The 144,179-nt window shown below is 41.8% G+C and overlaps 1 protein-coding gene and 1 long non-coding RNA gene across 4 annotated transcripts; both read right to left on the bottom strand.

The window, feature by feature from the left end:
- Nucleotides 1-34,771: 34,771 nt before the first annotated feature.
- Nucleotides 34,772-129,599, bottom strand: gfra1a (gdnf family receptor alpha 1a). 3 transcript variants are annotated; one of them, XM_053875195.1, is made up of 11 exons: nt 129,095-129,599; nt 128,628-128,924; nt 124,717-124,797; nt 111,675-111,827; nt 73,594-73,772; nt 69,854-70,026; nt 64,538-64,647; nt 62,152-62,286; nt 57,526-57,707; nt 54,671-54,718; nt 34,772-40,775 (listed from the first exon to the last, which is right to left on the bottom strand). In XM_053875195.1, the coding sequence occupies exons 1-11, from the start codon at nt 129,132-129,134 to the stop codon at nt 40,632-40,634; spliced, it is 1,542 nt and encodes a 513-aa protein (XP_053731170.1). In that variant the 5' UTR covers nt 129,135-129,599; the 3' UTR covers nt 34,772-40,631. The 3 variants fall into 3 exon arrangements, with proteins under 3 accessions (XP_053731170.1, XP_053731172.1, XP_053731171.1); XM_053875197.1 differs by lacking the exon at nt 111,675-111,827; XM_053875196.1 differs by lacking the exon at nt 124,717-124,797.
- On the bottom strand, nt 95,919-97,998 carry LOC128764921 (uncharacterized). Its single transcript, XR_008415807.1, has 4 exons — nt 97,938-97,998; nt 97,444-97,581; nt 96,352-96,433; nt 95,919-96,243 (listed from the first exon to the last, which is right to left on the bottom strand). It is a non-coding gene; the product is annotated as an uncharacterized LOC128764921 (long non-coding RNA).
- Nucleotides 129,600-144,179: the final 14,580 nt, after the last annotated feature.

The raw sequence follows: 144,179 nt of genomic DNA, 5'->3' as shown, positions 1-144,179 counted from the left end.
CTCTCTCAAAGTGCTCTCTCAGAATGACCTTTTATTGCAGCCACTCTAACTAGGAACTAGGAAGGCATTGTGTTGAGGTGAATATAACTCAAGTAAACATAAGTAAATAAAGGTCTCAACCCACCAGGGACTCCACCGTTCTGGCGAACTTCCCCTACAGACAAGATTCTTCCCATTTATGTTCCGGTAGAATAAAAAAAAAATGCACAATTTGTGTCACTTGCGACAGGAAGGCGGAGCATCTGCATGTGAACAACTGAAGAGATTAGCTTCTCCTTCTCAACTTACAGCGACTGTCCGGAGGCAGAAAAAAATGAACTATTGCAACTGTCGTGGTTGCTCAGTTGTGTAGACTTGAGTAGCCGGAATTTCCGCATGACGCTCAAATAGTGTCACCCACCCCAATCGAGAGACGAGTCATTTTGTCTGTGCCAGCACTTGTACTTTTCACTGGTTGACTGCATCCATGATGCTTTAATTCTACATCCAAATATGATCATTACAATGTGGATAAGGTACAATGCAATGACGTTCCAACAGTCCAAAATCTTGTTTCAGTGAAACAAGTTTGTACACCACAGTGCTGTCGTATGCAAGTCTCAGTTCTTTGTCCATTGGCAACACTTCCAGACAAACCCAGGATGTGCACGTAAGAGACACATGAACACTGAAGAACATGAGCCACACGTTTGTTTACCACATCCAGATGGCTCCGCAGAATGAATCAAAATGATGCAACACACAGTGCTTATGCATATGAGCTGCGACTGCACAGTGACACATTCCAAACATCAGTCATCAACATCAAACATCCAAAGATCAGCGTAATGGACGCACATGTCCACTACTAACATCACAATTATAATTTTGATCATTTTCAATTATCTATGTGCTGATTAAATGTAATGCACAATTATTCAACATTGTGAGGTGCTTCAACACAAAATCTAAACATTCTACCGCGGTTGGAAGTGACTACAGTGGCAAGATGGACATTTGACGTAAATAAAATAGAATATAACAATGCAATGTTTATGACTGTTGGCTGTATCCAGGCAATCGTGCCATGGTTGTATCCTCACTGGGATTATCACAACATTAGGCTTTGGTCGTGTTACTGTTGTAACAGTTTTGAAAAGGTGGGATGTATAGCAGAACAGCATTTTCTGAAAGTCCAATAAGAGCATCCATTTTATCACCTCTCCATCTCACCACTCCTCTAAATGGGCTCTGACATCAGTGGGAGGCCAACACCATTGCCTGCCACCTCACCTCCCCCATATAAGGGCCAGCTAACAAGAGGAGGCAATACATTCTCTAAATCAGTGTTGTTGTGCTACCACTGATCGCTTGCAGGCATGTTGTCTACAGGTGAAGACTCACCGCTCCCCCAGAGAGCATTATGGCAGCAGCCAACAGCTGGAAGACACGCATTAGTGACGGTACTGTGAACAAGTGAGGACAGAAGGTATTCAGGTCACAACATTGGCGGGACGCTTCCGGCCTGTCACGCTCTGACCTTCTCTTGCGTTGTTAGTTGGATACATTTCTCTCACAGTGGTTTCTCCTTTTGGAAAATCAGGTCTCAGGTCTTGTTCCTGCGCTGCATCAACCATTACTGAGTGATTTTGCAGCATTTGTGTTCTGCATTTTATTGTGGTTTTATTTTAGTACTATCGCTCTCATCTCTTGTTTTTGCAAGCTTTACATATGGCACACACTTGGAACTAATCTCAAATCACCTGCTGGAGGCGCCAGCCTTTATATTCCATCCAGTTCCAGTCTCGTGTGCCAGATCGTCAAGTTTCTAGACTGGTAAAGAACATATTTGTACTCAGTAGCAGTTTCGGATTCTTGGGACTTTTTGCATTTGTATTTTTGCCTTGGTACCTGAGCCTTTTAAGTTGGATTTTTTTGGCTCACCTTGTGTCGTTCTGACATCCAGGTGTGACTTTGATTTCTTCTCCCTTGGTTGCCTGTTTTCTCCCCATTGTGGTTGGATGTTTTGGATTTTGGACCATAGAGACAATTTGAACTCATGTTCATCAGTGACTCTGTTTTTGGACAATTGTTTGACTGAACTCTCCTGCTGCCTCGTTGTTGCCCCTTCAACATTTTGCACTTGGGTCCCACCCTGCTGAGAAACCTTCAAAAGTTGGCTCCTTCCTTCCTGAAATTGCAGGTCTATTGTCCACTATTTTCCATATGACTTAGTCCTCAAACATGACTGTCCTGTTTTTTTTACCTAGCTCATCCACTTTGCATAGTTCTTTTTTTTTTTTCTCTTTTTTTAATGAAAAGAAAAAAGTACAGGTGGCACAGATGGAATTGCTTCGCAGGTAACTGCTTATATTTACTTGGCCCATTAAACTAAACACTCAACAAAGGACAACTGCTGAATCAGCAGCAGTCAACAAAACTGTAGTAAATGTTGGTCCATTCTCAGCACAATGCATCACATCAAAGACAAAATTCCTCCGGGTCCAATATACATATTAACCTCTCTGAGAACCGCACAAGGTTGTGCCGTTGCATGGATTAGAAGAAATATATGACCAATTGTAAAATAAATAATTACATTTAAAAAATTCGACGAAAGATCTTTAACAAAATCATCGTCCACAACCAAGGTTTCTGTCTGCAAGTGTGCACATTTGCGCTGTGAACTACTTTGCTAACAGTTATGCACAGCCAAATTAAGTGAACAGAAATTGTTAGGTACTTCAAGTAAACATGATCACTGTTTTCATGTAATGATCGTTGTTTGTTGCTTTGGTCACGTGACTGGTGCTGATAGCACTTGATTTTTATGTATGTCAATACCATGCTATGTAAATGGATGGACCCTGTATCCATAGCCATGCACTTGACTTCCTGGTTGCTACAAGTAAAAATATACTTGACCAAAACAAACTCCCATACACATACTGTACTACGATGCATGAAAATGAGAAGGCACAGCACACGTAAACAGGGTAGTTAGAAAACACTGCACACTTTCGAAAGACACCACACTTTTCAAACCAACTGACACCGTTGGATGGTGAATAGTCATAACTTCACAAGGTGTACAGATACAAACATTTTCAGGGAAAGAACACTCCCAACTCTGTTGACATGAACATTGCTTCCAATGATCATGGTGCAGAAAGAAAGGTGAAGTGGTCTGATCAGAGATCGGAGTTCACCGGGCAGCACACTGTGTTGGATTTTGGTGTGTGGTTCAGTGTCTTGAGGTTAATCTTGAGTGTGGTTAAAAATGCAGAGAATTGTTGAAACCTCTGGTCTTTATTATTGCTATTTAAAATTCATCTGATTATTATATTGTTTGTTGTTGTATTATTTTATTTTCCACAGAGCATTTGTGAAACATTGAAGAGCAACAAAAGTCAAGCTCTTCCCTGCTTGTTGAAATGGTCACCGCACAAGAAACAGCCGCTCACATGACCATCTGTAATAAAAATTGGACTGCTGCAGTTGCTATATCAGATGGAGATACACGTTTGTATGTGTGTACCTGATGCATTATTCTGTGGTTCTTATTTTATCTTCATGCACCAGGGCATCACGCTGGGAGAGGCCTCGTTCCTGTTCCTTTGTTCATCTGATATTTTCTCATTAAAACAGTTTTCCCTCCCCACAATCCCAGCCTCCCAACTTCCCCCTTCTTCAATCCCCTCACTTACCTTGCTTCTCATTGTCAATCAGCCATCAACTTTGATCTTGGCCCCTATCCCCCCCCCCACATCTTTCATCTCATCCATATGTGCGTTTCACTAACCCACTTCCTGTTAGTCGACCCTGTTTCCTTCATTAAAGAGCCGTTGCCCAATTAATTCCTCATGTCCTCTGGAGGTACACACTCCCTACCAGGGTTTCTAGGAAGCATTCAGGCTACATCCACATAAAGATGCACATTTCCTATCCAATCTTTTCTCCCTGTAGGTTTTAAAAAACACTGTTAAAACAGAGCTGCTTCAGGTGTCCACAGAAATCCACTGAAACATGTGCCAGGCCTTTAGTGGTTGCTGTAATGCGCTGAAATATCTAATGACAAACTATTCCTTAAAGAAAACCAATGATTTGAGTGCCTTTTAAAATGATATCAGAACTTTATGGAACCAAATATTTACATCCAGAAATAGGCAAAAGTCCCACCCATGGGGCAGTGCTCCGTTTAGAGCACAGCTCTCAAACTGATCCGCAAAAGGGCCACAGTGGGTGCAGGTCTTAGAAGACTGTAATTAGTTGATGGTCGACACCTGACTGGTCAAACTGCATATTCTTGTTTGGTTGGAACAAAAACCCGGACCCACTGTGGCCCTTTGAGGACCAGTTTGAGACCACTGGTTTAGAGGGAAATGAAATCTCATTTTAGCCAAGTACTGCTTGAATGGTCTGGAGGTAACCCTCAGCCCACCTCAACCATCATCATCTGATGCACTTTCAATCATGTTATTCTCTGAGCTTGGTGTGAAGTTTCCACTCACAAGGCTTCTGGCTTGGAGGACAAGCTTATTAAGGCAGAATCATTACGTGTACAGCGATGGGACTGTCGGTGCACACCACATACTTCAATGTATGATCAATGTCAAACCTTTTATTTTCATTTGTCTCTGACAGACTGCTTAAAATTTCGAAAATCCTTACATGTGTTTCGTAGATTTCAGATGGGGGAGATATCTAGAGAGATAGATAAATTACATCAAAAATGAGCATCATCATAATGACAGACTTGCTGCATCATGGAGAGGAGAGCAACATTTGAAACATATGCATGAGTCAGGAAAGTTGGATAGGCCTCTTTAAGCGTTAACTAACCCCATCCATATAAGGATGTTTTACATCAAGAGTGGAACGATTCCAATCCGATCCGATATTAGGCTTCGATGCCAATGTTCTTCACCAATTGGAAATTGCTGAGTCAAACAGCTCAGATCCACGAGCCTAGTCTGACCCTAGTTTTGTCAGCTGCTCTGCTAGTTCACTGCAAACTGTGACATGAATGTCCTGACCATTGTTGCATCTCAATGAGACTCGCCTCCCTCTATTGAATTGATTCCACAGTTTGCAGCCATTCAACATGCAAGTATTAAACATCACTGCTAAAGCTTTCTAATTGTAGTCATTTTACTTAGTGTGCAGCAAATGCATTTTTGCACAACTTTGAAGCAGTATAAACTGGTGTGTTTCAAACTTGCAATTGCGCTCGTCTAAACAAAAGCGCATTTCACCTATCCTTGAGAGAAGGAATGAGTGTATGTACAAAAAAAACGGTGAACAACTGCGTCAATTATGAGGCCTGAGACCAAGAGGTGGACGATGAGCAGGAAGAAATGCAGATGCAGGACGTCATGGACTCACAATGTTCTCATTCCTGTTAACTAGCCACACTGTCAATACAAAGTGTCTTGTATATTTATTGACAGAATACCACGCCTTTGAGACACATAGCTGGTGGAAACTGATGTGCAGATGAGGTATCATGAAACAATATTGCTGGGTTATTGAAACGGCAATCTAATTTTCAGAGGTCAGGACATGCCGTTCTTGATTTAGAAAGGATGTGAGGTTTCACTGAATTAGTTGAAGTCCAAGCATTTTACAGCAGACAGTGCCTCTGGAAATCAGGACACTGTTTCATGAAACTTCATCAACCCTTCGGTACACTGTCACGAAACCCCATTAATCCATCACTATTTCTTAGTATGAATGAATTAATGAATGGATGAACATATACAGCACATACAACAAATCTTTCATCTCAAATTTGGAACAGATCTTATAATTTCTGCCCCTTTTAAGTGCATTTTATTTTCCCAGACAGGTTTTGATGTTTATTAATGATGTCCATTTTCATTTATTGAGTTCCATAAGTAATAAAGGAATATCACAAATGCTAATCACATTACAAAACTGTATAAATCAATTTTTGGTCATGTTCTTGTCCATTATTTGAAGACTTCAGAAGGTTTCTGAAGGTGTAACTCAGTCAATACTCATCTCTTGCACAATATTTGCATCCTATGGGGATTGGTAGATTTTCTCTGTACCACCTTGAAACTGAACTTCCAGCTGTACAGGGAAGACAATGCGTGCGTCTGCCTTAATTTCCAGGAACTTCTCATTGCCACTTGAATACATTCCGTATTGTGTTGTCCCTTTGCAGATCTTTTTCCAATGTCTTTCAGCGATGTCATCTCCTTTATGAGAATTTTCTCCCTTTAATTAGGATATTTAAATCAGATAAATTGAAGACTTGAAACAAAGGGAGTAAGAAATACATTATTTTCATATTGTAGCGGGTGCTTGGGGGTGTGGTCTCTCACCCAGTGGGTTGATGGGTAGGGACACACAGGTGTTACAAAGGTAATGGAGACTGTATGGGACGTACGGTTGCTTTTTGGTTGGTGAATAAAACACACGCAGACCTGACCTGTGCCTCCTACTCCTTTGTCCTACCACATTGGTGACCCCGATATGGACATGCATGAGGTGGAAGAGGACGTTTCCTCATCGGCGGCCGATGGACGTGTTCCCCCTTCGGCCGCAGTGCTCCAGCACGCACAGCCGGTCAATGTTGACGGATCGGTGAAACTGCCTGAGTTTTGGCAGAGCAATCCTGCTCCTTGGTTCGAGCACATCGAAGCGCTTTTCCACCTACGAGGAGTCATCTCAGATGAGTCGAGGTATTATTTGGTGGTCGCGGCTTTGGACCGGCAGTCCACACGCCGGGTGATGCAGCTCCTGCGGGATCCACCACCTCATGGAAAGTACGCCGCGCTGAAGCAGCTCCTCCTCCGGCGTTACAGCTTGTCAGCAGCGGAGAGAGCGGATAGGCTCCTGTCGTTTCCAGGCTTGGGCGATGGTACCGCTGTGGACCGGATGGATGAGATGCTGTCGTTACTCGGGTCCGAAGACGGTGGTTTCCTGTTCCCACATCTCTTCATGCGCCAACTGCCACTGGCTGCCCGCTCAGCTCTGGCGAACTCGCCGTGTCTTGCCGCTGGTGATTTCCGTGGTTTGGCTGAGGAGGCGGACCGGATCCTGCTAACTTCCAGGCGCATGGCTGTCCAGAGTGTGACGACGGACACCCAACAGATGACTTCACAGCCGGCAGAGTTGGCGATGGCGGTCGGTGTCTCTGATCGACGACGGCGTGGAGACCTTTGTTTCTTCCATCGGCGTTTCGGCAACAAGGCTCGCCGGTGCGTCCCACCTTGTGCGTTCGAGTCGCCGGGAAACGCCGGAGCCGGCGCTCAGTAGCAGCTGTGGGCGCTGGCGATCGAGAGGAGCTGCTCTTCGTGAAAGACTCACGGTCAGAGAGACGGTTCTTGGTGGACTCTGGGTCTCAGAAAAGCCTCATTCCCCCAACGGACTTGGACTTGTCGGCGCGGGGATGCGGTCCGTCGTTGAGCGCTGCTAATGGATCCTCCATAGAAACTTTTGCCACCAGGTCGGTTACTGTTTGTTTTAATGGGCGCAGTTTTAATTTTGACTTTGTGGTAGCTTCCATCACTGTTCCCATTATCGGTGCAGATTTTCTCTGTGCCAATAGTTTACTGGTGGATGTGGCTAATCGCCGTTTGATTGACGCGTTGTCCTTCTCCACTTTGCCGTGTCAGACTGGGGGACCCGGGTCATTGACTCACGCTAGCTGTTCAGCGTCGACTGACATTTTTCAGAGTTTATTAGCAGATTTTCCATCCCTGACAACGCCAGCATTTTCAACCGCTGTTACCAAGCACGGTGTGGAGCACTTTATTCCCACAGTAGGACCGCCAGTTTTTGCGCGTGCACGGCGCCTTGACGTAGCGAAATTAGCTACAGCTAAGCAGGAGTTTGCTGCTATGGAGCGTTTGGGTATTGTGAGGCGTTCAAACAGCCCCTGGGCTTCACCGCTCCATATGGTGCCAAAGGCAGATGGGTCTTGCCGTCCCTGTGGGGATTTTCGCCGCCTAAATAACGTAACTGCATATGACCGTTACCCCATCCCGCACATTCAAGATTTCTCAGTTCGTTTGGCAGGCATGACAGTGTTCTCGAAAGTGGATCTGGTGCGTGGCTATCATCAAGTTCCGGTGCGTTCCGAGGACATTCCGAAAACTGCAGTGATTACGCCTTTCGGGTTGTTTGAATTTTTGCGGATGCCTTTCGGCCTGAAGGGGGCGGCACAAACCTTTCAGAGATTAATGGACTCTGTACTACGTGAACTGACATTTGTGTTCGTCTACCTAGATGACATTTTGGTGGCCAGTCCATCAGTAAAGGAACACTTGTTGCACCTTAGGCAGGTCTTCCAGCGCCTCCAGGAGCATGGCTTGATCGTTAACACCGCAAAGTGTCAGTTTGGTCTGCCAGTGATCGATTTCCTGGGGCATCGTATTTCGTCGCTAGGTGCGGTTCCGTTGCCTTCTAAGGTACAAGCCGTGACTGATTTTCCTCGGCCAGTCTCAGTTAAGTCTCTGCAGGAGTTTCTGGGCATGGTGAATTTTTACAATCGGTTTCTGCCCCAAGCTGCTCACCTTTTGCAGCCATTATATGAGGCCCTGAGGCTGAAAAGAGCCAATGATGAAATTGACTGGACACCGGAAAGGCAACAGGCGTTTGACGGCGCTAAGGCTGCCCTGGCCAACGCAGCGCTTTTAGCACACCCTGTGTCTCACGTGCCCATAGCCCTCACAACTGACGCGTCAGACATAGCCGTGGGTGCCGTTGTCGAGCAGCGGGTGGCAGGTGTGTGGCAGCCGCTGGCATTTTTTAGTCGAAAACTGAGGGACAGTGAGCGCAAATACAGTGTATTTGATAGGGAATTGCTGGCACTTTATCTGGCGTCACGTCATTTCCGTTTTTTGCTGGAGGGCCGTGCGTTCATGGCATATGTGGACCACAAACCATTGACGTTTGCAATGGCCAAGGTGACTGAGCCCTGGTCCGCTCGCCAGCAGCGCCATCTTGCCGCTATTTCTGAGTTTACCACAGACATTCAGCATGTGGCGGGTAAGGCAAACCCTGTGGCAGATTGCCTATCTCGGGTGTTGGTGTGTCCGGTGTTCCTCGGCATTGATTTTTGTCAAATGGCTGCTGATCAGATCGGGGATCTGGCTATTGTTGCACTTAGGTCAAGTGATACCAGTCTCAAGCTAGAGGAGGCAGTAGTGCAAAAGGGAGGTCCCACCCTGCTGTGTGACGTATCCACAGGCCGCCCCCGCCCCGTGGTTCCGATAGTTTGGCGGCGTCGGGTTTTTGAATTGGTGCATTCACTCTCTCACCCAGGTGTCCGGGCTTCGGTTAAGTTGGTGGGGGCCAAGTTTGTTTGGCCTGGCCTCCGTAAAGATGTGAAGAGTTGGGCGGCTGCGTGTGTGGCGTGTCAATGAGGTAAAGTACACCAACACACAAAGGCCCCCCTTGAACCGTTTTTGGTCCCAGCCAAGCGTTTTGACCACGTACATGTTGATTTGGTAGGACCACTACCTCCTTCGCAAGGTTTTACGCACTTACTCACAATGGTAGATCGTACTACCAGGTGGCCGGAGGCAGTTCCTCTTTCCTCCACGGCATCTGCTGATGTAGCGCGTGCATTTCTCTCCACCTGGGTTGCCCGTTTTGGTTCCCCATCGGACATCACCTCAGATAGAGGTTCTCAGTTTATTTCAGAGCTTTGGTCAGCACTGGCTAGGTCCCTGGGTACTGAGGTCCATCGCACTACTGCGTATCATCCACAAGCTAACGGCATGTGCGAGCGGTTTCACAGATCGCTCAAGGCGTCACTGCGTGCAGCACTTTCAGATGCTAACTGGGTGGATCGCTTGCCTTGGGTGATGTTGGGGTTGCGCTCAGCCCCTAAGGAAGATCTCGATGCCTCTCCGGCGGAGTTGGTGTTCGGCCAACCACTCCGCCTGCCAGGGGAGTTTTTGCCGGAAAGCCCAGTGGCCCAGTTTTCGAGTGAGTCTCCAGTGGCTCCAGTGCCAGTGCACCATTTTTTCCCGCGTTCGTTCGTGCCTGCGGAGCTGGCCACAGCTCGCTTTGTTTTCATGCGTCATGATGCGCATCGGTCGCCCCTTCAACCTCCCTACGATGGCCCATTTAGGGTGCTGGAGACGGGTGCAAAGACTTTTGTATTAGATGTGGGTGGACGCAGAGAACGCGTGTCGGTGGACAGACTCAAGCCAGCTCATTTTGTGACAGGTGAAGAAGTCATGCCAGCCCAGGTTCCACGGCGAGGGCGCCCCCCCACCAAAACCACGTTGGTGCCATCTTCTAGTGGGAAGCCGGCGGCAGTTCCTTCTACGAGTCACTCTCCCGCGGGTTCAAATGTGGGAAAACGTAGTAGGTTTGGGAGATTGATTAAAGCTTGTACTAGGTTCACTGAATGTTAAGGGGGTTGAGTGTTGTGTTTAAAAAAAAAAAAAAAAAAAAAAAAAAAAAGTAATTCATGTTAAGAGTCCTGGGGCCCTCAGGTTTCCCTCTGGGTGTTCGGGGGGGAGCTGTGTAGCGGGTGCTTGGGGGTGTGGTCTCTCACCCAGTGGGTTGATGGGTAGGGACACACAGGTGTTACAAAGGTAATGGAGACTGTATGGGACGTACGGTTGCTTTTTGGTTGGTGAATAAAACACACGCAGACCTGACCTGTGCCTCCTACTCCTTTGTCCTACCACAATATACAATAAACAAAAATCAAACACAAACAATAATCGAGGAAACAAGGTCATCGCCACCAAAACCTGGAGCAAGGAGATAAACACCCAGAGTTGGGGGAAAAAGAATGTAAGTGAATTAAAGTCAAGCCTAAAGAACAGGGAAAACAAATAAGGCACTTGGTACACACACAACAAGGAAAATGAGAGAGAAAGCAAAATGTCAGTAAATGAACACTCACCCGAGGAACACTGCTAAACAGTGGAGGAAAAACTCAAAATGAAGAATAAACTAAGAAGGTGGCAGAAAACTAACAATCACACATGATCCAAATACAATCAATAAACATGGGAACAATAACACAAGAGGGAGAACTTTACCAAAAGAAGAGAAGCAACCATCAGCACAGCAGACTAGAAGCAGTATAAGAAGGGAAGGTTGACTCGGGGAATTGGTCCCAGCTGTGTGCCTGACACACAGGAAGGGGTGACAAACACAAGACAGGAAACAGGAAAACAACAACTGGGGAACAACAAAATAAAAGCACCGACAAGGAGCCTGACAGAATGTTACAATTTCTGCCATTACCTTTGGTTTGGACTTGTTTCCATGTCTGTGTAAGATACTTGTCCAAGAAAGGCTGTTTTTTTCTTTTTAATAAGCTTTTTCAGCATCATTATGATGACTCAGATTCTCTGGTCAGCCGTTTCAATTCCTCAGTGTTTCAGACAGACTATCCTACTTCAGTTCTTGAAAATGGTAGTGTCAGACCATGGTTTTAGGCAATGCACCCTGTTATATTACATGGAGCACCTTGAATGATTGACTGGAAAAGGTCCACTTGGCAACCAGGAATACATGATGCTTTAGGGGTGATAATGGCAATCATATCGGTGACATTTAATCACAAAGCCTGTCAGGATGAACAAATATATTACATTTCAAATCATGAAAGGCAAGCATTTTCATATGGAGCTCCTTGTTATTTGCCATCATGCCATAATCGTGCGGTTAATAAGAAGAAGCCACCATCCAATCCATGTGCTTGCTGCCAAACACATGAAATCATGGCCGGCATCTTATTTCACGCCACGTTTGGATAGTGATAAGGTGTTGTTTCATTCAGAAGGCGCGTCTGGTGTCAAGTTGAACATTGTATTATTTTATATTACGTTACATTACAGGTCAGAGGTGGCGCGCATCTGCCAAATGTGTCTGGATTTTGTCTCATGAACTGATGCTCATGGCCTCATCTGCACTCGCACAAAAATGTTAAATGAAAAAGAAAAAAAAAAGGTCATATTAATCCTTTTAAATTTGTAGTCCATATACTGAGGGTGTTATGAGTGTTATGATCCACTTGTGAGCCATCGCAATGAGAATCTGCTTACTAATGTGGTGAGGAACCATACAAGCCAGCAAAGGCTTACTGAGAGGTTTTTCACACAGCCAATGCCCTGCTTTGGTTCCTGAACATAATTTTGAACTGTTCCAAAAATTATTTGGAACATAAAAAGTTGGTTCTTGGCTGCAACCCACAACAGTTGGAACCATGACATCATTGCTGAGTGTGTCATACTCTGTAGGGGAGTTGTGAAAATCAAATTATTTGTAACTGGACATGCTTGTTCCTTCTGACGTAAGCAAACTAGATTTGCTGACCTCGAAGCACACATACACACATGCACAGGTTTTCTCTATCCTCTCACCATAAAACTTAACCATCTGAAACAAACAAAACAAAGCAACAGATTCAGGCTATCGTTGCAATGGATTCTTTTGCTGGTGTGTTTATGTGTTGTTTACTTCATTAAGCTTACCTGAATAATACATGACAGTGCCCTCCCACTTTAGTTTTGTTTAAATTTGTTTGAACGCAAGGTAGTTCGACAGAAAGCACCAAGGAAAATGACTAATTGTCAAACTGATGCAAAATAAACAATATTTTGTTGTTTAAATGTATGTATGGGTCCGTCATTAGTTTACTCATGCTGGTGCTGGAGCACCATTAGGGGTCTATCTGTATGTGTCCCTTTGTGTCAGGCTTTTTTTTTCATGGTAAAAAAATTGACCATACCCCCTGAATTTTGCTCGACAACTTTTTTGACGCTCACAACACATTCATAGATTGCGTGGCCACAGCATGAAGCTGATATTTCATGCTTCTTTTGTGTGTGTGCGTCAGAGGAAAACGGTTAGGACCATTGTATTCATGAATGTGTTCATTGATACAAAAATGCAGTGTGGTGTCGGGTGCACAATCACAGAACTGTTTCAGACAAATGCAAACTATAAAAACCCTCTTAAAGAGATTGCGCCTATTTAATTTCATGAAATTGTCACTGTTTGTGTCCTGAATGTTGCTGGTTCAAGGGAAAGCAAGTCTGTGAATGAAGAAGTATTTTGGCCAAATAATTGACAGATGTGGCTGAAATGTTGTTACAGAAGTCTTAGAAGCACATCAAATTGCAACAAGGAAAAATGGTGTTGACTTGATAGGCTCGAAATAATACATTAAAGATATGAGGTTGAGATCAGGTTAGATCTGCAGTTGCAAACTGTGGAATCCAGCAAAGTCATCTTGACAATGTGTTTTTGGCAAAGCCATTTCCAGTGCTACCTTATATCATGCTCGCAACTGCTGCAAGAATCTCATCTTGCTACAATGATTACTGATTGATCTCTGTGACAAGGTGAGAGTGCGAGTAATAAGTGGAGAAAAAATCTCCTTGATAAGGTTGTCGATTGAAAGGAATCAAAACTGACCTGTTGCTGAGACAAGAGTATGCCCCGTCACTCGTGGCATATTTTCAGAGTCAGAGTCAAGTCACTTTGCCGTTACTGCTCTCCAAGCTATCAGGACATCGACATAAATCCACACTTCCACTATAAAGTGGATCGTAAAAGCCAATGATCTGGCAGACGAGAGCCTCCCCACTCCTCTACAAACAGACCTCCCTTCATCAGTGATTAACGACTGCCGTGCGCTCACAACACTGCCCTGAAGTACAGAAAGAACGAATTTCACATGCACAGTTTTAATGCGCTAAATTTATTACCCAACAGCAGAGAGGTGGTGGTTGAGGTGCAGAGGTAGATTAGGAATATTTCTGACACCTGGAGTAAGCTGTGTTTGCCCAGAGCGCTGATTTCACAGAAGCACACACACTTCTCTGCAGACACGAACACGGCCTTTGATACACTCTCATGAAGACACAGACACACTTAGAGGCATTTGCTCACATGAAAATACAAGCATACAGTTTGAGCTACTCACTTGAAGCAAGCATATTTAATCTGACACAATTGAAACTTCTTAGAAACTTTCTCTGGGGTGATGGAAGTCTCACGCAGCTCTTGGTTAGGTTTCGGTGATGATGACTGTCGAATAAACGCACTATCTCTCATCTGCAGCCACTCTCATGCGGCCTGTCCCTTCAAGTGTTTGGGTTTCAAATGTGAGACGAGCTCAATATTAATTTAATTAAGCCAACATGCAAATATTGTAACGATTTGACACGGGTGACCCACATGCAGCAGGGAGGAGACAGAGACCGAAGGTCGAGTCTAACAATTTAATAAACCCAATATCACTCAACTTCTGCACTGGTTGGAGACTGGAAAAACAAAGAACAAATAATGCTATACACGAACTGAATTACACTGTACTTATACACTCGAAGGCGGCAGGAAAAATAAGATGGTACAAAATCTTAACACAAGAGGAAGACAGAGTCCTGAAATTAAAATCAAACAGTTCAGAAACCAAAACGAGCGTCCATGAGCGCAAAACAACGGAGGAGAACAGCAGTCCAAGACACAGAGTAAATCCACAGGATTGGGGGGAGAAGAACCGCGGAGAACGGGCACAGACACACTGGAAAACAAACGAGATGGATCAAGAAAAAAGTCACGAACTCAAAGCACATGGCAAAAATGTCCACTGTCAGGAGAGAAAACATCCACAACATGAATTGGGATCAGGTGTGTGTGTCTGTGACACCTCGTATTGTGGGAAGAAGACCGATACACTGTAGTCTGCCCTTGGCCCTGGAGGTGGCGCTGCTGTACCACAAGGTGATAGAGAAGACGAGGATCGACTCGATGATAGCTGTGTAGAACTCCCCCAGTATATATGTTGGTAGCTGTAGTTTTCGCAGCTGCCACAAGAACGTTCTTTGCTGGGCCTTCTTGATGAGGGACCTGAGGGATGGTCGGCTCCCATTTGAGGTCCTTAGTGATGGTGGTTCCTAGGAAGCAGAAGGAGTTCACAATGGAAATGGGCATCTCAGCCATCATGAGGGGGGATGGAGATTCTCCTGAAGTTCACGATCATCTCCACTGTCTTCTGGGCATTCAACTCCAGGTTGTTGCAGCTGCACCAGAACACCAGCCGGTGCACCTCGTTCTATCTCCACTCAAAATGAGACACCCATCTAATATATTTTGCAAGAGACCAACTCAGAGGTACACACCAGCTCACAGACAGCGACACACACAGAGACATTCATGAAGCGATCAGAATGACATACGAAAAAGAAAACGCAGACACAGGTTTTGTAAACCTACTTGCCTATAACACTATGACAACAGGAACATTATTTACTTCTATTTATGTCCATGACAGATTTTCCTGTTTCTAAAGCTTCAATACAAAGTGGTTGTTTCTGAGATGAGCTGAACTCCGGATGGGCAATTAACTGCCGCCTTATTTTTCTCATTATATTGCTTCCTCCTCTGTGTCTGCTCTTCTCCAAGTGATGAGTGTGTTCTCCTCCTCATCGATCCAGCATCTTCCACGGCTCCAAATCAATACTAGATTTGGATTAAAAAAAGGGTTTTCAGAAACCATGATGATGTGTAGTGAGCGACTTTGTTTATACGTGTGTGTGTGTGGAGGTGTGTGTGTGTCTAATCAGGTGTATATTTGCTTTTAAGGATGTGTGTTTTTCCCTTGTGGATGCAACTTTGCTTCCTCTGCAAACAATAAACACATCAATCTTTCTGTAATTCTTGATGTGTGTGCATGTACAGTAAGTGTAAGTAAGTGTAAGAAAATAAATCAATAAATGTATATAAATTGTAATGTTTTAGTATTATGTTTTGTTTGTCAGGCCATCATTCTTGCTCATAAAATGTTGAGAAGCACTGGTTTAGGGGACAGCAAGGTCACCACTTGTCACCAGAAAGCGAAGTTAGAAGGACACATTTGAAAACTTGTTTGCGAGGAAGTGGAGTAAGTTATAAATTAAATTATTAACAAGAGGCGGTGATGTTACAGGGAAGAACAGAGAAATGGGATCGCAAAGGGAAAGGGAAAGTAGTAGCCTTGATACATATATACATATATCTTCAATTAACTCCTTCTTAGTCCTGTACAGGATGTGGGGAGTACTGAAGCTTGTCCCAGTGGTCATTGGGTGAGAGGCAAGAATACACCTTTGACAGATCGGCAGTCAATTGCAGGGCACACATACACACCACACCCAGTGACCGTGACTTTGGGCTGTGTGAGGAAACCGGAGAACCTGGAGAAAAGTCATGTGTACCCGGGGAGATATTTTAGGATACTTTCTTACAAGTATTCCAGTTTTTTTTTTTTTTTTTGTTTCGTTTTGTTTTGTTTTTTAGCATGCTGCTACCTCCCTGATAATGTTCAGATCATAATTAAACAAAGTGACTAATTCATGATGTGGGATTTTGGACGGTCTGAATCATCATTGCGCTTGAGACTTGGATCTCTTTTCAAAATGATCAATTCTCTGTATCTCAGCTTCAATCTTTCCTCAGTAGTGTAGTGTCAGAGAGTCGAACACAGGAGGCAGGACTGGAGGGGAGCAGCCATGTTTCTCTGCAAAGCGCTTTGTCATTTGATAGTTTTGTGTTTCTGACAAAACCACAATGTCCCAGGTTAGTTCAGAGAAGCGAGTACCAGTGCATTTAGATGTTAATGTACAGGACAAAAACAACCACTGGACAAGGTACATGGTGGAAAAGAGATGGATGAAGAGAATGTGATGATGCTATTTGATTTGAACTATTCTTGCATCTATTTGCTCATTTCTCATCCTTGGTCCAGTTTTACCTCCTTGTCCTCCTCTTTCATTTCTCCCTCTGCTTATCTTATCTAAAGCTCTTTAAATCAGCATCACATGTTAGATCTGCGTGCAGATAAAAGTCGACTTCTCTCCTGTTGTATGTAACAATAAAAGCACTTTCATCAGGTCTGAAGAGCTCTGTAGAGATAATCAATCCCCTCCATCTTAAGCCTTAAAAAGATTTATTCAATTTCAATTGTTCGATATTATTAATGCAAAAAAAAAGACTCAATGTTTCCATATCAAGTACGAGTACAACAATGCGCATCACCCAAAGAAAACCTTTGTAGTATTAGTGTAGTAGTATCTATTTATTTTTATTGTCCAACCCAGAATAGCAGCCGCTGAACCAAATATTAATCCTATAAAGTTGCTCACTCTATGTCTTGTTTTATGAAGTACTCGCCAGAAACGGACTGAGACAAGGTACTCAAGGTCACTTTTGTTTGTCATTTATTTATTTGTTTTGTTTTGTTTGTTTGCTTGTTAGAGCACAGACAGAGGAAGGCATCAATAGTACACCCGCAGTCTGTACGAGTGACTGGGTGTGTTGTGTCTTGCTGCACTAAAATTGTTGCATCCATTCATCTCACTGTCTTAAACCCAGTTCTCCATTTGTCTGTCTCCTCGCACCACATCTCCCTCACTGCTCCCCCATGGAGTGCTCTGAATGGAAACGGTTTTGATCTCAAAGCAGATAAAATCTTTGTCCGTTTGACATGCTGTTTCCTCTGATGGATCAGTCACTGCTCAATTGAATTTTTAAGCTCTATGTCTGTGAACGTGAGCAGTGCCCTTCTGGAGGCACTGAGGACAAATTATTTATTATATCATTATATTATTTGCTTGCTAAAAATCCCACCATCCAAGCATCTGCTCAAGTTTCTATTTATACAACTGGTTTGTGAGATCTTGTGTAAACTTTTTTTTTCAATGCTCTGTGCAAATTGAGCAGTGACTCATCACGGTGAGGGGTATGAAGTCACTATCAAGTCACTCTTGACAGGCGCAATTAGTCGCATTAGCAGCATTAGTTGCATTAGTAGCATTAGTAGCGTAGCATCCACAATATCCATCAATATGTTGTAAATAAATAGATACAACAATATATAAATGTTGTCATAAGCCACTTTTGCACTGTGGGAACAATTTTTGTTCAAGAAACAATTTCAGTTCCTGAATGCATTCACACAGCAGGAACCAACTCCTGCTCCTAATATACTGACGGGAAGTTGACTTATGCATACTATACTGACAAAAAAGATGTTGAAATGAAATGTTACACATAGGTATATCAATGTACTGAAAGAACATTACAGGCAGATTAGTGTGGATCATGCGCTGCACATAATGCGCAGGGAGAGAGAGAGAAAAAAAGTTTTGCTTCCATATAGCTCCAGGCCCAGGTGTGGATTGCTTATCGCAAACCACAAGGAGATTGACACACTGGTGTGTGGGAATCGGGAGACAAGTTGCACAGGCAGAGGTGCGGTAACGCGCAAGACAAGCAGCACACACGGGAGTGCGGGACTGCATGAGATGAGCAGCACACGCCAAGATACAAGAATCTGCAGGTGCAGGGAGATGGGGAGGCAAAGTCACAAAATCACTGACTAAAACACACAGCCATTTGATGGCCTTGAAATAGCAATCTGGCATGCATGAAACCAACACCAGTTCATTCTAGACAGCCATGTCAGCAGACATCAAAGGCCGGCCAGCAAGAGACACAAAACATTATTGATTTTGGATACCTATTCCATTAATGCAGAGAACATCAGCACTGTTTGTCTCTTTGCTTGCTATTATTAGTCTGTTGAGTATGTCTTGGGAATGTGGAGGTGAGGTCACCATTCCCCTTCATGTGACTCTGTGAATGTGTAAGCTGAGGGGACATAGTTCTTGGACCAAATTGTTCCTGAGAAAATGTCTAAAACCTGAAAAGGTTCCTGCACTGGAAAGCTGCAAATGTGTACTAGGACTCAGGACAAAATGTCACAGCAGTCACAAAGCTAATACATTCCGGCCCGGTAGATGGGTGTGTCTGACTTGAAACAATTTTTTTATACTGACTCTTGTTGGCCAACCAATTCCATCCCTTGAAGCAATGAACAGAATCTTTGAATGGTTTTTATTGGGGATCTTGGCATTGTGCTCGTAATGCTCAGGATCTCGGATGCAGATGCCCAGGGAACATTTTCTCCTACGTCTGTATGCGACACATTTCCACTCTTGAGGAGCTGCTGTTTAAACCTTCCCTGATGTACAAGTAAAAATTGAAATTTTTCATGGGATCTTCACTAATAGACTTACAGTAAATTGAGACAATCCAAGGGCCTGGGTTTAACAATTTATTTAAGGAGACTCAGATTTTACTTTCCAAGACATTGACAGATTGTAGAATGCCAGATGTTCCAGAATTGGAGGAAATCTAACGCTGAATACTGAGTACTTAGTGCTTTATCTTGTCACTTCAGCGTTGTAGACAGCATCTGCAGGTGGAACACAAGGATCGACATGATACCAAGAAGCGGAAACAGAAGATATTAGAAACTTATTAAATAGTTAACTCATTTCAAAGAAGGTATGAACAATGGATCTGGGTGTTCACTTTGGTAGCTTAAAGCACAGAGGATGGCAATAAGTTCAAATTTGAAGTTCTTACTTTACCAATTATATACGTATTAGTCATGGGGACAAACTTTGTTTTTCATTCTATTATCACTTTAGGAAATCTTGATCCGATACATCTGGGCTACAGAGTCAGATTTGTTCTTTGCTACACAAAAAAGATTTCAGATAAAATGGTGTAACGGTGTGTCAGTAGCGATGCCGGAAGCTTCTTGCGATGCGAACCGAGATATGACTAAGCCCCACATCTTTACAGCTTCTTCTTTAATAAGAGGCATTTGTCTGGAAAACAGTCTCCTGTTTGATACAAAATGAAAACAATTGTTCATCGTACAAATATTGTTTGCTGCACTGGTATGTGCTAAAGCCACCTGAGCCACAGAGTCATCATCCATTTACTTTCATTTCCCTCCTCACCTGTCCACGCCAGAACCACGACACAGATGATGATGGACTTTGTCTTCCAGTGAGTACATTCACACCAATTGCCTTGCTGAGTGTGGATTGGGTCACATTTCTTGCCGGAGTGCATATTTTCCCCCTTCAGTGTTTGATGCAGCAACTGTTACCTGGAACATGTTGCTTGAAACATGCTTACACTGTGACCATGAGCCCCGCTTATGTCGCCCTGCTCATGTGGCGTGATCGCACCATGAGTGAGTACTTTCAAAGGACAGCAAGTTGGTTGGTGCTTCTGTGCACTCATTCATTTTCAAAAACATTAAAGAACACCATAAAAAGTTTCTTTAGTTGTTCCCTGCTTCATGATTGATTAAACAACAGCAGACAAATGACCTGACTATTTACACTGCGTTCCAAATTATTATGCAAATGATGTTTTTGTTTGATTTTCCAAAATACTTGATGCAAATAATGAACATAATTTTCAAGTCATTAGCTGTCGAAATGTATTTCAAATGTTATTGAACAGAACTCCTGATGAAAACAGTATTTAAAAAATAAATAAAAAACTTAAAACGCACTGTTCCAAATTATTATGCACAACATAGTTTCAAGACATTTTCTAGTTTGTAAAGAACTGAAAAAGTAATTTGTTGAATTTACAGCAATATAAGTCATGTCATGTCATGTTTACTAAAACAAAAAGCTATTACAATCCAAATCATCTTAACAGGTCAAGTTACATGTTAACATAGGACCCCTTGTTTGATAGCAGCTTCACAATTCTTGCATCCATCGAACTTGTGAGTTTATGGACGGTTTCTGCTTGAATGTCTTTGCAGGATGTCAGAACAGCCTCCCAGAGTTGCTGTTTGGATGTGAATGGCATCCCCCCCTCATAAATCTTTTGCTTGAGGATGCTCCAGAGATTCTCAATAGGATTGAGATCAGAGGAGGATGGGGGCCACACCATGAGGTTCTCCCCTTTTATGCCCATAGCAGCCAATGAAGCAGAGGTATTCCTTGCAGCATGAGATGGTGCATTGTCGTGCATGAAGATGATTTTGTTTCGGAAAGCAAGATTTTTCCTTTTGTACCATGGAAGAAAGTGGTCAGTCAGAAACTCAAGATACTTTGCAGAAGTCATTTTCACACCATCAGGGACCCTAAAGGGCCCGACCAGATCTTTCCTTGGGATTCCAGCCCAAAACATGACTCCGCCACCTCCTTGCTGACGTTGCAGCCTTGTTGGGACATGGTGGCCATGCACCAACCATCCACTACTCCATCCATCTGGACCATCCAGGGTTGCACGGCACTCATCAGTGAACAAGACTGTTTGAAAATTGGTCTTCATGTATCTCTGGGCCCACTGCAGCCGTTTCTGCTTGTGAGCGTTGTTTAGGGGTGGTCGAATAGAAGGTTTATGCATAACTGCAACCCTCTGGAGGATCCTCAAGAAAAAGATCTACGAGGGTGGGAGGCAGTTCTGACATCCTGCAAAGACATTCAAGCAGAAACTGTCCATAAACTCACAAGTTCTATGGATGCAAGAATTGTGAAGCTGCTGTCAAACAAGGGGTCTTATGTAAACATGTAACTTGACCTGTTAAGATGTTTTGGATTGTAATAGCTTTTTATTTGAGTAAACATTACCTTATATTGCTGTAAATTCAACAAATTACTTTTTCAGTTCTTTACAAACTAGAAAATGTCTTGAAACTATGTAGTGCATAATAATTTTGAACACTGCGTTTTAAGTTTTTTATTTATTTTTTAAATACTGTTTTCATCAGGAGTTTTGTTCAATAACATTTGAAATAAATTTCGACAGCTAATGACTTGAAAATTATGTTGATGGTTATTTGCATCAAGTATTTTGGAAAATCAAACAAAAACATCATTTGCATAATAATTTGGAACGCAGTGTATTACTGTCCCAGCAGAAAAATATGGATCATGATTGATGACGATTATTATATGATTGGATAATAGGTAAATGCTTTAAGGAGAACAGGTATGTCTAATCAGGAGCAGCCTGCTATGCCACCATTGAAAGCTTCCAGTCCTTCCAGTCATAATTTTGGATCAAATAAAAATCAACATGAACAGTGAAGTGGTTTGGATTGGTTCCAATAATCACTGCTCATCTACAGCGGCAAGACATTTTCTGATTCACACACTCAGCTGAAGTGACTTCCTGGACTTAAGTGGCACTTGCTATTTGGAGAATGAATGATCCTTGAGACTCAGGTCAAAGCACATTAGCTGAGACAGCTTTCATGTCGTCAATGACTCAGCAGGTTTCTGTGACTAAGACGCCTATCTACCTGTTTTTAGTGACCCCGCCCTTCCCACAATCACAATAATTAGTTTTGTGGACAGGCCAAAAAAAAAAACTCTACTGCAGTAATATCCTGCTTTATGAAACATTTGAGAAGTCACAGTTCAGGCCAACGACATATTGATAAATGTCATTGACTGAAATATTATGGACCACAATCAGAATCAGAGTTATTTCTATGATCAGCGAGGATCTAGCGAGGAACTAGAGCTTTGGTACATCGCGCAATAACAAATGAATCATAAACACAACAATAGTAATAATACAAAAATAAAAGAAAACAATTATGGATAAAAATAATTAATAATAATAACAGAAGTAACTAATAAATACATAAACCACAAACAACAAAGGCTGTTCACCAATCGATCAGGCTGACGGGAAAAAGATGTTCCTGTGATGGGAGGTTCTGGTCTGGATTGACCGTAGCCTCTTGCCAGAGAAGAGGGTGTGACCAGGGTGACAAGGGTCGGCTCTGATCTGACCAGCACATCTCTGGGAATCATACAAGTCATGAGGAGGTGGCAGTCTGCAACCGATCACCTTCTTAGCAGAATGCACAATGTGCTGGAGTCTGCCTTTGTCCCTGGAGGTGGCGCTGCTGTACCACACGATCATAAAGACGGTGAGGATGGATTGGATGATGGCTGTGTAAAACTCCACTAGCATCTTAGTCGGCAGTTGGAGTTTACATTTTCTGCTGGACGTTCTTGATGACGGAACTGATGATTCCCAAGATTCGGCTTCCTGAACTGCTTCAGGATGTCAAGAGAAGGAGCGGGGGAGGGATGGCGTAGCTCGTCAGTGACTTCACCTTTGTTTGTCTTTGTTGTGTCACTGAGAGACACCAAAGTCCATTGCTGTAAAGTGGAAAGGGGGCAGGAGAGTCCTCAGAGGTCACCTTCACCTTCTTCTGCCGCTAATCCGGGGTCAGGTCGCGGAGGCAGCATTCGGAGCAAGGAAGCCCAAACTTCCCGATCCGCACTAACCTGTACCAGCTCTCCCCGGGGGATCCCGAGGAGTTCCCAGGCCAGACCGGAGACATAAACTCTCCAGCGAGTCCTGGGTCTTCCCTGGGGTCTCCTCCCGGTAGGACATGCCCGGAACACCTCCCCATGGAGTCGTCCAGGGGGCATCTGGATCAGATGCCCAAGCCCCCTCAGCTGGTTCCTCTTGATCTCGAGCTCCTCCCGGATGAACGAATCTCACCCTCCCCCTGAGGGTGCGCCCAGCCACCCTGTGGAAGAAACTCATCTCAGCCGCTTGTATCCGCGATCTCATCCTTTCGGTCATTACCCAAAGTTCGTGACCATAGGTGAGGGTGGGAACGTAGATCGATCGGTAAATCGAGAGCTTCGTCTTGTGACTCAGCTCCCTCTTCACCACGACGGTCCGATACGGTGACTGCATCACTGCTAATGCTGCACCGACCCGTCCATCATGCTCCCCTTTTCCCTCACTTACGAACAAGACTCCGAGATACTTAAACTCCACCACATGGGGCAAGAACCCTCCACCGACCCGGAAAGAGCAAACCACCTTGTTCCGGTCGAGAAGCCTCTGACTTGGAGGTATTGATCCTCATCCTGACCGCTTCACACTCGGCGGCCAACCGCCCAAGTGCATGCTGAAGGTCCCGGGCCAATGAGGCCAGGAGAACAACATCGTCCGCAAATAGCAGAGATGAAATTCTGTGGTTCCCGAACCGGATTCCCCCTGGCTGCGCCTAGAAATTCTGTCCAGAAAAGTAATGAACAGAACCGGTGACAAAGGGCAGCCCTTGCGGAGACGAACATGCACTGGGAACAAGTCTGATTTACTGTCCACAGAACGAGGTTGTTCAGAGTCGGGGGTGAACATGGCCTGTAGTTTGTGACTACCTAGAGGCCTCTCCACACTGCAGCCGCATCATGGCCTGAGAACTGTTGCCTAAGTTTATCCGAGTATATGGCCTCAGCTTTCTTCAGCTCCCTCTGAAACCGATACTTCAGCTCTTTTTCTATTTTCTCTATTTGTGTTTTTGTGCACTGGTAGACAGTCATGGTGGAAGGGTTGAGGAAGGGCCCACCAAGGATGGGCGCATAAAATTGTCCAAAATGTTTTGGGATCCAGAAGCATTCAAAGTTCCTTTATCTGGAACTAAGCAACCTCCAAACCCCGACTCATAATCAGATTGCCAGTGTGATTCATCACTCCAGAGAACGTGTCTATTGTCCAGTTGTGGCGTGCTTTACACCAGGGGTTCTAATTCTTTTTGATCTTGGGGCCCATATACTGGATATTCAGTCCTATTCAGGATTGCAGGGAGCCTACACCATGTATACTGTATAGCAATACCATGAGTTTGTGTCTAAATGAGGGAGGAAATGATTCTTCATGAAATGTTGATGTTGAAATGATTTAATTTCTGAGTCTTGTAGATTTATTTATTAACAAGTAATTTAAGTCATTGTCAAGATTTATGGACACAGTCCGTCAAGCACATGGGAGTTTTTTTTGGAAGAATAGCATATTCCAGAGGCCGATGTCTTTCCTGTAAGCCGCTTGTGACTGTAATTGATCAACTGCAAATCAAAATATTGAATTTTTATATCCTGTTTATTTCTTTTTTGTTAATTCTGAACTAATAGGATGAGGAAAAAGACTTGGGGAGCTTTATGTAATCCTTGATCACAAATCTCAAATCCTCCGACACTTATTTACATCTTCTCAACATGCCGCCATACTAGTAATTTCCTCTGGGGTGGTTGGGTGGAGGTAAAGCTTTTATAAGATCAATGTGGTTTCTACTTGTTAGCAGATCACAGAGATCGACCACTGAAGAGGATTCCGGAGTCAGACCCTGCTGACCAACGTTGTCTCTGGGGAAACCTGGCATTGAACAGAACTCTTCTCAGTCCATGGATGTGTAATGGTATGATATGACACATCCATTGAAACACCCCTCCACCGACCCCTCACTCGGGAATCACATCAAACAGAATCATAGATGAGGAGTTCTATCTTGACTTCTCATTGTTTACTTTTAGCAACACGTCTGACTGCACCATCAACTGACCCAGGATATTGCACAACACGTGCCTTGTTTGTCTTGTCTCTCAGGCACTAATATTCAAATCTTATTACAAGGAAGCTCAATGTTCAGGCTTGTTTGTTATCTTTTGTCTGTTTTTCAGATCAAATAATAATTTTGCAGGTATCCACAATCAATCTATTGGTGGCAGTGACTGATAATTACTACTTTGCCTCTGAATTCCATCATGACAGGTTTGGGATACGATGATGGAAGAAGTTTCTGAAAACGGGCAACAAGACTAAAAACTAAATCTACAAGCAGGTTGTACACGGTCTGCTATTGTCACAGGATTGTCCATCTAATTTGATGGTTTCTCTTGATAGTTTATTTCTTCACATTAGCTCCAGCAGGACCACCTGACATCTTTCACAAATGGTGTCAGTGTCAGCATAGGACAGAAAAGTCCACTTTGAGACGTCTAAATGTCGTTCCATGGAAGGGAAGGTGGGTTGGGAAAAGCAGGCCGTCGCAGACGTGGTCTGGGTCCACTTGAAGATATTGCATATAGTCGGGGTAAGTTATCCTTGCGTGATTGATTGCATCGGAAAACAACTGCTCCAGTTTTGGTGGTGATTGGAGACTGGACATTTTGTTTATTGTTTGTATTGTTTGTTGGATTATGGTCGACATAGTCTCTTAAAACAAGAGCTTTAAAAAAAAATTTGGATGTCAAGATGTTTTTTGTTTTCTTTCTTCATAAGTGGAGAATTGAGAAGACATTTCTAGAGACAAAAGCCTTTTTTGTATTCATTTTTTTGCACTGGACTCCCTTTTCCAGAACATGAAGTCCTAAAAAGGCACAGGCAGGTTCTCTGGTCATCTCTGCCATGGTTTGCCAAATTCTGCTTTTGTTTCTTCTCAAAATCTGAACCACAATCAAACCACTGGTGGCCATGTGATCAACCATGAGACAGGACATGAACTGCTTCCAGATTATTTGATCCTCCACCATCCAAGTCATCCAGAGAGGATGATCTCATATACTATACTTGCCAAAATTCTTGTCATCAGTGGTGATCACAACTAAACTAAACTAAACTAAACTAAACTAAAGTCTCTTGGTGTAACGTGTGACCAAGACACACATCACATTGAAGAGCAATTAGCAGGTCTTTTATGGAAATTAGTGTAACAATTGTTATGTTCCATGTTTTTCTTGTTCTGTCGTGTTATTTCCTGTCTTTGTTTTCCTTTCCTTTGTTCCCCCCAGCTTAACGGCAGCGCAGCTCATACGATCATCAAGCTGCACTGATTTCTGCACCTTAGTTCCAGTCTGCGCTGCTAGATGGTTGTTCCACATCCTCTGGTAAAGTCCTCCTCCAATTCTGTTGTGCACTCTGCAAGAGTTTTTCTTACTCGTGTCTTATTTTCTATTGTTGGCTTTTTCTTCCTTACGTGCGTGTTTGAGTTTTCCACCTGCGAGCATTTTTGTTGTTTGGGCCTCATGTGTGTATTAGTGCGGTCTTGGTTGTCCATGCTAGTTGGCTTGATATTAATTCGCCTATCTCTGCCTCTCTTCTGTTTTCTGTTTTTTCCCCTTCCTTGAGTGTTTCCCTCGCTCTGCGTTTTGGATAGCGACGTCTTTCTTCGTTTACTGTCTGTGTCCTTATTTTGTTAATTGTATGTTAAAGCTTGTTAAAATTGTTAAGATCGTCTGTGTTGAGTCTTCTGTGTGCCAGCTACAATCTAGCTCTTGGGTCTGTTTATCTGAGTCAACCATGACAATTTCTGTCAGCATACAGGGATTCATCTCTAGTCTCATTTGTATTGAAAGTCTGTGTAGGCAGAGTGAATTTTTACAAACACTGTTGAGTTTTAGTGCCCTCCAGTCTGTCCCCGTCTGTAAACAGAATTCCAGGTTACCCATGACTCACTTTTGGCTAATAATTAACAATGCAGAATGTGCCACGTTGGGGCCAACATGCTCTGGTTGGGACTTGAATGATCACCTGCCTGCCAGAAATGGCATCATTCCAAATATTGTCTGCTTTAGCAGCAGGGTTGAAGAGGGAAGACAAAAATGTCATGTTGTGTATAGAAATTGTGTAAAGTGTCCTCCTCACATTTAATGTGCAAACTGCTGACTCAAAGACAAGTAGGGATTGGTATTCTCTATTTTTTTGTTACATGAAAGTGGTTTTGTAACAATTGATGCCATTTGCATTATATGGATTCAACAGCCTAAACTGGAATAGGCTATTATGGGACGGAATGTCGCAATGTAGAAATGGAGCAGCTTTGAGCTCTCAGGGAGGGGGGTGTTTTTCTGAGTGAGATCAGAACTGTGCCAAAGTGGAGGAGAGAGAGATTGTGTAAGTAAGCGACCTCATACATCTCGGCAGCTTGTAATCTCATTAGAAAGCGCAACTCAAAGGAAACCATTGACTTGCTCTTTCCTAAAGTTGTCCAAGAGAGAAGAGACCTCCATTCCAAGCTACTTATTGTCAGCTTATGCTATCATGAGAGGAAAAACAAGGGGGAGACCGGTTGTTTTTCCCACAGTGGACCATAATTCTACAGCCCAAGTTGAAATGTATGAATTAGTGATGACTGTGCTTCCATTTTCCTTCAACAGCCTCAACACATTGTGTGTTTGCGTGTGTCTGTCAGTCTGTTGTCTGGCTTTGACTGTCCTTTTGTCATCTTGCGTTTAAGATGATTTTACACTCACTTTTGAATGGTTTCTGTCTTTGCTTGAGAGTATTTTTTTCACCTTGAGTTATCCTTTTTGTTTGTTGTAATGCTTTTTCTGGCCAGAAAACACGATCTGTGACCATTAAGACTTGCACTCTGCTGATCTGTGTCAATGAATTACCTACATGTTGCCATGGCAACAAGTCCCTGGATTCATGGGTTCTGCCTCTGAGATGAAGATTCCCTTTGTCTGTTGCTAATGAGTCCATTAGTCTATCGGGGTTTGATTGGGGGTTTAATGGTGCTTCAGCCCACCTGACAAAACAATCAGATTTATGCGACCCAGTCCTCAAGGCGGAAAATGAGCTCTCACACTCACCTGTGGAGTAATTCAATTACTTTTGAGCAATTTAATTTTGCAAATGGAGAATCAACACAGTTATGGAGGTAATTTGTCACACACTGACATGGCATTAGAATGTTGACAAACTGAAGAACCACTTTGGCTGCCACAAGCATGTGCATAATAATAACCATAATAACAATATAATAATTATAATAATGCAGTTCTCATTGTAACTCTTCATGTCAGACTGTAAAAATCTCACCCACTGATCCCATCTGGAAATGTCACAGGGTCATGTCGAACTGTGTTTAAAAATAAAAGCAATAATAATAATAATAATGACTAAAATCTCGACAAATGCTTGCAATTGCAGATCAGAAACAGCAGAGCAATTATTTTCAGATGTTTGGAGGTTGTTGAAATGTTTTCTTGTTTGATTACTGACCTGTTGGAACTGTTAACCATGTGGCAACAGACTTTTAATGCCTGTTTCTTGGCAGCCACATCAAGTGCTTAGATTTGTGGCAGTTCTTCCCACCACACGCCCGCTCTTGTGAGGAGCAGCAGCCAAATTGCATGAGCGTTGGCCAGGATCGGGAGCCCAGCTCTTGAGAGGGTTCTGGATGCAGAACATTTCACACGCAGATGATTCCTGAGTGGGCGTAAAGCCGATTAGAATGTGTGTCTACCTGAGCGTGACCCACAGGTCCAAACATTCAGACACACAAACACAGCAGCACTGTCACTGCAGATGCTTCAGAACTCTTAACCCACGCACTGAAACATTTGGATTCGGAGCAGAACCACTGTTAGGAATTCTGATCAGTGAGATTTTGTTTGGTATAAAATATGTTGGTGCCCTGAACATGGTCGAGTAGTGGCTCATCATGCTTTTCCATTAAAAGTTCTGATGCCACTTGGTTTGACTCGGCTTGGTTCTGTGCTTGGCATTTTCTGGTCACTTGAATTTACATCTAAACCGGTGGGGGACATCAGCAGTGATGTCACTGAATGCAGAAAACCCAGATAAGCAAAGAATGGAGGTCGTTGAGGTAATATGTTACAGGTCTGTCAAGGTACAGGAGTCTGGAACACCACACAACAGATATTCAGATAATTAAGTGACATCAATAGAATGTATTCTCCACCAGGTTGCAGTGCCACTCTATGTTCAGAGTGAACTCTTCCTGTGATTCCTCTTGGCTCTCAGAAGCGTCCACTGCTTGTCTTGGATTATACCATACACAACTATACCACACGCTCTGCGTAGAGTCAAGATCTCTACAGACGGCTCCTTGAAAACGAGCGGTACAGACTTAATTGCAAATTTGTCTGAAATGACATGAAACGACAGACACATACAGCACTGAACCGCACTTCAACGACGGAGTAGCATTCTTATTCAGTATTCCCTTGACAAATCAGGCTCTTTGTCTAAAGAGGATAATGGCCAGGGCAACAACATATTGTGCATGCAACACGTGGTGATGTACACATATATATATATACATATATATATAGGCTATACGACTACTATACCAGGTGCTATACAATGAGAGCATACAAAATACATTCTAAAATACATTCTTTGATAGCTCTGTGTATTTTTGTCAATGCCCAAAAACGTAATAGATCCATGAATAAATTAATATTGATTTGTAGACAGGTTTTCCAGCTTAAATTAATCATTTGATGACTTTAATTTTGAAAACCCTCCAGCTGACCCATTTGCTGAGTGTTCTGTGGACGTCTAGAGTCCTCATGATGTCAATTAATGAGGTCATGTAACCAGAAGTGCTGATTTTCTGCTTTACTGGACTCCTCGTCCCGTTAAGTGGGTTTTTGGCAGCAGAACGTGGAAGCGCAACCCACCCTAGCCCTGCTGCTTCTTTTGATTCACAACCTTTTCTTGGACAATGAAGACTTTGGATCACTGGCCAGTCAACATGACAGAGCCAGAACAAGAAGAGAGAGCCTTTCTGCAATTGATCAATTAGTTTTCGTTTTAGATTAATTAGGATTCTGTAGAAATCGTCCGTTTATAGTGAAGCTGGCCTGGTGCAGCCGGTACATGATGAACAAAACAAAAATCTTCAGAGACAGATGTGATTTCCTTTTTTTGTGTCACTAATAGTACTTGGGGAACTACTCATAAAACGCAGCCAGACGGCATCACACTTAATCGTAGACTGGGGATACACCTATGTTACCTATTTCTACAACATGTGTTCTAAACCTCCTGCAGTGCTTTGTGTTAACCAAAAGGCAAAGGCCAGGTTTCACACATCTCAATGCATGTGTTGCAGCATTTTTTGCGCAAAACAGTGTGACACCACACTAAATCCTGACTGAGATGCTGATCTTTGGAACGGCCACGCCACTGCTGAAATTTTCTCTCCCTCCTTCAGTTGATTTGTTCGACTGCATTCAGATAAACACTTGTGACGGTGAAGCTGAGTCACACTGTACTTTATGGGCAGCAAGCGCAAACCCAAGCAGCTGACGGCATGCTGCGCACACACATACCCATACACACGTCATCTATCTCTCAAGCCTTCGCTGCAACCCCGCATCAAACCTCGCAAATACAACCATCACACTCCAGCAATAGCGTCATCAAGGGCGCACACGTGTTGACACAGGGAGCATACATCCCAAGGCGCCATTTGGTCACTAACTCATCCGTGATGTCTGACCACGTCATTAATGTTGGAAAGAGAGAAGAGAAAGAGGGCAATGAGTTCTGTGAGACTGTTTTTTTCCCAGGTATTGGGTCCAGACCAGAATATTTCATTTTTCTTGAACTGATTTATGTATTGTGACGATTCATTGTTTGTTTATATTTTTGTATCATTATTTCTTTGCATTATTCATGTACATGTATATACAGTAGGAGCAATTGCTTCCCTCCATGCACAGTTCTACACATTGCTTTACTGTGTTGCTGAAAAGAGCCTCATCCTGCAAATATGTACGGCTGTAAGGCTCACCTGAACAGTTGGTCACGTGACTTAGCGGCATTATAGCGGCCAAAGCACATCCCTGTGTGTCACAAGGTTGCTGGATCGTATCCGGGGTTTGTCTCTTGTGTATGTATTTGTAAAATTCATACATTTTACAATGATCATCCTCGAAATATCAAGCGGTGTGGATATAAATGTGAGCCCTAGTTATTTTACTTGTAATTTTTTCTTTGCGTGGCTCATGCCATCAACAACATGTCTCTGAGCGACGCTGCATACTGGAGTGTCTCATCTTCACTCCACTGACTTAAAGGGACTTCACAACGATCAACAATGAATAATAGGTGAAACACATGCCAAAGTGACAAAACGTGGAACTAAGTCATGTCAATTGTGTTGATTGTGGGTCTGATGACGGTCCAAGCCACTCCAGCTTGTAGCATGTGCAGTGAGGTTTATTATTTATGTTTCAATGTTAAACACAAGTCAAAGTCTTTGAACAATATTTTGACGTTTTGTCAGAATAGCTCTTACTTTTTTCATTTTGATGTTTACAGGCAACATGGATATTGTGATGCTGTAAAAACATATGAATAAGTGGATTAGTCACAAGGATGTCAGAGAAAAAGTGCAGATGCAACACACTGCTCCAATTCCATTTCTGCACCATCAGTTTTGAACTCATAAAAAAAGCATTTGTAATCGTAAAAAAAAGTTTCAAATATTATTAATTAAAATCAAATTAATTAATTAATTTTTCATGCTGCATTGAAAAGTCTTTAAAATACTATGTAAGTCTTTTTTGTATTCAAACCTTAATACCGGAATAACTTTTTTTAAATTTGAATTTTTTTTGTTTCCAAATCCAATTTGTTTTTTGTATTAAAATCTCGATGGCACGTATATTGTCATGGCTGTCTGAGGATGGACCCAGGTGCAAATGACTGCAGGATTACAGAAGGCATGGAGACGAGATTAATTTAAACAATTTAATAAAAATGACGTGTATACACACAGACGAACAATAAGGGAGAACGGAAGGCGCCGGAACCAGAACACGAACTGGGTACTATACATGGGGACGAAGAATCTGAAACAAAGGAGAGGTCAAGGTCCAATAAACGAAAAGCTCTCTGCGGTGGAGAACTCACACTTCAATCAGTAAATGAAAAGTGAGACTACTAAAACGCTCGCACGGGCAGAATTTCTGAATCAGATGAGGAAAACATAAGCAGAACGAGGAAGAACGATGAACGAAGGAAGCGACTGAAAAGGAACAGGAATTTAGAATATTCAAAGGTTCATCGAGAGATATAAGTCTAGGGAGAGTTACCAGGAAAACACAATGTGACCATCTGGCCCCGCAAGCTGGAACCCGGCGTAGAAATCAGTCGAAGGTTGATGATCCGATGAGTTCCAACTGCGCGGCCATTAAGCTGTTGGGAGAGCAGGAAACAGAAACGACAGACAGTAACAAAATAAAAACACGAGAGAAGACCTGAACATACAACAGAGAAACAATAACACAGAGTGTTACATGACAGAACTTGACAGATATCCCTCCATACTCTGGCTGCTTAGGGGGTTCCCTGGTGACAACGTCATTGCAGGGGATTAAATTACCAATGCGGAGCAGCAACAGTCCATGAAAGGAGAATTATGAAGCAGTCATGAACCTTTCACGGATCTATCACAGAGCCACCATGGTAAGCCGGGAACTTTTGAACCGCTTCATCTGTATGTACAGCTCTGGAAAAAAATGAAGAAACCACTGCAAAATTGTCAGCATGTCTGATTTTACTATTTTATAGATACGTAAAATGAACATTTTTGTTTCATCATTTTATTATCTACTGACAACAAAAATATTGTCATTTAGAGTATTAATTTGCAGAAAATGGCAAATGGTCAAAATAACAAAAAAGATGCAATGAACAAAAAACAAGACAAAAAATAAATAAAACAAAATCACATTTTCACCATACAAACTTTAAAACATTATAATACACATCTTTTAACTTCAGGAATCAATATTTGGTGGAATAAACTTGATTTTTAAGCTTTCATGCCTCTTGGCATGCGCTCCACCAGTCTTTTATATTACTTTACCAGTCCCAGTTCAATGGTAATAGCTCAGCTTTGTTTGATGGCTTGCAACCATCCATCTTTCTCTTCATTGCATGCCAGTGGTTTTCCGTGGGGTTCAGGGACAGAGATTGGACTGGCCATGACAGGGTCTTGATCTGGTGGTCCTTCATCCACCCCAGAAATACTGACCATTTTGCAGGTGGTCTCTAAACCAACCCCTCTAAGCACATCTTCACACATAGGAAGAAAATGGGACGAGCGAGGTTTCTTGGCAAATAAACCAGCCAGCCAGACATCACAGTGGAACAGCTACACAAATGCTGCCTAATTCAGTCCAATTTACGGTGAAACAATCATGCATTTCCTTCTGACATGCATTGTAGGCCAACCATGGTGAGTTTGGATGCTGACATCACAACATTTTTGTTTTTCTTGTCAGATATTAGAGTGAAAACACGGAAGTTTGACTTGCAATTGTACATAAATGTCATCAGCACTTAAGTCCGCTGGGCCCTCGTAGCAGGATCTTCAGGGATATATATTCGCTTGTCCCTGTCACTCAGTCAAAGCACTTTGTCATCTTTCAGGAACGTGTACTGGTAGCACAAGTCCCTCAGTGAAGTCCGTCAATGCAATGTATCATCAATCCCATGATCCTTTGCAGGAGGGTTGTGCCAAAAAATCGATTCACATAAGAACCACAATTCTTATTTGCAATGATTAAGAATTGATTAAAAATGTCCCAAAATACATTTTAAAATAAAATTTAATTAGGTTTCTGTCCGCCATTTTGTAACCTGCAACATCCTGATGTTTCTGTGCAGCCCATTATGGACACATGCACAGAAAATGCCAAATCAAATATGGCGGGGGGAGAGATCCATTCTCGCTTTGTCTAGACAAGAGTTTGCAGTCATTTCAGGTTTTTCTGAATGTTTGGAAACACATGCACACAGTGTGCAAGACTGCAACTTCCCCCAAGTGAAGGAATGTGGACGATAAGGAACCCATGAATTCTGCAGCCGGGCAGAGAGAGGACTAGCCAGTCAACAAGCAGAATAAGCCAATCAGGAGGAGTGGACTGGATTATCTGCACACAGCTTCCCTCCAAAAAAAGGGGCAACAATGAGAGGATTCATCAACGTCGCTCCAAACCAAGGGGAGTCGACACAAGATCTGGAATCATGTCAAATCTTGGCATCAAGGCAACCTTGACCTCAAGAGACCAGGACCAATCAGTGGAGACTACACCCCAAGATGAACTGAAATGTGTATTAAAAGGGTCAGGGCCAGAGATAGTCTTTGTCACTCCACACCACTGGAGCTAAGGCTAAGTAAGGTGTAGTTGTGGAAACAGAGCTCCGTTAGGGAATAAATTAGACTCCTCTCTCAGGGAATAAATTCTTTTTCATTTTTTTTCTTGATAGTCATTCTCACGAGTAAAATATTAAGTGTAAAAATGTGCTGAGATCATGAAAATAATGAAAAACTCTGTCTCAACTTTCCTGTGATTCAGCAAAGAAATGAAACACGACCCCGAAATTTCGGTGAATTACCAGTTTAATTAGAACATTTGTACAATAGATTTTACATTTTCACAAGCTGAGGTCGCTCAACAGCAGTGCCCAGTGAACAATCCCTCTGGTGCCACCACAAATGAATCATCACATGTGGAAAAAATATACAAAAACAATTGTTCCCTTTTTACAACTGAGACATTTGTCCTTCCCAAAGGTGTAAATAAAATCTCATGAACGATGTAATTTGGTGGAAAGACAGTGAGTGCGTTCAGGCACAGCCAGGCGAATGCAGAATTGGCAAGGGTTTGGGAGACCAAGTGGCGGCTGCGCAGGTACTGAGATGATGAGGAAGTGGGCAGATAGTCTGAATAAATCTCGGTTTGTTGTAGTCGGATTGTAGTTTGTCCGAAGAACGCGATGGAGAAAATCGCGTCTGCGGATTTATTGGCTGTGGAATTGGAGGTGGAGGAACTCTTCTTTATTGGACTGCGCTCGCGGAGAAGGTAAGTAGTTTTATCAAATCTAGCAAAGGCAAGATATGAAACATTTAAAGCGCCGAAATTGCCTGCAACAAGTCTACCCGAAAATGTTGAAATTCACAACAAATATAGGAGTGTATATACGATATTTCATCAAATTCATTTCCTTGATTCTAAAGATAACACTGTTTATATATATTCATTGACATGAAACAATCCATAGGTTGTAACTGAGTCTCCATAATTTCCCCAGGTTAGTTGCAAAAGTAATAAGTAAGTAAGACTTTGTCTCCTTATACCGTCAGACTTCAAGAGCCATTTCAGACCAACAAGTGTGGAGGTTGGTGACAGAAGTTTTCTGTAGAACTTTAGTGCCTGTCATTTCCTCTTTCGTATCTCGTTTGGACCTGTCCTTTGCCCGTGTGTGGGTGATCATCAGGTTTCCTAGCTTTTTTGGATTTTTTCATTTCTGGTGGTGTAGCCTTCTGTTGCTAGACCTTCCATTTCTTTATAGAAAGCCACCCTGCTTTTGTGGTAGAGACTAAGGGGGCTACGTGTGAGGTCCAGCAGCAGAAGGGTGGCTTCATGTGTGGACTCTGTAACATTAATATTCTTTAGAATTACAGTGTGTCATCCCCTATAATTCTGATTCAAACAGTAACTCTACCTTTCTGTTGCTCCAACTCCAGCTTCATTGCGGAATTCGGCTTTGATGAGTTGGAAGTGGAGGGGGCCTGAGTGAGGTCAGGAGGACCTTCATGAGCTGAGGTCTCTTCAGGTGACTGTGAAGTCAGCTCCATGCCACTGGGACCTGGGAGCGGCACTATGGAGAATGTGTGATCCAAAGCACACGATACACTGATATTGTCCACAATTTAGGGTACTTTACCCAAACGGTGACAATGGTGGCAATTATCTTTAATGCATATCGACTATTTTATTACCAAACATGATTCACAACATGTTGTACATGTCTGGCATTATCTGTTGCACATTTCTAAACATTGTGCACTTCTACATAGTAAATGATCAACATCCTATTCCATATTAAGCTTCCATGTCTTACGCTCCCATCTTCATTCTTTCAGCAGTCTCCCTGCTGACCTGCATCTGGACCCTCAGCACCCTCAGAATCACTTAAGAAAATTGTGACCTTCTCCATCACCTCCACTCAAAATAACCCAGGTTTGGTCAGTTCCTTACATAGCAGGTCAATAGAATGCTTGCACACCTGCCTGGTGTAAAACTAATGTGCTATGGAAAAACTCAAGCAAATGAAGTTCATTATAGTAGTTATTTTTCTAACCAATGGCTCTCATTGCTGATTAATACTATGCAGCAGCTTCAGGCAGCAGCTCAACTTGAAATATCACACCTCCTTTATGTGTGTCTAAGCAAATGGTTGTGGTCAAAGTAATTGTCCAAATGTTGCATGCTTCTCCTTGGCCTAGGCTGTAACCATGAATTATCTTTTGTAATCATAATATTAATAATACATTGTAATATAAAGACAGTGGATGGTATTGTGTGATGTTTTTGTCTATATGCGGAAGTGCTCGAGTGTGATTTCGCATTTTGTGTCTGCATGTATGTACATTTGTGGATGTAGAACGAGTAACTGAGGCTGTTCACATGTCTTCCTTATCGATGATCTTCTTACTGCACTAGGCTCATTCTCAGCAGGCCTGGAAACTGCACTAGGTATGCATATGTTTTTAAACTCATGGATCAATCATTGTGAATGTCAAGCCATAGGAGGGGTTCTGGAATTGGTCACTCATTTGACATGGTTTGATACTTTACCAAATCTGCCTCTTGATTTAAATACCATAGCCCTTATCCATCATTTTCAACAGACTTCCAGATCACTGTTGAATGTTTTGTGGTACCTACAAACCTCCAAAGATTGTCACATACAATAGGAAAAAAGGGAACAAAACAGACCTCAGAGTACAATTACAATTTGCGGGCTTACAAACAACTGTCTTTCAATATTGTGTGATAGCATTTGTTTACATGATATAAAAAGTAGTGTTCACAACTTCAAATTATCATTTTATTATTATCATCTACAAATAACTATGCGACTGAAGAACCTAAAACATCCGATTGTTGTCGAACTCTAGAGCCAATCAGGTGGCACTCCACTCCATCCCAGCATGCCCTGGAAGCTAGGCGGAAGTCAGGTTGGCGCAGTGGTTCAGAAGCAACTGTGGGGCACCTGGCTCCCGCCCCCTGTTCTTGGAGCTCTCTCGATATTTGGTGGTGATGACATCGGAGCCGAACAGCGCGATTCTGGACACCCAACTCTCCACAATGCCTTGCACACGGAGCAGCTCACGGCCCACGACAGGCTTGAATCAAATACGCCTTTAAAATCCTCCAAAGTACTACTGGTGGGTGAAACGCATCATCCTTGCATATATAGAAGTGGAAAACAATCTCCATGTTGGTGAGTCACGGAGTAAATACGGTGACGTCACAAATTACCCGACCCAAGGGGAGGGTAGGTGATCGAGACAGTGACTCGCCTGGCTCTTCACTTTCTCGAGATTTAGATGGCAGCATCCATGATGATGTCAGAGCGAACTGCGCAACCCTGACTTTCCACAATGCATAGCGCACCGATCGGGGCTGATCGGTGCTGCGTCCACCTGGCTGTGCCCGAACGCACCCACTGTCAGCATCTTGAATCTTTGAATTGTCTTGCAATATGATGTTGTTGTGAGATATCAGTTGGTAGTTTTGATACTGATGACCTCTTTTTGTTTGTTCTTCTTTGCACTTCAGTGTTTTTTGAGTTCAATGTAAAATAATTTCATTTACAGCTTCATTAACCAAATTAATGTGCCGCTATCACAGCAGAAAAATGTATTTATTTACTTATAATTTTGTTTTTGAGCAATCCAATAACAAAACCAACTGACATCTCATACGAGATGTCATAAAGCATTTGTCCCCGTTCACACATTCATCATGTCCTCATCTTCTCATTCCAATGAGCACCAGAAAACTTTTTTTTCTGGAAATTCTTCAATTAATTTTACCCCCCAACCATTTAGCTCAACTACTGCCAGAAAAAAATTAATAAATAAATAAAGTTGATGAACAAACAAAAAGAAGCCATGTCAAAAGTGGGGCAATTATAAAAATAACATGGGTTTATGTTACAATGTCCAACATAACATGTACAGGTAAGGAAGAATTTCATCTTCAACATGTAATAAAAATAAAAATAAAAATAAAAATAAAAATAAAAATAAAAATACTTACACTGGTTCATCTTCATCAAAGAAAGTGCTCTGTAAATTACCAAAAATGTTGGCTGATATAGTACCAGTAAGATTAGGATACCAAAATAAAATGCCCAAATAGTTTTTTTTTTGTTTGTTTGTTTTCTTCCTATCAACTATTTATTGAAATTAGTTTGAACTCATTCATCAGTTTAGAAAACTAATGAGACCCACAATATTATTATATTATTGTCAATTGTTTATTACTTGTCTAAATGTCTTTTTTTATATATATTTATGACACTTCTGCCCACTCTGAATTTTTGGTGAAAAAAAAAAAAAAAAAAAAATCACAGCCGTTCTTTGTTGCATGAAGGTGAACACTTGACAGTGTGGACTGTAACAGTGTGGAAAGTGCTTAAGGGGCCGTAGAACTGAGGTACAAGTAACAGTATATAAGGTTGTACAATGATGGTATGTAATAGTGCATATACCATGTAAATTGTATTTTTTTTTATTTAATTTAATTTTTATTTATATATTTTTTGCCAACTTTTTTGGGATATATGTATCCGTGCAAGCGGGTACGTGTCTGTGTGTGGGATTAAAGTCCACTCATTTCATCAACTGTATTGAAACACGTTTCAACCAATAATCTGAGCAAGTCCTCAACTTGATCACAGATGCAGTGACCTGGAAGGTGTGCACATACATTTTAAGTGAATGAAAATCATGAAACAAAAAAAAAAAGTACTGTACTGAGTACTTATCTGAACAGCAGATAAAAAAAAAAAAGAAAAGAAAAGAAAATGTATTGTGTTCTTCCAACTTTCCAGTGATTCTCAATTTGCATGGACTCATCATACCGTTATGTGAACCCGGATCTCTCAAAAGTGAAGCAAGGAAAGGGATTTCTGCATCACAAGTGTGCCTTAGGTAAATAGTCAAAATTAATTTGTGTCGGGAAGGCATCATGTGGCTCTGTTGTGTAAAATTGCACATTATCCAATTGCAAATTCAGAGTCACTTTCAACCAAAGCTAAAACTGAGTCACCCATTTTGGTCACCCACACTGTTACACAAGTAGTCCGTTTTTTTACACATGCAGTGCATGGTCAGAGTCATTGCGTTTGTATGTAACTATGCCTAGTTTCAATTTGTGTTTAGTACAAGCCTCTCTCATGGGACTTTACTCAAGTTTGACTCCAGTAGTAGAAATCAAACGTTGCCACAACTCAGTTCGACTGAATGAAGAGGGATGGTGTGGTCGCTGTTGAGTCATCATCTTGAGACCACAATGGGCATTTGAATGGAATAATTAAGAAGATTATTCCATCAATCCGACCTGCGTCTGCTGTATTCTCTCACTTACTAGAGCATCTTGTTGTTTTGCTCAATAACCGTGGTCACGGATGTTAGGTGTTCTCATTATTGTGTATTGTTTGTTTCTATTCTTGCTATTTTGATTTACTATTTGGTGTTTAAATTGCAATAAAACAGTATTTTCATTGAAGTCGTCCACTGATTGTTCAGAGTAAAATCTTCAGTCTGTAAATTGTGATTTGATTGGGAAACCAACCAGATCCACTGTGCTTTTCATTGACTGCCTTCCTGGTTGGATCCACTCTATCCCAGTGGTGGCAGTGGACAATGAAAATGCTGCGCATTTTAGAACCGGCACAGCCACATTCCGCTTCTGTTCTGCATCAGCACAGCGGGCAGTCTTTGAGTGAAACCATTCTCATTGACTTGTATTGAAAGTAATTATATTCAGGGAAACCACAGGGTGATGGATTGTTCACTAACACTCATCCCTTATTTCCACCATGTAGACGAGAATCACATAAAAACAGCCACAATTGTGGAAACTGCTGAATTTTACATAGAGGATGCCAAAGTTAACCTTAACACGGAATACAACAAAATACTAGTTGCTAAGTACATTGTTCGAGGAAAAAAAAAATAAAAACACAGGCTACAGTTTGTTAGTATGTTTTCCGTAGTTATGTTTACTTTTGTTTTGTCACACTAACATGAACATACAGCCACAACACTTAGAGGTCATATGTCATTACAGCTGCATTGCAGAATCAAGGTTTAGAAAAAAAAAAAAAAAAAAAAAAAAACGAAGAAAAAAAAACAGAAAACAAACCATATATATGTATATCCAGACGACAAGCTACAACCATCTCGTTGTCAGGGTGCAGTAGCACAGAGTCACCAGCAGTGGCAGCAACAAACCCAGTGCAGTGGTATGATAATTGGACATGCAGGAGTTACCCAGGATTGCGTTGGATGTACTGGGACTGTCAATCAGGGGATCCTGGCAGAGATGAGAGACATCAATGAAAGATTGGAACTATTTTTCGGATGCAGTCTAAACACATTTTTTAATGAAATCCATAATCGATGACAGATGACATGAGTTCCACGGCAGAATCGGCTGTTATGTGAAGCAAACATAACTAACTATAACTCAATGGTTGAAACAGTGATGGATCCTCAGGTTTGGAGCAGTCAAGCCTCTACTGACAGCTGCAAGGCATGTTTGCCACAGATATGGTGAGGAAAGAGGAAAATGTTGAGTAAAACATATTCACAATTATGATGAGTTACCATTGCTAAAAGGGTTGCATCCTAATGGCTAGGATGGAGGGACATGTTGGGGTCAATCCTCAGCCTCCCTTAAATGTCAGAGCTGCCTCATATATTGTACAACGACATTTACAGTGAACTTTAAAAGCCACTTGATAAGCAGAGATTCCAATTTAGCCTCAAAGAAAACTGCGGCAGTCACTGTGGCAAGTGCCGCTGGCGGGAGGTCAGCTGATTTGAGACAAGTCAATGACTGGGACACGTGTGATCTTCATCACATTTTCTTCGAAGACCATCTCACATTTACACGAATGACGGCGACTTTCATCTGAATGTTGAAATGAAATGTTAAAATTCACCTCTTGTGGGAAACCTAAAATATACTCACAGTTGAGGTAAATGTTTGAGAAATCTGGCTTTAAGTAACTTATAAGAAAGAAGTATCGGGTACTTTGTCTATGTGAAGCCACAGAAGGTGTGCTGTGCAGCTCAATTGGAGGCAGAGCATGTGGTTTGCTCATCCCAGCTCTGGCTTTCTATAAGAACATGTTTTAATGAATGGATCTGAAACTTGTGCCTCCTGCATGGTAAATGTACTGATAGACGGCTGTGCTGGCCTGAATCAGTGCATCTCTGGTAGGTGGTAGTAGTAGTCGCAGGTGTTTCAAGAATGATGTCCATGCGTTCATCCATATGCCCTTCACAAAACCACCCAGGAAAGGATCTGATTTAACTAATAACCAACCTTCACTCACTCTCGTGGTAGATGGTGTGTGGCATCTATACATTGTGAAGTGGGAACAAGGTCAAGGAGTTGGCAGTTCGTTCATTATTGAGTTAGTCTGTTATTTTGTTTCAAGTCTTTTGTTTATTCATCGTTGCTGTGACCTGGTCTGCTACTTACACTCTGGTGGAGAGACTAAATTTGTGTGCTTCTTGTAGCTGCTGGTGCCCAGTGGTTTAGGTAACCTGGTGGTGGGGTCCTTTCGTCGTGTGCTGTGCTTTTGGGGACACTTTCACATGTTTATGCAGCTCAGCTGTGCTTGTTAATTTTCATTGGTTTGTTGTGTGGTTGGACCCATTGGCTTAGAGGGTGTACCCCATCCCGGTAAGCCCCAGCTCCACTATAGCCTTGTCGCTTTTATCTCGGACTGTGGGTTTTTAGAGTGATTGTATTAATAAAGAATGTATATTTATCTACATGCAATCGGAACACTGTCTCATGTGTCTTGAGTAAGCGAACCTGCATGTCCTTAGTTTATTCATTCTTTGGGTGAAATTCCCAAGGTGGCGTTGTTGGACTCTTCTAAATTGGGCTGCATGTCATATCCCCACCTACACTTGAACGCCATCACCCCCATGGCGCCACAACACTTTGAATTTGAAACTAATAAAACACATTATTGCAGGTTTTGTGCAGGGTATATCGATGAACACATGGACACTGTTGGCACTGAGGCTACCAAGAACGCACTGATTCTGGCTAACGCATGTTTCAGTATATTTGCCATGCACCAGATACAAGTTGATGGTCAATTCATTACATATTATCACAGAAAGCCAGAGCTGGGACGATGAAGCCAGAGGCAGCACTCCCTTCTCCAGACAAAGTACTGGATTCTTCTTGGGAGTATGTCTTTTGTATGTCTTTTGACCCAAGTGACCATGGGTGGACATTAGGTGTTGAGGGATATGAGCTTGTCCCATGACTTCTGAGGAGCTTCTCCATTTCACAGTCTGCAATAGAGTCTGCAGCAACCGTTGCTGCAGCCCCAAAAGATGTGCATCTCAGCATGTGGTGCTTGCGAAGGCATTTCGTCTGAGAATTGTGTAGATGTCCAATTAGGAGAACACTCAGGCACTGACTATCACATTTAAGCATGCAATAGAGTTTAACAGTACTTTTCAGGATATTTAAATATGTAAATGCTGCTACTTCACATGTAAAAGTGACAGCATCTTTATTTTGTTCCATTGGCATTGTTTTTGTGAAAAAACTAGTGCTCGAAGTCAGAGTAACAGTTAGAACTCGCCACCACTAGGCTACATTCTTTTTTGATCATGAACACTGAACAGATAAGATGGATACTATTCACAGCTACAGCAAATTTGCTGATTGCATTTCACTTCACTTCAGACATTGAACAGTCTTTCTGTCATTCATCATTGGTTGAAATAACGTCAACCTGTAACACTGTCATCATTTCACCATTTAAACAGAGCTGAGAAAACGTTGCAAATATCAGCAAAAACATCTGAATGAATGTTAGAATGGTACCAAGATCTGTATGTTGAATCAATGTTGCCGCAAACATAATCACGTATCATTTTACAGGCCATTTTTGTTTAGTCTGATAAGGTTTTGTGTTTTACACATCACGGCCACCATATTCAGTAACCACAGAACTGCTTTACTGAGTTAACAAAGCACGTTCATTTGTGCATTTCTGGGCCACAAGAAGACAAGCCATGATGTTGGGTTAATTAACATTTCAGTTTCTCCACTGTTACACCTTTTCATATTTCTCAATCGAATTTTGTTCTGTTTTGTAAAAAAGTCTTTTTCTATGTGTTGTCTCTACTGTTCGGCAGTTGTTTCTCACGTCTGGTCATTTTCTCAATTCTTCAATAGGTTTCTTCATTTTAGACCTCCAGATGAGTCCGAACAAGACCGGATCACTGCATGCGACCATTCAACATGGTATCTTGGGATGCCATGAAGGAATTGAGCTTAGTTGTATGTTTATTCTTTGTCTGTTCATATTTGACAATCAATAAAAAAAAAACAAAAAACAAAACAAAAGGAAAACTTTTATCACGACTATATGTTACACTGTGTTGATAATGTGTCACTGAATACTGACATCTGTTGGACATTAAAAATCACTGCAGTCAACCTACTTGACAGACTGAATTGACACTGATTTGATAACCTACTGTATATAATGTCATTTAAGTCTTTGCATTCATTATTATTCCAATGTGATGTGAAAAATGTGAACATGATGTGAATGAGGATGCTAGTGGACTATTTACAATTTTTTATTAAAAAAAACAAAAAAAATCGGTGTAAATATTGAAATAAATACATCATTCTCTGATAGGAGATCAAAATGGTCCCACGGATGCTTCCGTTTACCGAGTAGATGGCAGCGTAGGTCCGTTGTCTCCCGACTGAATTAAAATAGAACCACGTACACACTGGATTAAAGGTTGTCAGCCATCTCACGAGAGTTTTAAAGGGGCGAGAATAATGATAAAACCAAAATATAAGAGGACTATGATGGCAAGAAACAGAGAAAGATGGAGCTGGCTTGCATGTGGCTCGCAACGAGTCAACTAGAATGGCCAACGCAGATGAGTCGGTGATGAGCGTATCGGGCACCTGGTACATCCATCCTTGTTAAGTTCCTCAGCGCCAGAACAAAAGAAGAGGTATCGAGAACCTCAGAGCAAAAGAAACGTTTTACACTGCAAGGGGAAAGGATTACTTTGGACAGTGACTACCCGCTGCGTTATTACAAATCACGGGGGGTCCTGAAAGGAAACAACATTCGCTTTCAAACACAGAGACTATGTTGGCTCTGGCGAAAAGAGGATTGCCGGTGAAAGTGATAGCGCAGCCGGTGACAATGATGGAGAGAATCAGACGGAGCATGTGGCAGCCGGCGAAAGGAAAGAATTCAACGAGGAAAAGCTCCAGGTTTTCAGGCGGAAACAAACGGACAAGTACAATTTAAAACAGTAAATACGTGGACGCCGCTAATGTAAAGTGGGTAGACAATCGACCGTTTGCATGATTCTTGATAAGTATAAAATATGTTAAGTCGGGACAAAAAATGAAGAAAGGATTAGGGAGTTGGAGATGGAGAGTGAGGGCCCCCAATTTCAGTCTGGAAATACCTGGAAATACCGAAACCCCTAAATTTTAAGTGTTATTGGTGATTTATTATCACTTATGGAAGTTTTGAATTGGTTTTCAAATTGTCATTGGTCCTGCCATGTTTTTGGGCTTTGTGTTTGTTTGTGATTTGGGTTGATGTTAAAAAGGGATTGTTGTTGAAGCCGGTTGACAAAAAAAAAAGTCAATTTTTAATGTCAATGGTGTTTTGCACCCATTATGAGAAATAACATTTTGTCAAAACTGAGAAAGGAGAAAGCACATGTGGTCTTACTGCAAGAAACACACATGATCAGACCAGAGAATGAAACATTTTAAAATAAGTTTGGGTTCAGGCATATTTCTTTTTCATCAATGGAGTCAAATCACAAGAGAGGCATGGCTATCATAATTTCAAATGCAGTATATTATGAACACATCTGTGATTCAAAAGTGGAGGAAGGCAGGTTTATAAAGATCACAGGCAACATTGAAGGAACGACAATGTCCATAATCAACGTGTATGCACCGACAGGTAGTGACTGGGTATTTTACACACAAATATTTGATTTAATGGTGAACTCTCAGGGTGTGGTTGTCTGTGGAGGTGACCGGAATATAAGACTTTACCCAAATTTGGACTCATCAGGAACAACTTATCAACATAAACCACTAACTAAGAAAATGAAGGAATATATAGAGGAGTTGGGAATTGCGTATATATGGAGGGAACTACATCCAAATAGTAGGGAATACACACGCTATTCATCCCCCCATTCAGTTTACTCAATAGATTATTCCCTTGCTTTTAGGGTCGATCAATCAAATATAACAGAATGTATGATTGGAACTATTGATTTATCTGGCCACAGGCCTATTTCTTTAAGGGTAAATTTAGACAGGAAAGTGAGTAGATCACAGTGGACACTGAACTCAAACATATTTAACAATACAGAACTGCTGGAGAAACGAAACAACAATATCAGACATTATATGGAACTCGATGACACACTCGATGGAACACATTCGAGGCAGTTATGAGGGGAGGAAATATACCCCTCACAGCTTATAGAACAAAGGCTTCAGATTGCAGACAGCAATAAGCCAAACCCAGAATGAAAACAAGAAATTAAAGAAATACTAAATGAAATAAATGATGTTTACACATTATAATCTTAGAAAGATTCTGCATAATATCTGTCTAACAAGTTATGCCAACAGCCAAGAGAGAATATGTGTACCTTAAGAAACTATAAGACTCGGGAATTAACAGAAGCACTCAGCAGATTACATGTAAAATATATTTTTTAAATCATTAATTCTGCTTGTGATGACTGATTGACAGAATACAAATTTGATAAAGCCCATAACATCCATGGAACTGAAATCAACAATTCTGAGACGAAAATCAGGGAAGTCCCCAGGTTCGGATGGCTACAGTACTGAATGGTATAAAATTTTCAAGCCACAATTAGCCCTGTTATTATCATGTAATTATTGAACCTCTAGCCCAAATGATCAGACAGAGAGAAGAGGTGAAGGGTTTCTCAATTGGAGGGGTGGAACATTCTGCAGATGATGTTTTGGTTTATTTGGGGATCGAGAGAGGTCATGTGAAAATATGATGGCATTAATTAAACAGTTTAGAAGGTTGTCTGGATACTAAATAAAAAGTAAATCTAAACTAAATATACCAAAAACACATATTTTGATGTTAAACTATATTGCTGTATTGGAAAATTAAAGAAGACTTACACAAATGGAGTCTTCTCCCCTATTTTAAGTTCAAGAATTGGTGCTACAAAAATGAATATATTTCCATGTCTGCTATATCTGTTCAGAACCTCACCGGTTTAATTAAATGATAACCAATTTAAAAAATGGGAAAAATGGATATAGTGTTTTATATGGAACGGGGAAAAATAAAAAAAAACAAAAAAAAAAAAACAGGATGAAATTCCAAATTCCTCAATTAGGCAAAGAAACTGAGGGATATCTTTACCCTGCCTTAAGAGCATTAAAATGCGGCTCAACTCACTCCTTTATTATATTGGTGTTGTGAAAAATACAAAGCAAGATGGAAAGAGATAGAATTTGGTATATCATCAAAATTTCCTCTCCAAGCAACTATAGGGGATAAAAATCTGGTGAAGTGGGGGGAAGAGATTTGAAAACGCCTGTTTACAAGTAACAATAAAAACGTGTCAAAAGGTTGTCAAATTATGCGCCTTTGTTAAAATGTTAATACAGTTATGATTACTTATGATTTTGAATCAGATTTTGCTCCAAATCAAGTCGGCAATACTTTGGAAGGAGAATGGACTAACCACTTAATGGTCATGTACACGTCAAGGGATAGCTTTCAAAATTTAAAACTGTGTACTAAAACAAAGTGATTTCTTCTGGTACCTTCTGTTAAGACATTATTTTAACCAAGAATGCAAGACTTCCTTCTCTACAACCCAGGAAACTGGTTTTTTTTAATCAGATAATAGAGTTAGCATTTAAGGAGGTACCAAGTAAATCTCAAGATTGTACGAAGCATTATTTATTATGGAAGGCACAAGTACTCACCACATCAAAAATAAATGGGAATTTGAAGCCATGATGGAAGTGTCAAATAAGCCTGGCAACAAATTTGTCTTTTGACGTGGGGATAGCTCTGTGAGCCCGGCACATGCGTCGGCGCATTGGCGTTGCGGGACCCATCACTACATTTTTCCATGAGGCAGGCCAGAATAAAAATGCTCATTAGTCCACATTTGGATGAGCACGAGTTTATTTAGGTCTCTTCGTGGCTGACACTTGGCAGTGGCTCGGTTTCGTTGAAATGAAACCCAAGATGGCGGTGCACTGTCTGGCTGCGGCTGCTTCGGCTCCTGGTACCACAGACAGTTTATCGGCAATCTCGCCATTTAGACCATTACATTTTTACCATTAAAAGTCAAGTGAACCAGTGTAGGAATAGTATATGACTGGCAGGATATCATTAGTCTGAGACAAGTCAGCAACTAGAATACCGTAAGCCTGGAGACGCGGACCGCTCTACACAACCTCTGCCAACTACGCCGGCCAGATCCAGCGGTCAACAGAACAGCGGAGTTTCCCCCGAGCAGGGCCCGGCCCCGGCTACATCGGAGCCGTCCCTGGCTGCATCGGAGGCGGTGTGAGAGGAAGCAGAAGCGCGGTTGTCGCGAAGGACTTACAGCTAAGCTAAGAGCTATCCCGTTCGAACCAGCGCTTCCATCAGCCCTGCTCGCTAGTCTCCAGACATTGCTGCGTGGACACAGAATTTATGACAGCGCGATGCCGACTCTTCTACTTGCCTCTGGAATTCACCACCATCACAACTGTTGCTGTCTAAATTCCATACAGTGCAAGCGGCAAACAAGTCCTGAGTGTTCTCTACCTAGCCATCAGTGATGAGCAATCCACACACCCAAAGGATGTTTATTGTTGCTGAATTTTAACCAGGCCAGCATGAAGACCCTGCTCCCAAACTTTTACTAGCATGTGGATTTTGCTATCGGGGGGAGAATATGCTGGAATGCCACCATGAAGGGGAGCAAGCCAGTTTTCTTCTTAGACCGGTCCCAAGTCCAGAAAAATGCAGAGGGTTGGGTATCCAATGTAAAAATTTCCCAAGCTAAAGATGCGGATCAAACAAATGTATCTCATACCGGATTGGCCGAGGCCCTGGTCAACAGCGACCGCCATCAGTGCTGTTAACCAGCAGGGTGCTGATGGAAATTGGACTACTGTAGGTCGAAGACAGAGAAGGAGAGGGGGGAGGCGTGCCAATGGACAGAGGGAGAAGAGGAAAGACAAGATAATAGGATTGAGAGTAGGGACTCTGAATGTGGGAACAGAGGAACCACCGAGAGCCTGCTGACCAGCTGCATTTCCGTCGGGTCAGGGGACTGCAGGGCTGGTGAGGACTGCTGTTACAGAATGAATGTGACTACTTCCTATTCGTGCAATAACCAGCTGCTACAAATGTTTCTGTTTTTGATTGTACAGCTTCTATACAGGTCATTCTGTTATTCTATTTCAGACTTTTCTTACTTACCCTAGCATTGCACTAGGAATGGGCGATATGTGTAACAGATACTATGTGGTATATTCCACTTGCACCACATTAACGCTGCACATGGTCGGCGTAGGTCGGGAGTTAGCACCCTCTAGCAAGGACTATATAAGGAACTGTCGGGCGACCCCGTGTCATTCGTCGACACAAGGTCGCCAGAGGTAAGGTTGTCTACCCTCAAAGTGTGACATTGGGCACAAAAATAATTTAATATTTGCAATTACGTTGTTAAGATTGTGACTGATGGTGCGCAGCACTCTTGTTCCTGACCATGCATCACTGTTTTTGATACAGGTACATTTTCATTTTTGTATTTATTATTTATTTCAGGTTTAATTGTATTTTTGTATTATTTGTATGTTTGCATTTGTACAATGTTGAGATTCGCCGACACAAGGTCGCCAGAGATTGTGACTGATGGTTTGCAGCATTCCTCTTCCTGACCATGCTTTGCCGTTTTTGATATAAAGATATTAAGAAGTTCCAAAAAGACCATCTACTGTCATGAATTCTACACAACACAGAGTACAAACATCCGGCTTTTCGACCAGCTGGCCAGCCACCAAGTCGAGACTGGTTACATTGGTGCCGCGACCTGAGACATTCGTCGTTGCCGCGGCGGAGGGATCTATGGACTGTTTGCTGCTGGAACTACAATCACGTCTTGGTGCCAAAAGCGGGCAACCTGCGGTACCACATTTGTCTACTTTGTGCTCGTAATAGTCTGCATTTTATTTATTGTTCAGGTGAATTCCCTGAAGGCACAAGATTATAACGTTTATTTTCCGTTACTGTAGACATGTTATAGTATGATACTGATTTGAGAAGTTGAACACTTTATTGGTACGGTTCTTGCCTACATTACAGTGTCTGTTTCCAGTTCTGTCGATATATATATATGCTCTGTTTTTGTTACTGGGATTTTCTTCATTATGGATGACAAAATTACAATGTTGGGAAGAGGAAAGGGTTTGGTGTCATTCACACCCTTGCCTTCGTTGGATAGAGGTAGAGCCCAGTCAATGTTTACCAACCCAGTCTCGTCAACACCAAGACATGACTCTTTTGATGGTACAGAACAACCTGGTCAGACTTTAGAACCTGATCAGAATACTCAGACTGGACATGGTAACACTGACAACAAAGTTATTGCTGAAATAGCTTCCAACATCGGCTTCTCTATTGTTGAGAGCATAGTTTTGTGCATTGAGTCATGTTTGGGTCAAGCAATGAATGTGAGTCGTGGAACAAGTGCTCCTATGTTAGACCCTTCATTGTTGAAACTGGGGGTCCGATCTGAGATTAAGGAACCACAGAACTTCAAAGGGGATGGTCACAACACTTGCTCAGAGTGGGAACGATTGCTTTCATGAAAAAAGAGGCATTGCTCTGGTTGACCAAGCAGAAGAGGTGATGAGCAGACTCGTTGGAAGGGCTAGAGAAGTGGTCAGAGTGGGTGTACGCAGCCAACCTTCACTATCTTTAAGTGAGAGGCCCGAGCCCATTTTTGAAATCCTGGAACAGCACTTTAGTGACACAGTCTCCTTTAGTATCCCAAAGCGGCAGGCTGTCTCCACCGAATAAGAGTCACTGATGAGAAACCATTTCGCTTGCCATGCCGTCGTGTTCCGCCGACGCGAGACGTGAAGCTAAGGGAGGCACTTGATGAGATGGAAGAGAGCTCAGGATTTGTAATGACTTTCGGTGGCTTAATGCTAGAACTGTTAAAGATGCCCATCCACTCCTGATGCACATGCTGCGTTGGGCGGTAACCTGTTCTTTTCGACGATGGACCTTACTTCCGGGTACTATAATGTGGAGGTTCATGAGGATGACAGAAAATTCACAGCCTTTGCTTCACCTTTTGGACTTTACGAGTATAACAGAATGCCTCAGGGGCTGTGCAATAGTCCGGCAACATTTATGAGAATGATGTTGAACATTTTTGGCGACTAGAACTTCCTCAGCCTTCTTTGTTACCTGGATGATGTTTTGGTGTTTGCTCCCACAGAAGAACTTGCTTTGGAGCGGTTGGAAGTGGTTTTTCAAAGACTGAAAGCGCACAACCTCAAGCTGGCACCAAAGAAGTGCCATTTCCTGAGGAAATCGGTCAAATTTTGGGGTCACATTAATAGTTCAGAAGGAATTAGAACAGACCCAGACAAAGTTGCCTCAATCACATCATTGAGGGAGTCTCATCTCATGGAACCAGGCACAAATGAAGATAAGATCGTTCTTGGGAATGGTAGTCTGTTATCATATATTGAGAACTGTTTGTCAATTGCCAGACTTCTGTTTGGACTGACTACTGGTGGTAAAAGTCCTTGTGGTGTGAAGAGGAAGGGCCAGCTAACTAGGCGGAAATTGTCTGCCACTGATTGGACTGATGAGTGCAGAGTTGCTTTTCACCACCTAAGAAGGGCTCTGTTGGATCCGGTACCCATGGCTCATCCAGACTTCAACCAGGCCTTTCTTTTTTCAGTTGATGCCTCTGCTAGTGGTCTCGGCGCAGTGCTATCACAGTTGTTGCCAGGTGCATCTATTGCCAGAAACGGTGGTTGTGAGAGGATGTATAGGACATTGGGAAACATGATCAGGGCACTTCCTCCGAGAGCCAAGCATAAGTGGCCTGACTCTTTGAAGGCACTTGCCTACAACTGCACAGTGCATGAAACGACTGGTTTTTCACCGTTTATGCTCATGTTTGGTAGAGTTCCGAGACTGCCACTTGGAGTATTTAGTATGCCAGACATAGAAGATTATGATCGCTATGTGCAAGTACTGAGAAAGGACTTGAAGGAAGCAACGGTCGCGCAGGCTGCTGCAACCAAACAACTGAAGCGTCCTTCTGACTTGTACAACAAAAAGGTGCGGGGTGCTCCTGTTGAGGTTGGCGATCGAGTGTTGTTAGCCAACAAAGCAGAACACGGCAAACGCAAGCTTGCAGATCGCTGGGAGAGTGACATTTATCTTGTTGTTGACAAGAGTGATGCAAGTCACACTTATAGAATCAAGAACACGTCAACTGAGCGCGAGAAAGTGGCGCACAGAAATTTGATTATGCCAGTGAACTTTCTTCCATTGCCAGATGATGCACTTGTGGACGGGAATGATGATTTTGTTGTCTCTTCTTCAGATGAGTCTGTGAATTTGGATGAGGCCATTGTTCCTGTGGAAGTGACATCTACTGACTCAGTTGAATACCGGACCAGAATGTGGGTGTCCTTCTTGCCGTCTGAGACTTCTATTCAAGCTGATTCAGAGGTGGATGTTGGGTACGTGTCTCAGGATGTTGTGACTAATGGGCGGATTGATAGTTTGAGGACTTCTCCTAGTCAGGCGATGATTTCCTCTGACTCGGCGCAAGCTACGGAGGTTCGTCTGACTGAATGAAATGATGACATTATTGGAGACTTGCCAGTGTCTGAGTCGTGTTTTAGGTCAATTCCTGAAGGTGACGCAAACAACTCTGAGGTGTCTGGAACAGTAGTTGATCGAGCAAGGTCGAGAGCAGGGAGAATGTTCAAACCTGTCACTCGATTTATTGAGATGATGCAACAGAAGGCTTGTCAAGGTTAGATTAGTTTGATGTGTTCTACTGGTGTGTGTTGCACATTTTTTTTTTTTATCCATCTTTGGATTGTTGAAGAACCTGGTGGTTATAGTGTTTTTGAGGTGTGTAGCAGGCACACTTTCCCTGTGTGTGTGAAGGAGTCTGGCCAACTTTTCACACTAATTCTTTTTTTTGAGGAAAGACTTGGGTCTGGGTATCTGTGACTACACTTTTAATATTATTATTTAAGATCTCAACTAGGTGGTAATTGGTCAGTGAATGTTTTGTATGCTGTTTTTTTTGTTTGTTTTGAGTGGTCTGTACCTCTAATTTTGTTGTTTTTTCTCTGTTGTGTTTTCAGATTGTGTCGGGGTGCAAGTGGAATCTGTTACTCGGGGTGCAAGTGGAATTTAGCTGGGGGGAATGTAACAGATTCCACTTGCACCACATTACGCTGCACATTTTCATTTTTGTATTTATTATTTATTTGGGGTTTAATTGTATTTTTGTATTATTTGTATGGTTGCATTTGTACAATGTTGTGATTCGCTGACACAAGGTCGCCAGAGATTGTGAATGATGTTGCGCAGCACACCTGTTCCTGACCATGCGTCGCTGTTTTTGATACAGATATAAAGAAAAAAAGTTATCGCGATAAATGTTGTAATTTCAGCGATAACGACAATTATCACGATAAATACATTTTCATTCTATTCCATTTGTTGAACACACTACAGCCTCTCTTGAAACTGTTTCAGGATGCAACTTATTAGTGGAGTTTGTGTCCAACATCATTATTTGTTTATATTTCAATATAACAGTTAACTAAGATGAGATGAGAAGAGATAAGAAATTCAATGTTTCACATCTCTGGCAGAACCTGGACGTGTCTGACAGACTGCTCTGCCAGCTTTATTTAGGGGTTAAATTGAGCCATCTGTATCTCATGTCTCTTAATAGTTTACTTTTAACTGTGGACTAGTCTTGACACACGTCCTAGATGCTATTGAAGAAATATTAGAAATAATGTGTATAAAGAGAGATGAGACTGCGTCTAAAGGCGCTTACACAGTAAAAACTTGTCTCTGTCTTTGTCTCAGGACAGAGCCCATTTAGCTCAAAAATCCCAGATGTGAAAACAAACAAACAGGGCACAGGACTTCTGGAGAGGTGGATTTCGGCCATGACAGGGATGCGATTTTGGTGCAGGCAGCGGAGCATTGGATGCAAGAAATTATGAAAACAAAGTTACTAAACAGGATGTCTATGCTGCAGCGAGTACTTGCGGTGTCCAATCGCTGTTTAGGCAGACAAACTTGATAAAACTGGATCAGCAAGTGTATGAGAGTGGACAGGCATGTGGACATGCAGCAATAAAGCAGCACAGCAAACTGAGACCCAGAGTATTCTTGAGTACTCCAACACGACTAGCAACTTCAGCATCAATGCAGCAACCAGCGGTGACATCTTACTGTCTTACAACGCACTTGCCCACCCACAAACGAGACATAAATTAAAACCACCCATGCATTTTCTAGTTGCTATGACAGTATAATGAACCTTGCAGGGAAGTTTGAGCTACATAAAGTTTGTTCAGTTTCTTGCCTGTAATGCAACAATCAGCTGCAGTCACATTTATAGACAATTAAATAGAATAATATAAATGAATATTATATAAGACTGTTCTCTGACTGTGCTTGCTAGGCTCGTGTGTCTACTACACTCTGACTAGACCTGAACTGTATGGAACTGTATACCCACAAAGTTGGCAGGCACATGATGTTCTTTCGTTTGTTTGCTTCTGTCTTTCTATCTTTTTTCTTTATTTCTTTCTTTGTTTCTTTTTATCATCCTCTTCCATTCATACGTTTAAAGACTCAACTGATGTTGAAATAGCATTTCTTTTTCTTATAATTCTTATTCTGCTCCCTCAGTGCAGTGCTTCATCACAGGTCAACCGTTTTACACTCAAGGCACAATATATGGTGGCTTTAGGAGGGAAATGAAGTGACAGTTGAATGGATGCTTTGGACCCAGTATCATAGTATGAATGAACAAATGATATGTCATATGTTGATATGAGTTTTGGATCAGGGCACTCACCACACACAAATCTTCATCCACAGTTAAGTTGGTCTTGAATTTCTGTGCCTGGAGAAAATAACACAACCATCAGAACATTAATAACCCCTGGACATGATGACAATAGCTCTGTTTTGTATGATCGACACTCCTTATACTTCCTTATACAATCTACATGCAATATGTATGTTTCATCTGTAATTGGGTGTATGCAGTTGGGTGCTGGGAGCCCTGCCCCTAACATTTCTAAGAGCTGCATCCACCTTGGGCGCAACACACTTAACAATAACAGGGCTATTATTGTCGCAAATCTGCTCCTTCTCAGACAAGGATGGTGAGGGCCCAATACCTTAACTCTGATGTGATGTGATATAATCGTGTTGTCTGTTGTCTGTTGTCTGTGTAGTGTTAAGACTGAATTGGTGGAGTTGCCATGAATTCAATTGATGACACTAAAAAAAAATGTTCTGAATGTACTTCAGGAGTCTTCCTTCAATTGAGGAAGGACCACATCCTTGGTTTAATAAACTGAGAGACCAAATTGATCCCAGTAAATCTATGCCTGTAGTTTCCCAACACCATGTTTAAATCTCTGGAGTGCTTTACTAGGACGACTTCGACACTCTCTCATTTGTAGATGTGGGTGAGTATGATAACAAGCAGTGGCAGCTTCAACTACTGAATTTCTAAAACACATTTCTTTTCTAAATAACTCATGAAATCGCTTGTACCTAAGACCGGATCAACGTGGGAGCCGGATGATGCAGCTCTGTTAGCAATTCGGAAGAAGTGACCCTTCAGTTGACATTATCTTTCCTTCTGATTGCATAAATCAGAACAACATGTCCCTGCTTGCTGGCTCATTTCCAATTCAGAAACACTTAGACGGAAAATACTCGCTTTTGTCTGTCTGGTTAGATAAGTCATATTAGGTGGATCTGTACATGGGGACTTCGTGCCTATTCATGAGAAGAAAGGAGTCACAACATGAGTCCAAAACTGTCTTATAGTCACTGCTGTTTTGTGAGGGGTTGGAATCTAAGGCTGGGGTGCAGGTTTTTTTTTTCTGTTCAGACCTGAAAATATTAATATTGCATATCTAAATATTTGAGATACAAATAAATATAAATTAAATCGTAAGCGAATTGAAATATGACTGTTTTAATTGAAGCAACACTTAATGACTCGAACATATGTAATCATGAAAGATATCCAAGCCACATTGCTAATAAATGTTTGAATGGTATCATATTAATAATCAGGAATCAGTCCTCAGGCATGAAATATTTACTAAAAGAGGAACTAATCTGGCAATTTGAGTGACTTTTAAAGTGATATTGGACTCCAACTGAACACATCAGTACGTAGCTGTTCGCACAAAACACTATAATTCAAAATATTTATATTAGAAAATTTTGTTCTACCCCAGTTACACTGACTATGCTGTGATTGGTCAGGAATAAACCTTCAGGCCTGCCTCTCCTAACAGCTGCTGTCAAACATTGGCATCTCACGGCTCATTTAACGCCATATAAAAGTCACACTAGGAAGTTACAATTTCTCACAGTCGAAGCCAGCTTTGTCACCACAATCAAGTTTCATTTGATTGTGGTGACAGTGTGTTCATGAAGAGTTTGTATTGGGGATTTGTGTGTTCATTTGCAAACAGAATAACTCCAAAATGTACAAAAGTACTCAATATCATTAAAACGTTCAGGGTTGGTTGGAGACAGACTGCATATCTGTGAAACAGAAGCAAAACCAGAGATTTAACTATTGTTCAGACTATATGATAAAGCACAATGTATTGGTGACAAATTAGTTGGCTTAATTAGTTTTCATTCATTAACTTGCTCCATATTTACTTAATTCACTTTTTGTTTCATATGCATTGCCTATTTTAGTCCATGTAGTATTTTAAAATATTTAATTTGGTCTTAAAGCACATCTTACTTTGCTAAAACAGCGAATCGAGTACCCATCTCTGGAAGGTGACGCTGAGCTCGTTGAGCGCTTTAATGCAAAGAAAATGCCTGTAATTTCATTGGTCTGATGTGAAGAATACTTCACATTTATTAATTTATTAATAATTGACGTCATCACCGGAGCAGACCTTCCACCTGGATCCCACAAACAAAGATACAAATACATACATTTATAAGGAAGCCTTGTTGCGCACGATGAAGACTATGATATATGCATTTTTGGCATTAAGTTTTGTTAAGTCATGTTCTGGATCTAACTGTTTTAATTTGTATTTGTTTCATTTTCTTGAGGTCTTATTAGCATGTCCCTCCATTCACTTTATTGATTGCACAAGGTGTCATGCTAAATGCAAACTTTAAAGTCAAGACAGTTTTGCTGCTTAGATCGAACTTCCCCTAAATCCCCTAACTTGTACACTGCACATATGCCAATCAAGTTTACTGCACATAAACAGGTTTTTATTCAGTTTCACCAGCGCTTGTCACTGCTGCCCTCAACACACATCAGTCTTCATTCAATCAATTCCATTTTTGCTATGTCCCAGCTGTTTTGATCTCTAATATACCTGGTGTTATAACATTCATCACTGAGCCTCTATTAAATTTAGTTCTGGACAGTCACAATAGTTTCCACAGCTGCCCTGCCTCTTCTATAGTTATTGACAACAGTGGCAGCATTTCACAGAGAAAGTGGAGGACGCAAAGTGAAAGGTTTCCTGAAAGTGCTGTGGATGCACTGTCCAAAGAAATCCCCCATGACAGTATACATATGTATACAGAAGCATAGATACAAAACCCTCCCATGAGAAACCACGGAACAAGACTGGTTATGAACTACTGACTGGAGACCATGGTCCGTGTGTGCTCCCATAAGGTGTTTGTGTGTCTCACCTGTAAATTCCCACAGAAGTGGTAGATGCTTTGATCTGTGTTTATGTGGTTATCAATGGTGTTGGAGTTGCCATCACGGTTCTTTTTGTACGGCAATGTTGTGGAGACGGTTGTGTGAGCTGGTGGCACAGGCTGCCACGCACTCACATCTGTTCCATTACCAAATGCTTGGATTGCGTTACCTACAGCAAACACAGAAAACAGAAACAATCAATTTATATATATATATAGTCTTTTGATCAGTTCCACACCGGAAAAGCCTCACTCAGTATTTTCTGGCAATGTTTCACAAAATAACAGCTGACATGGTCCTAAATCATACACCTTTTAGCCCCCAAGTTCAAATAAAACTTTATATTCCATCAACAATTAAAGGTGAGTTAGATGGCCGTTAGTCTGCATTATCACTTCAACACATTATTAATTCACTACAAGTCTAAATTACTGCTGATGTTACTGTTTGCCATTACAGTCCGTTAGTGGCCCTATTAATAGCCTTCTGTGGCTTTGATGTGGAACACGCACACACTCGTGCACCATCGCAGCAACGGACAACTGAGTGCCACAAAACCAAATGCAGCAGTGCCTCGATTTATGAATCTAATTCATTCTGCGGTGTATTTTGTTACTGTCTGTTTGTTAGTAATGATGCTTTCACAGCAAGCTAACAACCATACAACAGCGATGACATCTAACAAAGTTTTCATTGTGTTCTGCTAAAGTCAGTTTGTCGTTAATGTCATTGGAATATCAATTCTCACTCATTTTCACTTCGAGGGCGTCACATATTGACAACTCTCAAGTGGGCTTTTGCATCACACGTTGATGCAGAAGGCGGTTGCAATCCATGTTCAGAATCAGAATCAGAATGTTGAACTTCATGTTGACCATGTTGGTTCATAGGACTCAAATGTTTGCACTTTTTTGGTTTCATTGGAACTTCAAACATTTGACCTATATTGGAAAAATATATACATTTAAATATATATACCTGAAATCCTAACCCTTTGTGTAAACTGTTGAAGGGAAATTGTGTTATTTAACTAATTTCACATTTATTTGTCTTGTGTTTAATCATCATCAACTAACTAGAGGCACAATCACAAAATTATTGAATGATCATCATGTAAAGTACAGCATCAAGGTTCAAATCTAGTCCTATATTTACTAGGGGTGTAAGAAAATATCAAAATGTATTGCTCCGGTATTGCTATACATAATCTCTTGCAAGATACCTGCCAATGCACATTCATGATATTTACTTGGTTTTGGATCAATACAAAAATTCTCAGAATCGTCCAGCTCTTTTTAGTAAAAACAGCACAGTCACTGAACGGTGATTTAAGGCACTTTATCTATAAAATGACGGAAGAAAATCTGATGCCTGAACAGGGAGAGTGACGCAGTCAGAGGTGTCCAGTGGACACAAAGAAACTATCAACTATGAACACCTTTAAAATGTTGCTGTGGGCACACAGAATGTTGACAAACACGGAATTAACTGCTAGAGGGAAGCAACACCTTCCCTGTGTTTATAAGCAAAAACCATTGATGTTACCAGTATTGAGAGTGAACGTGTCTGTGAGGGTGATTTCACATTTCTCAGGTGTCCGCTGTGCAGCTTGGCAAGGTAGTATTTTAACTCTAATGAGCGCTTCACTACAACAAAGTGGGCGGTTTGAATTTATCTTCCACATGACATGATTGGAAAGTCCTGTATTATTTTGCTGTGAGTATAGCTTCATGGTCTTCCCTCTGTTCTTATTTTCTTTGCTCTGTTGTCTCACCATAAGTCCTAACTTGACTGCATCACAGATAACAAGGCTTCAGCAGAATGTCTATGCTCTCTTATATGTGTGCAGGAAGCAACACACTTATTCTGCACATGGTCAGTGTTTGTATGAAAGGCTTTAAAATATTTCCAAGGAGTGTAGTTAATTTGTTATGGAGCAACTGATGTTTTATCTCATGGTATGATCCTGTTGACTATAACCACAACCCACAGTTGGGATCAGTTGTGTTCAATAAACCACTGTGGTGGACGGGTTCGTGGGTCCCAATGATCCTCGGAGCCATATTACCGAAGGTGTCTTTGGCACTGCATTATGAGACCAATGGAAATTGAATTACTGTTTTGCGAATTGTGAATTACATCAAAACACAGGAGGAAGAAATATTAGGAAATAATAGAGGCAGGGAAGTGTTGGGACATTGAATGCAGAGACCTTTAGAGGAAATGGAATGAAGGTATATGACATGAGGTATCATGAAACAGAATTGCAGGGTTGATGAAACAGTGTCCTGACTTTTGAGTGGCCACTAAATGGCACTGTTTAGAAATGCTGTGAGGTTTCATTTTACATTTTACACCAGCCAGTGCCATCGCATGGCCTCTGAAAAACAGAATCCTGTTTTTCTGAAGCCCCATCAACCCTCCAGTATCGTGTGTCATGAAAACTCATCTACCCATCATGAGGAGCGTGCCAGCTGAGTCGGACGATACACAAGGAAAATTGTTAATTCAGGTAAGGAACAATACATATATATATATATATATATATATATATATATATATATGTGTGTGTGTATCCCATGTTAGGGAAGATGGAGTCAGACAGGGTCTTGAGTTTGAAAGTAAAAGTTGATGAAGTCATGATGAATGATGCATTCAAGATGGTGCAGACGAAGGCTGGCCTGGAATTATTGTGTGTCTTATTTTGCTTATTTTTGTGTATTGATGGAGCATCCGCATGTTCTTATACATGAGATCAGTTGATGAATATCAGGGCTATGACTCCGTCTATTTTTGGTGTCAGTTTCGGAGTTAGTTCACCTTTTGGTTGGGACAGAGAAGGAGAGGGAAACGTATCGGTGCGCTGGTTCGCCTACGTCGATGAGGATCGCGCACTCTGCTTCCCGTGACAATCAGCAATAAGATGGATGAACTGGCACTGATGTTGAGAAGGAACAGAGACTTTTCCTCCTCTTGTGTTTTGTGTTTCACGGAGGCGTGGTTGAGCGATCTCACCCTGGACACTGCGCTTCATTTGGAGGGATTTCAGATTTACCGCGCGGGCCGGGTTCCGGAGCTCACCGGTAAAACGGAGGCCACGAGTCTGTGAAGCTGATCAAGTTTGTGGATGACACCACCATCATGGGGCTCATCTCAGATGGAGATGAGTCGGCTTACAGGAGGGAGGTGGAGCGGCTGGTGTCCTGGTGCAGCCACAACAACCTGGAGCTCAACGCCCAGAAGACAGTGGAGATGGTCAACGACTTCAGGAGAGTCACACACGCTTTCTCAGTCCCCTCTCATGTTGGCTGGTTCACCCATTTCCATTATGGACTCCTTCTGCTTCCTGGGCACCACCATCACAGAGGACCTCAAATGGGAGCCAACCATCAGGTCCCTCATCAGGAAGGCCCAGCAGAGAATGTTCTTCTTGAGGCAGATACAAAAACTGCCGACGAAGTTGTTGGTGGAGTTCTACACAGCCATCATCCAGTCCATCCTCACCTCCTCTATCACCGTCTGGTACAACAGCTCCACCTCCAGGGACAAGAACAGACTGCAGCGCATCGTACGTTCAGCTGAGAAGTTGATCGGTTGCAGCCTGTCACCTCTTCAGGACCTGTATGTCTCCAGGACCCAGAGACGCGCGGGTCGGATCAGAGCCGACCCTTCTCATCCTGGACTTGGACTGTTTTTTTTTGTCTTCCCACTGGCAGGAGGCTACGGTCGATCCAGACCAGAACTTTCCGTCACAGACCAGCCTCTTCACCTCTTGTTTTCTCGGACAGACACAACTTGGTTCCAACAGCTTTTGTGCTTTTGTTCTGAGTATTGCTCATGAAATACATTGATATTTTGACATCCATACTGATGATATTTTGACAAAAACCTTCTACTATACGACTGGTTAATATTTGATAACTGGGTTTGTGATCAACAATTTACTTTTTTCGTTTTGTCGGGACAAAAGGTGCCTTTATGGCCACTGTTCTGTCTCTTGTCATGATAATCAGTGCAATCTTGAGCAAAGCTTGGCTCACAACATCCTCATTCTAGCTGCCAGTTTTACATCTAATGTCCACTTGATGGTACTAGTCAGCAAATGAGGCTCTCCGTGAGGTACTGACTTAACTCTTTGGTAAAACCAATTGCATTGAAAGCTTCAAAGCTTCACAGAGCTTCATCTGAACATCACTAGTATGCAGAAAGAAAGAAAAGTTCTGGGGTAAACTTGATGAGGTGGTAAAGGGCCTTTCTCAGAGATAGAATAGTGGTGGGGACGGTGATGTAGTGGGGATGGTACCATGTAGTCAGGTAACGGAAACGTATTGGGCTCAAATGAGGGAAAATCTCCTGATTTGCCAAGGAGAGAAAGATGTATTCAGTGCAGCCGGGCAGGGAGTGGCAGCAGGTATGGATGTGTACAGGGTTCGGTTATTAGGAACAAGCAAGTAAGCTCTTATGAAATGATATGACAAAACATATACATAAATTGGACATGTGGGATAGGGCCCACTGACGGCACAATAGAAAACAACCACAAAATTATTCCTCTGTGGCACCATCCTTCTGCTTTGGTACACACCTTAAATCAAAATGATGAAGGAACTTACGGAGGCAAGTGTTGTCTGTGAAGAACTCAGTCAACTTGTCACACTCATCCTTGTTGTTGCCACTGTTGCTGCAGTCACAGTACGGTGACACACTCATCTTTGAAGAGCGGAGGTAGTTCGGAGTCATCACTGTGCCTGCAAACGAAAACAAGGGGTGGAACTGTACATCAACATCTCTTTGATATGTTTGTATATACAGGCGAGTGTTTTAGCATATGGACGTGCGTGCATGTGTGTTCGTCTTTCTAGCCCTCTCACTTCAGAGCTGGAGTCAACAAACGATTCCTTGCAGGGGTCCTAGGGCTAGATCGTAGTGATGGCTTGCTGAGGTCTCATGACACAGCATCGAAGGGTTTATGAGGTTTCATGAAACAGTGTCCTGATTTTCAGAGGTCTCACACCCATCCTTTTCCCCTCTTCATTGATCAGACCCAGGAACCCTAGTGTTTGTCTTTCTCGTCTTCTTTCCTGGTACCTCCTGGTCCAACTGAGTATATCCTCTCTGACCTCATACCCATTTTGTTCTATCACCTTTGCCTCTGATATACCATTTTACAATCATAGATTTTGTAGTCACTCTGAATGCAAGCATGAGCCTCTCCAATTCTGCTCCTTTTCTTTGTGTCTGCACCACTGTCTCAAATCATAGTGGGCACCACTGAGAACCTTTCCTTTCACACAAGCTGCAACTCTTCAGCTGAGGTGACTAAATGTGTTCAGAGAAATTAAGTTTGTTGTTGTTTAATAAAGCTGGAGATGCTTCTCCAGCAGACACAGGAAATAAAATAAGCAATGTGAAATGTGCATTAAACTGTCACACTGCCGCAGAAGCGCTCTGTTATCTCCCTCCTTTTGTGGACGATAAAAACACAGCGTAATAAGAATGCTTAATCATTGTTAGTAACGTGTGGGGTTTCAGTGGGAGTCAGAGCGCAGCTGAATTCATTGAAGAATTGCCTTGAGATGCTCTGGAAAGAAAATTGCTGTGGTCAGTGATTTCTGACTGTTGGATTCAGCACTGTGTGTGTGTGTGTGTGTGTGTGTGTGTGTGTGTGTGTGTGTGTGTGTGTGTGTCAGTATTTGCTCGTTTATGCTGGCTCGTGGGGACCAACTCCTGACAATACACTGTCCTTGTGGGGACCTTATGTCTTTGTGGGAACCTCATGCTGGTCCCCACGGGCCCAAACCTCAATTTGAGGATGAAGGCTTCAAAGTAACTGTGTCATTATAATTAGGTTCAGGTTTGGTTCAGAGTCATGGTTAAGGTGAGCCAGTTGTTTTGGATGGTTAGGTTTAGGGGGAGAGGCTGGGGAAAGCATTATGTCAATGAGAGACCTCCCCATGTCCCCACAGGGATAGAAATACAAACGTGTGTGTGTGTACATTGATTATCCTACTTTGTGGGAGTGGATTCTTGACAAATCACTATTATTGTGAGGACTGTATGACACTGTGGGGACATTTGGCTGGTCCCCACAAGGTTAATTCTAAATTTGAGGATGAAGACTTCAGAATAACGGGGCCATTATAATTAGGTTTAAGTTTTGTTCATGGTTCGCTGTCAGTTTCACTGCTAGAGTTGGCTGACGAAACAACCAACGTGGAATGGTAATTGGTGAGCTATGGTGCTGTCATAGTAGAATCTATAGCATGAGATATTAGTATTATATCCAGATACAGCATTTGAGGATCAATACTTGTTTCAATTGCACTGGTTAGTGAATTACTGTACAAGTTATTATATCACTTTTTTTTTAATTATTATATAGAAGATTGTCAGGCCCACTTGCTTGCTTTTAAGGAGTAGTTGAGTTGTAAAAAACATTTCAGGGTGTGGTCGTCAATTTGTTTTCATCCATAAAAAAAGAGGGCTGGACTGCATTTCAGATAATGCTGTGTCAGTGTACTGCATGTCTGTATGGCCTTAATGACTCCCATAGGTGTAGATTGACACTGTACCTAGATGTATTTGGTGAGCGGTTTGCCATGCAGTGCAAGGGGTATCTAATGGGGTATCTATTTACACAATTGGAAGAATAAAAAACGTTCTGGCTTAAAGATTGCTTCATTGTACTTGCTATAAAACAAGGAGAGATTGAATGGGATTTCAATTTTTTTCAATTGGGAGAAGGAACTGCATGATGAGGTGGTGAATAAATAAGGTCGAAAAGATGTAAAGTGAGGCTAACAAAACTAAGTCACGGTAATTACAAAGCCAATCCTAAATCTGACAGTTAATGTTTTTGTCAGACATCAATCGCGCAGCTTGTTGCTGAATCGCGCAGCTTGTCGCTGTGAACTAACATTCTTTTGCAAATAAGAAATGTTGACTGATGTTTACCTCAGAAAAAAGATAGTGTCACAAAATGACCAGTGCTTGACTCACCAATCAGCCCAGAGTACGCCAGCAGACAGTCTGCATAGTTTTCTTTCAAGCAGCCTGAGAGAGAGCGAGGCTCAGGCTGACAGTTTGCAAAGAAATCAGCCAGACGAGACCTGAAGCACACAAATGTTTCAGATTTGAACACGTCACTTCTTAGAAGAACAAGATTCTTCTTTCTTGAATGGGGAAATTCCAAGTCGGGGACAAAGGGACAAAACAGCATGACAATGACAAGAGCAACACAATGGAGACAAGACCAGCTGCTGATGAGAAAACCATTAGTACTATCATAAGGCACTTTGTGATTCATTATTTTGGTGACTCAGTATGAAACCCCTTGACCTTTCTTTTCTCCTGGATTTCTAGAAGGCCTCTCAACTCTGAAGTACGGATAATATCACAAGTGATCACTGGACTGGAAACTGATCTCTCCTTGACTGCTTGTAATCAGACTATTGAAGAACAACTAACACAACTGCAGTGGACTGTTTGCATTCTGGAGAAAACAAGGCTGAGGCTAATTCTCATTTCCACTTTGTTCAATCACTTGTGAAATTGAAATGAGTGATGTGCGGATCAATCCTGAAATATCATTATGTACGATACCGGATCTTGATTCTCTAAAATCGTTTTTCCAAACAAAATATCGATACTTTCGATACTTCAGTAATTTGAGGTAATGTATAGTCTTAACAGGAACACGATGAAAAGTAACTAAACTATTGCAATCCTGTCTGGACATGCGGTTGGTGAGAACTACTCTTCTTCTGCCCGAATGACCGATCGTAAGCAGAGTGATGTGTGGAGCTACTTCAGCGCCACAAACAACCAAGAAGCTGTGTGTGACGCCTGTCGGAAAACAATACGAAGTTGTGGCAACACAACAAACATGGTGAAACACTTAAGGTTAAACCACGCAGTTCAATACTACGCATCGATGAGGCCGAGGGAGGTGGACTGTTCAGCGTCCGCCTCGGTTGCAGCTGCCAAGATGAGACAAGACGTCTCTGTCGGAGTCATTCTGTGCAGCAGGCAGGCAATATCCAGGTGAAGTAAAGTAGAAAATAATATAAATAATAATAATAAAGCAATAGTATGTGTACCATAGAGATAATCACAGAAATAATCTCACCCATTTTAACTTTAGCCAAGATTAGTTCATGTAAGGATTGCTAGGTAATTCACCATTTAAGTAGATCTTTTAAATTTTACAGTGCAAATAGAACTGCAGGAGAAAAAAAACAAAACAAAACATATATATATATATATATATATATATATATATATATATATATATATATATATATATATATATATATATATATATATAACTTGAATTAATCATTTATATTAATTTAACAGTGCAATTATTGTGGCACTATTTGTGTAAATATCTTACTTGCAATTTCAGTTTTGAGTTGCCAGTGTAATAGTTGTTTGTACCTAATATGTTATTAGGTGTAGTTGAACCTAATAACATTAGATATTCAGTGCTGAGTAGTCCCATAATTTGTTTTTCAGTGAGATACCTGGGAATTACTGCCACTTCCTTACTGGCAGAGAGAGTCTTTTCAAAGGCAGGAGAGGTTCTGAGCAAAAAAATGGAACAGACTAAAGGGGGAGACGGTAAATATGCTATTTATGTGGTTGTTAATCATTAAATAATAATTTATTGTAATGTATAATGTATATATAAATCAATAAACAATAAACAAGTTACTCATCCTTGTACTCTCAAGGAAGCTATGATTAGGTGTAGTCACATGCATATAGGGCTCGGTATCGGTATCAGTGATACCAGCCTGAATATTACTCAGTATCGGATCGGAAAGAAAATTAGTGGAATCGAACATCACTAATTGAAATGGACTTGCAGCCAGGGGAAAGTGTCCGTTCCAATCTAGACTCTTGTAACCAACTGAAGTCATTGTGGCGAGTCAATCTCACTCTCTCACTCGCCGATGACCTGAAAAAGAGTTATAGATGGCCCAGGCTAGAAGAAGATTGCCAACACGCTGAAACTGAGCTGCAGCATGGTGGCCAAGACTACACAGCGGTTTAAGTAGACAGATTCGACTCAGAACAGGCCTCGCCAGGGTCGACATATCCAGAGGTTGTCTTTGGAAAATAGAGTGCTGCCAGCATTGCTGCGGCAGTTGAGGTGGTGGGTGGCCAGTCAATCAATGCTCAGACCATACGCCAAACACTGCATCAAAATGGTCTGCCTGGCTGTCATCCCAGATTGAAGTCTCTTCAAAGGTGATGCGCAAGAAGCCCACAAACAGCTTGCTAAAGACATGCAGACTAAGTATGTTCACACTCCAAGCTACTTCTGCAAGTGACACAACTGATTTACGTTCAAAGTCAATAAAGTCGTGGCAATTGATGGCGATCAGCAGTTACCAATATGGCGTCGACTGCAGTGGGTGACACAATGTGATTTGTGCTACATTCTGCGAATCTGGCCACTGAAGACGACACAACTGGGCTACGGCAACCATGGCAGTAGTTAAATTCTTTGAAATACTTTCATCAAGACCAGATCTACAAGTTACATGCGCAGGAGGAGAAGCTAATCGCTGCTGTTGTTTACCTGCAGACTTTTTGCCTTACCCGTCGTGAGTGACACTAATTTTGTAATTTCTACTAGGACTTAAATCGGAAGCATCTTGTGAAATCTAGGGAATGTTCGCCACAATGGTGGCGTTCCTGGTGATTTGAGATACTTATTTACTTTTATCAAGTTAGAACTGCCTAAACGCAGTGTCTGCCTAGTTTACATTGCAAATTCTGCAGCGACTGTGGAAATTATGTATGTATTGCGACATAAATAATTACTGTTTCTGTTAAAATTTTAAATGTTCAATATCAAATGTTTCTGTCCAACGTTGTTTAAGCACAGTCATTGTGACATAACTAACTTTTGATTAACACCATTGGTGTCCTATACAGATAATTAATTAACTCGACTTTCAATATGTACAGGACACCAAACAACCAATGAGAGGGATGGGGTCCCCAGTTGCTCAAGCATCTTCTGATGAACTCTCATGACAGTTATCAAGGTCCTGGTACCAGACGCCACCCCACCTGCTCCTCTCTTGACCCACATTGTTCAAAACACTGTCTGATAATAATTCTGGGTGTAGTATAAATTAATGATAAGTGAATGATTTTATTTTTTTGTTTTTGCGGAAAGTGGCTTTAAGGAAAAAAAATCAAAAGCACACAAAAACACAGCTGTGTTTTATTGCAGAGAGGAATTATAATATGCAAGGACCTTTCCTCTACGTGGGTGGCTCTTGAAGGAACAGTTGTGGAGCACTGATAGCTTTTTTTTCACGATGGAGAAGCTTAAATTTTCGACAAAAAAGGTCAGTGGCTGTGGTCCCCTGGTGAGCTCCTGGAAGTGGACAGTCACACCAACGTGGAAGCAGTTGATGAATGAGCCTCCAGCTACAGAATATCTGCAAAATATAAAACATACATAGATATGTAAACATAAATATGTAGGTGAGAATTTTATATCAACCACACAACAGTACATCTACCTCACAGGATAAATGCAACACATTTAACAGTTGGATTTTTTTTTTTTACCACAAAGTGGTGCTCACTGACAAGACTCAAACAATGTTGTAAATATACACATTATTATGTAGAAATTATTGATGGTGGCAGATTAGGTATCTCCAAAAATTTGTTCATTTACAAAAATTACTCGGCAAAGTTCAAGAATTGATGACGGTCAGAAAGACACAATTCGGCATACACTATTACACATTAACTTGCTTACCGGAGACATCCGTTTGCCAGAGGATATACTGTGGAAACTTGGTGTCCTGCATTTGGCCATTGATCAGGTCAACAGGTCATCCAACTGACGGCGATTCCGCCTGAAGTACCAGTCGAAGCGGCCGCTTCCAGTCAACGTTCCTGGAGGAAGTGGTTGAATTCACCAGTGTGAGCGCCTATGGCGCAATAATGTGGCGTTGACCTACTTCGGTGACGTGTTCGAGCCGGGTAGGTGACAACTAATCACAATATGAGGAGGCAACCTGCCACTGATGAATGCTGCTACCACGACTAAAAAGTGGCGGTGGTGTGAACGTTCCTTCAGGACATGGATTAATGAAACCATGAGCTATGGTATGATGAGACCAAGATAAGCTTATTTGGTTGAAGAGTACAAAGACGAGTGTGTTAACCCTACTATCAAGCGTGGCAGTGGGGGCGTCATGCTCTGTGGCTACACGAGTGCTTCTGGCACTGGTGAGCTACAGTGCATTGAGGGAACCATGAACGCCAACATGTACTGTCAAATACTGAAGCAGAGCATGATCCCCTCCCTTTGGAAACTGGGCAGTATTCCAACAAGATAACGGCCCCAAACCCGCCTGCAAGATGACCACTGCCTTGCTAAAGAAGCTGGGGGTGAAGGCGATCTGTGGGGTATCCTCAAATGGAAAGCAGACAACCGCAAAGTCTCTGTCATCTGTCAGGAGGTGTGAAGAAGGATTCCAGAGGCAACCTGTGAAGCTATGGTGAATACAATGCCCAGGAGGGTGAAGACAGTTACTGCAAAACATTATACATGTAATAAAACAAAATACTGACCCTGTGGGTCCAATCTGGACCCTTTCACTTCTGTTGCCTATGGTTTACATGGGACTGAGTTATTTTGAGGGAACAGTAAATATACACTGTGACACAGTAAATACACTAACTACTTTCCATGCTGTCAAAGTGCATTTGTCCTATGAAAAGAAGTGATTAAATATTTGCAGAGATGTGGGTCCACCTGTCACATTTTTGCCAATATTTTACGGACAGGGAAGAATGTATTTCATAGGACACAAATTGGAAGTCATAGTATCCATTATATTAGTATCAGCATTGTGCTCACAGAGGCAGTCAGGGGCTTGTAAGAAACACTTTAAACTGTTGTGTCACAAGAAAAATCAAGCTGTTATGTATAGGTCATGCGTTGATCCAACCCCTCCAAATTGCATTCTTCATCTCACATTTGATTTGCTCAATGATTGGCTGAGAATGTGGCCCTGATCGTGGCAAAGCAAATGGCCTTACATGTATGCGGTTTAAATTTGATATAAACACAAATCCAGCTGTGGAATAAAAACGTGTGATACAATATTCATCATTGATAGAAATGCATGAAGTATGGTACAGCACGGTTCAATTTTCATTTCTTTCTTAGTAAAACGGAAATTCGTTTGGAAAAAGAGCTTAAAAAGTCACATTTTTTGATACATGAGGCTCCAGGACACTGACTAGGTGAAAAGTAGTCTGGTCTCTGACCTGCAGATGTAATTGGTCTTGCACAAAGCCTGCAGCTCAAGGCAGTTGGGTTTCAGCTTTTCTTCATAGGAGCAAACGGGGACAATGGTTTGACGTCTGCGCTCAGAGCATGCTGTTTGGTCACTTGCTGGACACGAGCAGAACAGCATGCCATAGCTGTGTTCCACAGGAACCTAGAAAGAGGGGACACAATCATTGTTCCTGCAATAGTCCATCACCAATATGCTCTGAAATTGTGTACTGTTCTGGACCAGCATGTCATAAGGACAACCCACTGGTTGTCTGCGGCCCAAATAAGCTCAATGTCAAACCGGAAATTTCATTTTTACACAAACAAAGGAAAAATAATGCTGTGTACCATCTTTTGCTTTACTATTAGATTGCATTTTTTATCTTCTTTTTGTCATCATCATTTTTAAGATTTTGTCAGTCTATCAAATGCTTGTCAGGTACTCTATGGGAGCACTAGCATCATTGCACCGCAAGATTGTAAAGCTTCTGATCCAGCATCACATTTTTCCTGCATGTTTGAACGGATGCGTATTATGATCCAGCCAATCTACATCAACATTATTGTGAAAAAAAAAAAAAAAAACAAACAAACAAATAAATAAAGAAATACAAATTGAATCTAAAATGTCAAGCGAGCAAGCTGTGCTCTGCACCACACCTCTTCCCTCTTCCAGCAGTGAGCAGTGAGCGCGGAGCTCAGTAGAGCTCTTGCTGTGGATGCTCCAATAATGTCATCAGTTGGAAGGGACATCGTTCTGCATGGGAACCGAACATCTCTGATTAGCAGTTTCATGTGTCTGAGCATTTTTTATCTTCACATCTGAGCTTGTTAGACACACTGGTATTTTCTCCCATGAGACACCACTGCCAGTAATTACACACATTTTGTGTCTGATGGCAAAATCAATGACGCCTTTGTGCGCAAGACACAAACAGATGTGATGATATATTGTGATTCTGACCAGCAGATCACCAACTCTCTTTAAAAACACACTTTGAGGACACTTAGCTTTAATCAACTATCAGAGGCATAGCGCGTTGGTTCCAGGGGCAGTGGGCTTTTTGGGGCCATTACAGTAATGAATTCATGGCAGCTTTGCCTGTGGTTGTAGATGTGAAGCTCTGTGACTGTCTGACCAGTGTACAGATACAGAACAAACATAGTTATGCTGCTAATAAATGACAGCAAGTATAACTGTGGTTTGCTGGTGGAAATATGTGTGTGCCAAAGAATTGAAGTCACTAGTTACATGTAGGACATAACCTTTTTTTGTTTCAGTAACATCAGGTCACAGAATTGAGTGTCGGGTCACAAATATCTGTTACCATAATATTGAACCAAGTGTCTCAGATTCTCTCCTGTCTCTCCTCTCCCTTTTTTTTTTTTTTTTTTTTCCTTTAGGTGCATTTACACATCTGCTTGTTGTACACCCATATGATACTATTGTGGTGATTTACTGGAGATGTATTTTTGGTTCCAAATGAATATAAATAATAATTATACTTTTGGTAAGTATTCAGACCCTTGTGTTATCCTTGTTTACAGGTGCACTTGGAGAGGGGTTAAAACACTCCACAGATCAGTATTTATTTTACATTTTGGAAATATATAAATTCGCATAAGTTTGTGTGTTGGTTTGTTAAGGAATTAACAAACCAACACATTGTGATTGTGAACCAATGAAATGACTGATGATGAACATTTATTGACCCAGTCTGAAAAGTCTCTCTTCTGTTCAACACTGTTACTGAGACAAATATTTAGTTTCTTGTATTAAAAATGGGTTGTTGCCACTTTGATTCCAAGTCCATATTCCACAGGAAGCACACTAAGTGTCAGATTAAATAAATGAGAACGATTGAACAAATTTATCACTCTGCCAAAGTAAAGCAAGCATTGTCATATTTCATGAGTTAGTAATGTTGCAACAGCTAACAGGAACACTTCAACTACGTCATTCTCAATGTTGCCCAGCTGTCTGAGCTGATAGCCACCATCTGCAGCTTTGAAAATAAACACTTTTCGACCATTCAGATAGGAAGTAGGGCGGAGCTACATATGCAGCCCTAGAAATGTGGCAAAGCTAGGTAGAATGACAAATATTGGTATTTTAAAGCTCATGCATGGGAAGAAAACGTTAGCATTAGGGTCACTCTGCCATGGTCATCAGTCATTGGTTGGGTGACTGTAGATTTGAATAGTGGTGCTTGAAAATGCTATAGGTCACAGTTTTTGACTGTGTGCAGTGTGTCAAATTTATAATGACATCTGAGATGACAGAAGTGTGGAAAGTTCGATTCTGGAAACGTCTTGCAGTTCATTTAGCAGAATCTAAATGCAATTAAAATAAAGTCTTCTTAAGCCAATTGTCTGTTGTAAATGTAAATACTGTAGATTACAAATGATCCTCAGATTTCTATATTGCTGTGCAACGTGGACAATGTCGCTTCTTGCCGCTGCAGCACTCGGCTGAACTTTCATCTGGCACCAATTTCCTAAAAGCATTTTCCTTGAAGCCTTTTTAATATTCAACATATATCCTATAGGAATGAGACATATGGTTAGAACGTTTTGTTCAGTGGAAGAATAGCTCTCTGCTGGTGATCATTTGCCAGCTTTATCTCAATGGACAATTCCTCCAGCAACAGATCAGATCAGATTTCTCTGTTTTCTTTGTGGGGCAGGGATACAGTGAGCCCTCTTTTGATTGGATCATAAGAATGCATCCTGGCTACAGAACAGCCTGTTGAGAACTATTTTATATACTGTACTTGTGAATCAGTGAGCGTTTTATGTGATGCCGGCATGGCCAGGTTCATAGTCTCATGTTTTGCACCAGTAGGTCTGTTTTTACATATATTGTATTTCCTCTGCATGCCTTCCATGTGCTTTTACTTTGTTATTCTCCCTCATCTCCGTTTCCTGTCTTTAATTCACCTTCACAGACAAATGCAGCTCTCTTTGTGCGCTCGAATCCTTATTCAGCCGTAACTTTCCTACCTCGCTCTTCCTCATTTCACTCTTGCCTCTCTCCTAGTTCTATCCAGTCCACACGTGAGCACTTTTATCAGACTCACTCCTTTGTTATATATTCCATGAAGATTAACCCTTGCATGCGTGTGCGTAGTTACCACCACCGAGCGCTTTCAGTTTGTTGCCACTGCGTGAGCTTAACTCCAGGAGTGCTTTTCTGTTCACCCAGTTTTTAGCAGGACGATTCTAATCCGTCTGTCTTGTTTTCCAGATTCCTCCCATTCCTTGTGTGTTGATCCCGGTTCGCGTTTTGGCTTCCGGCGCCCTTAGTTTCTAGTACTTGTCTGTCTATATTGTTTATTTACATCTACGATTAAATTGTATAACTTAATCTTGTTGTCCATGTCATCTGTCAACCAACTCTAGCTGCACTTGGGTCCATCCAGACATTATGACACATAGTTAGAAACCTACCATTATTCTGAATGGCAATCATAGTTCATGAGGTTTTTTTTTTAAATTTATTTACATTTTGTTTCTTGAATTAGAATATATTTGAAATTACGAATCTATGAATCAATCTTAGTCTCATCAACGGGTGGTAAAGATATCACTCTGTTGCTGTATGAACACAATTACAGCTAAAAAAACAGGACAACTTAATGATGCGGCACTCATACATCATGTCAGCAAAGTAGGAAATGAAAGGTAAGACCCCCATATGTTTTGCTTGTATTCATTTGTGACACCTCACCTTGTCAAAGAACTGCCTCAGGGCCTTGTGACACTTTCTCTTGTTGCAGACCTCAGCTGTGGACACTCGGCTGGTGCACGGACTGATGTATGCTGACCGGTACTTCTTACATGTGTCATTCAGGTTACAGGCTTTGGCTGCATTCAGACAGTTGTTCTCTCGAGCAACAGCAGGCTCACCTGTTGAAACCACAACAGGGACAAGTTATGAGTGAGACACCATCCAAAGCCAAGGAGACCAGTCTCAGCATCTAAAGACATGCTGTCACGTGTCCTGGATGATAGATAATCTGGCTTTGGCTTTGTATACACACTCCTTCGCACTTCGCAAGTGAGTGACTGCAAAAGCATTTACATAGACCAGATCCCAAAGTGGAAAATTACTCCTTTTGTAGTATCTTAAGAGTTAATTGCTGCATAGTGATTGAAAGACGGGGTGATTTTTCCACCACCGTGGCAGATTCAGCAGGGGTTGTTCCTCTCTTCAATCATTTTAACCTTTTAAATCAGCGCTGATCACCGAAACACATTCAGGTATTAAGTCTGAAATTAAGTCCTGATTCAAGTTTCATCCACCCCATTCTTTTCTGACTGGTCAGGGTCATGCATTCACACAATTCTGGCGTCATAATTTCATCACAGAGCTAGAAAAACTTGGTTTCAAGACTTGAGAATGGGTCAAGTGTTTTGACAAACCCAAATTTAGGGTTAACATTATGATGGTAACAGTTCGACCTTATTAAATATATATACAGTGGTCAGAAAGGCAAAATGAAATATAACAAAACCACATAAAACACAGTTGTTTTAATTTTGCTGCGTTGGCTGCATGAGGCTCCCAGGCCATGCATTGCTACTCATTCTTTCTCAACAGCACATCACACTCTATTTTCTGAACACAAACATCAATCTGCTGAACTATCTTCGCACCTGCTGCCAGATGGCACTAAGACACACACAGACATACAAACCAGTAGCGCGAATACACTTGGTTGGGACTAAAGCCATCTGTAGTCCTGGTGGGAAGAGCAACTTCTCTAGCACATCGACCCACTGGCTCCTCTATCACTCGGCTGGTTCATGTTTCGTACCCTGCTTCAAATTGATTATCTCATTGCCTGCTTCCTCCCGGACCCCATCCCTAATTTCAATTACCCCGGGACACTGCCAAGCCATATGCTGACCTCGGCACATCCTCTGCTCCAGATTACACAGGTCCCATCATCTTGGATCATTAACCTCCTTCTGACTCACCATCATCATTATGCCTCACCTAAAGTCTCTCTGATGACGCTCTGCCATCATCCTGCCTTTGTCACCATCTGTCGCCTGTTTTGGTGTTGGGGGAAATTAAAAGATCACCAGACCATTCCTTTTTCTGATGTTCTGAAGGAGTTCACATCAGTACTGACTTCACATTATGCTGTCAATGGGTAACAGCAAAAACAAGTGTGTCCCTCTCCAACATGTCGTTTCACCTTTTCCAGTCTCTCAGAGCAGTGTGGAGGCTGTAAGCAAAATCTATACCAGCATTGAATTCAAACCTGATATCTCATAAACCATTTGTCATCCACCCATCCCCCACCACGGCTTTGGTTTGCTCTATTTTCCAAGAAATCCCAGACTGAAGTTCATATTATCTCTGCAGCCGTGCCTGTTTTGTTCATTGTCTCCATACTCTCCACAACGTTCCATTTAAGTTTAGAGGCGTCACTTGGAGGCAGTCAGAATGGGAGACGAAGCGCTTCAACAGGTTTCTGATTATGATGAGATCCTAAAATACTTTAGGACACAAGAGATTGTGTATTTACCGTGATCAACAACAGCAAGAAGTAACAGCTTTACATCAGTCGAGCCTTGTTCCGTCAGGCACGCATGATGGACGCAGGTCAGAAAAAAAAGTAAGCCAGAATACAACTTTGTTAAGAAGTCAAACGTGCTTGCTTTCATGCCATAGCTCTCATGGCAGCATGAGTGGGAACACGTCATACTCCATCAATTTGTAGTCTGAGAAGAATGAAATTGTTGAGTGTGGAGCTCCAGCTGGAATTCAAATATGAGCGAGGGGGAGCCAATGGGAGGGATGTCAGAGTTGCAAACGGCAGACGTGAAAATAATTGTGACGGGATATCAGCCAATATGTCTGGTTAAGTCCAGTGTTGAGGGTGATACAGGGGGATCCAGAGATAAAGCTGCACTGCAGGGATCAATTACTGGGAAATGTGAGCTGCTGTTTGCTGTTCCGAGTGCTGGGTGGCTTTATTGCTCTGGGACGGTTCTCGACGAAAGGGGAGATTATTAAGAGACAGGAGAGAAAAACAGATAGGAGGACAATGCTGCTTTCTGCCGCTGCAGCACTTTGAAGGGATGGTTTGAAGTCAGAACTGAGAACTTTCACCTTGCACCACCTTCTGAAATCAAAAGCATTTTCAATGTTTTTAATGAGTCAAATGTCACACAAATGGATGACTGCGATGCATGGAGAGATCATTTCAGTTGGTGGAAGGAAACGCTGTTGTTTGCCTGTGATCATCCACCAGTCTTAGTTCAGGTCAAAAGCTGGGCAGCCCAGCACAGAGCTCGCTCTCTCTAGACCACTGCTGCAGCAACTGCAGAGAGCACGTTGATCATGTTTCTATTGGCTCCCATGAGGCCTCTTGTGAGTGGATTAACTCACTAGGAAGTATCCGGATTATAGAACTGCCGGGTTTGTAAGTAACAGCCTGTTATAATGGCAATCATACTATATGTGAACTTTTAGTTGACACTACATCCTGGGTTATTGAACAATCAATCATCATGGTTTCATAAAGGCAACATTGAAATAGTGAATCAACCTCACTTGGGTTTCGTAATTAGACATAGCAAAAAGTGAATTCAGTCTGAAATTGCAAACAGAAACATTTTGTTGCTTCTGTTTCCACAAACAGGCTGATAATTCTGCCCATCTGAGGTAGACGTTTTGTGTTCAAGATTAGTGTGCACCGTCTTTGGCAGATGTTGAGAAGAAAGTTCACCAGAGCAAGACAGCAAGAAAATACAGGCAAGAGAGTGTGTGGGATGGTGGACAGAGATGTTCTCCACTGTGATCAGTCTCCAGCAAGGCCGATTTCATTAGCTGACAGCCAGAGTGAAGCTGTGTGGTTGAGAGTGGACCGTGCCAGGTCAGGCCACTTAATAAAATCCACAAATATGTTACAGTACACAATTTTTCTGCTGATTAGGAAGTATTCTGCACAAGTGAGCTATATAGCCTGAGTGAACACTTTACTACACTAAAAAAAGAAAGAAAAAAACTAAACAAAACACTACCCACCAGATTTGATCAACCATCCAAAACATAATGTCACCTGGTATCACATGTACATGTAGGCTGTTCAGTATTTAACGTCAACACAACTGAACAGAATTTATTCTGCTTGGGTATAGAGCCGAGAGAATCTGGAAAACTGTTCTGGTATGGTAATCAAGAATTCCAACCTGGTAGAGTAAAATCTCAAGGCTCTATGAGGGTAATTTGAAAATATAAAACCAAAAATATATTTTAAAAAATGACACTATGACACCAATCACACAAATAAGGTTCCTGCGCACAGGAAGAAAACCAATGCAGTCTATTGTGCAAAGCCATGAGGTTGTGAGTCTGCTATACTGCACATTTCAGAGTGAAGCAAAGGGGGAAGTTTGAACATTTACTGATTAGGTGACAACAAACTGCTATCTTATAGCTAAGAGAAATAAATCTGTAAGATGCAGCCGTCATCAGGGTCCGTCTCCTTCTCACGTCCGACTGGAATGCGTGGAATGCACACTTGAGTTCCGCGAGCATCATGGACATCAGTCATTGTGGGATTCTTCCGTGAAACCATGCTGAAAACTGTCATGTACATCTCATCGCCTCTCATCTAAGCAGTGGCGGCGTCCCACCGTAGTGTACAGCTCTTCGGAACAATAAAGACGAAGGTGAAGCTTTTTTGACATTATTATTTTACATTATTATTACATCATGACTATCATACGTTTCAATACGGAGCAGACAAATAGCGATCAGAGTGTGAGCATCAAACGTTTACTTCAAGTTAACTGTGGACACAGAAGTCAGAGTTATAAACTATTCTTCATGAATCAGTTCAGAACAATCACCAGGGATGATGAAATGTGGCGATGGTCGTCTCTCACCAGCTCCAAGCAGGTCTGTAGATCAAAGGACTCAAAGGCAGCAGCTACAGAAAGAACATGAGATATAACACTTGTCCAAACCAGACGGACCATAAACACTGCAAATAACAGTGAATCAACTACTTTTCTGTCTGATAAATGGTGGCGGACTTTAGCCACAGACGTTAGCCGCTGGCTCTAATGTCGGAGCAAAAACGTTTTGCTGGATATATCTACACAAAACCGTGATAAACACAATAAAATGACAAACACACACTTACACAAAGCTTGAAGGTGTTTCCATTAATTTGTCCGACCCCTGTATATGTTCACTGTACGCATCGACTGTGCAATATGACAAACAGCAGACATCCATAACTGTGTTAGAACATGATCAAGTCATTTTCACTGGCATTCATTTCATTGAAAAACTATTTTCACCATACACTAAGTTTAGTATCGCAGTTCTGTTCTGTTTCATTGCAAACATATATACACTACACTTATATACAAACGACAATCATATAGACATTTGTTTAATGATTTGGCTACACAACAGAGACAGCAGTGAACACAAAATTGACTTACAAGTCTAGTAGAAACATCGCCACTTCAGGATCAGATGAAAAGCCTCAGTTATTGCCAGGCTATAAATGCATCTCTTATATTGACAATTCTTCTGTCATGATGTAAAACAAAGAACTCAGCTTGCTGCCGAAGTCGCTCTGCCCATCTGCTGTAAAGTGTTGCAGTGGGGGTGGAGTTGGGGCAGTGATGCCACTCACAGAACACGCTTCCGGGCATCTTGCCCAGAGAAAGTCACATTCTCCAAGGGAGTATTTAACAGAGAATTCCGGGATTTTGGACTGTTCAAAATGAAACCTGTCATCTCAGGAAATCTGAAAATAATGTGTTTATGTGTAATCATAACACATTGTTGCATTAATGTAAAATGAAATAGTGATGCACAGTTTAATGGACACAGTTGTTTTAGCTCACCATGTACTTCTGTTGGTTAATCTTCTAGATTTCATCATTTAGTTTTGACAAAATCCTTATTTTCCTGCTCTTTATTGTGAGTGCAACCCCATCTAAATTAAATGGTGCATTAAATAATTTAGAATGAACATAAATGGATTTGGAATCTTGTGAATCGAATCATGAAGCGATTTTATGGCACACCCCCAGTCCTCGACTGTCATTGGGAAGCCCACTGATAGTTTGATTGGGTGCACAATTTTGGACCTCTGAGCTTGTCCAAAACAAACACTGTCTATGATTCTCAGGGTAGAATGTCATGATCAACTTGTACAGATGGATTTAGATCTGCAATCATGTCTTTGACAATTGTAAAGTGAGGTTCTGAACTATCATCTGATCAGTGATCACCACCAAGTGGTGTGTTGGATCCAATTAAAGGGGAGCATTTCAAAGCAGTATGATTCATGTATTTGTTGAACATGTGGAACTCTAGTCACAGTCACTCTGGATAAGAACTACACCCTCATAACATCAAGGCGGGAAACTGGAAAAGAGAGTGAGCCACAATAAGTCAGTCTTATGAAAAGCTCATTGAAAAGTTGAAACAGTACTTTAAAGGGGCCACATTATGTATTTTATTTATGCACTTAATCTCACGCAAGGCCACTCATTGGTGCAAGGCCAATGAGTGGCCTTGCATCAAAGTTACATTTAAAATGCATTTATGTCTAATAATATTTAGAAGTTAACAAATCTGTTGTCAAAAGGCAATGTTTACATTGAAAGAGTGACAAGTTCTAAAAAATGGGCAGTCGTGCCAGTGACTCGGTTTGAACTGATCAAAAATATTGATTTTTGAAGCATTAGAGCAGCTTCTACAAAGCTATTTGTGAATGCAAAACAAAAAACTTGTCATCTCAATAAAAGGCTGCTGCATTTCAAGACGCCAAAAACCTAAGTCACCTGGAAATGGATGTATGCTGCTTCTTCTTGCTGAAACCATACATAACGCTCAGCTCAAAATTCCACCAATTGTGGAGGCGGAGTAGAGCGGAATCGCAGCAGTTGATTTTCTATTCACTTGATCACACAAGGATTGCCACATCGTGTGAAACTTGGCTCATTTAAAGATACCAATAATTCATGTAAAAGGAGGAGATCACTCTGGAGCGGATGCATGATTTTGTCACATGCTAAAACACCAATAAACTCCTCTTGGATTAATAAAACTGTATATGGTGTCCACGACAAGAGTGAGGACAAACAACATCTCGCGTTATAAACAGCGACATACCATCTCATGTCAGCGTCTCCGTGGGGAGTTTTGTGAGGCGTCACATGGTGTCATCATAAAAAAATATGTATTTCAGCTTCTTTAAATACTTCGGTGATGGACATTTGTCAGGATGGGATTGATCAGTATTGGGCTCCGGATGTTTGACGGATCGGGCATTGCCGATCCAGCCAGAAAAGATTCAAGAGCCGAGACTGAGCTTCATGTTTTCAGCTGAAATCTTTTCCGGGCCAACTGCTCTGTGAGTTCACTGCAAACTGTGGAGTGGATTGCATGTACATTGCCGAGAAACGTGCTGGCAGAACAGCGGTCTGAGACGTCAGTTGAAAACATGTAGCCATTTAGTGTGCAAGCGTTTAGCAGAATGCAACCGGAGCAGAACGTCCCTTACTTCACTCAAGGGATGTGTAGTGTTTATAAATCAGTTGGAACCCAAAGTAGGCTTAAATAAAGCGGAGAACTGGTGTTCGTTGACAAAACATAACAGTAGCACGAGACCACAAGACAGTTAAGCGAGGTGTCGCAGCATGTGAACAAATAGCACATTGGATGTTTTTGATTCGCAAACGCAGTGTGTGTTCTGAAATTAGTCAAGTATCTCTGATGTTGGACATCATGTAACAGATACTATGTATATTCCACTTGCACGACATTACGCTGCACATGGTGGGGGCGAATGGGGAATTAGCACTCTCTAGATGGTGAGGACTATATAAGTAGCTGCAGGTGGAGGTGGTGGTAAGGTTGTGTACCGACATAGTGTTGAATTGGGAATGAAAATTATAAAATATTTGTTATTGTTGTGTTTGTTAAGATTGCTGACATATGGCACTCCATCTGTCTCTCATCATGTTTTGTTGTTTTTGACATAGGTACATTTTCATTTTTGTATTTATTATTTATTTCGCGTTTGGGTTTATCTTGTATTGTACACTGCAACAGTATTTATGTGTTATATGTGTGGAAATGCATATTTGTACAATGTATTGTAATTTGCTGACACAAGGTCCCCAGAGATTGCTGATTCATGGCGCGCAACACTCTATCTGTCCCTCTCCAAGATTCATTGTTTTTGACACAGATAAAGGAAATTTACAAAGACCATCCAAGGATCGTGATACCTACACAACGCACAATGAATAAGGACTCCCGATTTTTGGTTTTCAGTTCCCCTGCCACCGTGCAGAGAGTTACATTCAGATGTCTGTCCGACGTCACTTGGAACATTTATTTATTAATGCTCCAATACCATCCAAGCCATCTTCACCATCCTTATCAGTCGTTCATGTACACTGCACTTCACACAAGGTGGCCGTTTTGCAAACTGTAGCCTGATAATAATTTTGAAATTACAAACATTAAAATTTTAGATTTTCATGTGAAGTTATTCTTTGAGCATGTGAGTTGGATTATTGAAGTAGATTATTGGACAGTCACTACCTTTTAATATCAATGCAATGTAGTAAGTTATGCTTAACTAGCAATAGCAAGTCTCAGTAACTGTATTTAAAAAAAAAAAATGTGATCAATAATGTTTATGAATAGGGTATGTTCATAAATGTGATCAACAACAGAAGTCTTCCACCATCTCTAGAAACCGCTTTGTTTTTTTGTGATGGCTTTTAGACGCAGCTGAGATGGAGTCTATGACATAATATTTATGTTTTCACACAGTAAGCTTTCACAGTAAAATCTGAATCATGACTACACGCTGTGATCCACGTTGTTTTTTGCAGCCTGATTTCCAGTCTCAACAAGAGTCTCTACTCCAACTTGAAGCAGTGGTGTGGGGCACATAAAAAATAGAACAAGTGTGTATTTGCAGCGGAGCAGACAGATTGTGCTTAGCAGAAATTGAATGACTGAATACTGTTAATAAAAACCTCCACCCCCTTGATTTCAAAATTGGGGGCCTGCAGGCCCAGGCCCCTTAAGTGTGCATCAACGAAACGACTGGCAACCTGCTTTATTATCTTGTATTACAGCCAGAAAATGTAAACTCAATGTATCTGTCATGGCTTTTATTTGTTTGATCAGCTATTCCATGTCCCTTGAGTAGCCGCACTCACTCAGGAATGGCTCCACCAGGGGCTTCGTTGGCATCATGAACTACAAGCAGACATCCCAGCTCATCCTACTGATGCCTGTCATCAGCTGTTTTCCTGTGGTTTAATAGCTGTTGCCTATGATTAATGCTGTCACATAATAATTCCCAGTTACTATGCACAATTCTCCATCATCACGTCGTCTGAGAGCAGAGGAGCCAGTCAGAACATCAAGACCATCCTGTGTTAGACTGATGTGTGCATGCATACATACATACATATACTGTATATATTTTATTTTTTTATACGATGAGGTTATCACATAAATGAACTCTGCTCCTCATTCCTGTAGCAAATGAGTGACACACTGTTGTTTCAGTTGTCAGTGATATAGCGAGGAGGTGGTGCTGGGCGGTTGGTTGCGGTTCATTTGTCCTTGAGCATCATCAGTAGGGTAGTAGAAAGATTCTAAGTACAGTAGTTGCACTTGCAACACCCGTCGGACAGAAACTGTGCTTTTTTTCAGCTAATATTTATCATTGTGAAATAGCAATCAAATTCCTCGCTAGTCAGTTAAAGGGCAATCATTTCATAAAGCTGTCAATCATTTCATTTTACCTGTAATGCTACCTCAACAGCAATGGAGCACTGCGACTCCTCACAAGCACAGACACCATGATACAGCAAGAACACTCCAGCTCCATTTGTACTTGAGCATTGCTTCCACTGCTGAGTTCCAAGCTTGGAGGCACTGATCATCGTTCACACATCCTCACAAGTGAACATTTTATTTAGAAGAGGAGAGAAAACAGTTCATGTTATAAATCTTAGTTGTATATACCATGCAGTAAATGGCTTCAACTCTACCTTTGTCTGCACAAAGTCAAACACTGTCAAACAACTTATTCAGCTTGGTTTGCAGTTTAATTTCTGTTTCCATTTCTAAGTGCAATATTAATATTTACAATCAACTTGTCTCAAGTCAGACAGTTCGCCAAAATAAGACAGAAAGCCACTCACGTCTTCGCTGAAACGCAAAGTGATTCAGGCGTTTCAACAGATTTGCTTCTATTTATTTGCGTCACATTCTCTCCTGGACATGCGGCAGTATGTTTTGATGAATGACAACAATTTTCCAAGGAGTATCCGCGACACCGTAGGTGCATAAGGCCTATTTCTTTTTTGGAGATACATGGTTTTAATTAACATCCAGGCATGTCAGAGTGGAATGGAAGATTGATGAATAGTTTGACACTGCCGACGGTCTGGAGGAGGGAGGAAAGGGGTGGGGGATTAGAGGAAGAGCAGGATATGAAAGCAGTAAGTACAAAGAGAGGCTTTATGAGACTTTTGCGCTGCACCTATTGCTCGAACTCCTCATGTGTTCTTGAACTGTCCTCACAAGTACAATAGTACTTGCCTTTGTTCTGTTTCTGTTTTTTTGGTTTGGCTAAAAGGTTATCCTTCTAACAACTGCGGGTCTTCTTTTGTTCCATTCAGATTTTTAAGAATGAGGATTCACCTTCCATACACCTGGTTGTGATGGAGCAGAGGGGGTAGCACTAGAACTTAAAGTGTGTTTGTGCTGTGGACCGATTTTGGTATGGGAAAACATAAAGAAAGGGCACAGGCTTTGGTCAAACGAAGAATTATCGAGACCTGGACTCCAGCCTGCAACTTTCCTGCATGTAAGCAAGACCACTCACCACTACACCACATGCCATCAGTTTGTTTCTCTTATCAAATTTTAAAACAAAATATGGATAACCCATAGGTCAGCCCAAACATTGGTGAGGTGTACTGTAATTGAGCAGTAAAAATTCCATTTGATTTACAGTTTTGATTCCAAAGGGCTTTTTCAATCAATAAAAATGCATTTATGTAGAAAGATGTTATCTTTAGTGTTCCACTGTCTGACTGTTTCCTTCACTATGTTTTGAGGAAGAATGTGGTGATGAAGCCTGACTTCCTGCTCATGCATGTCATTGAGGTCCATGAGAAAACACTATCAGTGCGTGTCTCATCTCTTTTCAACACTCACGATTGAGACGCAAAGTATCTGGAAGTAAATGTCTGGATGCTGGTCAGAGTGGGTTTAGCACTTTCCACTGCTGTCTCCTTAAATAACAAGAAAGCAAATAAAAAGCTCTCAGAGGAAATAAACAGTGGCCTCCCGCCTTGTGTCCTTTCATTTGGTCTCACTTGTGCCACTAAATTGAAATGTCTGTGCTAATTTTATCAGGCCAACAGCAGAGTGGACTTGCTTCTTCCATCCATCACCACCAGACGTCTTTGTCACCCACTTTATACCCTTTTAGAGAATATTGGGGTTTATTTTTTACTCTTCAAATGTTCTTTCTTTGCAGTTTGTGCAATGTCCTGAACTGTGAAAGCAACAGTTCAATCAGAATTCTTGGATATATATATATATATTTATTGCTATGGCTTTTTCTAGGTTTCAATCCTGGTGCCTCATGTTAAGTGCACTCCCTAGGTCATTCGGACTTCTGTCCTTACAGGCATTAGGATCCAACCTGCAATCTGTTGTTTCATCCAATGAGAAATCCTGATATTTTCATATTTTCGTTCCCAAATTGGAGTGCACTGAACAATGACTTCTCTATGTGCATGTATGTGTATGTGTGTGTGTATGTTGAGGTTTGTGCGTTTAAGCATATCTATCCTGGTGAGGACCAATTTTGGGGCCCTTCAGTGTTTGTGGAGCCCTTTTGCCAGACTCAACAAGGCTAAACCTCAATTTCAGGAAGAGGACTTTAAAATAACTCATAATAATCAGGTTTCATTTTGGTTCAAGTCCTGGTTAAGTTTAGTCATTTGTTTTGGATGGTTAGGTTTAGGGTGAGAGGCTGGGGAAAGCATTATGTCAATGAGAAACCTCCCCATGTCCCCACAGGGATAGTAATATGTGTGTGTGTGTGTGTGTGAGTGAATGCAAGTTCTGGACTATATCTGACATTATTTCATCTATATGCAGTAATATTATAGTATCTTAGTTTACTCACAATACAATAATGCCTCAATATGTCTTATAGACTTCTGGTAGCCGTGCGTGCCTGCATGTTTGTGTGTGAGAGAGAGGATTGGTTTTGTTCAAATGCTTTACTGTGGTCATTAGATATTAATTACGGAACCATTATGGCTCGGGTTTGATGGGTAAGGAGGGCTATTGAGACACAGTAAAATACTACACCACACTACACACACATGCACAGTCTATTGTTCAGTGCTCGAAATCCAAATAGAATCTAAGAATAGAAAGATTTCACTCAATAAGATCTTAATTGGAATATGAGGGAACAACAATTTTGCAAATGAAAAAAATGTGTTTTCATTGTTACTCCATGACAAACTAATTATGCTGTCTAATGATGAGAAAATGTAAAAGAACAGGATTGATTAAAATGAGTGTCGGAAAAAGTTGAAACTTCCACGTCAAGGTTCTTGAAGACAAACAACAATTCCCAGAAGGTAAAAGCTGGTTGAGTGTCCTAGGAAGATGCAGACTTTCACCCACGACAACACTGACTCCATCCTAATTTGAGTTAACAAAGATTTATTTTGTTTTCAGAATTGGCAGTGACAGCAAATCTTGAATGTTGACACATTAGCCGTTCAACTATGGTACATGTCCCGACACCCAGAACACTACAAACCAGTTTGTAACCAGTTAATTTGTGTGTAGTACCACCAGCTGAGTCAAAAAGAAAGGACATCGCTTGAGAAGCAAAGGTGTGAGGCTGCACAGCAGGAGGCAAATTGGACTCAGGCCACCCGAGAGAAAATCTGTAGTGTGAAAAGCCCTTAAAGTACAGAGCCACATTAGGTGCGGTATATATTGCACCAAGTAGCATTTAAATTGAAGTAGTGATGAGAGCTCAGGACCACTGTCCTAACCCAACTCCTCCTTTTGAAATGTCAATGGGAATAGAAATTTGAAGCACCCGTGTGACAAAATGTGACACTAAAGACTGAGTTTGGCGTCAGCATTGAGTGGAAAAGTCTACTTGAAATTGTTGAGGCTGAAGGTGTGAAAATGTTTATAATTGCAGAGACGATATGAGTCCTGGATGCTGGTTATATTTGGCAGATATCATACGCGTTAATGGCATGTTTTATTCTTGAAGACTTTGATTCTATTCCGTCCTTGATTCGATTTTTTTTCTTCATTTTTTTCATTTAGATTTGTTTTGAATTTGCCGACAGATGTTTGTATGTCATGTAATGAAGAAGCCAAGGATCAGGTTTGTTCCTCTGTCTTCATTTGGATCATGCCCCATTTAATTTTCATCAACAGCTGCATGCACATGACCTTTCTTCAAGCAAGAGGTTAATGGACAATGTAACTTTATGTTTTTTCTTGCACGGCGAGTGGTGAGCTGCTTTTAAGCAGCAAGTTATGAATAGTTTCTCGCATAGGACAGTTAAGCAAAAATGACTGGTATCAAAAAAGTATGTGACACACATCTTTCTGAGCCTCCTTCTTATGACACTCGGCTGGATGAGTGTGGGCCTTGGCAAGGTAGCTGAAAACCGGTCACGTTTGGCCATGCGTTACTGGACATACGGCAGAGGAGCAAGTGGCACTGCAAAAATCTTCTTCAGGCATGTACACACACACAACCTTGAAGCAGCAGAACGTTGTCTCTGACATTGTTAACTAAAACAAACATTTACGCGATGGTAGTCCGACTGCACTACGAATACACTGGTGACTCTTGTCTTGAAACACCACCCTCAGCACTGATGTGTTGACTGTGGTCATCTTAATTCAGTAATGTCACGCTGAACACAAAACAAACGTACATGGGAATTGATTTTTGCGAACACCCATTAGCAGCCATATTTTCAAACTAGAGTGGAAGACCTGACATTTAATTTATATGAGACAATATTGTTTTATTTTTATATTTGATTTCAGTACGCATCTGTCTTTTTTTTGCTCTGTGTCTCTCTATCTCTTTTGTTTGTTATCCTCATCATGCATTTCCAGTTAGAATGTGATTTTGAGCCTAAGGCCAAAAAACACTGTGTGATTGACTGACTCAGTGGGATATTGAAAGATCTGGGACACACAAACTGGCTGGAAGTGACTCACGTCTGGTCAATAGAAATAAGACCCACCCACTTGCCTTTTCAGGAGTCCGATCCAAACAACTGAAGACTTTGCTGTAGGCCACTCCTACACCACTAGCAATCAGGCATTGCATTATCATGAGACTCATTTTCAAGTTGCCAATAGAGGTCATTCACTGATCAATAACCTTGGACCTCAAGAATAAACCCGGTTCTGGCCTTGTACTGTTGGAGAATAATTGGTTAAATTATATCCAGGAATGTGTACAGGTCAGCTTGACGGAGCAGGTTTCAAAACAACACATGCCTGATAGCAGTTCATCCACATTTCCCAAAATGTCTGCCAGATATTCTTGACTAAGTTTCAGGGACGTTGCACGTTTGGTTTCCTGTGGCCATTTAGCAATAAGAATATTGTGTCCTGCCAGTGAAGTTTATTGAGTCACTTTGACGCTGCTAGATTATAATTCGGAAAAAAAAGGTTTATGTAATATTCCAGTGCATTAATTACCAATGACACCTAAAATGGACATTTGTATGTGAAAGTGCGCCCCCATCGATCCAGTCTCAATAAATGCAGTCATCCTGCCACCCACGCAATCTATATGCCTCTGCCTTCAGGACCATGGAGAAGTCGGCTTAGGACACAGTAGCTGAAAGTTTTCATAGGGACTAAAACTCCCGATCTCAGCGGGAAGTGTCGACTGAACTTGAAGAGTGTTCTGTCTAGAAATGCAAGTCATCTCTCCCAAGTGCACCTGAGTGGCCTCTGCCATAAAAAAGTGCAGCTCAGCTTCTATTAGCAACTGGACCGATTCCAGGTCCAGGATGTTTCTCAGCGTTTGAAACAAAGTTTAAGCATTTCTACCACGTTGTTCTTTCTAGGAATAATTCAATCATGAGAAAATGAGGAAGGTTGATTTCACTCAGCAGAGATCATCTGACAAGCAGTAAAATGAGGAGAGTCAATGCGAGATGCCGCTGTTGGCTTCTATGTGTATTTCGTTGATGGTTTACAGTGCAATTTAAACCTCAAACTCCACTCTGTGTGGACAGGCAGATGGCCGTGTCACATTTACATTGGACAACAACAATCAACAGACCCCACTGCCGTTATTCTGTGACACTAAACATATTTCCTATGATGACATCTTTCATTTTGAACAGTCCAGACTCTCCAGCTCTCTGTTAAACGCTCCCTTGGACTATGTAACCTTCTCTGGGTGAGCCGCCTGGAGGCGTGTTCTGTGAGTCGCATCACACCCCCAACTCCACCCCAACTGCAACACTTTATGGCAGAAGGGCAGAACGACCTTGGCAGCGAGCCAAGTTCCTTGTTTGCGTCATGGCAGAAGGACAGAGAAAGATCCCGGACAAGTGTCAATAGAGGAGATGTATTTAGAGCCTGGCAATAAGTAAGAGCTACAGAAGGCTGCTGAAGTGGCTATGTATCTACTCACTTGTAAGTCAACTTTGTGTTCACTGATGTCTCTGTTGTGCTGCCAAAATCATTAAACAAAACAAAAAAAAAACCAAAAAAAAAAACAAAAAATGTCATCTGCAGTGCGTCTGGTCCATCTGGTTTGGACAAGTGTAACATGTTGCGTCTCATGTTCTATCTGTTGCAGCGCCGTTGAGTCCCCGGATCTGCAGACCTGCTCGGAGCTGGCGAGAGATGCGACCAGCGCCACATTCCATCATCCCTGACAATTGTTCTGGAACTGATTGCAGAAGAATAGTTTCTGACTCTGACGTCTGTGTACACAGTCAGCTCGGAATAAACGCGTGAACGGACGTTTTGATGTTCACGCTGCAATTGCTGTTTGTCTGCTCCTTATTGAAACACATGACAGTCATTATGTGATAAAACGAGAGAGGAAAAGGGCTTGCTCTTTTGTCTTAATTATTCGACAGCTCTGTAAATGACGGTGACGCCGATGATATAAACATGAAGGTTTTGAGCATGTTTTCATGGAAGAATCCCATAAGAAACATCACAATGACAGATGGAACTCAAGTGTGCATTCCATGCATTCTAGCCAGTCCTGTGAAGGAGACGGACCCTGTTGGTGGCTGCATCTTAGATTTACTTCTCATAACTAAAAGATAGCAGTTTGTTGTCACCTAATCAGTAAATTTTCAAACTTTCCCCATTGCTTCATTCTGAAAAATGCAGTTGAATTTAAGTTTTATTATCTGAGTCTGTCGGTCTTGCAGCTACTTCCGCCTCTCCTCATTGGCTGCATGAGTTCGAGCTCTGATTTTGAATGATAGATGGTTCTAGAGTTGTATAAGCTATAAAGTATAAGCTGGACAGTGTTGTGTATATTGCCATCTGTAATTACATTTTTCACTGTTTCGCCACGTGTCTTTATTCATAAACAAACTTGGGATGGGGCAGACCGCAGACCCGGCTTAACCACACCCTGCAATTACACTCATTTACCTGTGGCGCCGCCAAAAGCAAATATTTTCATCCTACCTACAACTGCTTTAACATTACAATTGTCAGCAGAAGTAAATTACTGGTTTTCAACCAGTATTTTACATAAAAAAATCCTTACGTGCCTAATAATAAACACTGCCGTCTGAGCGACTGTATACTCTGTGCACAGAGGAGAGTTCTAAGAACTACTGTACATTGACTGATTCCTCACACCTAAATGATCTATTTCAGTTAATCTGTCGTGTGTACATCCATCCACTCAATTTTGAATATTGAGTAAAATTTGTTTTTCATAAGTAACAACTGCGAGGGGTCGGAGACTGGCTCTCTGTGGGCAATACCTTTATTCTCCTTAATGAAACACAGAAATTTTATGTGTTAAATGTTGAAAGCAAATACATTCATCTGAAGTGGGATCAAGCCATCCTACTTGGACTGAGGACAGAACTTGACACGTAGAGTAAAACAAAGAAGAAACTTCGCACTCTGTTAATGTTCTTCTGCACAATTTTGTCTAACTGTGCAGTTGGTTGTTCACTTTCATAGGCATTTATCTAAAGAATGTTACACTGTTTTTGTTGCCATGAATCAACTCCGTTCCGTCTTAAATTTATTTCCAGAAGGTTGACTCCCTCTGCAATGGCTGTGATCAAAGAAAACCATGCAGGCAGAAACTGGTGAGCTCACTCCATAGTTTAATTTAGAAATCAAGTAATCAATATTCATTCATGGGTGCCACACTGATATGTGAAATTTGAGAAGCACATTTACATTATTTCAGTGCTGCACCAGTAAGTTTCTGTGGATAAGTGATCAACTTACATGTTTGCTTAGGTTTGATAGATAATGGAAATAATTTCATTACATTATTGTATTTGAAATCTCCAAGTGGTGAATGTTCATACAGTGAGCTACCAAAAAAGATAAGTTCATAAGTTGATAAGTGCAATTACAAAAATAATAATAATAATAGCCTAGTCTGGCAGACGGCTCCATGGCCCTGATACTGTCAGTGTCAGCATCTGATATGACATATAAACATTCATTAAATATTGGGAAGAAAATAATTAATGAAAATTAATTTTAGTCTTTATCATCTGTTGACTCACAATAATACTGTTGATAGACAGAATGAAATCTGAAACCATTAATCAGTCTGAGTCAGGTGACTATTGTCATCTTCAACTAATTCAGACTATATCCGCGGCCAAGCTGTGTGTGTGTGATACATGACCACCGCAACTTCTCTGAACACTGACTGTCATTATTGGGTGAGGAATGGTATTCAAGAGTTCTTTTAGGACTCCACTACTTGCAAGATATGATTGGTTGGCCAGTAATCTGTTCCCAATGTGATTGGTCTAAACAAGTGACCCATGAGACGGAAGCATCGAAAACACATTCTTTGATGGAGGTATATAAACTTGTGTGATGAGGTGAAGTGCGGTGAAGTGTAAACCACCCAACTTCCTGTTTCATGCATTAATTTTGTACTGCACTCCCACTTGACTCATGAGCTGGTCTCACACTACAGAACACGATGGTGATGCACTCTGAGCTTCATCCCATTCCACCAGTCCTCACTCTATCTAGAAGCCAAGCAAACATAACTTTCATTCCACCATATGCTTGTTGATGCAGATGAAAGTGTGTCTGGTTTGCTTAGTTTAGAAAACCACTAACCTAGACACATGTCAACAACACCTGTGTATTTTTCTCAAGCCTACTGATGCTATAGTCCTCAGAAAACTAACATTTAAGTGGTCTACAGTGCAATATACTGTATGTAGAAATGACAATAATGCAGTGCTCTTCAGAGAGAATGGTCTATAAGTAACAAGATTTGATGCCAAAATGTTGGTATTATTTTCTATCAAGACCATATTCAGTAATTTTTCATTTTAGGTACATTTTGAATGCCATTTGTCTTGCAAGAATTGGCAACACTTATCCCAACCCTGACTCAATGAGAATGATAGACACATGAATGACTGTCTAAAGTTACGCTGCTTATCATTACTGATGCCAAAACTACATTTGATAAAGAAGCCAAATTACATCACAAACTCCTACATTAGAAATACAGGATGGTCAAAATGCCAGTCACAAGACCAGTTGCAGATGTCGCCAACTGAAGTGGAACATGATGTCCTGTCTGGTGGGAATGTTTCCCCTGCAACGATTCCATGGTTGAGTGATTGGATTCTTGTCAAAACCACCAAATCATTTTCAACCGTCTCACACTGTCTTGGGCTCCCTGGATCAGTTCAAAATCTGACACAAAAATCTCATCTGGACGAATTGCAGCCAAAGCAAACACGTTCACGTTCACCTCATGCATGCATTGTTCACTCAATCATCAAGTGCAACAGTGTGAGCTCATTTCATTTCTGATTTAAGAGCAGCACCTGTCAATAAAGAATGTCTGCTAACAGTGTTGCATTCATGTATGTGTGACTCTGTGAGCCACAAATCTGGGCATAAGAGAAGAGTGGCTGTGACATAAAAAATAAACGTCTGCCAGAGGGCAGCAGACGGAAAATTCTGTTGGCCGGGTGTGCATTGTCATTGTTGATGCTGCGTGCTCTGCACAGAGCCCTCCCGTGATTTATATCCAGGATACAGGGGACACTGCTGCCCGTGATCCCCTCTGCCGATCGCACTACTCTGTACAGTGCTTTGTGGCTCTGAGCAGTGCAGTTCCTGTACCACACTGAGATGCAGCTCATCATCAGACAGTCGATGGTGCATCAGTAGAAGTTGGGGATGTTGGCGTTCATGCCAAACTTCCTCTGCCTGAGGTACAGTCTCCGTCAGGCTTTCTTCATCATGTTGTAACCGTGTAGTGTCCAGGATAAGTTGTCAGCGATGTGCACGCCAAGAAATTTGAAGCTGCTGACCTGCTGCACCTTGGCACTGTTGATTAAGATGGGGGAGGTGCTGGCCTGCCCCGCTGTCACCTGAATTCCACGATAATTTCTTTGGTTTTGCTGATGTTAAGAGAGAGTGTGTCTGCAGCAGAGTCCATGAAAGTTGGTTTAAAGTCCGTAGTAACTGACAAACATTTCCAAAAGTATATTGCGATCGTATATGAGACGTGGGACTGCAGTACAAGTGAAAAAGGTGAAAAAGGAGAGTATAAATAAAATAAAAATAATGAGTCAACATGGAGCTCCCATTGGTGCGGTCATCCTATGGCGCACTCGCACTCTGATGACGCATCAGAGTCATGATTGCGAGATTATTAGGTTGTGAGGTGGGTTGGGATAAAAGTTATTCCATGAAATAAGTTCGGCTATATTACAAATGCAAATCACAGCAATTCAAAGCTAAATTATTTACATGCTCACAAAGTGTCTGCAGCAAACTTGAGTGTTCTTGACCAAATTGTCTCTATCTTCTCTGTATTTAGGAGTCTCCAGAGAAGAAATATAAAGCGAAAAAAGAAGTGAACCTGTCAGATGCCGTGATTTGCCATGCGCATACTGTGTTGTTAACTTGGCAACTTTCTTGCTATATTTTGTCAACTTTGTAAATTTTGTGAAAAGCGGGAATCGCTGTTTTCCAAATCAGGCTCCTGCTCTGAGCCCCTCATCCCTCACAAAGCATTCACAAGCTCCTCCTGACAAAGACGACTGTATACCGCATCACTCCACTTCCAGGTGGTCAATGAGACATGCACACACAAAATCATTATGCAAATTAGGTGTTGGTGACATTTAATTACTTCATCTCTGACCACAAATAGTGACCTTCCTCGGTGAGGTGTTGGCAACACTCCACACATCATACTGAAGTATATATGGCACCTCCCCTCTTAGTTTTGAAGTCATCTGAGGAGATGTCCACAGACTCATTAAAAAAAAATAGAATATGTAGAAATAACTGTTAATTTGACCTCCGGCAAAGTGTTGCAACAAACTTTTCCCAAACTGCCGGCTACTACGTCACATTTAACGTCAGAAGAATGTCATCATCCATTCCATACATATAAAACTGCTGTCAAGAATGAAGCATCAGGTTGACACCTCATCTAACTGGCTGATGAGTCAAGCCAGGCTACATGTGTTTAAGTTGCTCACCAGTTTTGGGTACACAGTTTACCACGACTAATTCGAAGACTTTTCAGCTCAAAACAACAGGACAGAGAAATAATAGAGTACCTTAATTGCACACCACATGGCTCAAAGACATTATCTACAGGTACACGACTCAGTCCTTGAACAGTATGTGTTAACGTCACTTCATGTGTTGATTGATTGTTTGTAGATACTTACAGGAAACGACTGTTATTTATCTTGTTTTAGCCTGTAAATGTTTCGTTCCTCCAGTGGATGATACATTTCACTGTAAATTTGTAAAATGGGTCTGGATCAACAATTTTTTTAATGATTCTTTAACACTGCTTGATAGGAACATTTTTGCCATTCCTGCCAGACTGGCATTTCGACCCAGGATTTATTTTGAAAACTTATTGGGAGATTGTGCTTCTCTAATTTTATTGGCTTTTGCACTTGCTTAGCACTTCAGCTCATTCAACGTCCCTTCTCTGGCCACGGAGGTGTCCAAGCTTTTGTGTGAGGCTGAAAGACACAGACTAGTTTGACTCATCGACATGCACAAGAGGGTCTCGACTTCACTCTGGCATTGCCAAGTCTGAGAGTCAACAAGCTGGAATGTGCTTAATCATAGCCCTGACTCTTCCAGAACTGTCAGGTAGGAGATCAGATCCCGGTTGTCATCTGATGGCTGCCAACCAGCAGTCCTGACTCCCCCACCCTTTTCGCCTGCGTTTTCTGTCACAGTGATTACAAGTATGCATTCTTCCCTGCCTTCGTTGTCGAAACGACTCGAATGAACTCTCAAGGTGGCCAAGGTTTTGGAGCGGGAACCCTTGAGGTGAAAGGTGCTGTAAAGTGTAAGAGGTATCAAGTCTTCCAGCTTGTGGGACTGCTTTGTATGCCAACAGGTGTTGGCAAGTCAATTGGTCTTTCAACATGTAAAATATTTGGAGGTATAAAGAAAGTTTCAGTGGGCCCCCAGAGATTCTGGACCATAATTCATTCGTTCCAGAATGGCACTGCAAACCTTGACATCAGACATTGTTGGAAAACTTTGAGTACCTATTCAGTCTCACTACCACGCCCTCTGTCGAAGAGGTTGTGCAGGCAGGCTCAGCTGATGGTACAGCAACAGTCAACAACAGTCCAGTGGAGGTGTGGAAGTGTTTGGAGAGTGAAAAGTGAATATGCTGACCACATTGTTCACTGCAATTTAAAAGCAATGGGGATTCTGAAGCCAAATTAGAAGAATGAGACATTTCTGCAAGTTAATCAAAATATAAACTTAAAAGTGGCAGTAGCCACTGCAGAATAATTGGGTGGGATTGCACCCTGGTCCAACCCCACAGCCAGGTACAAACCCTCCGTTGAAGTTTTAGTCCCAACTAACTGAGTGCTTTTTCACTTTTGAGGCATTTCACTGAGTGACAGAGTGATCCAACCACATTAAGAGTTATATTGTAACAGTAAAAGGCAGTGATAGAGGCTCTTACTGAAATGTTAAGACAGTTCACTGATATAATTAACATCATAATCCTAAACCCTGCACAATTATATATTCATATTTTGCGTAATGAAGATGTGTCAACCATTAATCTCAGCTGTCATGTTTTGAAATGAATAACGGTGGGTGCTGTCATACAATGAAATGGAATATAGCATAAACGTCATGCAAGAGTCAGGTGTAGTCCCTCTTTCTTGTTTGTTTAGTAGTCATGTATCTCATGGAATAAATATTCATCACCATGATGTGTTTATATGTATACATGTCGTGTATTTTAAAGAATAAAAATCATTGGAGTAAAGCGTTGATGGTGTGTTTAAACACACACAGAGAATCAGGGTTATGTGAATTCTAGACTACTTTCTGGAGGAAAACATACACTGAGTTCACTCTGTCACTTATTGAATACTCAGTTCAAATATGTGTATGGATAATGGAGATATTTGGCCAGACAGGCTGCTTTAGTTCATGGTTACATGACATACAGGTGTGAAAGGGAATGTGAAAGATTGTGTGTATAATCTCCTCTCTGTGATTGGCTGGTGACCAAGATGTATCCTACCTCTTCCCCTAAATCTGACGATCTTAAATTCAAGAATGAGGTAAGGACAGATTGAGAGGGAAAAGTTAGCTAAGTCAAAGTGCTCATTGTAAATGCAGGATGAAAATGTTTTGGCTTGTGGTGGCATAAATGGCAAGTCACATCTGAAATAAATATAAAAACAAAAATATGGTACATAGCGCAATGGAGACTTATTTTATTTCATGTTACAGATCAAGATTGTACATGCTAGAAACCCGACTCTTTTGCTTGTCCAGGATTTCCTGCACCAGAAACTCTATGTCCTCTTTTTCATCAAATGTAAAAAGGAAGAGAAATCTCATCTTCCTCTGTGTCATCAAAATCAGAATTCATAATGAGGTCCTGCTATGTGATGGCCATCTCGACTTCATCATCCATTCTGACCCTGGAGCGATCCTCCCAGCAAAGTGGTGCTTGTTTTCCTCAACCCTCGTCCAGGCCACCAGAGTGTCTCTCACAACAGGGGATCAGTGATCTGCCAAGTCCTGTTCATAAAAATGGTAAGGAATCCAAATAATAACAATATTATTTGTACACTCATTGATTCCAATTGAAACTGTTAAAGTAAATGAATTAACCCAAAGCCCACGTACATATACTTTCACCTTGTCCGGCTCTTTTAGGGTGGGCTCGGTTTCAGATGCCTTCACCACGTCTGGATCTGTTAGTGATGAACTGAAAAGTGATGATTTTTTTAATCAAGGGTATATTGCCTCATTAACGTTACTAATTTCATGTGTATCGGGAATTCACATTGAGGAGATTTCATTTGAAGTACATACACAGATTTTCAACAAATGACCTGAGCAAAACCAAAGGTCATGTCCAGGGTCACCTATAAAGCACACTGAAAAACAATGTAACATAAAAAGCTGCATTTGGAGCAACCAAAGACCCTGGCATTATAATTCTAAAACCACTGACCATCATCATGTATACCCCAGTCATTCCCTCCCCTCTGTCAATAAATAGAACCTAAAGTATGTGCCGACACTCCACAGTGGATAAGAAAAGGTTGTGTGCAAATCAGTAAAAATTCACAAATTCACATTCTTCGTCGTCAGCTGAACTAGTATGAAATTCCTTACTTTCAATCTCAGTTGTACTGTTATTTGTTTCTGTATATTTGTTGACATCCATAATAATTGTTCCTTATTTAAGCTTAATTATTGACATCTTCATAGATGACCATACAAATACTAACATTAATTTAATTTACTTTTGACCACACCAGACTGGACATGTTTTTCTTTTTTATTTACCAGCACTTGCTGGGGGGCACAAAATTGTACTGATGATGCTACCAGCTGAGAAGGAACAACCTGTGCTGCAGTCAAGGGGGGGCTGGAGGAGTATGCAGCTCTGCTGGTGATGATGGTGAAAACTTCATACAACTTCAGTACAACTTGAGTACAATGATGCTTTATCCAGTATAACACCCCAGACCAGCCATAAATGTGTAGTTGTCAACCCCTCAGTGAAAAGTACTTACCTCGTATTTGAAATTATTTAATGTGAATAAAACAACAATGAAAAAAATGATATGACGTAAATGTACATATGTTCATACGTGTAAGTAACATTAACCATACCAAAAATTTATAGCAGGAATGATAGGTCAAGACATGGACATTTTCAGTATGCTCACAGAAGAGACTGAAACGCTTAGAAGAATTCATACACACCTTGATGCTCAGGCTCATTCTGTACATGGTTCTTAATCTTGAAAGATTCCACAAATACCATTTTCCAAAGATGCAATGACATTTGCAGCAGCACACCGTGCATTGCTTTAGGGAAGGAAGGGGAAGAGTTGGATGCATCTATGCAGGTCAAACACACACAAGCACAAACATTTTCAGCATGTATAAAAACTAACGATGAGTTCTCATAACACATACAAAGTCACTAGATAAGCATGCCAATTAGCACAGATGAGAGTCAACTAATGTGTAAATTCAACGTTATTTAGCCTCGTTCATAAACACATAAAAATCTACCACACTCTCTGTGGTCTCTTTAAACTTTAAAGATATAAGACATAGATTTAAGACATATATAACTTCATGGATAAACCGAATTAATCACATAATCTGAGAAACAGTGAAGTTTATGAAGTTTATGTCCGCTTGGTTGTTTTCTGAAATTAAGCAGATAACCCATCTTAGCTTGAACTTACCATTACACTCGTTGCTCTGTGTTGGTTGGTTCAGACTGAAATTAAAACGGAGAGTTTGAACCTGGAGACCTGGTTGGAACAGGTGGCGGGGTTGAGCCTGGTCCAACCCTTCCCACATGTCCTGCAGTGAGTAGCCTCTTGTTCTTAAAAGTGAATGTGGAAATGACAAGCTACTGCAGTCCAATGTTCAACGGCCCTTAAATCATTTGCCTAGGTGAGTAACTAGCATAGTTGACTGAAAAGCAAGGACACACTGCCTCTGCTATGACAAGAATCTCACCAGTATGCATATGAGGTTTGAATCCGAACACCTCTTTTGCAAGCAGAAAGCACCAGAAATAATTTTAAGTCTGCAAATCATCAATAATGCATAATAAGATGAATGTTATGATTATATGAGTAGTTTTGGACACGCACTTTTTTAATGAGTGTACTTTGAGCCCAACATCAGACATAAGCAAAATGACTCACTTAAAAGCAAAGATCAGGGCATCTTTGGAAATGATCACATTAACTATGCAGTATTTGTTGAATGGGTAAATCTAAAAGGCAATTAATAATTAACAAGCAAAGTTGTTGATTTTTAGCATAGTCAGTATTATAATGGAGATGGATTCAGACTGAAACATTTCTATGTGATATTGTTTTGAATTTTGACCACACACACACACACACACTAAACCACACGGCAGCCACGCGGCCACACACGGATAGTGCTCACCTCTAGGTTTCGGGTTCGATGACCACCATTCTGCATTGAGTTCGCATGCAGACTCCATGCATAAATGGGTTTTACCCGGTTTCTTTCCAAAGACATGCTCAGTTAACCAACAATGTATGTACACACACACTATGCTATGACGCTACGCTATGACACAGATTACGTGGCTAATGCTTGCCATATTGTGCTGTCGAAGTGTTCAGTGAACCTATAGGTGGCCAAACTGATAAGCCATGATGCTAATGACCACGCTAGTCATAGTAGTCAATGTATTATGGCGAAAACAACGTTTGTACTGGACTTGTAAGGCATTCTTTGTGGTTACTGCTGATCTTGAGTGTGTTCTCAAATGTGGGGAACTTATATTTGAGATGATAACAAGCGTGTACGTGTCTGTTCCTCATTTTATTGCATTTATTACAGTATAGTGTAGATATAGCCAGCAAAATGCATTAGCTTCAACATTAGCTGCTAGCATTTGCTAGCATTTATCAGACAGAAAAATAGTGGATTCACTGTCATTTGCAGTGTCTGTGGTCATGGTTTGGACATAACATGTAATATCTCATGTTCTATCAGGTCTGATCTGCAGACCTGCTCGGAGCTAGTGAGAGACGCGACCAGCGCCACATTTCATCATGCCTGGCAATTGTTCTGGAACTGACTGAATAGTTTCTAACTCTGACGTCTGTGTTCACAGTCAACTTGAAATAAATGTGTGAATGGATGGTTTGATGTTCACACTCTGATCACTGTATGTCTGCTCCTTATTGAAACACATGGCAGTCATGCGGTGATAAAGCGAGAGAGGAGAAATGCTGCACCTTCGTAGATATTATACTACAGTGCTGTAAATGATGATGGCGCTCCGCAACTACTTAAATGAGAGCCCACGAGATGAACATGAAGGTTTTCAGCATGTTTTTCACCGAAGAATCCCTTAAGAAACATCACAATGACTGATGTCCATTGCTCTCGGAGCTGTACTGCATTCCATAGAGCGTTCCAACAAGACTTGTGAAAGAGACGGCGCCTGATGATATCTTACAGATTTATTTCTCATCACTATAAGATAGCGGTTTGTTGTCACCTAATCAGTAAAAATTAAAACTTCCCCTTTTGCTTCATTCTGAAAGGTGCAGTCGAATTTTATTTTCTGGGTCCATCGGTCTCGCTGGATCCTGGCTCTCCTCATTGGCTGCATGACGGAGTTCCATGTCCGATGTTGAATGATAGATGCTTATAGAGTTTCCTTTAAAAGAATAGGCTAGACAGTGATGTGTACATTGCCATCTGTGATTACATTTTTTGCTGTTTCGCCAAGATCTTTCCTCATAAACAAACGTGGGATGGGGGGCGAGACCCAGCTTTCCGACCTGTGGCGCTGCCAAGAGCAAATATTCTCGACTTACTTACGGCTGCTTTAAGAGTGGAAGCACAGCACTGGTCAAAAGAACAAGATGAATATAACCATGAGGTAGAAGGACAGGAAGGAAAAGAAGATTGGTTTGACTGGAGAGGATGGACAAGATAGGCTCAGGTGGAGAATGTTTATTTGCTGTTGTAACATAATATCAGAAAGAAGAAGTGCAGCTTCTATGTAGTGTACGTCTGCCAACCTCTTAAAGAGGTTATGTTGAGGAAAGTAGAAAGTTGGGGTTCAGGCGTCCAATTGGTGTAATAGTCCACATAACTATTAGGAGTTGGTCTTTCAAATCTATTTGTGGGTGTTGCCATTTTATGAATGAGGTTTGATTCAAAACCTGCACTTCTTTTATTATTATATGTTTCTAAATGTTCAATGTTTACTGGGATAAGAAAAATGGCACTGACTCTGAGATGTGAAATACTTCTGTATTATTTATCTAAAAAAAATGGTAAAGTCTACCCTGCTTCCCTGTGTGCGCACACAGGCACACCACGCAGGATTCAGACCCTTTGGACATGTTGACAATTTCACCTGTTCACCAGGCGCTCATGGCGGATACAAGACGATAGCTCTTACCTGTCAGTTCATCTGATGAATAATGGATGAAGGACAATTTCAGAGTGACCGCAAAAGGTCAATTTAGCATCATACATTAAAGAGATGATCACTGAACGACCTGTGAGGTCTAAGCCACATTGGTCAAGTCAGTACATTGTCAAGCAGCGTTTCTAGATATCACTGCTACACATTATACTGCATGAAGACTCCCCATGACCAAATGCTGAAATCCTTCCATTCCACATTCAAGGTCAGGAAACACAAAAGCGAGTGCCCTGTGATGGACTGGCAACATGTCCGGGGTGTATTGCCGCCTCTCGCACAATGACTGCTGGGATAGGCTTCAGCTCTCCCCGCAACCCTGAACAGGACTAAGCAGCAGTTAATTGGTGATGTATGTATGCACAAAAGCGAAACCGAATGTAAAAAAAAAACATGTAGTATTGAATGCTATCATTATTCCACCATGTTGCCCATCAGAAGAAGTACAGAAATTAATCAATTAAACAATTTCATTTCGGGGTATAGTTTCCAATTCTGGTGCCTGGAGGATTTGTGATCCAGGCAGTATAGCTGTAGCGGTTCTCTTCTGTTCTATCATAAAAAAAAAGTATACTTACTTGTGTCAGCATAGGGAGATTCTAGACAGTTTGATGTAACAAGACTTCCTAAGTAATCAGTTAAATGTAGTTGTTGAATTAAAAGCGGTAAAAAGATTGGAAGGGAGATGGCAGAAGAGAAAATACAATTGTTGTGTTGTTTGGCAGGTTTCCTTTTTTCAGTAAATTACAATCGTAGAATAGTGAGGAGTTCACATTTGTCTTGTTTCGTCTGGTCTTTATCCGATTATCAAAAGGTTTTTTAGAGGGCAATGGAGAATTGAAGGAATGCAGAGAAGTCTCAGGAGGAGAACAACACTGATGCAGTGTTTTCTCCTCTGTGAAGACACTACACTATTATTGACCATTTCCTGTCGGCCTGTTCAGCCTTCACTGATGAAAACCAGAGGACAGAGATCTAATCAAAGACCCATTGTAGATGTAATATGAACCTCATGCAGAGACACAAAATCTAGGTAGTAATAATGACAATAAAAATATTAATAGTAACGTTCACTGACAGAAAGAGAAAAAGACAGGAATGAGGGGAGATTTTAACACCACACGTTCACGGTTCAACTGAATAGCGTGTTGTGAGCTGTGAGAAAATATGCATGTCAGAGTCAATGTCAGTACCAGCTAAACCACTAGATAGAGCCGACAGCAATACAAAAGAGTATGAAGAGAATCAGAGCTGGCGTAACTACGCCACCTTAGGTGTGTGTGTGTGAGTGTATCAGTCTGAGACAGACGTGGTGTGAGAGGTTTTAAGGTCAATGTAGTGAGTAAATAGAACTTGGCTCATGCCACTGGAGGCCACTGGACAGTCAACTCACTGAATTTTTAGCTAAAAAGTGTGTGTCATGAAAAAGACAAGTATTCCCCCCTGACCTTTCTGAGCTTCAGGCATGTATTTAATATTTGAACTTGTCAAACAGAGAATTTTCTTGATGCAGATGTGAGGCAAATGGTTTTACTTTGTGAATTTCATGTTTGTGCTCTGGGCTAAACCAAGAGGAAATCTGACTGAATCAATTTGATGTCATTCGAGTTAATTAAAAATGTTTATTATTTCAACTACTCAAGAATGAGACAAACGTGTTGTGTAAATTCTGACTGGCCTTTATTGACATAGGCAACTATTGTGTGATTGGATTCTAAACAGACCGTCTCCCTTGAAAAGCAGTCCCTTTGTCCATTTCTGTATTGGATTGCGCCAAAATTTCAGAATAATTTCAACCATATATCGTTGTTGGGAAAGTAGCCTTTTGCGTCCCATACTGACAAAAAAGGAAGCCACCAGCATCACATGTTGACGCACGTGCTGTGTGACATGAGAAAAAAAAGTTTGGGGTAGGCAATGGGATGGTGTTCCATTTATTCTATAATTACAATTCTAAAATGCCAGATTGCCATTTAAAGACCATCAGTGACTGTGTTTTAGTCACAGTGACTTTCAGTACCGTCATTTAGGGAGAGAGCCACGTAAGGGGTTACAAATGGCAACTGTTGCGATGTCTCTCTCAATATATTACACCATTGGAGTGAGGTTGGGTTATCTATATGGTCAAAGTTGGTATTAGGTAATTTGAATTTTTTGTGTCAAGCAATTTAAAATTTAGAATTAATTTAACAAATTAGTCCTTGTCTGTGTGTGGAGCTGTGTGTGTGTTTGTAGTTAGGTGGCCTTGACTGCACCACAAGCAAACACACAGATGTCTCTTCCATGTGAAATTTTGCATACTTGCCAGTGGGGATCCAGGTTTATCTTGGATTTTGTAGAATTTATTTTGCTTATTTTGCTCAGATATCTTAAAGACACGTAAAGTGGAAACATTTTTGAGTTTCTGCTTAATGTCCGTGTGTGTGCTGACCCCAAAAATGTACCCAACAGTTGGCGTTGGATTTGTTTATGGCTGACATGTACCATCCCAGAAATTGTGGCTATACATTTTCGTATCATGATTCAGCCTTAACGTGAAAGCTCAGAGTCAGGCAAACTCAAAGAAGCCCCCCATTCATTTACCATCTTTGTCTCACTATGGCGACAGTAATATCCACCACGTTTTGTGAAATACCATGTGTGGTTGAGCTCTGAAAATAACACTGGGAATAAAATTATATTCCTCGGACAACCACTCAGATTGTGATGCACTTCAACAGCCATTTTGTAATAGAAGCATTGGGAGCAGGGATGTGTTGCTCGGCGTTATGGGCCTTCACTGACGCTGTCAGGAATGCAGGTACATAATAAAAACATCGCTGAGTGAGCAGCATTTGTTTTATTTATTTTTATTTATTTTTATTTTTTTCTCTCAAATCAACATCAGCAGCAGAATACTGGACAGGACACAGTGTTGCTTGGTAGCTGCAATCTCACGAAATCAGATTTCATTCCGTGAACCAGCTGCTTGCAATGGTCTGGAAAGGTTTGTTCTGGATTGTTGTCTTATTGTGGGTTGCACCTTACAGAGTTTGGGGTCATTGTTGATCTGAAAGCTCAAGTAATCATGTCTATTGCAGCACTACTACAGGGGTGTACATTCAGAAGTGTTTGCATACTACATATAGCAAGTAAAAACAAATATGAAGACAGTTAAAAGATAGAACCATTTTTTAAAAATGTATTTACACAATGAACATATTTGTTTTTAATTAGAACTTGGGATGCATTTCAGTTTTTCTTGTTTCAAGCTCCCCAACTGTAAACATCAATATCGATATATCTGATATGCAGGTACGTTCACACCGAACGCGACTTCCGCGAGCGACACGACTGATTTACATACAAAGTCAAATGGAGCTGGGCGATTGACGGCGATCAGCGGCGACCAACATGGCCGCGACACGACTGGAGTGTGCGATGCTACGCGATTTGAGCTACATCCGGCGATTCCGGCTACTCAAGACGACACAACTGGGCTACTGCAACAGTCGCAGTAGTTCTATTTTTTGAACTACTGCGACCAGTCGCAGAGCGTTGACCAATCAGAGACCAGATCCGCGAGTGACGTGTCCCGGAGGAGGAGAAGCTAATCCCTGCGGTTGATTACATGCAGACTGTCGTCAGTGACACAAATTGTGCATTTTTTAATTTCCACCAGAACATAAATAGGAAGAAAATTGTCCGGAGGGAAAGTGCGCCACAACGGTGGCGTTCCTGGTGAGTTGAGACTTTATTTACGTAAGTTTAGTTAAGTTATATTCGCCTAAACGCAATGTCCACCGAGTTTACGAGGCGAATGTACTGCTACGACTGTAGAAACTACGTATGCATGGCGTCGGGCTAAATAAGTACTGTTTCTGATTTAATTTAATTCAGATGACACGTACTGAAGGGTCAATTTATATGAGGGGAGGATGGTGACCGAGGAGTGGTCAGCGGCATCTAGTGCCGTGAAGTGAGCGTTCTTCTCTGTCCTCTCTCTTCTGGAACCCTTCATCTCCAAGAGAGACCTCAGCGAACATGACTGGAGAGGCAGCAGCTGCAGCAGCAAGGTAGCAGACAGGTTTGCACGTTAATTTAGTGGGGACATTTTGAATACTAGCTAAATATATAAATATAAAAAGGTATGTAGCTTTCCGTATTGCTTTTTTCTGTACAGCTAGTACAATAATGTAATCACGCTGTGCTGTCATTAATGAGAGGAGGAGGATGGATCCACTCTTGATGTTGGTAATGATGAGGAGGAGGATGGACCTCCCTCCCGCTTCACCTGGTGCTGCTGCATGTGATTGTTCTACATCATTCAAGCACTGTCATAGTGACATGACTTGCTTTAGGTTAACCATTGCTGTCCTATACAGATTTTATTTATTAGTACTCATCACTATGGCATGTAATTGAACTCAACTTTCATTATGTGCAGGACACCGAAGGAAGAGAGCAATGGAGGAAGGGGTCACCGGATGCTGAAGCTGAGCTCAAACATCTACATGTACTCCCTCCACAAACCCAGCTCAGAAGAAGGGACAGTTTTCAAGGTCCTCGTTCCTTCCAGGTTCCACATAAATTTAAAATGTACATGTTACTTTACCAAGCAAAACAACAGCTGACTGAAATTTGGATCATTTGGACCCGTCATTTATTTTCTTTGTAGCCACAGTCTCATTAAAGAACCGGACGCCGCCCCACTTCCTCCGCCTCTCTTGACCCTTGTCCCACTGGGGAAGATCCTTCAAAACACACCTACGTAGTTCACTTCAAGTTTGACTATGATTCTGTCGGTATTGAATGAGTATAAATGAATGAGTTACTTTAGTTTTGCAAATAAAGTGTTTGACAATGAACATTTCTTTTTGTGGAAAATGGCTTCACAGAAAAAAAATAAAATCAAAAGCACTTTGCAAAATGTCAACAAGTTGAAGACAGTTTTGTTTTATTGCAGAAATGAAATATATATGCAAGGACCTATGCTTTGTTAAATAGGTGGCTGACTCTTGAATGAGCAGTTGTGTTGCACTGATAACTGTTTTTTTCCACAAAGGAGAAGCCTCATCTGCGACGAAAACATCTGCGGTCGGTGGCCGTGGTCCTCTGGTCAGCTCCTGGAAGTGGACAGTCCCACCAACACAAAAGCAGTTGGTGATGAGTCTCCTGTTACCCAATACCTGCAAAATATAAAACATACATGGATATGTAAACATACAGTATATATGTTGGTGATGATTTAACAAAATATATATAAACCATACAACAGTATATAAACTACAGGATAAATAGTTTGATTACAATGCATTTGTTGCATTAATTGATTACAAAGTGAAGTGAAACAAAGTGGCGCTAACTGACAAGACTCAAAGAAAATATAAATATTGTTTCAAATACTCTAGTTTTCGTGTACAAATTATTGACGATGACAGATTACGTATCTCCGAAAATTACTTCAAGCACACATCAGATATGACCGCGGAGTTCATGAATTGATGACAGTTCAGAAAGACTTGGACACAAGTCACCGTACATAACGGCACATCGAGTTGCTTACCGAGGACAGACTGCGGGCACTTGATGTCCTGTATTCGGCCACTGATCCGGACCAACAGGTCGTCCAACTAGCGGCGGTTCCGCCTGAAGTACCGCTCGAAGCGGCCGTATCCCGGTGACGTTGCTGAAGGAGGAAGTTAAATTCACCAGTGTGAGCGGCTCTGGCGAATGCTACGAAACGAGATACGTCTCTTTTTCCGTGTTTTCATTTAATGAGTAGCGAGCACCGGCTCCGCCATCTTCAATCCAGCATCCACATCCTGAGACCACGCCCCCCGGCGACTGACTACTTTGGCGACGTGTTCGAACCGGGCAGGTGGTGACTAATCACGACCTGAGCAAGCTACCTGCTACTGATGACTGGCGCTACTGCGACTGAAAAGTCACGTTCGTTGAAGACTTAGACTTAAACTTGTCCAGCATATGTACTGTATTTAGGTTTTAGACGAAATGCGTTAGCACAAATGCCAAAGAATGATATTCATCAATTTCAAAATAATTTTGTTAAGAGAATAAACCTACTCGTTATGTTTAATAATTTCACTTAGTTTGTTCACCAATATATTTTCTTTTACATCAACAGTGCTCACCATGCTCATAGGAGCCCCTCGAAGCATCAATGATGCACCACACTACACCAATGGCTCTACCACAAAACCAACAAACTTCATGGTGCGGACTCCTTTGTGTCGTGTAAGTGAGAAGCTTCAATGTCTTGGTGGATTAACTTTGGTTATCAAGCTGCAGCCAGTTTCAACTCAGCTCTCCCTAAGCAGCAAAAATTTCATATCAGACAGTTTCACAGACAATGACCCTCACTTGCACTGTGAAAAAAAAAAAAAAAAAAAAAACATAATGGCTGTCAATAGGTCAGAGACGGTGTATTCTTAGTTTACTCAAAATGTATGATTTTGAGCATCGCTGTCCATATTTTTGAGTGTGGTACAGTCGGTTTTCCCCATTTACGTCAGTTTGTGAGTTAAAAATGACTGTAACCATGCCTAAACCATTGAAGACATCATACATCGTACATAAGTGAGAATACTAGCAGTCAACTACGTTTTGGTGCCTCTACAGGATAACATGGGGACAGCATGAGACCTTAAATACGAGGGTGGAATGGAAACCAAACAGCTAGGAAAAATGTATACACATTTTTAAATACAAGTCGTGTCACCTTAAGGATTGGGCAGCATTCATATATGAAAATGTTTCTATTACTAAACAATAGGGGGGGCGAAATAAATAAAGAAATCAGTGAGTTGCAGAGAAGATATGCAGAATACAATCAAATGTGATGGTTATAAACCAGTAGATTCATGCGTGGAAGATGATTTTAATAACCATTCTATCACAACACCTGTTTATCTGAAATATATGTCTCCTTCCACTACAGTGGCATTGCTTTTTCTCATCTACAGTAGAACTCTCAGTCACTTACCTTATGCAGATGCATTAGATTTGTGCTCGGAGGGGAAATGGGTTACCACTAAAAATTTTAATTCCGGTTTACAATGCACAACTTGTAGTATTGGCTCACCTCGCAGCTATTTTTCTTATTAATAATCAGTTTTATTTGCAGCAGCGAGGCTTGTGCCGCTTATCCAGGAATGGAGAAGACGGATAAAGGAGCCAAGAAGCAATAAGCTTCAATGAATAATCGGGCGGAGGAGAAATAAGCTTTCGAGGGTGATTTGATTTAGATTTGACTTTTCTTCATCTTCCATTCTAAAGAAAACAAGACTGGTCTCAACTGATCAGGAAACAGTGAATTCGAAGCCTCCATCAACACTCACAATTACCTGCTACACCTCAATGTCGCAAAAGGACAGTTAGGGAGAAAGAGTCCTTGGGAAGATTCATCAGTCAAATTGCTTCGTCCTGAAGGACACCAAATCCACGTGCCTGCATGTCCAGCCCAGGCAGCAGTGACAACTCAACCTCTCCATGACTGTCTCGCCGAGACATTCTTTAAAATAAAAGTGGTGTGAACAATGCTTTTCTCTTGTAACGATCAGACACGGAGAATCCAGAGAGGGAGGATGATTGCACAGAAACAAACCCTTTACTCTGTAGATATAATCTGAACACAGCCAGACTTTAACAGCTATAAAGACTTTGTAAGAGAATACAGACAACATGGTGTGTGTGTGTGTGTGTGTATGTATGTGGAGCAGAGAGCATTACAAATGATGAAGCAGCTTTGAATTTTTAATGCCGAGCATTCGTCTGAGCTGATGTTTTCATTTGACAGAGGTGGGTGATGGGTGAGTTGTTTTTGTTCATGTACCATCTCGTAAAATAACTTCGATCGCTGCCTCGTTGATTTGCATTTGACTGATGCTACAACACTGTGAATGCAATCATCTGCACCACCAACAGTTTCTATGTCTCTTGAAAAAAAATATAAAAAAAATAAGAAGTATAACATTTTAATTTTATTCAAATTAAAAATTACCCAATGCCATTCAGAAATGCAATAAATCAGCATTTGTCTTATAATGTATGAAAGGATACTCCTGGCCGTGGATGTAAGCCAGTAGATATTAAATCAAAATTTGGGTTTAGAGGAATTTAATAGAAATATGTGTATCTGTGTTGACTGGTCAGAATCAAATGATGACAAGGTCGAGGCTAGATTTATTGTTCATAATATAAAAGCACCAATTCTGAGAATATAGTACATTACTTACAGCATGTTTAGAAGTAATCAATTCTGAATTGAGATCTTGCAGGTACATCTGCCAAAAAAAGCTACTGGGAGGCACCACCCAACTAGCTGCGGCAGCAGATTCATAGCTCTCTGCTACAACCACATTTATCTTAAGATGGGTGTGTTTTCTCTGAGCTGGCACCAACATTTGAGGAGGAATGACAAAATAATGAACGTGTCTCTTCATGAAAACATAGTAAGTTAGCTTTTCAGTAGGGGGTGAAGTTGAGTGAAGGATTCTTGCAATCAGCCCTTTATCAGCCATAAAACTAATGTAGCAGTCACAGAAACATTTGCTGCTCCCGAAAATGGAGAATTACTGCCCAAAATGGCGTAGTAGGCTTTTCAAAACAAGAAACATCCTGCTTCTACATCCCGCTGCAACTATCCATCAGGTAAATCTCTCATCCCTCACTTGTCAGTTCATACAAACGTCCCCAGACTATGGCTCCTAAAGCACAATGGCCTGTCTCTAGCAAAGACCTGTCTTACTAATGAGACTGGAACCAATCATGCTGAAACAAGTACTTTAATGGCATAAACAGAGTCTTGACATTTGATGTGCAGCAGTTATTTCTCCTTCGAAAGTTCAGCATCAACAGCATCTGCCTGAAGCAAACTTAACTCATCCCCACCCTGCAGCATTCAGTGAGCTAAAATGAACACTAATGTGAAGATATGACGATTGTGTGCTAAAATGTGGCCTAGTAGATAGTAGATGTTAGCACTCTCACTTGGTTGTGGGTTCAATGTCCGGGTCAGGCCACCTTACTGCATGGAGTTTGCATGCACTCCACGTGTGTGCGTGGCCAGCCAGGGCACACTGTCCAGGGTGTTTTCCCTGCCTCTTGCCCAATGATTGATGGGACTCCTCCCAACCCTGACGATGTATGTATGTATTGACTTGCTAATTCTGTTGATTTCTCTGGGCAAAGAAAACATCTTTTTGCTGTATAACTCTCAACAGTTTTTTTTTTTTTCTTTTTGATGAATCTTCTTTCGTAGAATTGCAGTTCTTCCACCACTAAGCAGCCACCAACATTGAAAGCAAGATGCTATAATGCAGGCACAGCCAGCTTCCCAGTCACTGGACAACCTGAAGATACCGGCCCACTGGGATGGGTGATATGGACAAAAAACAATCATCACGTTAAATGTTGTTATTTAAATAAATAAAAATAATGATCACAATCAATAAATGTTTATTCTATGTGTGTGTTAGACACACTACAGTCTCTCTTGAAAACTGTTTAAACTTATGAGTGGGGTTTTGTCGCCAACATCATTATTTGTTTATGTTTTTGTTTAAATATAATAGTTAACTGAGTGTAGAGATGATAAATTCAATGTTTCACGTCTCACGTAGAACCCGGTCATGTCTGTTCTGCCAGCTTTATTTAGGGGTTTAATTGAGCTGTCTGTCTGCTTGCTTGCTTCTCTGTGTCTCTTAACAGTTTTCTGTAACTATGGACCAGTCTGGACACAAACTGTCAGTCCTTCGCCAAGTGTGACGAAAAAAAGTTTTCACAATTCCCTCTCCTAAAATGGTTGTTTTTCATTGCCTTATTCAAGATTTAATTAATACTTTCACTGTTCGAGAATTTGTTAACTGATGTAGCATGGTCACATTACATTGACATTAGCGCTGCCTGTGAGAGTGTGTCCGTGATCAGTGACTTAGTAAGCGCTAATCGGGTACACTGAAGAGGATGCCGCCGCCAATACCAGAGCAGATGTCAGTCGAATCTCCAACTATTTTCACGACAGTGTTTCGCCGAGGCGACAGCGCAGCACGAAAGCCTGCATGTGTTGATATGAAACAATGCACACAACCACGTCAGGACACCAATTGGGACCACTACTTTTAGCGGTATATTGTGTACGATAAGTTATCGCCCATCCCTATGGCCCACGACATATTGCACCACCAGACATATACTTAATTATTTGCTCATTAGTTGCACAGGCAATTTATTTGGAACTGCAGGATAGGACCCCTTTTAATGCACTTCTCAAATACTTTCCACACATTCTAGCACGATTGTGGTCATCACCAGGCTTTTAGCTAGGATTTTGAAACAAGGCGTCCAAAGCTTTTAGATGCAGGACCACTGCACCTAAAATCAGACTGCAACTGTGTACAGGCAGTTGTTTTACTGGGATGACCCTGATTAATCATGCCAAAAGAAACACCAAAATACTCCTCTGATTAAAAAGCTCTGAGTTAATTTTGTAGATGATTGGTTAAAGTGTGGAACTTAACAGCATGCTTACATGCCGCCAGTGTGGAGGCGAGATTACACCGGTAAACAACTACGACAACTGCAATGGCCAAACACAGCAGCAAAAGGGTCTGGAATAGGCAAATTTCAATGATATTCGGTAAAATTAGAGAGCGGAAACATTCTTCTCATGGAAACCAGTGTGATGCTACCACGAGTAGGGCATTATACATGCACTAATAATCCCCCCCGTATCTCTGACGAATCAGTCATCACTCATCCAGCTGCTCTGGCCACTTGTCAAACGCCACCTGCTATTTTGGTTGTAAAGAGTATCTTAACAGCAGGAAAAGTGTTTCTACGATCACAATTTCTACTTCCAAGGAATGTTCACAGTACTCCACCGACACTGAAAAATAATATAGACATGCTCCTGAACTACCAACAGAAGTATCACAGTACACCAGATCATACTACCACACACACTCATTCGCACACACACAGTTACCCAGTATAGCCCAATTGGGATGGGCTCGTCTGTTTCTACTAGGGTCCAGCAGTTCAGTGGTGGAGGGGCTGGCTCGTCCCCTTGGCATACCCCCCTGGTCACTCCCCCTTCCTGAAGAAGAGGGAGCAGAGGCGCTCCAAGGCTGCGCCCCTTCTGCAAAAAACACGTCTGATCAGGACCACCAAAAACAAACCAGGAGGTTTCAAAGGGAGGTCAGGTAAGAGAAGGAATGAAGGGAGAAAGACACTTTTAAGGAGCCAGGAGGTTAAGATGGATCCTGATTTTCAGAGGAGTGAAGACAGGAAGAAGAGATCTCTTCAAGGTCGACTATTGCCTGGGTTTTGTCAACTAGGAGCAACATTTTCGAAAAAATATATATTATAAAACAAGGGTATAATTAGTTCCAACTCAGAAAATTAAAAAACTTTAAAAACATGACTTTACAATGACTATGTTGAGACCATTAGCCTTGAAAAGAAATGAGGGAAATTCAGCTGAACAAATGAATTAATGAGTTTTTATTCATCTTCTTCTCTGTTTCTCACAAAAATACATGACTATATCTTTACAAAAAATGGCATTGAGAGATGATAGTCACGTGCCAGACTGTAATTCCTTTAATAACTTTTCACAGTTTCCAAGACTCTATTACAAAGTAATAGTATGAAGAATCGCCAAATGATGACTTGGTGATAAGTAACTGAGGCATGAGAATCTAATCTGTAATTCTTTAGAAGATATAGTGTTATTGGCTCCACAACTTAAAATTTCACTGTTTTAGTTTGCAGCCAAATGTGAAAGAGCAAGAAGAAAGCAGCTGTGAGGAATATTGGCCTCTACACTTCAGCTGTTGCCCCCGCAATACACAGAAGAAAATTAATTGGCAGAAATTTTAGGGTACGGCAAATATGTGATTTGCTCAGATTTGCATAGTCACTATTCCAGTGACCCCCACCTGCAGTCATTATGCTGTAATCACAGTAACAAAGAAGTAAAAATGTAATATATCGCCCGCTGCTATGTATGTGTGACCAGAATGCACAAAGGAATGTAGAAGGTGCTACTGTTGAAACTGGTAAATAATTTCGACTCTTCCAAAAAGGTGAACACAAAACTCATCTGTGTTTGGCACAGTTTGCTTCTTTATTCTCCCTCTATGGCCCTTTCACTGGGATTTCACACAAGTGCTATAAAATTATCTTTCAATATATTGTCTGATGTTATTTTAGGTAATAAATGTAAAAAATAAAAATGTCTCAATCTGTATGTGTCCAATGACCAGTGACCAATATATCCACAGGAAAGCATTGGTTCAGGGGTCTTCGATAGTCAAGGGAAAACTGCAGTTCCCCTCGAGCCAACTCCGAAGCAAGCGGGTGTATGTATATGAGCATGTATATTCCACCCTGATGTCCCACATGGACTAGGACCAGAATAGAAGCTATTGCCAAATTGGTGGCTGACCGTATTTGGATTTTAGTTTGCAGGGGATGAAGGAAATGTGTGTGTGCATGCGCCTGTGTGAACACGTGCATAAAAGTGTTTTTGCTTTACAACTATGCTCCATGATCAAAAGAAAGATGCAAACAGGAGGAGAAGAATGGGAGGGTCCTCTTTTCTGAGTCTTTGTGAGCTCTTGCTTTAATTAGACACTAATGGACCACATAGTGAAGAATGTCCAAAAATCTAAAATAATATGCTGAAAAGTAAAACATGATTTGTGGGCTATACTAGCAACAGTTCAGTACTAAACATATATTTTCACCGACAAATGTTCCCAAGTAGCTGAAGCAGCAGGTGCCACAAAGCAAAAAAAACACGAAGACAATGGACAGAAAACACTTCTATTTCCATTTCCTTCTCCTTATCATTCCAGGATGCTGTTTAGTTGATGCAGCTCCACCAGTTCCGCATGGAGGTGGCTGTATTAAGGCAACAACCAAACTGCTCAGTTGGAACAGGAACATTGCCATGACACGAAAAAAAAAAAAAAAAAACTCCATGTACGTGTTTAATATGTGAGGAGCTCCATGAGGAGTGCATGAGGGGCTGGGGGAGCCGTGGTGACAGGCAGGCACCGTGCAGCCCAAGCTAACTAATGGGACCACAAATTTTACCATTGTTTTGCAGACTAAGACTTGTTCAAACTATTCAGAGGCAGACTTTTAGAGTAGAATAGAGTGGTCCTAGACATGTCTGTATCTGGATCAAGGCTTGGTTTGAATAGCTCATAATATCTCCATTTGACTTGAGTTTATTTAGGTCTTTACCCCTTGTTTTTTTTAGGTCTTCATCTGTTCGGAACCTCACTGCAAAAAAGTAATTTTTGACTCTGTAAATATGACACTACTTCATTTATGTATGTATGTATGTATTTTCCAGTCCCAAAAAGATGAGATGGTTGTGCAAAACATCAATGCTTTTAAGCTGAAAAGTGGGTAGGACTTGAAACACTACAGACTATGACGTGGAGTGGTCAGTCGTGACCAAACAGTTCCTTGCCTCTATATGAATTGCCTATGTTCTTTTAAGGGCGTTCAACGCCCTTCAGGCCAATTAATCTAGGCATCACCCAACACTGATCTCAAAAACGCTTCTGTGTGTCCTGTGCAGGTCTAGTTGTTTTGATTCAGGGAAGCAATATTTTGAACATCTTGGTTGCCAATTGAGGAGATATAAAGTTTGTTGCATGTGTATTAAAAAAATGCAGCTTCAGTACAAACATATATTCAACATTTGCGACTCATAGACATAGGAGACATACTCCGCATGGCCTTGAAGACTTTAAAAACAGAAGTCTATAAAAAATAGGCTATTGCTCAGCCTAGAGTCCTTGCTTAACGGAAGCCAGTTGGAGTCGACGGAAGCCAGTTGGAGTCCGACCACAGTCAGGAACCAATTAAAGGAACAGAAATTAACATATCTTCATGATTCCAGAGAATGTGATATTTTCTCACTGGTACTGATTAACAACCAGTTATCGATGCCCATCCTGCGACCCGTGGGTGTTTACAACAACAGCAACATGACACATCAACGCACAGATTTTGACATCGACAAATTTTTGTTGTTGACGTTATCGATGACGTCAACTAATCGTTGCAGCCCTAATCGGCTCACCGACGCCGACTTCTTGAAGCTTTTCCTCAACTGATCAATCAGCACCACTTCCTTGACCACAACCCCCAGCTCATTCCGGAATTTGTTCCTGTTGCTGCACTGTGCACCATGAGACATGAGACTTAAAGGGAATTGTCAGAAACACTGGATGTTTCAAGAATGTTTTACTGACTCTTGCAAACAAGCACCAGCTCATGATTGCAAACCATCTCAATGAATCAAATGCAGTCAAACCCTCACTGTCAGTCACAAAAACAACAGAGGTCTATTTGGAAGTCTTGAAGGATGAAATAAAAGAGGCATTGAAATGCAGACTTCCAAATGCATGCGGACAACTTCTGCACCAAGAATGACGGTATGCAATGGCTCTACTGCTGGACTGCCTGACTTTGCAGAGGTGTTACGGATTATGATAGTTTATGCCAAAGCAGTCCTTGTTATCAGACTTAAATAGGATGGTACAATGAGCACTTTTGGAGAATACAAGCAGTGAACAAGTGATTGAGCAAAATGATGTAGATTTTTATCCTTTGGCTGTTTACACTCTGGCAGGAAGACAAATGGTCACCTTGAAGCACCACATTTGCCTCCCTTATCAGTATTGTGGTTGTTACCAAATGCAGATGCTGATATTATGTTACGCAAAACACTGGCAATGTAGGTTTCTTAAAAAAACATACAAACATACAATTATTTCTCAAACTTAGCAGTAACATATCATCAGAATAGTTTTTAATGACATTTCAATGTTTCTGATGCAGCCTCTTCTGCCATGATGGATACGCCAGCAAAGCGCTGCATCATTTATGGAGAAAATGTCCACAACAAGCTTTTAGCAAGGATTTTGAAACAGGTTGTCCAAAACCCCGCCCCCAACCCATAACCCCACCCCCTCTCAACACACCTTGTCAACAACTGGCAACTAACAAAAAGGCTGTAAACATCTATTTGTGACAAAAATAAACAAACAACAAACAAATAAGCATCTGAGTCAAATAAACGTTTACAGATATGAACTCAGTAACCACAGTAACACTTTGAGATGCAGGGGACCCTGGGCAATTGTTTGACTTGGCTGACCCAGATTAATTAAAAAAAAAAAAAATATATATATATATATATATATATATATATATATATATGTATATATATATATATATATATATATATATATACATTTTTATAATGATTCTTTCCCTTACTACAAGCGATCGTGTGTACAGCCTTGTGTCTACATCTTTTTTAATATATTTATGCAAAATAAGCATGCAGCTGTATCAGCTGTGATGGTTTTCTAAACTTTCACAACCAACATTCATTCATTCAAACAACACATACATAAAGGCTCGTGGCTTTTTAAATAAATAGAACTACTTGAATTTTGATCCCTGTTGAGCTATTTTGTACTCATTCTGAAAGGCTGTGTTCGTCCGCTGGGAAGCTGGGGGCAGGGAGGGGAGCACCAAATATTCCTCCAATAACTTAGTTTTGTGAACGAACAAATACGGTGACCACGTTTGCAAAAATACGGTTGCGAAAGGTTTGAGAATCTGCAAATTTGAATCATACTTGGTTTTGGAGTGGCGGAGGGCGTCCACATTCCATGTTTTGCAGTATAGGGTGTCGACCGGACGCCCAAGACACCATCTAGCTAAAAGCTTGATCCACAAACTCATTCTGTCTGCTGGAATACCAAACATACCTTGTTTCTGTTGTCAGAGATACTTAAGACATACTAAGACATCAATTTTGAAGGCAAATTTTTCACAGTCAGCTGAATTGTAGAAGTGAAGGACAAGGCAACCCTCAAAGTAGTGCAAACAAAGCCACTTTTCTTATCTTTAACTTCTACTAGTAGCACCACTAGCCACTCATCAGGATCACTAGTCACAATCCTTCTCTCCTCCACCTCAGATGGAAGTGGAGTGTCTCAACAGTGGCCAGCCAAAATTAAAATACCTAACTTTCCCCTACAATGTCAAACTTACGTTCGAGGCTCGAAACCAAGCATGATGATGATGAATGAGCGTACCCTGCTGCATAATCCAACACTGAGAAGCAGTATACTAGATAAGCTGGCTGAGGTGGTATTTGGTCATACAACGTACCCCACTTTGTTCACAATTGTTGAGACTTTAATAGAGAAGGACCCAGGCCTCCGGCAACGAGGCTCAGTTAATGGCCTTTATGGATTGCAACAAAAAATCAAATATAAAATGGGCAATTATCGCGCAAAATTAAGACCTTGTCAACTTGTCTGTCCAGAGCTGGAGAGCTGGACAAGTAAAGGCGTCAAGAAAGCAGAAGTAAACTACCTGCCTCCACTGCCATTTGGAGGAACAGAAAACCACTTCAGAGAAGGAGAGAATGGACATCCTCCATGAAATTAAAAGAAAAAAAACAACATGGAACGATCTTTCCCCTACCGCAGAATGGAAGTTGTAGGACAGTGCCCTTCCATGGCCTGCTCTTTTCTTGGAAAGTGTTTGTGTATTGCCTATGGATGAAGACGTTCAAATAACCTCTTTATATTTAATATTCACTGTTCTAAAGAAATCTTGGGAAGCTATCTGAGTTTGAGTTGTTCAAGGGAATATGATGAATTGAAAAATACAAATGTTTGTATAATTAATACACAACACACATTTATAAGAAATATTTTCAAAAATGTGTGAAGAAAAAAAGGAACGCAAGGCACTGTTTCTCAAAATTGTTAAAAACCTTCATTTTACTTTGTATTTCATTATAGAAATATTGAAAGATATAGGGAGACATTAAGAAGTTGTTTGTGACAAATACACACAAGTTAATTTCATAACTTGACTTCTTTTTTGCCAGCTTTTCCAGCTATGTATTATTGTGTTCATACGGTAGTCCCCACAATAGTGTCATTTGTCTGTTACAGCAAAACGTTGAAGCTAAATAGGAGACCGTCATCCGCTGTTAGATGGAATTCCTTGGGGAGCCCACAAGGGAACTAATAAAAGCGGTAGTAAGACATGTTATCCATTGCACCACTGGTCCGTAGACAACATGTGGTGGTTGTTGCCATGGAACTAGCAGAATGATTTGCCAGGGAGCGTTTCACAATTCATAATTTAAATATTCCTGGATCCACACAGTGACCTGGATCACTCCCAAAATTTCCCCCTTGTCCCACTTCACATACTTCCTAAGAGTTTAATCCACATTCATCCATAACTTTTCAAAGTAATAATCGAAAACATAACCTCCTTGGCGGAGGTGACAGTAATGTGATTATTACCATGATGAGGTTTGAATCATAAATGTTTGAAATGAGATATATAAAGGTGGAAGAATCACCTGATGCCTGAGTCTCACCATCAGATATTGACAGACAAAAAAAATCTGTCTGCACACAGAAACATCCTGAGTAGGAACACTGAAACAAGGTCACTGAAAACCCGACTCTTCACTCTGAATACAGAGTCTGGAATCCTATACCTCCACCCTCTGGTACAGACCTGAGCGGAAACGAAGGATTGAGCCGAAATCGATGAATCCTTGTCTACACAGCGTCAACTTACAAATCTAACACAGAACTATATCGATCCAGATTGAGATGAGACCAAAGCTGGTGAATCTGAATTCGAACAAATTGTCTGATGGGGGTGAATATGTAGTCCGCACATTGGGTCGGGCAAAAGAAGCAATGATTAAAAACAAGAATTGTGAGTAATTCTCAGTCTGACTGGCTGGCTGAGTGATTAACAATGATTTGGTCGAGTCGAGTGTGACTGAATGAGTCATCGATCAGCCCCTCGATCTCTTGATCTTGATAGTCTGCACCAGATGGTGCGAAATCAATTTTGATTCTGCCTCCTACAGAGATCAACGGCTCTTCAGAGAGACCAAGCGCGTAAGAATGTCATCATGGTTGCATTAGATCAGCCGTAACAGCATGTCCACCTCTTGTTTGCCGCCAAACTGCAATCCACAAGTTAAGAGTACACAGCAGGAGCCTTATCGCTTGGAATCTACTGTTTGCATAGACACCTTATAGTGTCTTGATTTAAGTTGCCTGGTGAGGGACATAAAACTGTTCCATCACGTGATAAACACTGGTGTAGGTACCAAATGTGTCCGCTTATCAAATGTGTCCTACCTGCCGAGGCGTGATGACGTCACATCCGGCATACACAATATGCTGTTTTTTTTTTATGTTTTAATGAGCCACAGGAAAGTGAAATCAAGGGTTTCGAGGCACTTTCTACCACAGGCGTAGCCTTTACTTCGGAAACGATTCCATAACAAACATCGTATTTTGTGGAAATAAATGATACACATGTGGTAGAAAGCGCCTTCAAATCTTTTATTTCAATTTCCTCTGGCTCATTAAAACATTAAAAAAAAGATAGCGTATATGCAGGATATGACAACATCACTCCACGGCAGGTAGGACACATTTGGTGAGCGGACACATTTGGTACCTACACCTCATGCTCATGGCAATCATCGCAACACTGGACTGGCAAGTTTGAGAAGGAAACATGAAGGATAATGAAAAGAGCAGGAGAATGGGAATAAATCAAGAACACAGACTGATAGAATTTGATGAAACTCTAGAAGTTAAAAAACATTCAATGCACTCAAAAGTTAGATGATCGACATCTGCCTGTTTGTTGCTTTGATACACATAAGCTAACCCAAGTGCTGCTAGTACGTGACAATTATGAGGCAGCGCAACACACGGTTTGATTCATAATTTGGTAAGCATTTTGTGGATGTGAAATGTCAAAAAAACCTTCAACAAACTCAAAATCAAGCCTACAAGTGTGAAGAAAATGGGCTACTTTACATTATATGCATGCTTTTAGCTCAGATTGTGAAAAAAAAAAGACACGCCCCCATCTCATTCACCTCCCAACACTCCATATCAACGACTGAATTAACAACTTGCATTGTAAAAAACAAGCTGTACAAAAATAACTTTTCATAAAAACGAAATGCTCATCAGATTAAACGATTGTTTAAAGTTTGGAACTTGCAGTAAACTGCATTTACTCTTCTCATCAGCGGCAGACATCCCATCAATCAATATGACGACCACGATGGCCAAGCTACGGCTACAAAAGTGTTGAAAAATTACAATCATATTTGGCAAAACTAACAGGCAGATTTTTTTTTTTTTAGAGAAACTGGTGTGAGGTGTCATGCGCTCTCGCGCTTTTATTTTGTTACCCCCAGTTGCCTTTGTTTCCTGTTCCTGCTTTGTCTCCAGCTTCAGTGGCAACACAGCTGGCATTACTCTCCTCATCAGTCTCCTCTTGGATATAAACCTGTCAACGTCAGTCCTGTTTACCTTGACGAAGCAAGAAGCAACAATCTGGCAAACTTTTTCAAGATTCCTGTGTGTTCACTTTCCTCCTAGACCTTTTCTAAATTCTCCCTGCGTGCTTGATTTCTATTTCAGCTGTATCCTGATTTTTCCTCATTCTTCCTCACTCCGCTTTTGTTTCTCCTCAACTCAATTCAATCTGCGTGTCAGCAGTTATTCAAGTCTGACTTTGTTTTTTTGTTATAAATCCGCCTAGTTTATCCCTTGTGTGCGTGTGTGTGTTTAGCCACCGCCACCGAGTGTTTTCTTTTCATTGCCACCACGTTGAGCTTAACTCCGAGTGTTTTTGTGTTCTCCCAGTTTTAGGTCGTTGATTCTAATCCGCCTCTCTTGTTTTCCAGATTCACCCCATTCCCTGTGTGTTGTTCCCGGTCCGCGTTTTGGTTCCCGGCGTCCTTAGTTTCTAGTTATTATGTCTGCCTGTGTATTATTTATCTGACGAATAAATCTTGGTAATTTAACCTCATCTCCCGTGCCTTCTGCCGACCAACACTTCCTGCACTTGGGTCCAACCACCTAGAACCATGACATGAGGACACTACAAGTGGATCATTAAGTAACATCCGACTTACGACCGGGTTCCGTTCCGAGCAACCGGTCTTAAGTCAGATTGGTAAATCGAATGCCATTCATCTGCTGGCCGTGGTCATAAATACGGGTGGATGTAAATCGAGCAGGTCGTAAGTCGAATGCTACTTGTATTGCAGCTATTGTGTATGGTGATATTATCGTGGGTCTAATATTGCCAAATACAGTATCGAATTGTCAGCTACCCATATTGTTCCACCTTTATTTAAGAACATAACAGAGCACCCTTTTAGCTGAGGCAAAAGGTGGATGATAGAAAATCATGGGAAGATTAAAAAAAGAAGTTTCCTCTGTGCATTTCATTGTCTGAAAAATTATCAAGAAAAATTAAAATGAGTGACAAACCCACTGCAAATGGCTCTTATAGTCCAGAACTTGAGTCAGAAGTGAGTCAGAGTGAATCACTGGACTCAACCCTCAAGGTACAGCCGAATAAACACCAGAACATAATTAGCTGAATGACTAAGTGGCTCTGCTGATGTCACTTATGTAACCAGAGCTCTTTACTTCTGTGATATTTTCTCTTCACGTCTAGGCATTTGCTTTCTTGGGGGTTTAAATGGGGACATTAGAAATAGTCAATGGTATGAGCATGCAGCTTAATTAATAAAATGGAACTTCAATATTGTATTCAAGAGCTTCACCTAGTCACTGAGGTTCTTTGGACATTATTGTGAACACCAAAGACAAACGTATACAATCCAAAATGAGATGTTTCAAATAATTTGGTGCATGGGATTTGTAAAGGCGAAGTAAAATAGACAGGCAACATGAGACATCCCTCAGATTGTTAGTCAACACAGCATTAACACTGTCAAAATATGAATGCTTTGTTGTATGTTGACCCCGCACCCTTCACCTTTATTTTTGTTGTGTGGAGTGTTGTAGCGTTCAACTTAAAAAATAATTAATTACTTGAAAATATTAATGTGCGCAGATTCTTGAACACGGCAGCAAAGTTTGTTAGACATTAGATATTTGACATATATTAGATCCACTTTCAGTGGTGTCTCCACCCCCACAAAGAGCTTACGGATCGTGGCCAGACTGCCTCAGCAGAAATAACACCAGGTTGGAACAGTAGTGCTTCTGGTGAGTCTGTCTCGCCGTGATCAGCCGGCCATGCTCAAGCACATCGCATAGAACCACACCAGAGGAAATGGATCCAATAAGCACCTAACTTCACAAACTGCCACTCACTCCAATCACTGTATCCCAGCGTTTTTCAACCGGGGTGCCACTCGTGTGCCACAAAAGACAGTCAGGTGTGCCGTAGCAAAATGATGCGGTTTCACCTCATTTTTCCACAGAAAGAGTTGGGCAATATTATTACATTAAATCATGATTAATGAGAACGTGTTGATGAGCTACCAACGTGAGGAGATGACATGGTTTTACTCACATTCTTTCTATACACTATACTGTATACTACAGTATAGTGTATCGCCCATCCCTTTCTGGAGATATTTGAAACAAATACATTTTCTGCAATTTGTTTCTGCAAATTAAGAAGTGTTACAAAAAAAAAACAGTTATCACAAATTAATAGGGATTTTCTATAGGACTTTAAGCACAAGTGTGCTTTGGCTGAGGTTCCTTTGGTAGTGTGCCTCAGGATTTTTTTAATTAGCCAAGTGTGGCCTGGCTTTTTTTTTTTTTTTTTCATGTCAAACGGAGGTTCTGAAAATTGCCAAACCACCAAACCAAACCAAACTAATACCAAACTCAGTGTAGTGGTTTGAACTTTGCCACGAAGGCCATCCAGTTTCACTTTTCTTTTAGGTCCAAACAAGGATAGACATACAAACTTAATAACTAGTAGTCTCTAATGAGCGGTCCCCACAAAAAAGGAATTTAAACGTGTGTGTGTGCGTGTATGTGTGTGTGACGTGCATTCGTTTACATGTCTGCAACAGGTGCAGCTGGACAACTATTAGTAGAGATTAAAGGGTCTCACTGACAATATCAGAGCCACTTGCTCTATTATCCCAGGATCAGTAAGGCTTGTGTTTATGATCAGCCCAATAGTGGTCAAGTCAGCCAATGTTTGGAAGAAACCATTCACTGGCATTGTTTACACCACAAATTTTACATCATTGAAATCAATAATAATAATAATCTGAGACAGAAACAATCTGGAAAATAATACCAATGTTTCCCCAAATCTTACTAGGCCTGAACGATTTTTGTGACTCAAATCGACTCCGCGTTGTAATGGAATGCAAATACGGAATCACAAAGGGTGAGATTTTGAAGCAAAAGCATGCCACAGATAAATAAATGTGGGTAGCACAGATGGAAAAAGTTGTCAGCCTCCTAAAACACCAATTTGAAATCACAAGAAGCCAAATCTACGACATTGGTTGGGCTTTCACAAGAATATCTGTCACGTTAAATAGACAACCCTCAGATTTAGTCTGAGCCAGCAAAACACATCATGAGATCAAGTCCGCTATATTCATTCACATCCGTTAAAACTTGTGTAAACAAACCTGAATGAATCATGAAGTGGTCTCACATTTCTCAATCTCTTCACATGGAACCGAACCTACAAAGCTTCCAGACGTTTCCAGGTGTATGAGACATGCCTGAGGATTGGTAATCCAGGCAGATGTTTGCAGATAGTTTGGAAACTCATGGGTTTACATTTTATTTATTTGCAGGATTGAAATGACCCACTCAATCACATAGCTCTTGCTCTGTCTTACATGACATCGCCTGTGACGGAACTCACAGCCAAAATCACACTTAGACGCTGCTGTGATCTTGTGATCTGTGACAGGATTGAGAACTACATCAACAGGGAGCACACGAGTGTTCCAAGTGTCCACGACACACAAACGAGTGTGGGTGAGGGCCAAGAGAAGCTAGTGATTCACACACAATCAATCTATCGTCAACGGACTTACTAACACATGACTGTCGAGACTTGTCACCAGATCGCGATGTGAACAATTATATATGTCGGCATAATCGCCTGCAGGCAGAATCGGTGCCTCAGTCAATGTTCAGATTACAGATAAAAGAGGGGGATTTCACTCCACACACTGATAAAGCGTGATAAAGGTTCATGCTTCCGATGCACATCTCTTCGCTGAGATAAACTGCCATTTTTATCACCTCGTAATTTAAGAATTTTATTTGTCATGCACAGTCTTTTTTTTCGAAAGCTTCAAGTTTACATGATTTATGTATTATTATTATTATGTATTTTTATTTGTTCAGAGCCTCAAGACACAACAAATCACCACAATTACTCACCGTTTACTTTCAGTTTCACTGTTGATGAAATAGCAGCCAACTTTCCCTGTGAATGGTGTCCTTCATTTTAATATTATTATTGAATTTAATATTATTAAATTAATAATATTTATTTTTATTGAATTTAATTAAAGACTATGTTATACTGATGGGCTTGGTCATGTTTTTAAAGACACAAACTGGTGTAAGAATGCATGGATCTTTGACAAATTATAATTGATGCCTGAATCCTTGACATAAACAATGTCCTACAGAGCACCAGAATACACACACAGACACACAACCCCACGCGCACACACACACACATTGTCATTTCACTGATGATAATTCGGAAAGTAAAAAGAAACAGAATTTTTTTTCCATTTGGACAAGCTGCTCAACACCTGTGCCAAAGCTAGAATAATGACAAAAGAGGGAGACAGAGGGACCTAAAGGCCAAAGGCAAAACTACTCCCATGCCTGAGCTGTGACAAACCAGTCAATTCAACACGAATACTAACTCATTCTCCATTTCATAACTCAGATTAGATCATGTTCCACCCAATGAAATTAAAGAACAATTTGTACCACATACATTTTTGGCAGCGAAACGACCCACACTGAAAACTGCTGGGGTCAGAGAGGGGATTGATAAGGTGCGTCCAGGGAGGAGGGCGAGCAGGGGATGAAGTGGAGGTGGCACAAACCAGCAGACACTGTTAACCGAGGACTCACCGATGATGGGAGACAGACGAAAGATATCAGACAGCCGGCTGTTGACAGGCTCGTACGGAGACTCCTCCAAGAAGTCAATACCTGAGCGAAGAAAATAATCAGCAGTTTATAATCAGGATGTATTAAATTCAATTAACCGAATAGACTTCACATGTATTGCTGTTTTTGCAACTTTCGCTGAGGAACGAGGCGTCAGTTTGTCGCAATAGCCACCAAGCAAGCTAGTTAGAGCACTGCATGACATCACCTGATCAGGGTGCTGAGAGGAGTCTTCTTACAGTCTTACAGTTCCTCCAATTCATTGTCTTTGTTGTTAAAGAATGCAGTTATAGTTCTATACATTTGTTGAGTGTTGACTAATGTTGTTTGTTATGCATTGTTTATATAGTTTATAATTGAATTGGCATGGTTGTTTGTTTAACACCTCACTGTTTAGTTCATTGTACTTTCTATATTGGGGTCACCAAACTGTTCCAGAAAGGGCCGCAGTGGGTGCAGGTTTTTGTTCAAACCAACAAACTCACACAGTTTAACCAATCAGGTGTCAGCTGAAACTAGCAGCAGCTGACTGACAATCACTGATTACTTGGCTGGTGAGGCTGTGTGTGCTTGATTGGTTGGAACAAAAACCTGCACCCACTCAGCCCTTTCTGGAACAGTTTGGTGACCCCTGTTCTATACTATTCATTACAAAAATGTGCTGGTGGCTGAGCTGTGGTGGCAGCTAGCCCTATGCTTCTGTTGACACTGGGACTTTTGATCTAAGTCCATTTGAGATTCAATTGTTTGTGACCGGACGTACAGTGGTCGGCAACTGTGGCGACCACGAAAACAGTGTTCAAGACTTTGGAAGAATATTTCTGAATATTTATCGTTCCTCAAACTGAATGATGAATCCCTCTTTTGTAAGACTTATTGAATGTCCACGTCAGGCCACTATAGTCAGAGAGCGCTGGTGGCTTAGTGCGTGTTGAAGATCTGGGATACCTGCTTGAACTGCTCAGGTTAAAAGAGATTAAGATGTTTGTTTTGCATCACTCATCCATTTCTCAGTTTCTTCACCTGACCACTGTGCAGTGTGCAGTTTATGTACCAGTGGCTTAACTCATTCTCTTGTTTCTATTGCTTGTGCACTCACAACTCTGACTGCATCAGGTACCCCTCCTCCCCCCTTTTCCTCAGTAGACACATATTTTGACGTGGTTTACAGGAAAATAAGAGAGAAAGAGACAGACACTCGTCTTTAAAACCACTGCCAATTCCCATTGCTCACCAAGCCACTGCATGCTGGACGTTCCACTGTAGTGTCCCTCTGTAGATTATGTAATGAATGAGATATAGTCCGTACTGTGTGTGACCAGGAGAAATGGTTAAAATGCGTGTGTTACACAATGAATGCGTGAAACATTAGAGCCCTATGACAATTCAAATCAGGGGTGTCAACCTGAATCCCAAAAGGGCCACAGCTTCAAGTGTGACATAAAATGTACACAGTCGCACTCTGGTGGAGGTACTCACTCTGCCAGTTCACTCTGGGATTTATTAAAATAACTATTAAATTATTCGCTTATTTATCTTTAATTATAGTGATTTATTAACTGATTTGATGTTTTAAAAGCAAGTTTTGCTTTGAGAGGCCTTGTGAATGTAATGCAACCCCAGGAGGAATACAATCTGACTGTCTGAATATATATATTTGCATACACACACACACACACACACATGTGTATACCTACCTATACCTATATATCTATCTAAACATATATATATATATATATATATATATATATATATATATACACAAGCCACCTTCTTGTGAGGACATGCTTTGTTAGGACAGGATTTTTGAATTGCGGTGGGGTGAAAGCGGAAAGATAGAAATAAAAGTTACTGCCCACCACTGGCAAAATGTTATTTTTTTTCTCTTGTAAATGTTTAAAAGCAGCCTGCAAAAATGTGAAGCTCATTAATTAAGAATGACGAGTAAACATGTTTGCTCTGGGCTTGTTGGCTTGTTAACTGCACTCTGTTCTGCATGTGACTCGCATGATTCGGGTCAGTCGATATCCACGCTGGCACACAAAGGCACGCTTCATTAGGCAGGTTGGTCAGCAGCATTGCACAACTGGACAGAGAGGATACTTGCATGGGTGCCTGGGTGGTCACTTTAGGAAGAAGCTCCCTCCCCCCGTCACTATTGTGGCCGAGCCAGTGAGACGAAGCTGGCCCTCGGGTGTCTACTGGGTCCATTACTCTGTGAGCCCAAGGGGTCAGGAGGGCGCCACTTTACACGGTTAGCATTGGGGGAGATTTCACAGACTGCTTTTTTTTGGGACAATTGTTTGGACATGTAAGAAAAAAACATGTATGCTATATCATTAAAAAGGGAGATAAAATAAATCAAAATATATGGATACAGAAAAAGACATCTGGAGGGGAAATATGAAAACAATCCACTGACTGAAAATATCTATAACTATTTGTGCTTCACAACTGAAAATATTCATCCTCGTGATCAAAGACAAAACCACTGACTTGTTGAATCCGCACTCAATGATTCAACAGTCATTTCGTCTCCTCTCAGCTACTTTCTACAGAAACAAACTATGACTCCCTTAAATTCGACACTCGAAAATAGTTTTAATAATTTGGATGATAATTAGAAAAAAAAGTGATCTATACTATAAGTGACTATAAGTGACTATTATTGTGTTAGGGCGTTTCGCAGGCCGACAGGATGCACCACACCGAAATGTCAGTGATTCAATTCTGCATGCTGCCGATGAATTCACTGTTTTTCAGTGACAGTGCCTCTGCTGTGTCTTAACAATACTTCTCTGCTTTGACTGCCTGACTGACTTTTGACCTCCTGTGGCACGCAACTGAGGCTAGCATTTGGGTTTAACAGCAAAGTGGATTTGTGGGTGTGGAAGGAAATAATTAATCACTTGAAGGCAGTAGGAAGTGCGCAGACGGATAGCGAGTTGCACAACTTAAATGCCTTACAGTTATTTTGCATATCAATCTAATCATTTCCTTCAAAAAAGAGACTCAGAACTCCTACGCCTTGAATTTGTTATTAATATTACTTACTTATATTATTATTAATATTACACTGCACCCAGGAAACATGCTCTCTCTCCCTTCTGTTTACATGTGTGGAGGGATCAACCGCCTCGAGTGGAAGGAATCAGGTAACTCAGGGCCCTACAGATCAATGGGGCATGTGATTGACCTGATAGTCATGGCAATGACAGGATTTGAACTATTCTTTTCAGTGACTTTCAGTCTGCACCTCACCGCAAATGATCAAGGGCAAAATCATCTTATTGATGGTCATCTGGTCTCTGTCCTTGGGAATATTTTCTTCAGTGTCTTGGGATGAATCATGATTTAATGAAGGAGTTGGGACACACTCGCTCACACTAGGACAGCTTGCTTCCCTTAATCAGGGCCCAAATGTGAGAAGAAATATGTCATTTGCTTTATCACAGATATTTAAAACAGAATTATTATTTTTTTAAGTGCTGGAAAACCACTTCATTCTGTGATCACGATAAGTGCCAGTTTGTCAAACAGAACGGAGAACGCTGACCACATTAGTATCCAGAAAGCGCATACGAAGTAATTATCAACAAATACTGAGCAACTCCTCCAGAAGTGCTGAGGAGCCTTACCTTCATGATCTCCTGTCCTATGTTTGAAAACATTCATCCTCGTGATCAAAGACAAAACCACTGACTTGTTGAATCCGCACTTAATGATTCAACAGTCATTTTGTCTCCTCTCAGCTACTTTCAACAGAAACATAAACTATGACGCCCTTAAATTCGACACTAGTAAATAGTTTTAATAATTAGGATGATAATTTGAAAAAAAAAGTGATGTGAGCAGGTCCATGGTGAACCCACCTTGGAGGGTCTGGTAAATACTCCAGTAGATGCGCAGGCAGTTCTTTTCCTTCTTCATGCCTCTTTTACAGCGGCAGTTGTAAAGCGAACTCTGTTTGAGGGCGTCCACGGCACTCCGGCATTCATCCATTGCCTCCACGCCGGACACCAGGCTGAAGTTGGTCTCTTTGCCGCCGGCCACGCACTGTCGCATGGTCCGGTACTTGGAGCTGCACGCGGGCTCCCGCAAGCACTGCTCGCCGGCCCGCACGCAGTCCGGTCGGCCGCGGGAAGACTCTTCTGCCGCGGGTAACACATCTGGAAGAAAAGCACATTGTTTTTGAGAGAAGTTGACAAATACACTTCCACAGATTGTGTGGAAGACTTCCATAAGAATTGCTTCGACGTTGACAGGCGCATACGCAACATATCAACCACGCGTGACTTTATTTGCTTAAAACAAAAACATTTTGGTGACTTATATTTACCCAAAAGAGGAAACAGGACGATCAGAACCGAGACGAGCATGCTGTTCTCCGAGTGACTCTCAAAAATCCCTTTGCGAGAAATGAAAGACTTAAGCGCAGTTTAATTCCCAAAATACTTCCACTGAATCCATTGAAAACCTGAACAAGAACAGATCCAGCACAAAGAGATTCCTCTTCGGATTGTTGTGGGTTCAATTTCGATCAGTCCGTGTTCTTGGTGGTTCTTGGTGGAGCAGGTCCTCCGGTCCGGTCGGATGCTCGTCTGTAGCAGCACTGTAGTGATCAGGCGGAGGCAGCATTACCCCCCTTACGTCCCACCTCAGAGATGCACTCACAACCGAGACGTGCAGCTTATTATTATTGTTATTATTATTATTTCATTAAAAAGACAAAACGCAATTATAACTGTCAGACAAGAATGAATTATGAATGCGTGTGGACGAGTTTATCGAAACGAAGTACAGTTAATACAAACAAATTTATATAAAAAGGTTCTGAATATGAATGGAATACTTTCCTTCAAGTTTGCGCAATCCATTATTAAAACATATTGTAGGACTTGTTGAAACACCAGAGAGTAACCATATTTGCGGAACTTGAGAGATTATTATCGATTCGTAAAAATGACGATGAACACGGACATATCAAGCGGCAGAGTGCATCAATGGTGCAATGACTGTCTTCAGCACTGAGTATGGAAGAGAGAAGGAAATGACAAATGATGAGTAAATCGAGGATGACGATGAAGACGCTTTGATTTGGCAGAAAACACTGTTGAGAAGTCTTGGCAGCGACACTGTGACGCAACTGAAAAACCGCACAATGCAGCACTGCTGCTATCTGCTGGTCACTTTTACAAGGCATCTGACGCAGAGTATAGCGCCGTTCCAAGGTCTGGTAGCTTAGCCTTCAGGAGCCTTCATGAAAATCAAGTCACTCAACAATGCGACACATCCACAAAAATAAATAAATAAAATAGCAACGAGAATAATGCGTGGTGAGCAAGTGCTGGAGAAGTAAACGTGGGTTATTAGGGGCATGAGTTGCAGGAGGTCAGTGGGAACAAAAACAGAGGTGAGGAAAGCTGAGGGGTTGTTGGGCAGGTGGAGATGATTATGGCTAAGAAGTTGAAAGAAGGTCAGCTGCAGTGTGACCCACACACACATTTGCTTATTCAGCACTGCTGCCACAAAAAGAATAGCACCACGCCATAGATGACTGTACTCTGTAATGAATACCTGATATGACTGCTGGTCTTAAAATGATTAGGAGCGCTGAGTCAACCTAAATTCCAGTATAGCCATTAAGAAACTGTCAAATCTGATGGTCTGTATGGGAAAAGAAAATTGTTTTAAAAGGGACAGAAAATACAAGAACTGTTCTGTTTTGAACTCCTGGATCAAGTTGAGAGTGGTAGTTTTATGTTTGATGTGGGATTGAAACGGCAACATTCAGAGTATTTTTGGGAAAAAAATATATAATTACAGAGCACCATATATTACAGCAAACCCCTGGGATAAAATATGTTGAAATCTTTACATGAATTAGTAGTATGAAATGGGTGTTGCTGCATATAACTGTTAATGCGGCTAAAATCAAACAGATACAAAGAAATCAACAAGAGACAATTTCGAGGTCTATCTGTCAGTCAAAACTGTGCAAAACAATGATACCAAATAACAATGACGATTGATGGTTGTGTGACAGAAGACCAAACCAGTAATACCAGAGGTACAGCGAGGAAGTGGATTTGAAGGTGTAGCACCAGTTATGTTAAATGATAATTCTTGGACCATTAATTGTTTTAAGGTTGTATATAAAGAATGACATGTGCCTCAAGCAAAGGTGTTTCAGAATATGACCAGGATCTCCTACTGTCAGTCATATATACGCTTGCATCATTTTAGATAAGCAGACCGACTGTGCAATGTATTTTATTTTCATCGTCCTTCAGAGTTTTCAAAGTAATAATCAGTAAACATCACAACCTCTGGAAGAAATATTCATCCTCATTTGTAAATTCAAGGACAGTAGAATTGTTGCACGATCATAACAACCGTAGCTCTTGAGGATAAATGAGCGACGCTTAACAGTCTGATTTACACTCGCTGAAAGCTTTCACAAATAACATCTGAAAGAAAGAAACCATTGATTAACAGCAGCACTTGTGATTGACTCGCCTTTGATCAAACCATTGCAGGACATTAAGTGGATGAACTGATCAATATGCTTAAATGCTGTGCAGCAAAAACGCTTAAACGCTGAAGCACTTCTTTGATTTTGATTTATTGAGAGCAATCCACTTATACATGCATTACCGTAATGAAACAGAAATACCCCTCTGTAGTTGAAACATGTCACACCTATCGGTAAAACAAAATAATTACAAAATGTAGCATTGAACATGTCTGTTGACTGTTGGCTTCTTTCACTCTGTTAGCTAATTGATTCTAATTTTCAAAGTAGATGACATTTCACCGGTGCATCTTGGTTCAGTCTTCTTTTTCTTTCCAGATGACCCAACCATGAATGGAATGTATAAACATGAAAGTGGAGCGCAGAAGTGCAAAGTAAACATTTGGAGGGAGAAAGGAATAGGAAAACTGTGGAAGTTGGATTCATTTTGCAGCAAATGAGAAGTGGCATTTTGCTGGCAGTATCGGGAGTGTGAGTTTCTTAACTGTCCATATGGTTGTGACTGTACAGCCCACATTTATTCCGAACTCTATGGAGTCGAGGTATGAAGGAACACATACCGCAAGTAGACCACTACATCTGCTACAGAAGAAGGTTATTAGAATAATTCATAAGACAGAATACAGAGCACATACCAATGAACTGTTTCCTGCTGCAAGAGTACTGAAGTTATGAGAGCTAGCACAGAGACAAACACTGCTGGTCATGTTTAGAACCAGAAATGGACTGCTAGCGGACACCCTCATCCATCTATTTGCTTTTTTCCAATATGGTGTTAAACTATCAAAATCTTATTATTATTATAGTTATTATTCTTTCGGCTTCTCCCTTGAGGGGTCGCCACAGCGGATCATATTCCTCCATTTCACCCTGTCCTTTGCATCCTCTTCTCTCAAACCTACAAACCACATGTCCTCCTTCACCACATCCATAAATCTCCACTTTGGCCTTCCTCTCGACCTTCTGCCTGGCAGTTCCAAACTCAACATCTGTACTGGCAATCTCTCCTCTGCACATGTCCAAACCATCTCAATCCAGCCTCTCTGACATTTTCTCCTAAACACCTTACATGTGCTGTCCCTCTGATATACTAGTTCCTAATCCTATCCATCCTGGTCACTCCCAGAGAGAACCTCAGCATCTTCATCTCTGCTACCTCCAGCTCTGCCTCTTGTCTTTTCCTCAGTGCCACTGTCCATTCCAAACCATACAACATTGCTGGCCTGACCACCGTTTTGTACACTTTCCCTTTCATCCTTGCCAACACCCTTTTGTCACACATCACACATGACACTTTTTTCCAATTATTCCATCCTGCCTGCACCTGCTTCTTCACCTCTTTCTCACACTCTCTATCCCCCTGGACAGTTGAGCCTCAATACTTAACCCCCCCCCCACCTTCATTATCTCTGCATCCTGTAACTTCACCTGTCCACTTTGGTCCCTCTCATTCACACACACGGATTCCATCCTACTTACCATCCTTCAATCCTCTCCTTTCTAAGGCAAACCTCCACCTTTCTAACTTATCTTCCACTTGCTCCCTGCTCTCACCAGAGATCACAATGCCATCTGCAAACATCATCATCCAAGGAGCTTCTTGTCTAACCTCATCTGTGAACCTGTCCATCACCATCACAAACAAGAAGGGACTCAGAGCAGAGCCTTGGTGCAATCCCACCTCCACCTTTAACTCCTCTGTTACACCTACAGCACCTTAGCACACTGTCGAACGCTTTCACCTGGTCCACAAAGACACAATTGAGCTCCTTCTGATCTTCACTGTACTTCTCCATGAACATCCTCGAAGCAAACACTGCATCTGTGGTGCTCTTTTTTGGCATGAAGCCAAACTGATGCTCACATACTTACTTCTGCGCTACATAAGACTGTAAGACTGTTAAGACTGCACTGTGGTTTCCTACTGTAACATTTTTGCAGCTTTATCTACACTATCCAACTGCAGGTTCTCTGTCTTACATAGTTTTGGACACGGTAAGATGTGAGGTTTCATTGAAATAGTTGGCCATATCCTAATATCTAGAGGCCTATGAAAATGAGGGCAGTTTCATGAATCGCTACCGCCCAGCTCTTTCATCCACTTGTACATATTGCCACATAAAAACACAAAATCGACGCTTGAGCAGGCTGATTGTTTTATTTATGTTTTTTTTTAGGTATAAAATATTTTATCAGACACGCTGAGCTTGTCCATCATGGTGGTGCTGTCCCAGATACAGCCTGGACCCAAGTTTGTGCACAAACTGTAACGCAATGAGATGAGACGCAAGACATCCTCAGTGTGTTAAGTTTCTTTATTTACACCCGTTTCACCCTCATGTATCTCAAGTCTTCATTTTAATTTAAGACCTGAGATCAATAGCTTTCCGGGAAGACAGGTCTGGGTTATTGCTGATCCGGCTACTCCGGATAATGTCCATTCTCGAAGAGCTACCCCTCCCCCAACATTGATTTTTACCTTTTTTGCCTCCCAAATCAAGTTTGATGTAATCTATTTATGCATACATCAGTATGACAGTGACTGCGGCTGATGTTGCAAACGGAGAAGCTCATTAAAAATGTCCAATTATAATATCTGTGTATGGAACATACAGCATCACTTGAAATAAACTTTGCAGCTGTGGAACTGAACGGGGATGGAATACTGATCTAAGTGGACCATACTGCAAAGCCTAAATGAGCAAAAACGAAGTTACTGTCTTCTTCTTGTAATTGGTTATGAATTTTATCATTACAATGCGTAGTCTACCTTTTTTGCTGAGATGTTTTGAAGAAATCCCTGTGGTGTGGTGTTTGATGTCCACCTGAGTGCATGGAAGGATGGACTAAAAACTGTATTCCGCATCATTCTCAATCCCATTTCCTTTGTCGCCTCCTCCACCTTCCTCAGACAATAAATTATTCTTTGGAATGTTTGTCCTGCTTCTCCATCAAACAATGGCTCCATCAGTTAACCCTGCATCTAATTAGCTTGGTAAATGCAGAGAAGGGCATTTTTAAGGACTTCAATCATGATTCACTCTCCATTGACTCCATCTAGTTCTGAAACATCTTATCCTTTGATCATCCTGTGGAGACTTTCTCCTTGAAATATTTCTGTGCAGTGTAATCTTTGGAGATTAATCTGAAAACTCTTTAGCCACACTCTAATGAACGTAGATCGATCGGTAAATCGAGAGCTTCGTCTTGTGACTCAGCTCCCTCTTCACCACGACGGTCCGATACAGCGACCGCATCACTGCTGCCGCTGCACCAACCCGTCTATCAATCTCACGCTCCCCTTTTCCCTCACTCGAGAACAATACGCCGAGATACTTAAACTCCACCACTTGGGGCAAGAACTCTCCACCGACCTGGAGAGAGCAAACCACCTTATTCCGGTCGAGAACCATGACCTCAGACTTGGAGATGCTGATCCTCATCCCGGCCGCTTCACACTCGGCTGCAAACCGCCCCAGCGCATGCTGAAGGTCCCGGTCCGATGAGGCCAGCAGAACAACATCGTCCGCAAATAGCAGAGATGAAATTCTGTGGTTCCCGAACCGGATCCCCTCCGACCCCTGGCTACGCCTAGAAATTCTGTCCATAAAAGTGATGAACAGAACCGGTGACAAAGGGCAGCCCTGGCGAAGACCAACATGCACCGGGAACAGGTCTGATTTACTGCCGGCAATGCGAACCATGCTCCTACTCCGGTCATACAGGGACCGGACAGCCCCTAGCAGAGGGCCCCGTACCTCATATTCCCGGAGCACCCCCCACAGGACATTGCGAGGGACACGGTCACGGTATGCGCCAATTTTAGGATTAAAACATCAAAATAACTAGGTCATTATAAGTTTGGTTCAGAATCCTGGTTAAGGATAGCCATTTGTTTTGGGTGGTTAGCTCAATGTCAATTAATTTGCCCATCTTCCAATTTTTCAGCATCAAATTTTTCAGTTCAGGTGGCTAGAAGTTGATTTCAGCAAAACTAAGTGCCAGACATCAATTAGATGCAAGTCTAATTCACAAAATATATAGAACAAAAGCCCAGTATGTCAGACCATCAAAGAAAGTTTTGGTAAGCTATAAAATTTTTATTTAGACTTTTTGGCTTCTCCCTTCAGGGGTCGCCACAGTGGATCATCTTCCTCCATCTCATCCTGTCCTCTGCTTCCTCTTCTCTCAAACCTACAAACCTCATGTCCTCCTTCACCACATCCATAAATCTTCTCTTTGGCCTTCCTCTCGACCTTCTGCCTGGCAGTTCCAACCTCAACATCTTCATACCAATGTACTCGCTATCTCTCCTCTGTACATGTCCCTCTCTGACTTTGTCTCCTAAACACCTGACGTGTGCTGTCCCTCTGATATACTGGTTCCTAATCCTATCCATCCTGCTGACTCCCAGAGAGAACCTCAGCATCTTCATCTCTGCTTACTCCAGTCTTTTTGCATCTGTGGTGCTTTTTTCGCATGAAGCCAAACTGTTTCTCACGTACTAACTTCTGTGCTTAGTCTACTTTCCACTACTCTTTCCCAAAACTTCATTGTATGGCTCATCAACTTTATCCAGCTATAGTTCCCACAACACTGGACATCTTCCTTGTTCTTGAAGATGGGCACCAGCACACTTCTCCATTCCTCAGTAATCCTCTCACTCTCAAAAACCTTGTTCAATGTTCTAGTCAAAAAGCCTACTGCCGTCTCTCCTAAACACTTCCACACCTTCACAGGTATATCATCAAGGCCCACTGCCCATCCACTCATCCTCTTCAATGCCCTTCTCGCTTCAGCCTTACTAGTCTTTGCTACGTAGGACCTCTGTTTGGCCATTGACACCACTACCTATGTCTTGCTGGGCCTCCCTGTACTCCTGTCTACTCTCTTCTGTTCTCTCAACATACCACTTTTTCTTAGCTAACCTCTTCCTTTGTGCACACTCCTGCACTTCTTTGTTCCACCACCAAGCCTCCTTATCCACTTTTCTTTCAGATGACACACCAAGAACTCTTCTACCTGCCTACCTGATCACCTCAGCTGTAGTTGCCCTGGAAGTCCTACTTGGCCACCCAAAGCCTGCTTCAATCCCTCCCTGAAGGCAACACAACACTCTTCCTCTTTCATCTTCCACCACTTTGTCTTCTTCCCTGGCGTTGCTCCCTTCACCTTACTCACCACCATGGTCATCCTGCACACCACCATCCTATGTTATCTGGCCACACTCTCACCCACTACTACTTTACAATCACCAACCTCCTTCAACTGAACTCGTCTACACAAGATGTAATCCACCTGTGTGCTCCTACCTCCACTCATGTCAGTCACCCTATGCTCCTCTCTCTTCTGGCAGAAAGTATTGACCACAGCCATTTCCATCCTTTTTGCAAAGCCTACAACCATCTGACCTTCAGTGTTCCTATTCTGGATACCAAACTTTCCCATTACTTCCTCGTCACCTCTGTTTCCTGCACCATGTCCATTGAAGTCTACATCTGATGGCGGTCGTTGTTGTCCCGGGCCTCAACCGATCCAGGATGAGATACATTTGTCTGATCCGCATCTTTAGTTTGACCAATTTTTACGTCGGATGCCCTTCCTGACACAACTCTCTGCATTTATCCGGGCTTGGGACCAGCGTAAGAAGAAAACTGGCTTGCCCCCTACTCACGGCTGCATTATAAAATGTTATTTAGGCAACATCCTTTAATCTGTGCTAACACAAACATACTGTATATATGTAGCCTTTTATATATTTCTTGGTCGGACACCACTGCACAGGGAAACACCACACATTCAGCTGGATTGTTATTTCCTCTTACAACTTCTCCTCAACAATTCAAGCAGGAATGAGAAATTTTCCGCAATTCAATATTTACAGGCTGTGATCGTACAGTGCAACACAAATACAATGTCCACAAAATAACATACAAAAAAACACACATACCTGCAGCGAGAAACACCACACATTCAGCTGAATTTACAACTTCTGTTGGAACATAGTTAAGACAAACTTTAAACACATTTTAGGAATAACATGAAATAAACAACTACCTATCCCTTATCATAGTGATGGGCCTTACAAAGTTCTACCATTACGTAACAACGTATTACGTAACAACAATAATTCATTCAGTACCTCCTCAACAATTCAAGCAGGAATGATAATTTCCCACAATTTAATGACAAAAGGTCAAACTGCAGGTATGTTTATTAGTTAATAGTAGGTGGTTTTATTACCCCTTTGTAGTGAATTTAACATTCATCACTCACTATGTTACATTCACCTCCCTTAAATTCTGCTAAAATGACCAGTGAACAACCAAAAAAAAAACAAAAAAACAGAGAAACTGTACAAGAACTTTTAGAAATGCAACATGTCGAGTCATTCAATCAGTTATGCAAATGACTATGACTCAACAGATTCACAAAGGCATTGGTTTTCACAATATCAGTTTCCACAAAACAAATTACAATTAACCCGAAAGAACAATGTTTTACACAAAGGATGAATAACAGAATTTGACTCGTGTTGGCTGGTGATTCATTTCACATATCAGTCGTCTGCGTGGATTCACAGGTCACAGGTCAGGTTCATTGTCTGCCCCGCATGCTTTTATTTCGTTAACCCTGTGTAGTTTCCGTTCCGTGTTTTATCTCCATCTTAATAGCAGCTCTGCTGGAACTCATTCCGTCATCAGCGGTTCTGAGGATATCTTCTCGTGGGTTCCAGACTGCAAGCTGCTACATGGTAACTTCGTGTCATTTGCTAACTCTCCTGCGATTAATCTTCCTTGTTGTTTGCTCCTGAGCTTTCTAAATTCTGTGCGTGTTTGAACTCCGCTTCAGCCGCTTCTTAGTTTCGTTTTCTCCTCTGCGCTCTGCTTTCATTCTGCTCCTCTAAATTTAATAGTATGTCCGCGTTTGAGTCTTATACTCACCTTTTCATTTAACAATTGTCGTCTGTTTTTCCCTGTGTGTGACTTTGAGTGTTCTCCTCCACGCAGGGCTTTAAGTTAAGTGGACCTTGTGAGTTATTATCCGAGCGTTTCTGTGTTCTCCCCTTTTGTAGGTCGATATTAATTCACCTCTCTTGTTTTGCAGATTTTCCCCCAGTCCCTCTGTGTATATCCCGGTTCGCGTTTTGGTGCCGGCGTCCTCAGTTCCTGTCTCCGTCTTCTATTATGTTGTATATTGACGTTTATTAAATTTCTTAATTTAATGTCGTTGTCCGTGCCTTCTGTCAGTCTACAATCATCTGCATCTGGGTCAGGCCTTAGGCAATTATGACAGAACCATCTAGCAAATTTCTGATCCAGCAGTGGTTGTGGGCTTACAGAAGGCTTTAGGGATTCAGGGCTCGAGGATCTCGACTCTCGAGAGAGCAACACAGTGCGTCCTGGAGCAGCTGCAGAGTATCTCCTCCGTTCTCGATTGTCTGGCAGCTCCTTCTGTTGATCCTGGTGTTTCCACTCCAGCCTCAACCGCGGCCTCTGCAGTTGAACCAGCACACACTGTGTCCGCCTGCCATGAACCGACCATCCCCACACCGGAGGTTTATTCGGGTAAGCCAGGCTTTTGGAAAAATGTTCTCATGTTCTCACAATGCTCTTTTGTCTTTGATTCTCAGCCATCCCGTTTCCAAACGGACCGTGCTAAGGTAGCTTTCTGCATAAACCTCCTGCGTGAGAAAGCCAGTCAATGGGCCGTTTCCCTATGGGAGTCAGACTCTGCATTGCTGCTGCAGAAGCAGGTTGGAACGAACGAACCAGCTCTCATGTCAGCTTATTTTAATGGTCTGACCACTACCATTCAGGATCAGCTCTCTCTCCGCGACGAGCCTAACTCTCTGGAGGAGCTGATCCTCCTCTCTATACGCATAGACAACCACATTAGAGAACATTCACTACGGAAACGATCCACTCCACACCTGGTGCACCCGGTCCCGTTCTCTCCAACCAAAATACTCACCCTGTCTGAATCCGGTACCGATCTCCCTGAGCCTATGCAGGTGGGGAGAACGAAACTGACACCACAGGAACGTCAGCTCCAACTATCTCGCGGTTTATGCCTGTATTTTGGTCAACCTGGTCACACCATCCGTGCCTGTTCGGTCCGTCCCAGGGGCTCCCGTCTTCCATCCATCTCTAGTAAGGTTAGTACTGCTGAGTCCAGAATCAGCCGAATTATTTTTTCTGCAGCCTTACATGAAAATAACTCCAGTACTCCGGTCGAGGCATTTATAGATTATGGCGCAGATGACAACTTTATTGACGCTGCATTCGCTGAATCTCTTGTCTCTCTCCATTGTCAGGCTGGACCCTCCTCGCTCCCTCTCAGCGGTTGACGGCAGTCCACTTCCTCGGGTCACACACCGCACTTCTCCATTAACACTCACCACCTCCGGCAACCACACCGAGATGATCTCTTTCCTGGCCCTTTCTTCCTCCTCGTCTCCTGATCCTTGGTTTCCCCTGGCTTTCCACTCGCAACCCTCACATCGACTGGTCCACATCTAAAATCACAGGTTGGAGCACACACTGTCACGCCCACTGTCTACGTTCTGCTCACTCCTCTCTTCCCCGTTCCTCTCTTCCATCGCCTCCGGATCTCTCCCATGTCCCTTCTTCCTACCACGACCATTTAACAAAGACCAGTCTCAGTCCCTTCCACCACACCGCCCTTATGATTGCGCCATAGACTTGATCCCTGGGGCTCCACTACCTGCGAGCAGACTGTACAACGTCTCTCGACCCAAAAGGGAGTCCCTGGAGAAATATATTAACGAGTCTCTGGCGGCAGGGTTAATTCGCTCCCCTTCCTCTCCTCTAGGGGCAGGATTCTTTTTTGTGAGCAAGAAGGACAAATCTCTGCGTAACTGCATTGATTATCGTGGTCTGAACCAAATAATGGTCCGTAATAAGTATCCCCTTCCTTTAATCGACCTGGCTTTCGAACCTCTCAACCAAGCCACAATTTTCTCCAAGCTTGACTTGAGAAACGCTTATCATTTAGTCCACATTCGGGAGGGTGACGAGTGGAAGACCGCTTTTAAGACGCCCCTGGGACATTTTGAATAGCGGGTCATGCCCTTTGGCCTCACTAATGCCCCCGCTGTCTTTCAGGCATTAGTGAACGACATTCTGCGTGACATGATCAATCATTTTGTCTATGTATATCTTGACGATATTTTGATTTTTTTCGAGAAGGGAGGAGGAACACAAGGAGCACGTCCGCTTGGTTCTTCAGAGGCTGCTGGAAAACAGAGTGTTTTGTAAAGCCGAAAAGTGTGAGTTCCATGTCAAGCAGGTCAGCTTTCTGGGCTTCATCCTGGGGGAAGGACGTCTCATCCCCGATCCAGCCAAAGTTGATGCCGTGACCAACCGGAAAACTCCTACCAGCCGCAAACAACTCCAGCAGTTTCTTGGATTTGCTAACTTCTACAGACGCTTCATCCGGAACTATAGTAAGGTGGTCGCTCCTCTAACCTCTCTCACATCTACCAAGCGAGCCTTCTGCTGGACTCCCGAGGCTGAACAAGCTTTCCTGCGCCTCAAGACTCTCTTCCGCTCCCATCCTCCGACACCCTGACCCAAGTCGTCAATTCATCGTCAAGGTGGATGCTTCGGATTCAGGGGTGGGCGCTATCCTTTCCTAGAGAGACCCCGGCGACCTCAAAGTACACCCATGCACATTTTTTTCCCGAAAGCAACTATGACATCGGCAATTGCGAGCTGCTGGCAATGGTCGTGGCCCTCCAGGAATGGAGCCACTGGATTGAGGGCACGGAGGTTCCTTTTCTGGTCCTCACTGATCACAAGAACCTCACATACCTCCAGACGGCCAAGCGCCTAAATTCACGCCAGGCTCGCTGGGCTCCATTCCTTGGACGCTTTAATTTTTCCATTTCATATCGCCCGGGCAGTGGCAACACCAAGTCTAACACTCTCTCATGCCTCCACGACACCCCCATGCCTTTGGAGAAGACAGAGACCGTCATCCCTCCGTCTTGTGTAATCCGTGCTGCCAAGTGGGACGTGGAGAAGACAGTCCTCGACCACCTCCAGCGTCATCCGGCTCCTAGCTTCGGTCCTCCCAACCGTCTGTTTCTTCCGGAGCTTCTGAGACCACAGATCCTGCAGTGGGACATTCTTCTGAACTGTCATCCCGGCACTTTCCGTACCCGAAACCTGATTGGTCAACACTTCTGGTGGCCAGGTATGACACGCGATGTTAAGGCCTTCTGCAAAGCCTGTACGACCTGCAACAGGTCCAAGTCCTCCCACCGTCCACTGGCCGATCTTTTTCAACCTCTGCCACTTCCAGATCACCCATGGTCTCACATCGCCATCGACTTAGTGACCAGTCTTCCTCCGTCGGCAGGCATGTCAACGATCATAATGGTGGTTGACAGGTTCTCCAAGATGGCACATTTCATACCTCTTCCAAAGTTGCCATCCGCCCTCGAGGCTACAAACCTGCTAACACTCCACGTCTTCCATCTCCACGGTATCCCCAAAGACGTCGTTTCAGACAGAGGACCCCAGTTCTCTTCCCAAGTCTGGCGCGCCTTCCTAAAGGCTTTGGGAGCCTCACCCATTCTCCCATAGGAGAGGACCAATCAAGATCTTGAGTCGTCTCTACGTTGTGTCTCTGCTCAAGATCCCTCCTCCTGGTCCTCTCATCTACACTGGGTTGAATATGCACACAACACACTCATCTCCTCTGCCACTGGAATGTCTCCCTTCATGGTCGCATATGGCTATCAACCGCCTCTCTTTCCCTCCCAGGAAGCTGAGACCTCTGTTCCTTCCGTCGACCACCAGATGCGACGCTGTCGTGAGACCTGGTCCCGTGCCCGGACGGCACTATGTCACACCGTGGATCGAAACAAACTCATTCCGTCATCAGCGGTTCTGTGGATGTCTTCTCGTGGGTTCCAGATTGCAAGGTGCTACATGGTAATTTCGTGTCATTCGGTAACTCTCCCGCGATTAATCTTCTTTGTTGTTTACTCCTGAGCTTTCTAAATTCTGTGCGCGCTTGAACTCAGCTTCAGCCGCTTCTTAGTTTTGTTTTGTCCTCCGCGCTCCACTTTCGTTCTGCTCCTCTAAATTTAATAGCTAGTCCGCATGTGAGTCTTATACTCACGTTGTCATTTAACGATTGTCGTCTGTTTTTTCCTGCGTCTGAGTGTTTCTCCTCCATGCAACACTTTAAGTTTTTGTGTTCTCCCCTTTTGTAGGTTGATATTAATTCACCTCACTTGTTTTGGCTCCGGCATTCTCAGTTCCTGTCTCCGTCTTCTATTATGTTGTATATTGTTGTGTATTAAATTTCTTAATTTAATCTCGTTGTCCGTGCCTTCTGTCAGTCTACAATCATCTGCACCTGGGTCAGACCATAGGCAATTATGACAGTTACACCCTCATTCACAGACTCCAACTGTTCAACGACTCTCTGACAATTCATGGTACACTTGAAAGCACCATGAACCTTTTCATCATTAAAGACACGCATCTTCTCCAATAGTGACACATCGGTCTCTGTCACAAGTCAGTGACCAATGCAAGACTGAACAAATGGTTCTTGGCTAAGGGCATCAGCAAACACATTCTTAGTGCCATTCTTATGCTGTCAATTTAGACACCCATCTTTGTTCACATATGTCCAACCGAGGCTTGGTCAAAATGCAGGTTAGGGGATTGTCATCCGTCCAAACCGTGAAATGTCTACCCTTCAGCCAGTGGCTGAACTTATCACAAACCACCCATTTCAATGCTAGAAACTCCAGTCGATGTGCAGGGTAATTCATTTGAGAACAGGAAAGGGTTTTACTGGCAAACGCCACTGGCCGTGCAATGCCGCCTCTGATGGCAACTGCGAGAGGACAGCACCTAACCCATCAAATGAAGCATCCATTGCAAGAATAAATGGGGCTGTGAAGTCTGGGTGAGCTAAGATGACACTGTTGACAAGTTCATATTTCAGTGTTTAGAAGGCAGCCTTACATTCAGCAGACCGATCAACAGGGGTGAGTCTGATGTGGCCTTTTTTTTATCTTAGGTTTGTGTTTTTTGCCCTTACTGTTGCTGGCAATAGGTTCTGATACCAGGTCAAAAAGTGGTTTGGCTTTAGCAGAACAACCCTCAATGAAATGGTGATAGTATAGCACCATGCCAAGAAATTATCTGATCTTTTTTTGCACATATAGTGACAACATCAGAGTCAAACAAATCACTTTCTTGCACATCAACAATAACCTTTATCTTGTCAGGGTCCGTCTTAACATCATCTGCACATAGGGTCTCAGAAACCTGACAGATCTACGCAGAAAATAACACTTCCTGGGCGATAGTTTCAAGTTGTTAGCGGCAAGGCGTGAAAACACCATATTTAACCGTTCAAGAGCCACCTCTTCCGACGGCGCAAAAACCAACCGGTCGTCCAGATAACACAACTAACTGGTAAAGTTCTTATCCCCAAATATAGAAATCATCTTACGCATGAAAGTTGCGGCGCTGTTGGTAAGGCCCTGGGGCATTAAATTGTACTTGTGCAGACCAAATGGTGACGAGAACACTGTATTTCGTCTGTCCTCTTCATGGTGTTTGATATTATAAAACCCGATGTGAGGGTTAGGGGTTAGGGTTAGGGTTAGGGGAAAATGTGTTTGCCGCCAAGTGCAGCAAGAGTGTCTGTTTGACAGTGTTGGGACGAACACGCTATTAAGTAACGCGTTATAGGAACTATGTTATCTTTTGTAATAATGAGTGCCAAAAATAATAATGGCTGCGATCGATGACGGTCCAGGTGTGGGATTCCCATTGTGGATATATTCTTATGATATTTCCCTTTTAGCTGTAAAAGACCAGAGGAATATTGC

The sequence above is a fragment of the Synchiropus splendidus genome, chromosome 9 (genome assembly GCF_027744825.2).
Source record: "Synchiropus splendidus isolate RoL2022-P1 chromosome 9, RoL_Sspl_1.0, whole genome shotgun sequence".
NCBI lineage: Eukaryota > Metazoa > Chordata > Actinopteri > Syngnathiformes > Callionymidae > Synchiropus > Synchiropus splendidus.
Note: the sequence above shows the minus strand (reverse complement) of the source record. Positions and strands in the feature narration are given on the sequence as shown.

Coding starts and splice junctions, on each gene's coding strand:
- gfra1a (XM_053875195.1), bottom strand. CDS start 129,134: ATGCTCGTCTCGGTTCTGATCGTCCTGTTTCCTCTTTTGG. Junction 124,798..128,627: donor TATTTACCAGACCCTCCAAG/GTGGGTTCACCA, acceptor TTCTTCGCTCAG/GTATTGACTTCTTGGAGGAG. Junction 54,719..57,525: donor ACTTCTGTGGGAATTTACAG/GTGAGACACACA, acceptor TATTTTCTCCAG/GCACAGAAATTCAAGACCAA.